General features: G+C 42.3%; 5 protein-coding genes across 20 annotated transcripts in view; 3 read left to right on the forward strand and 2 right to left on the reverse strand.

Moving 5' to 3' along the window:
• Positions 1-902: 902 nt before the first annotated feature.
• nat16 (N-acetyltransferase 16) lies at positions 903-36,030 on the reverse strand. 3 transcript variants are annotated; one of them, XM_026160989.1, is made up of 7 exons: positions 35,669-36,030; positions 8,721-8,896; positions 3,908-3,977; positions 3,557-3,782; positions 2,948-3,172; positions 2,495-2,838; positions 903-1,973 (listed from the first exon to the last, which is right to left on the reverse strand). In XM_026160989.1, the coding sequence occupies exons 4-7, from the start codon at positions 3,770-3,772 to the stop codon at positions 1,745-1,747; spliced, it is 1,014 nt and encodes a 337-aa protein (XP_026016774.1). In that variant the 5' UTR covers positions 3,773-3,782; positions 3,908-3,977; positions 8,721-8,896; positions 35,669-36,030; the 3' UTR covers positions 903-1,744. The 3 variants fall into 3 exon arrangements, with proteins under 3 accessions (XP_026016774.1, XP_026016766.1, XP_026016759.1); XM_026160981.1 differs by lacking the exon at positions 3,908-3,977; XM_026160974.1 differs by lacking the exons at positions 3,908-3,977; positions 8,721-8,896 and having other exon boundaries at positions 35,669-36,027.
• Positions 36,031-51,465: 15,435 nt separating this feature from the next.
• Positions 51,466-78,940, forward strand: mtm1 (myotubularin 1). Of its 3 annotated transcripts, none has more exons than XM_026160900.1 (16): positions 51,466-51,842; positions 59,710-59,785; positions 60,508-60,580; positions 60,660-60,754; positions 63,676-63,786; positions 63,993-64,094; positions 64,890-64,973; positions 65,213-65,362; positions 68,568-68,753; positions 71,086-71,268; positions 71,371-71,526; positions 71,662-71,709; positions 71,811-71,903; positions 73,535-73,648; positions 74,433-74,609; positions 75,168-78,940. In XM_026160900.1, exons 2-16 carry the CDS (start codon positions 59,735-59,737, stop codon positions 75,360-75,362), a joined length of 1,818 nt encoding a protein of 605 aa, XP_026016685.1. In that variant the 5' UTR covers positions 51,466-51,842; positions 59,710-59,734; the 3' UTR covers positions 75,363-78,940. The 3 variants fall into 3 exon arrangements, with proteins under 3 accessions (XP_026016685.1, XP_026016686.1, XP_026016682.1); XM_026160901.1 differs by lacking the exon at positions 51,466-51,842 and adding an exon at positions 52,326-52,409 and having other exon boundaries at positions 75,171-78,940; XM_026160897.1 differs by lacking the exon at positions 51,466-51,842 and adding an exon at positions 52,327-52,409.
• Positions 78,941-82,749: 3,809 nt separating this feature from the next.
• mtmr1a (myotubularin related protein 1a) lies at positions 82,750-94,523 on the forward strand. 10 transcript variants are annotated; one of them, XM_026160793.1, is made up of 20 exons: positions 82,750-83,186; positions 84,481-84,586; positions 84,666-84,689; positions 85,763-85,786; positions 87,675-87,743; positions 88,215-88,302; positions 88,387-88,481; positions 88,556-88,663; positions 88,841-88,939; positions 89,221-89,304; positions 89,513-89,662; positions 90,047-90,235; positions 90,381-90,566; positions 90,665-90,823; positions 90,905-90,952; positions 92,608-92,700; positions 92,820-92,933; positions 93,006-93,049; positions 93,137-93,269; positions 93,979-94,523. In XM_026160793.1, exons 1-20 carry the CDS (start codon positions 83,080-83,082, stop codon positions 94,138-94,140), a joined length of 2,082 nt encoding a protein of 693 aa, XP_026016578.1. In that variant the 5' UTR covers positions 82,750-83,079; the 3' UTR covers positions 94,141-94,523. The 10 variants fall into 10 exon arrangements, with proteins under 10 accessions (XP_026016578.1, XP_026016580.1, XP_026016585.1 ...); XM_026160795.1 differs by having other exon boundaries at positions 87,678-87,743; XM_026160800.1 differs by lacking the exon at positions 85,763-85,786.
• A 33,786-nt stretch (positions 94,524-128,309) lies between these two features.
• LOC113017624 (protein NLRC3-like) overlaps positions 128,310-144,179 on the reverse strand; it is a 159,567-nt gene continuing 143,697 nt past the window's right edge. Inside the window, exons 5-8 of one of the 3 annotated variants that reach the window (XM_026160767.1) lie at positions 139,081-139,257; positions 130,309-130,482; positions 129,061-129,234; positions 128,310-128,385 (exon numbers count right to left, since the gene is read on the reverse strand). In XM_026160767.1, coding sequence (XP_026016552.1) covers positions 128,376-128,385; positions 129,061-129,234; positions 130,309-130,482; positions 139,081-139,257 — 535 coding nt within the window. In that variant the 3' untranslated portion in view covers positions 128,310-128,375. Of the gene's footprint in view, positions 128,386-129,060; positions 129,235-130,308; positions 130,483-139,080; positions 139,258-139,301; positions 140,066-144,179 lie in introns of those variants that run through there. The other 2 variants (XM_026160774.1, XM_026160786.1) reach the window with 2 other exon arrangements.
• LOC113017899 (uncharacterized) overlaps positions 142,989-144,179 on the forward strand; it is a 4,050-nt gene continuing 2,859 nt past the window's right edge. Inside the window, exons 1-3 of the mRNA XM_026161004.1 lie at positions 142,989-143,107; positions 143,190-143,358; positions 143,957-144,109. Of these exons, the coding sequence (XP_026016789.1) occupies positions 143,987-144,109 (123 nt within the window). The 5' untranslated portion in view covers positions 142,989-143,107; positions 143,190-143,358; positions 143,957-143,986. The remainder of the gene's footprint in view (positions 143,108-143,189; positions 143,359-143,956; positions 144,110-144,179) is intronic.

The raw sequence follows: 144,179 nt of genomic DNA on the forward strand, positions 1-144,179 counted from the left end.
ATCCTCATCATTGAAAGAGTGTCACTGGCCTGCAGGTGTAAATAGACTGCAGAGTCCTGGCCTGACGAGGTGGCTCTGCTGTGTTGTAGCCAAAGGTTGTTTGGTTTCCCCGATATGTAAATCCTGGCAATCCTCCTGCACTTAGCAGCGTACACTATGTTACTCTGTTACTCTGATCCTTGGGGTGGACCAGTTTTTGGCGCAGCGTGTTTTGGGGTTTAAAAGCCACAGAGACCCGGTGTTTAGAAAAAATCTGTCTCAACTGCTCCGATACTCCTGACACATATGGGATCACTACAGGTTTTCTCTTAGTCAGCCGTTGTCCTTCTCTCCTAGATTGGCTGGACCTTTCCAGCCAATTTCCTGCTATTTATAAGGTTGGGGAAACCTGCAGTCAGCTGAGACTGAAGGAGTCACCTGGATGAGTGACGAAACTTTTCTCCCACTGAAAACGTCCAGATGAACAGAATCAACCTTTGGTAATGTCGACGTTCTTCACCTGCAAGATTTTGTTTTAAAATTACAGTAAATTTACAGTGAAACACTTTGAATTATTATTAACCTTCAAATATTATGTCTGCTTTCTTTTTCACTAAATAACAGTGAAGCAGGCCTCACCTGCCACAAAAGCATCTGTCAGTCAATTGTTCCATTTATTTTTGAACATCTGAAAGGTAGGGGGACTACGCCATTTTATACTATACAGCTCATGCATAATTTTTGTAAAACCCCTTAAATTAAACCTGAAAGCTTGCACTTCAGTAACATATTGATTTGTGATTTCCACAGTGGTGCTGTTTAGAGGCAAAGCTGCAAAAATGTGCTGTCTTTGCCCCGAACATTCTGGAGGGCGCTGTTTTTGATCCCAAACGATTGATTCTCGATATAATGTAGACACAACCTTCAAGGGTAGTTTTAATAAAGTGCCTTTAGAAATGTGCAGATTTGACAACCCAATTCAGCATTACACATATTTAGAATTTCCATATTTACACAGAGAACAGAATTGAAAATGAGCTGTTGCACTTTGTTTGCACAATTTTACTTTACGACAGTGTGTGGGAAAAGTATCCTCACGTTCATCACTTTTTAATTTTTTTACATCTTTGTAGCTCAACTGCAATAGGGTCCGCGCAAGACTTATAGCAATGACAAAAACAGTTTGCTTTTTATTCAGTGAAATTAAAGAACTTTTCTAACTTCTGATTGAATTCACGACCTCTCGTCAGGACAATAATCCTCACGTGTATTCGCATCCTATGTGACTCTGTTGGACTCTATCAGATTTGATCATTCTTTGAAAATCATTTAAAAAAACAACAGGGTGTTTTAGTGCTTTTCCACAAGTCCATTTTAGATCCATGGAAAGAGGTATTTGTGTTATTTTGTTCCTTCTCTTGTTTTTTGAGGAAACGACATGTTAAATACACCTCAGTAGCAAAATCAACGCGTCCAGTGTACCAGTTAATTACTATAAACTTTATAAATTCGGCATTAATCATAGACCTATTGTAGTTGATTACATGATGTAGATGATTTTAAGTTCCCATCATGTGTCTGTGTATTGTTAGTTCTTCAAGGTTTTGTTTTGTATCTAAAACTACATTTTGTTTACTTGATTTTGCTCCTCAGTACAGAGTGTTGTGTTTATTTGTATTTGTGTTACTTTCTTGTTGTTTAAACCCTTGTCTTCCTTCCTGTCATGCCTCGACAACTTCTCCTTATTTGCATCCACCTTCTGCAACTAGATGAGATCACACTCCACCACGCATTGCTCAGTATACTCTTTCACCAGCTCCACACTCAGGGTGTCGTGGCAGAATTCAGCCATGGCCTTCCAAAGCGGTGGGTCTAGGAACATCTGGCACATCACATGACCCTTCAAGGTGGCAGTATGGCGCTGCAGGTGGTACAAGAACTGCTGTCGAGCCAGGGCGAGGTCTTTACCAAACATGTCGATGTTCAGGTAATACCTGGTTAAAGAAAACATCATGACTGTGTGAAAACAGTTTCCCATTCTTAGCAGTATGATTGTAAATGCAATGACCACATTATAGAAACAACACGTTCTCATCCCAAAACGTAACGTTCGACGCCATGTGCCAAATCGTCGGTATGTTACGCAGTCGGACACATGAGAACCATTTGGAATGAAACATGTAAATTTATTTTGCTTTCTCATCATTAATCGCTTTGGAAACACTATCTAATACAATTGAGACTGTGGTTAAGGTTAGGGCTGCAATACACGGTGCATATCATAGGTGCTATGGGACGCCTCAGGACGTGACAAATCGTCAGTATGTTACGCGTTGGGAATAAGAACGGTCTCTATAGAAACTATCTGTACCGTGTAGAAAAAAGTGAAATTGTTGTGCTCCCTAGTGATACTATTAAAAGTTGCTATTATAGACAATGGTTCGTGTTACTGTCAGTACACTTGCTTCAGCAACATCCATTTAGTCCTATCAATAAATGAAGAAGGAACATTTACCAGTCATCTCCAATGGGGACCCTGAATGGGAAGGTACAGAGGCTGGCCACAGTAGGATTGGACACATCATCCACCATCCAGTCAATCTCCTTCTTTAGTAGGATTGCCATGTTACTGGGCAAAAGCTTGAATGGCTGCCAGTCTTGAATGATGGTTGCGTTAGGGAGGACCCCGTGCATCAGGTCACTGTTTAAGTACAGCTGCTGGATTGCTGTATGGTCCAGATGCACTGGAGGAGGACTGGAGCAAAAGGTGGACAAAGTGGATTCATTGTCTCCTTCTAGACCAAATTCAGAGAGATGCAGCTTGAGGTCTTCAGCTCTGAAGCGCATCAGCAGGATTCCCTGGAGAGAGAAAAGGCAGCATTGAAAGCATGCAAACAGCCCAAAAAGGCTCATGATGACTAAGAAGCCATTTAACATCAGGACAGATCAAAGCATTTATTTACTCTACCTGCTTAGTTATGATGCGGTACTTTTCAAAGTCCTTTGGTCCAAGCTTATCATCACGGGTCAAGCGGCATACTTTGACCTCTGGATACCTAGATTTAACCAGCTCAGCACAAAAGCGTAGCAGAACACCTGCCACGCCCTTGCCCCTTTCCTGGGGGGCAACACGGAGACCTTCCACCAGCATGGTCTCCCCCTCATCGATGACACAGACAGACTCCAGAGCAATCTACCAAGCAATCAAACAAAGGAAGATAACAGACAAGAAATTACAAGCCATCACGCTGACATGGATACCTTTAATTACTTATTTATCTAAGGGGCCAACTCTGCTAGTTTGTGAGGAAGTCATATCTAGTTGCCGGGTGTTTTACTCAAGCTCATAGTAGCAAGTTTGGCGGTCCATTAATAGGAGAGATAATTTACTTAATTATGTGCTCCAATCAACAAACAGCATTCAGATATATGTTTTTTTTTAATGTTTTATATGTATAGTAGATGTATATGTAGAATGCAACCTGCTGAGGTTTCAGGCTGGCTGGGTCATTTATCAGGGTGATGCTTTACAGCCATTTATCCAGTGAACTGAACTTTTACTACTGAGTGAACTTACCACTTTTCCATGTTTGCGTGCCAGTATAACTGTACGGTTGGTATCCTGCAGCCAGCTAGTGTATCTAGTAGGTAGATAGTCAAGGCCTCCATAGATGTCCTGGCTCATAGCCATGATTTCATCAAAGTCCTCCTCAGTTGCCACAGTAAACTGAAGGCCTGCCTGGGACAGGGCCTCTGGGAGCTGGGGCATATTCAGGCTGGTATCAATCTTCATCTTGGAACAACTGATAAGATAAAAATGGAAGAGATATTATTGTGGACTATATTAAATCATATTTTGTGCTTCAGAGCGGGATGTCATTCTCGCGTAATCAAAAATAATTAGCCACAGATAAGTAAATCATTTTACCATTTTCTGAAAGCAGAATATAACAGACCTCAAGGTGTATGGCTGGTGAACCAAGTTCACCGATTCCATCCTTAGCAAAGGGGACAAAACATTAAACACTTTAGTATTAACCACACCAAGAGACACACATTCATTATTCAAAGGCACTAACCAATAGGAAATCAAACATACATGAGAAGAAGAATTAGGAGCTGATTGCTTCTGCAAATTGGATTGCAGATTTTCGCATTAGTGGAGAGGCCGTGCATGTAAAATAAGAGGTTCTATCTCGGACAGAGTCCAGAAGAGTCCTTGTTCATTAACCAAATTATTTAACAGCACATGTTTTCTTTCTCACAACACTGTGGGAAAGCCCCCGGTTTGGACCGGGTCTATCGTTGGTTCCATTCAAATACAATCAGTGCTCAAATGCTTTACGGATCACGTCTCTGATGTTAAGTAACACATTTTTCAATTCAATCCAATTTTACTTATATTGCAATAGTTCACAAAAACAGCCACTATAGGTGCTTTATATTAGAGAGAGAACCCCAGAAATAAGCTGAGCAAGATTTTGGTGTTGATCGGGAGAAAGAACTCCAGTCGAAGAAAAGTTCAAGGAAGAGCCTGCATAGCATCAAATTATTATAAAGAAACCCAAAAAGTGCAGATTTGGGGAAGAAAGGTTTTGGCCATTGCAGCACAAAATCCAAGATGAACATGTCCTACTATGCATAGTAGAAAAAATTCAGCTTAAAGACAATAAAGCCTTTCTCTTCAAATTACAGCCCCACTTCAAAGACTGAAATATCTCTCTTTTACTACCAATGAAACATCAAGGAATGTGAAGAACAATAGCTGCACATCACTTTGAGAGGTGATCATGAATTGGGACGTTTACCTTACATCAACCTGACATCAACCACCTCGGTAGACATACCATTGCATGTCAATTTGTGTAGCAGTGGGTGGAAAATACAAGACTGTGGCAACAGCAAACCACAAGGCCTCAAACACCGAACCACAAAGGGAAAAAGAGGGATTTTGCCGTATGTTCAGAAGACACAGATTGTGCAACCTCTGAAAGAACATGATTGGAGCAACTTGGTCAACAATCTGCCAGCAGTTGCCATGAAAGAAGTGTTAACGGGGTTTTAGAGTTTACTTTCAGCTGGAAAAGATGATTCACAGTACAATAACATACTCGCAGCAGAGTACAGCCAGAGGCATAGACTGCACATCAAACCACGAGCAACTACAGTGAAGAAAATGAAAAGATCGTTGCCACAGAGTTATGACCCCAACTACAGACACAGAAGTGGTGAAATCCTGTGGTTCTGAAAACTCAAGTCCAATTCAACCACAGTTGTGGCTGAATCACAGAAGGGCAAGCAGAGAAGATGGCTCGTTTTTAATACTGTTTAATGTCGCATCATATTCTAAACATCATAAGTCTGTAGTGGCTGTCCTGTGTGGACCACATTACTACAACCTTTTCAAGCTTCATCTTATCTGCATCACACATGTTGGCCAAGCAAACTCGTCTGTTATGAATCTAAATTAGTGAAGATCATTTACTGGCTAATGCTCTCTGTGTTCCCATCTGAAGCATAGATCCTAACTGATCTCAGAGCAGTGAAAGCAGATTCAGCGGCAGCTTGCCAGGCATGCCATCATGTGCAAGCCACCAGGAAAAAAGCTGCTGGCCTCTCAGCTTGCACAGCTCCAGTCATTGTTAACAGGAGATGGACAAAACCGTCAAAACACAGAGAGCTGCAGTTTTCTATGAGATTGAAAGAAGCACAGTTTTCAGTGGCAACAACCAACTGTGGCCACAACATGGCAGTAATGTTAACTGACAGGTTAATATTACTGCCAGCGCTGTCTGAGATGAAAGGAGATAGATCGCTTTACTTTGGTATGTTTTAATTTATGTCTATTTTTAAACATTAGACTTTTGTATGACAGAGTATTGGGGTCACATTAAGAAAAAAATATTATTGATCATTCTGAGAATAAAGTCAAAATGTGGAGATTATACAGTTGTTTCGACAGCTGCTGTACCCTCTGAGTTTGTGAAATTGTTCTTCAGAATCGGTTTTAGTAACAAGGAAGGACGTCGTTTCTCTTTTAGCACATAAACACAGGGTGCTGAAAAGTATAAAGATGGTGGAGAAGCTACATGTGGTCAGAGAAACCACACAAACCTGGTCGAGTGGCTGATTTGCTTCACTGACTCATGTAAACAAGTCATTTTGCATAACGACTGTGATGGTCTGTGTTGAAACAACAACTGTAATCTGCATGTTTCAACTTTTTTCTCAAAATTGTATTTCAACTTTTTTTTCAAAATATTGAATAAATTGAATAAATTTCGACTTTATTCTCAAAATGATCAATAACATGTTTTTTCTTAATGTGGCCCTAAAACTCTGTTGTACTTGTCTTGCAGTATCACAAATTCTGAAATGTACAGTTTACAAATGAAGAACAGTTGCAAACTTTGCATAACAACCCATTGTAGACTACAACTTTTCCACAGTAAGATTAACCTCAAGCTCAAAGTGACAAAATCACACACAAAGAAAAAGAAATGACATTTGATTCAATATCTACCATTACAAAAACAAATATTTATTGTTCAATGTGAATACATAAGAATGCCATAGGGGCACTAAGGAGAAGCAACAACCTGTCCACATATTTCAGCATCTGTCAAACACAAAGCTGCTATGTTAAGCAATACATTTGTCTTCAGCCTCCACACACCTGCAGTACATAATTCTGTACTACTAGAATTGCTCACACTGAACACTTGTAATTATAAAATGTCAAAAATGTACAAAAATGGCCCAAGAGAATCAGATAACCTTTGATGAAAATTTAAAGAAAAGTAAAATATATGGATGAAATGTATAAAGACGTAACTCTGAGAGAATCCTGGAAAGTAGAGGAATGCTTAATTTGTACGCTAACAATAAACAGTGCCTGTAGTAAAACGTTGCACCGTCATTAGGTCGTATTTCTGTGTAACAACTGGATGTTTGTTTGTGGATTAATGTTCTAGATTTGAACCCCTCAGAACTTTGTGTTCTCTGGTTTCTTCCATGAATCCAAACACATTCATGTCGTTGGTGATATTTTTAATTAAGGTTGATGCAAAATAATTATGTCTTTAATGGAAGGCAGACTAGAGAGACTGAGACTAGTAAAGCATGATATATTTATTGTTTTCGTTATTGTGGCTGAGCTGGGTTATTATAAGTCTGTTTGTCTGGGTTTGTGATGTGCTGAAGCACTGGAGTGTGGACAGTTCATTGGGGAAGTGCAGGCTAACACAGAAATGCTAAACTTGTTCCTACAATCTATTAATCGGCCATGTGAGCTGCAAGGGCATTTGCAGTGAAAACACTGTCTGGTCACAACAGATTGAAATGTACACATTGGGGACGCTGGTATTTTTCCACCATGCCTTTGAAGCTGTGAGATGAGGTGCCATGCTTGGCTGAGTATCCTGGTCCTACCAGTGAGAGGAATGCTATTTTATTTTTGCCTTTCTGTCTCTCAAACACTTCTCTCGTGTTCCTAATGGTTCTCTCTCAATGGCTGGCAGTGTTCTCCAGACAAAATGGAATTGGGCAACACTGACTGACCATCTAACGTGCAACTATCAGTGCGGACCTACGTCTAGTTTTTGTCCGAGCTGCCCAAAGGAGCTTTAGAACTGGTGGCATGAAAACACAGCGGGAAAAAATGTAACCAAAAGATTCACAAAAACAAGGACCAGACCATGATGTGACTTTATTGGTGAGTCATGAAGAACACGCATTATTCAGTAATTTCAGTTCAGAAAAAAAAGGCTGCTGTTGGAAATGTAGGCAGTGTGCCTTTCACTCACAGAGCAGTAGTAGTGGTTATAATAAACATACACAGCATTTTAACCAAGGTGACAATAAGTTGAAAAGACTGTTCCTGGTATTAAATTTCTTACACTGGTCATCTTTGGTGTGAACCACAGTGTGAACAAACTTTTTGCTTTTATGCATCAGTAATGCTTAACAGTGAAGTGTGTACAGCTGCAGCTGTACTGAGGTTTACCCACTGTTGGGAGTCTCTATGTGTTATTCACTCAATACACGATTTTAAAGCATGTATAGGCTGTCACATGCACAGGTGGCAAAAACTGGAAAATGCTGGAAGCTGAAATGCCACCGAAGCACATCGCCCTCCATAAAGGCAAGGACAGCAATAGCTATCATTCAGTTTTATTAGTGCTGTCAGCGCTAAGCTTATTAAAATGCCGTTAACGCCATAACCACAAATCTCCATTAGCGAGTTACCATGGCATCAACGCGTTAGCGCGGTTAGCTCGTTGTGCATTTCACAAACGAAGAACAGTTTCAAACTGCGGTTATGGTGTTAAAGTCATTTTAACGAGATTAACGCTGACAGCACACATTTTTATACATTTTCTATGTGCGAACATATTCTGCTCTTTACAAGCAGAGAACGAGCCATGTGCTCAGCACACGTTGTTGTTGTTATATGTTGTAAACATGCAGCCTCCTCATTGCACTCAACTGAGAAAGTACACTGACATTCTTTAACAACCTATGAAAAACGTTAGCTCACATGGTCAGTACACTCTGGTGAAGTCACATGTCACATACATTCATAATGAACATACCATCTTTTTTCTCTGCTAAGAAGCAAGAAAATATATTTGGAATGTTTCCAGCTTTCTTTTTTGTGTTTTGCACCAGTTAAACACAGAATTGTTTGGGCCATCACACTGAAAAGAACCCCAAATAGTACAAAACTCAAAGGAACACACCATGGATTCAGTTGGTTGGTCAAGTGATGACAACATGGACACCAAAATGATTCATGTCTCCTGGGTGCATCTGTGGCTCCAGTGCTTCATGCCAGTAGCCTCCATGTTGATGCAAAGACATTAGCATATCACTCTGTTGCATGATAGCAGGATCCGTTTCTCCCACGCAGCCCCGCCTATACATGAAACACACCATTGACACAAAGGCACCAGAAAATCATTAGTTTGTAAATCTGTCAATAATCATTCTGTGCTTGTTGTGATGACATTAAGACAACTGTGTCCTGCACTCAAACTATGTCACCTACGCTGGCTGGTTCTGTGTAGGATTAATAACAATTCAAGTAAATGTATAAAGTAACTGCACATTTCTATCATAGCCACAGCTAAGCTGATGTTGTTGTGTAACTGTGGAGAGCCTCGTAATCTGGTCTAGTTGTAATTTGTAAAGATTACAGAGATTAATGTATTTTAATAAAAGTTATTAACAAAGGCAGTTCTATATTGACACTGATGTTCCTGTCCCTCAACAGACAAATGACTAGTGCTCTCATTTTTGTGGTTGTGGGGTGACTATATAAAGAAAAACATTCCAACAGCACAGCCAGTGACTGAGCAGTCTCAAAGATCAATAGTGATTTCTATCGTAAAACTATGAGAAGTGATGACCTGAAACTTCACCTTCACAAATTATATTAAATGAAGTTTAATAAAGTAAATAAAGATGAAATGATCGAAAAGCTTTTTAAATACTAAAGTGGCCAAAACTGAATTCCAAAATGCATCTAAGAGCCTTCTGGGGGCAGCTGTACAGTTTTTTAGGATAAATGAATTGCAGTGCAATAAAGATGGATCCATACATGGGGTTATGGAAACTGTTAGATTTTTTTTTTTTTTTTTTGGAGATGAAAGAGTCTTTGTAAAAGCCTCAGCATTTCCACTAACTATTAATTATGATTGTGTATTGATGGCATGAAAACTTTTGCTTTTTCTTACAGTGAGCTGTTTGAAAGTGTCTGGATATTTAGTAGAATTCCTGGTAATGAAGAGAAGTCTGATGAACCCACTAAGTAGGTGATAAGCTGGTGAGGTAGAAGTAGACAGAAAATCCCCTCTGCTATATTTAAGAGCATACCTTGCACACACACATATGTGTTTGTATGTGTGTGTGTGTTTCTTTAGAATTCTCACTGAAGGCATCAAAACTATGAATGAACACATGTGGAATTATGTAGTAAACAAAAAACTGTGAAATAACTCGTGTTTTATATCTTAGATTATATCTTGGTAATATCCACCCTTTGCTTTGCGTCCTGCTTTGCTCACTCTTGGCGTTCTCTCCATGAGCTTCATGAGGTCGTCTCCTGAAACGGTTTCCAACAGTCTTGAAGGAGTTCCCAGAGATGCTGAGCACTTGTTGGTCCTTTGCCTTCACTCTGAGCTCCATCTCATCCCAAACCATCCACACTGGGTTTAGGTCAGGTGACTGTGGAGGCCAGGCCATCTGGTCAGCACTCCATCTCTCTCCTTTTTGGTCAAACAGCCCTGACACAGCCTGGAGGTGTGTTTGGGGTCATTGTGCTGTTGGAAAATAAATGATGGTCCAACTAAATACAAACTGGATGGGATGCATGTGGCTGCAGGATGCTGTGGAAGCCATGATGGTTCAGTGCGCCTTCAATTTTGAATAAATCTCCAACTGTGTCAGCAGCAAACCCCCCCCCCCCCCCCCCCCCCCCCACCATCACATCTCGTCCTCCATGCTTCACATTGGGAACCATGCATGTAGAGACCATCGTTCACCTTTTCTCTCTCACACAAAGACTCGGCAGGTGGAACCAAAGATCTCAGATTTGGACCCATCAGACCAAAGCACAGATGTCCTCTGGTCTAATGTCCACTCCTTGTGTTTCTCAGCAGCTGTTTGACCATAGAGGCCTGATTCACACAGTCTCCTCTGAACATGTAGAGATGTGTCTGCTACTGGAGCTCTGTGTGGCATCTATCTGGGCTCTGATCTGAGCTGCTGTTAACTTGTGATTTCTGAGGCTGGTGACTCGGATGAATCCTCAGCAGCAGAGGGGACTCCTGCTCTTCCTTTCCTGGGGCGTCCTCATGTGAGACAGTTTCATCGTGGTCTTGATGGTTTTTGTGACAGCACTTGGGGACACATTCAAAGTTTTAGCAGTTTTACAGCCTGACTGACCTTCAGTTCTTAAAGTAATGATGGGCTGTTGTTTCTCTCAGCTGATTGGTTCTTGCCATAATATGAATTCTAACAGTCGTCAAATATGGCTGTCAGCTGTGCACCAACCTGACTGCTGCACAACACACCTGATGGTCCCAACCTCATTAAGAAGGCAAGAAATTCCACAAATGAGCCCTGACAGGCTCACCTGTGAGGGGAAACACGTCAGGTGACCCCATCATGAAGCTCACTGAGAGAAGGCCGAGGGTTTGCAGCGCTGCCAACAAAGCAAAGGGTGGAATCTAAAATATAAAACATATTTATCACTTTTGTCTTTACTACATAATCCCATATATCTTGCTTCATATATTTGATGTCTTCCGTTTGTATCTACATATGGCAAATGGGGGTGTGTGATCTCTGGCTCTGTTGCTGCTGTTGCACAGAGGATCACCTGGCCACGGCGGACAACTAACCCACTTCTGTCCTATCTGCCTTCCCAGGGTCCAGAAACAGCCGGCACTGTTCCTGAGCAACAGAGCGCATCACAGATGCCGGGGGAGGAGTGCTAGAAGTGTGGGCTGCCAGGACACCTGAGGCCTGACGGTCTGCTGATGGAAGTGGGATAGGTGTTCCCCATCGCCGGGGCTCGGGCACCCTCCCCCGGTCCCAGACGGACTACCGCATTCTGCTAAGGTGTCAAGTGGGTATAGACCAGGCTTTGGTAGACACAGGCTGCACGCAGACTCTGGTCAACCAAACCCTGGTTCGCCCGGGAGTATTGTTAGAGGCTGAGTGGGTGGAGGTTAGATGTGTGCATGGGGACGTCCACAAATATCTCATGGTGCCGCTGCTGATTAAATTTAAGGGCAGAATGCAGTTATATCGCATCCCTGAATTTGGGAACCTTTTGGGGCTGTGGGTCAATGATTCACCCCCACGGGAGATTTCCCACTGGAGCAGTCATGTGACCAGTGTTGGTCAAGTTACTTGAAAATAGTAATTAGTTACTCATTACTTTTCCAAGAAAGTAATCCTATAATCCCATTCTTCATATTCCAGCATATAAAATAAAATGGAGGTCCCATTTGAGCGCATTGGAATGGACCTCATTGGGCCATTTCACCAGAGTGTATATGGCTGTCGCTTTGTACTAGTTCTGGTGGATTATGCAATCCAATACCCAGAAGCAGTGCCGCTGTGCACCTTTTCTGCAAAGAGAGTGGTGCAGGCGCTGTTTCAGGTATCCCAAAAGAGATACTGACAGACCAGCTCACGTCGTTCATGTCTTGCACACTAAAAGAGCTGGACGAATGATTGGGTGTTAAATCAGCGTCTACCATCATCAGACTGATGGGCTGATGAAGCGGCTGAATAAGACTTGAATAAGACCGTGATTCAGATGTTCGGATGTTGCTGTATTGCAACAGAGTTTTGCAGATGTGATCTCCGCCTTTACGATGCTCATAGAGCACCATTTTGAAACGCAGCTTGGCGTCACCGGGAGTTCACAGCCCTTCAGGTTGCCTGAACATAAGCAACATTTCAGCCAATTCAGAAAGAATTGGCTGAAATGCTGAAAATGGGAGTGAGAGAAGAGTCACACAGCACTTAGTGTAGCCCCATAGTTCTGGTATGAAGAAAGAGGGGTCTATACAGTTCTGTGTCACTACCACAGGGTGAAAAAAGTGTCACGGTTTGATGCCTACCCCATGCCCTGGGTCGATGAGCTCCTGGACCGATTAGGTAATGCTTGATTTTTCACAACACTTGATTTAACCAACCAGAGTCGAAGGAAAACACTGTCTTCTCCACTCCATACGGTTTGTTCCAATTTGTCACACTTTGTTCGGCTTGTTCAGAGCCCCGGCCACTTTCCAGTGCCTCATGGAGCTAGAGGGTCTCAATGCCCGGTGGTATCTAGTTGTAAAGCCAGACACCCCCGGGTTTGGCTCGATGCAGCTCTGACGTGAGTCGGGCAGTGAGGGGGGGGTGTTCTCTGGGTCTGCTGCAGTGGTGCACTGGGCTGCAGTGCCAAGGAGGCTGAGGACCAGGTAGAGGGGATTCAATTAATTAATGCTCCTCTTTTTGTAGTGACACTGAGGACCACTGTGTGTGTGCAGAGACAGAGCACTCAAGGTGCTGACCAGAGATACGGTCAGAAGTTTTCATGCAGTTATCATTGGCATGAATATCGTAGCATTAGATCTGTTAATTATTTATTTGAACTGTTCTTTTTGTTTGGATGGAATGGTACAGCGTGCATCTTTAATGAGTTAGTTTACATACAGTTTCATATAAACACCTAATATTTGGTTAAATGTCCCTTAGTTCAACCAGATGTTTTTGGTAGTCATCAAGAAGCTTCTGGCTTAATTCTGGATGGATATTTGATGACTCTTCATGGGAGAATTGGAAGTTTCAGTTTATTTCAGTGGACTAGCTCATGAAGTTTGTTGGTTGGTTTCCTAGCACTGGTTTGGTTTTTAAGAATGGTCCAAAAAATTTTCACCAACGCTGAGCTCAGGGCTTTCCAGGTATTCCATAAGCCCAATGTTAGTCTGTTTTATCCATTCATTGTCCTGTTGGAACTCCCAGCTGTGTCCGAGTTCCCACCAGCTAGCTGTTGATTAATGCTGATGCTCCCTCCCTTTCGTGCTGCAGATCAATCCCTCGAGCACCTGGGCTATGGGACATTTTCTCCCAGCAGGTGAGGGGGGTTTCACCCAGAAACTGTCATAATGGGAAACACAGTACAGTCACAGACAATCCAGTGGGTAGTTGACTTCCTTTGCTATTAACTCCTCGGATGCTCGCTCATCATGCCCACACTGGCGATGGGGTTTGTGGCAAGGTGTGGTGGTGCAGGTGGTTCCAAGGCATTGCCAGAGGAGACTGGTTGACACAGCTGGTAAAAACTGGCAGCTTCAAATTTTAATCAATCAAGAATGTGTCGATGTCTTTTGGAGCAGGATCTTCTTCCTTGGTTGGTACCCTCTCAGTCTCTGGGAATCTAAAACCTGCTTCCCTACACAATGACACTGGTTGTCCAGCAGCTTCCAGTTAATAGCAGTGTTGAGCCCTGTTTTTTTCCTGGATTGTTCCGAACCATCCAAACATTTCTTCACATCTTATGGTGGCAGTCTGGGTCTTCATCCAGACCCAGCAAAGTGGTGACACACCTGAATAACTACTACAGTTTTTTATTTTAATTTTGGAATTATGGTCTTGGAATATCCAGTTGTTTAGAAATGGCTCCAAGAGGTCTTCAAAGCTTGTGTACATCTACAATCGTGCTTCTTGCATCTTTACTGAATTATTTGGAGTTTCCCTTTGATCTGAGCATTGGTCAACCAGTAAGTACTGTCAAAAAATCCTTCTTTATGTTGGCAAAGAGAAGCAGTAGTTAATCTACCAGTAGTGGTTAATCATGATCACTAATGAGAAGTTAACTGGCCTTGTCTAGTCCAAATAAAGTTGCAGCACGGTGGCACGGTGGTTAGCACTGTTGCTTCACAGCACTGTTGCCCTGGACAGGGCCTTTCTGTGTGGAGTTTGCGTGTTCTCCATGTTGTTTGCATGTTCTCCCCATGTTTGTGTGGGTTCAGCTTCCTCCCACAGTCCAAAGACATGCAGTTAGTGGAGTTGGGTTAACTGGCAATTCTAAAAAACCCTGTCCAAGGTGCACCTGGACAGGGTTTTTTCTCTCGCCCTATAGTAGCTGGGATAGGCTCGTGACCCCCCCCCCCCCCCCCCCCGCCACCCTGACAAGGATAAGCGAAACAGAATGGATTGACAGAAAGACATCGTAAAACCTTTAGCACCATTTCTTCAGAGTGTTGAGTAATATATATATATGTACTAAATAAATTCTAACTTTTGCCCCAATTATTTTTTTTAAATAATTTTTAATTTAGCTTTTAAAGGTGTATGCTATAATCATTCCAGCAAGGAAATATAAAAGTTCAAAGAAATCATTAAAAGCACAACTACTATGAAATTCATGCCCATCATAATTGTATGTAAAATTCACAACTGTATATAATGCAGAAATTAAGTACACTGAAACATATCAGTTTCCTAATGTTGTAAACCTGCTCAACATTTGGCAATAAACCCCATTCTGATTCTGATTCTGATTCTGGTGACATACCAATATATGGACAAATTGTAATTAACCAGAATGTGCTTAGTGTCTTTTTTTTAATATAGTTCTCTTGATTAAACAAGTACTCACACTGCCTGTGACTTTGTTCATGTTAACCACACAGAGGTTGAACAACTGTAACAAGAAAAAAGTTTACTCCAATCCTAAAAAAATGTCTTTTTAATTTGGAAATTTCCTCAAATAACTACCTATATGAACATAATATCAAAACCAAATTGCAGTTCTTACACTTACCCAATAAATTATTCTTTTGAAAAAGATTGCATCTGATGAATTTAAGCTATTTGTTCCAAAAAACTTTGGAGAGTTTAGAATCATGCAGGCTCTGTAGGCTTGACTGGGGAGTAAACAAGCCCCAAATTTGCAAAGCGTATTTAAATATTCAGCAACCTCATGCAAAAGGATCAGGAAAACAGTTTGATATGAACACATGCAAAAACTTTGAGCATTCTTCGTCCTTCAGTCTGCTCAGATATGTCTGTGTGTGTTCCATGTCACACGCATCGCTGAAGCACTCTTTCCATGCAGTGGTTTGGGGTTACACAAACTAGCCACAATATTAAAACCACTGAGAGGTAAAGTAAAAAATAATTGAACATCTCACCGTAATGTTGTTATGTTCTGCTAAAAAACCTTGGTTTCTGGCAGTGTTGTGGATGTGACTTTGACATGTACAATGCACCTTAAGACTATTGCAGATCAAACACACCTCCACATAGCAACAGTGCCCCCTGATGGCAGCTGTCTCATTCAGCTTATTCACGATGCACCTCCGCTGGAAGAAAATGCAACAAAGACTCCCCAGATCCTGATCTAATCAAGGATCTGCAGGCTACAGCAGAAGACGTTCCAGACACAACAAACACCCCCAACATCTGTTGCACCCATGCTCTGACTGCTTTGACAACACAAGCAGGTCTGTGCAATTTTAAGCAGGTGGTTTTAATGTTGTGGCTAGTGGTCATTATTAAAAGTGATTAGGCTCTAATACACTTCGTTTAGCAAACTTAATTTGTTTGCTGATGTGACAAAAGTTAGGGCTTCACCTCCAGCTGGGTAACGTTTTAATGTTTATGTGGAAGTATATCACTGATGGTCAGTGGTAAGAACAAATAGACACATCTTTTGCTCTTTCTTCCTCACCCAACTGGTTCAGGCAGATGGCCCCGCCCCTCCCTGAGCCTGGCTCTGCCGGAGGTTTCTTCCTGTTGAAAGAGAGTTTTTCCTTCCCACTGTTGCCAAGTGTTTGCTCATATGGGTCATATGATTCCTAATATTTGTCCATATTATTGTAGGGTCTACCTTACAATATATAATATACCTTGAGGCGACTTTTATTGTGATTTTATTTATTTTTTTATAAATAAAACAGAATTGAAAAGAAACCTCAAAAATGTTCAAATAAATGTAATTTTTCTAACAGATTCGATTTGGTCTGCAACACATTGTTTAAAATGCTGGTGGACTACATCTTGGAGTTCCAGTGGCAGTAGTTCCTTACACTATCACAGGGCCATCCCATATGGAAAAGATATATATAAATCTTATAAAGTTTGTATCTGTCTTGTGTGAAACTTGTATGAAAAGCATACAAGAGTGAAAACAGATATAAGATCCCTTGAAAAATTATATAATGAAACTTGTATGTTTTGGATACTTCCTAAAACAATATATGAAAGTAATGAGAAAGTGGCCGCTTTCATGAGTAAATCACACAAGTTTTTACTATTTCTTTTCCATATGGGATAGCTTGGAGCCTGTTAGCAGAAAGAGGGCAAATTACAATAGTTGACTCATATTTATTCTTTTAAAATCAGAGTAAATGACTCTGAGGGCTCCTGGCCATGAATGAAATGGTGAATGAATGTTATGTATGCTTTTTGAATTGCTTAAATAAATGTGAGAAAAGTATAAAAGACTCCAAAACATTTTGTGTTTAAAAGGGTTTTTTTTTAATTGATTTTGGTAACAGAAAATAGAACAGCAGCTTTTATTATGTGCAAGGTTTTAGGGGCTCATTAACAATGCAGCCGTGCTGTCTCTGTCATCTGGATCCATGCTTGAATGGAAAAGCAGTTGCCCCTGTTTTTTTCTGGAAATATAGAAACACATATTATGCTACAAATTTTGACTTTTGTGATCAAGTAGTTACCACATATAAAAGTAAAACATGCACTTTACTGAATGTTCCCTTACCTGGGCAAGGACTGCAGAAGCCTTTAACCAGCATCAGAGAAAACACCATTCCTCTAAGCTTTCACTGAATCCATCTAGCATGTGCGATTAATGGTTTAAGCCCACTACCTGTACAACAAAGCACTGGTTATGAATAATGGGATATTTAAGATGGCATCGATAATTCAGAAAAGGTTTTCTTGGGCTCTACAACCTGATTCGTTTAGATGAAACATCACTTATTTTTCTGAGTTACAAAACACAACAGTAAAGAATATTTTTCTACTTCTTGTTTCTGTGCTTCATAACTTCACTTTTATTAAATGATTTGTTCAAGTGCTGATAAATTGACAATTGGTGTTCTAGTGTTAAGTAATTTAATTAGACCAGAATATGTAGGGTTTTACTTTTTTTGTTTTTATCTCTCATCAAACAGAAAAAATAGAGTTGAATAGATTAACTTTATTATCCACATCAGTGGAAAATTGTCTTCAGTTCATGAAGCCATAAACAAATCAAGCAAATAACTTCACATCAACCTGCATTCACACTTCCACACAAGCACACATACAACACATACAACAACAATAAAAACACATCGCAGCATCTCATTATTCAGTATACCGATTGCTCTTTGCACAACTGACCCCTATAAGGTCATCCTGTGGGTGCTAATTCAAAGTCAGAATAAAGAGGGTGTTCACAGTCAGCAACAATAGACCGAGCTTCCCTGAGAACAGCCTTATGATGCAGCTTACAGTATCAAGCGAAGTTTGTTGTCCGCCAGTAATTTTTCCAGCAGCTCTGATAATCCTGTTTAGTTCTTACTTGCCACAGTTGGGTTACCAGACTGAAATACTGAACATAAGGATGCTTCTGACCTAGCTCACTTAAACTCTTTCCAGCACGTTGTGGTTCCAAAGCCTCCTGATAAGAAGGAATCTCTGATTAGCTTTCTTGTAATAAACTGTGTCAGAGACCGGTTAATGTGATCGCCACGTGCCAAAAATGAGAGGATCATCATGGCAAGAACACCGAATAATCTTCACACAATTAAACCTGCATAATAAAACATAAGACATGCTATGGTGAACACTGTGTCAGCAGCATATAGCCACACCCCCTCCCCTTACATGTCCCATTGTGAATGCAAAACTCTCCAAAACTGCAGCTCCTGTGGGATGTTCCTGGTTTGCAATCCAAAGTAGTCCAAAGAAGGGCAGTGATGAACTATTAAAAGTGTCGTGGGTGCATACGGCTTAATTATTCACGTGGGGAACAAAGGCTGGCCTGCGTCGCCCATTTCAACAGATGTGCTACTGTGGTTCAAATTCCCCCAAAATGTAATGCTGGTATCAGAAAGCACAGTAACCCCGGGACATGTTGGAGAGATTACATCTCAGGAGTAGGTGGTGAGAGGCAGGTCTGAGCTTCTCTGCTGCTGCACCCGTGACCTGACTTGGCTGCATGACTTTTTGTTTTGCTATTTTAAATTGTAACTTTTATTGAAGTGGTTATGGATTTTCAAACAGCGGCATCCTTCATAATGCACAGCAGAGTGTACTACACTGTTTATTTACAATTTTTGAGCATATTGTCATATTTTACTAACACGTGAACATCTTTTGCGGTAACATGCTTTCAAATTATATTTAGCACGATGCGAGGTGCCACGCGATTAATTGGAAAGATTCATTTTTGAAGAATGTGATGAATGGGATAAAATGCCTTTGTTATTAATTTTAGACATTTTCCATTTAATTGTTCTTAAATGTAACAGAATATCTGAGTGTTTCTTAGCTTCAGATTAGTCAGTTAGTCTAATTGTTTTTCTCAATAAGTCGGCTAAGAAGTTAGTCGCCGGGAACATCCGTAGTCAATAGTACTGAGCGCTGCACTGAGGTCTAGCAGGACAAGCACAGAGATGAGTCCACTGTCAGAGGTCAACATCATTTGGAACCTTCACTAAAGCTGTTTCTGTGCTGTGATGGGTTTTACGGAGGCTTTTTTTATAGGGCAACAAACTTTTTTCTGGGCTAAATGATCCACCCTTCCACCCATTTTCTTCCTCTTATCCAGCACTGGGTCACACGGGTAGCAGGCTAAGCAGAGGAGCCCAGACCTCCCTCTCCCTGGCTACTTATTGTAAATTGTCTGATTCTTATACAGCGCTTTTCTACTCAAAGCGTTGTATACAACATGACTCATTTACCCAATCACACCCATTCCCACAAGCACTTTCTCTGTATGTAGTGCTTTCTAACTACATTCACGCACATTCATAAAATGCGCCAAACACATTCTGAAGACTAATGGAGAAGTGCATGAAGGATATGCATTTGAAAGGGGTGCTAGTTTTTTTCTCAAATTGATTGTGTTCTCTAAAACCCTGGAAGATCATGAAGCAAGATTGTTGGAGATCCTCACTCATTTCAGAGAGTTCAAATTAAAGTTATCACCTGAAAAGTGTGTGTTTCTCCAGACCTCAGTGCGGTACCAGGGGCACGTAGTGTCCCAAAATGGAGCTGACACATCCAGAGAAAATCTCTGCCCTTTGTTCTTGGAAAGTCCTTCGAGATCTCAGAGAATTGTGATCTTTTCTTGGATTTGCTGGATATTATCGAAGGTCTCTAAAAGACTATTCCAGCATTGTGAAGTCCCTCAATGATCTGATTCATGGTTATCCTCAATCTACCAAAAGGTTTAGATCAAGAGACAGCCAAGACCAATATCACCCTCCCAAAGGGCTTTTTGGGATCCGCTGGACATTAGCTTGCCAGCAGGCATTTTAGTTGCCAGAATGGCCTATGATGCAGAGAGGGAAATAAAGACCTGTGGTAGATGTGTGCGCAGAAAGGCGTTCCCTGACAAAGCCACACTGTTAGGCAACATCAGTACTACAAGGCCACTTGAACTCTCTGTATGGATTTCATCTCTCTCAAACCAGACGAAAGTGGAACTAAAGACATCCTTTTAATTGCTGATCACTTTACTAAGTATGCAATTGCCATAGCAACGTACAATCAAAAACCCAGCACATACAATTCCACCAAGACTGAAATAACTGGGTTTGCAAACTTATCTTTGGTTGTTACCTCCACTCCACTCCTGAGACTGCATCAGGACTACTCCCCTGAGGCTATCTATCCACAGAGAGTAGTGACAAGCCTGTGAGGCAGACACAAGGACTTAAGCCAGCAACGTGTCTCAGACTCTGATCAATAATATCCAGACCAAATCTCACAGACTGACCAGTCATGTAACTTCCCTGTTGACAGTCCAGATTTAGTAACTCTTCCAGTATCTGATAGCCATCGTCGTGACACAGAAATCGTCATTGCAGACCAAAATCCACCAGCAGAGCTGCAGACTGAAAGAGTTGTATTTTAAAGTTTCAGATGTGTCCTTGATCCAACACAGCTGATTTAAATGGTTAAATGACCTCCTCAAGATTTCTTGAAGTTCTCCAGAGGCCTGATATCGAACTAATCATGTGATTCAGGTGTGTTGACCCAGGATGAGATCTAAAACCTGCAGCCGGCCCTTGAGGCCTGGAGTTTGAGTTCAACTAGGGATTGAGAACAGCCGAAACGCGTTCAGTATGAGAAACCTGGGCACTCACTAATAGCTGTGGTATATCAATCAATCAATCAAAGCTTTATTCGTCACATGCAGGTTGCCCTGCAGTGAAATGGTTGCCCCCCCCCCGACCTTACACATATAGCACAAACATTACATGGGGATACAGGTCGGAGATTGGTAGAATCAGAGAAAAAAAACATTGAAATGTACACTACAGTGGGGAAAGTGCAAGAGGAAAAAAGAGACCCCTACTCATGCTGTGCTTCCATGGTAGGACAGCATGAGAACAGGAAACAAAAAAACTCCTTTGCACAAAAAGCACATAAATGTCCACAGCACAACATTGTGAAGACATGACAAGCCACAGGGGTGGGTGGGGGGTGAGGAGTAATCCGAAGCGAACACAGCAGCCGCCCTGCACAGCGCTACCATTCCAGCGCGGCACACAGCCGCTGCGTTCCCTCGCAGGAAACAAGCATCGAAGGCGTTGGAAGGGGAGGGGGATGAGTGAGTGCCTATCAGTGTAAGTGTGTGTGTGTGCGTGTCCATAGTTCAGCTGAGACAGTGTCCTTCGCCCTATCAGGCTAAGTAAACAGTCCTCCAGCCAACCCAGGTGTCCTTGCATGGGATGGGAAGAATAGCCGTAACACAGTCGTTATCAGAGAGTGATTGTTCGGCTCCAGCCTTGGGCCTGCAGCTGGCGCGTTATGGGGGTCCGCAATGTTATAGTCTCTGTTTCAGGGTTTAACCACAGTTTTTACATATATTTTGGATGAAGGTTATCATTCATTTGATTGGCATGTTTAGTCCCATCAGATAGTAATTACTCAACCATTGCCATGCAACGTGGCATGCATGAGTTCAATGTTGGAGGTTGTAGCCCAGCTAGAAAAACAGAAAAATAATTTAGTCATGTTAGTCATTATTTTCTTTGAGATCTTCATAATGTGCAAGTCCAGTGAGCTACAGTGAGTTGCCAAATGCAGCTAAGTGTTAAATCTAGGAGTTGTGAACATCGTCAGGCCTTCAAGTTGATAGAATTACAGCTCACATAGAAGGATATGATGCTGCAGTGATTTATTTTGTTGTACAGCAGAGCTAGTTGAATTAAGATAAAGGTTACACGGATACTGATTGTTCACTCTGAATGTTCTGAGTACGTGAGACTGTATCACAACTGTATATGTGACTAGATGGATCCTGTGACCTGTTTATAGGTCAGGTTTTTTTCCATCTGGTAAAACAATGACTCAACGGATGAAGCAGTCTGAAGCAGGCCTCCACTGAAGAGTAGTGATTCCATACGTCCAGCTAACTGCATGGCAAGCCACTTCAAGAGTGGGTAAGACTGCTTTATTGAAGGCAGAGCTTTGTTTCCATGACAGACAGAAAGCAGCAAGTGAGGCTGGGGGAGATCACCTCTGAAACCCGGTCCCTCAGTATTGGTGCCCCTCAAGGATGTGTCCTCTCACCACTACTGTTCTCCCTCTACACTAACGACTGCACCTCCAAGAACTCGGCTGTTAAACTCCTAAAGTTTGCAGATGACACCACTGTCATTGGCCTCATTCAGGATGGTGATGAGTCTGCATACCGGCAGGAAGTTGAGCGGCTGGTACTCTGGTGCAGTCAGCACAATCTGGAGCTGAACACTCTTAAGACTGTAGAGATGACAGTAGAGCTGGGCGATATGAGATTTTTTCATATCACGATATGTTTTTTTCATTTCAGGCGATAACGATATCTATCACGATATAAGCCAAATAACTATATTTGTAAGATTTAAATGTGCTGTTGCTCACAAGTAAAATGTGAAATAATCAGCAGCTTGTTTTTATTTAAATATTTATTTCCCATAATAAGTTCAACAGGGTAGATGTACTTAAGGAACATGAGACTTTTTCAGATAAATAAAGGCAAATATTGCAAACTACACAAAAGGCAGCCGCTAAAGCGTTTAAGTTTCAAAATAGAACAAACGAAACAGACTAAATTGTCAATTCCACTTAGAAACAAAATATTAATTCTAAAAATAAATCTTAGTTTGTTTTACAGAAGAACAGACAAAACTGACTAACTTTTGTCAATATCAAATAAACTGAGAACTAAAAGGAAATTCTCAATCTCTCCTTGTTGTATAGCTTAGCTTTTCAAACAGTTTTAACAGTTACTGTAGTCTGACAAAAGCTGAATGACGAATCAGCGCATCCAGTCAGAGATTGAGCATGCACCGCTTTATTGTATTTCCAGACTTGCTTTCGGCACAATTTACAGTGCACGCTACTCTGCTTTTTGTCAGACTTGAAATAGCCGAAATACCTTCACACTACGGAGCTTCTGTGGCTCTTCCGTTCGACAATCTCTCCGGCATTGGAACCATCATCTGTTTTCTCTTCGGTCACGCTCGGTTGATTTTTCTCTAGTCGGCACACTCATTTCCTCCATTACCCGGGCGGCACGGTGACTGGCTGCTTCCCAAACACATACAGGTGCGGCTTGGCACTTGTGCTGTACGTAACAAGTCACGTGACGTGCCGCTGGTTCAGCTCTGCAGTACTTAATTTGGATTGGCTGTTCTTTTTTTTTTTTTTAAGAGGACAAGAGCGGCGAGGTCTATCGCCCAGCTCTATGTAGAAGTTTAGATTAGTTATTTATAGTTGGTTTACACAGCTTTGTGTATGTATGTCTATGCATGTGTAATGTATATATAGACGTATGTGTGTGTGTGTGTGTGTGTGTGTGTGATTGCTGTGCTTGAGAGCCTCCATCTACCGGAACCAAATTCCTTGTATGTGTCTGCACATATACTTGGCCAATAAACACGACCCTGATTCTGATGGTGGGACAGATACCTGCAGGACTTTAAACTTTCCTTTTTCACTGGAGTGTGGTAGGACAAACAACTAAACAAACACAGACCGGGCCCTAACAATCCGTCAGTTATGAGATATTCATTCATACATTTGACTCAGAGACTCCGCTCTGCCCCCTCTTAACACCACCCAAGGCTGCTACACACTTTCCCCCTCTCCCTGTGACCAATCACGCCACCCCACCCCCTCCCTGAACACTCCACTCCATATGTCACTTCTACGCCTAATCACTCACCACTTTACTCCCTCGCCAATAGCACCCCACCCCCTCCTTGAGTGCTGACAAGGTGAGGAAGAAACTTAAGAAGTTCAGAACCAGAAAGGCAACAGGCCTGACGGTGCTGAGCCTTATTCTGGAGAAAGTCCCAGTCCTGTGGAAGACTTCCTGTGTGGTCCCAGTGCCATAGACTGCCATAGACTGTATGCCCCAGGGTGACTAACCACTTCAGACCTGTGGTCTTAACTTCCCACCTGAAGAAGACCCAGGAGAAGATTGTTCAAGATCACATCCAACCTCTGGTGCGCATGCTGCTGGACCACCTGCAGTTTGTTTCATGTAGATGATGCAGTCATCTTCCTCCTGCACAGACCACTTTTACCGTTGGATTATTAGAAGCACTGTGAGGGCCATGATTTTGGAGTTCTTCAGTGCCTTCAATACAATCCAACCAGCACTGCTGAGGGAGAAGCTGGAATCAGCAGGGGTTGACTGTCAAATGACTGCATGGACATTTGACAGTCCATGCTGTCTGCCAACTGGTATACAGCACAACCTGGAGTATAGGAAGGTCATCACCGACCTCGTCATCTGGTATGAACTCAGCCACCTGCACATAAACACCAATAAGACAAAGGAGATGGTGGTTAACTGAAAACCAGCCCCCATCGCACTGATGACCATCCATGGTTTGGACATCGAGGTAGTCGACATGTACAAATTCCCAGCTGTTCACCATAACAATAAACTGGACTGGCTACACAATGTTCATGCTCTGGGCCAAACGTGGCTCTATCTGCTGGGCAGGCTGAGGACATTCGGGGTGTGAAGAACACCACTAAGGACCTTTAATGCCACTTTGATTACTTCTACTATCTTTTATGTGGTTGTCTGTTAGGGAGGTGGTAGCACGAAGAGGGACAGGAAACAGCTTAATAGACTGATGAAGAGGAGCAGCTATGTCCTGGACAGTCCCCTAGACTCCATAGAGAAGGTGGGTGAGAGGGGGATGTTAGCCAAGCTAATGTCCGTCATGGACAACAACATTCAACCTCTGCATGAGACCGTGGAGGCCCTGAGACGCTCCTACAGCAGTAAATCGTTACAGCCCCATTGTAGGACTGAGCGCTACCGTAGATCCTTCATCCCACAGCAATCAAGCTGTATAATACAAACACAGGATACTACTATTATTATGTTTATTGTTTTTCTAACATATCTCTAATTCCCCATTTCCTCCTGTCCCTTGTGCTGCTGTAAAGGGTAAAATTTCCCCAGTGTGGGATTAAATAAAGTCTGTCTATGTCATCTTTCTGTGGGTCACCTTCAACAACACCAGCCTAATGCCAAATCGCCAGAAGGTGCCCCCTGCTGCCCTCGTTGGCACCCAGAAGTGTTCTGTCTCTGCACCTCAGTACCAATGACAACAATCAAGCTCTGAAAGAAAAGCGTCTGGACTTCTTTAAGTTTCCTTGAAGACGTCTCGATCAGCCAAGGTTTCGGGTGAGCCCACTGTGAAACTTGAACTCACCCTATCATGTGATTTACTGAGGTCAAATGGCCCAGGATGAGAGCGGGCGTTAAGGCATCTGGATTATAGATGGCAGACAGTTGGTGTCGTAAGCCCCGCCCTCTGTTCAAAGATGGTCGCTCACTAAATGGCTTCTTCCACTCCTCTTTCAAACCATCTGTCTTCTCTGTCCAAAATGTGAACATTGGCATCCTTGAAAGAGTGACCTTTGACCTCTAGATGCAGATGAACAGCTGAGTGTTGCCGTCACACCCTGAGGTTAATTATGGCGTTCCAGTGCTGAGACTCATTCTATTTACATTATATACATCTGGATGAATGTTTAGTCATCCAGGTAAGAAGAAATGTTCGTCTGGACATTTTCAGTGGAAGAAACATTTTATGACTCATGACTCAAATGACTCAAATGTAACAGAAGGAGAGGATATTTCCCCATATTGACCTCTCTTCTCTGCTACCTGCACCCCAATAGAGCACGTGGCTCTCAGACTGCAGGCTCACTTGTGGTTCCCAGGACATTTAAAAGTAGAAGAAGAGGAAGACCAGCTCTCTTCTGTAGAACCAGTTTCCAGTTTCGATTTGGGAGACAGACTCTCTGCTTTTAAGATTAGGCTTAAAACCTTCACTGTTCAACTCTGGCTCTCTTCCACGGTGTATCTTTTGTCCTATATTCCTGTGCGTTCTTCTTCTCACCTCACCCCTAACTAACCCCTTCAGTTTATTACATGCCTGCAGAATCAGCCAGCGACAGAATCCACTCAAGAACAATTTTATAAACTGAGAACGTTTTTTGGCACAAGACCGGCATCACCATTAAGTACCTATGATAAGCTATTACACAGAGTCACAGTAATTAGCTACATTTGAATTGTTTTCTGTTTTCTGAAGTATGCATGGATATTTTGGCATGGAGGAAACCACCACCCATATTGCTAACAAATGTGTTACTCTTTCCTTAGTGGATTATATGTCTGATGTACACACAGCACTAAGCAAATCCCTCTGTCACTATTCTTTGTCTTGAGGGTGATCATAACCTCTCCATAACCTCACATTAGCAAAACCTTCAAAGCAATCAGAAAACCTCGTGAACAAAACGAATCCTTTTGACTAATAATGAAGAACTGCCTGTCTATAAAATGAATGAGGGTCAAGGGGAGGCAGCGATTGGTGTGGGGGATGGGCTTGGATTATCTGTGTCATTACTGCCGCAGCTTTCAGTGGGTGTTATAAATACGATGAAACACTAGAAGGTGAGAAAACTGCAGGAATGACAGCTTTGTGTTTTGTATTTCTGGTCTGCTCTGTCCATTTTCAGATAAGAGTAAAGGCGTGAGTTAAGCAGTTTGCTCAGTTACACACGGTTTTAATAAGCACTGTTTCACAGTAGTACATCTCGACTGAGGGCTATCTGCAAGCAATGAAAACCTCTTTTCTTTCTGTGTAAGTCTTAATGCTTATCTGAAGTTCATACTCTGTCAAACCTCAGCTTTCCCTGAACCATCTGTTTAGCTTCTTTAAAAAAGAACCTCCACTCCTCTTCCTTCTTGCAATCCTACCCCCCTCTCTTTTTTTACTTCTCTCCTCTTTCACCCCCTCTCATCTTTCCTCTCTGTTTGACCAAGCTGCACTGCAGCACATGTGCAGTCATTAATTTCCAAGGACAACGCTGCGCGTGACTGCGTGTGCGATGGCCCTGACAGGTACAGTAGGGAACACGGAGCTAAGAAATAGTATGCACAGGTATACACAGAGGAGGCTGAGGAGAAAAGGGAAAAAAGAACCACAGAAACAAGATGAGAAAACGGGGAAAAGATAGGTATAAGTACACATAAGATAATGCGGGAAGAGGAAGCAGGTGGGAGCACAGCTGGAAACTATAGACATAATGAAGTGGGGGGAAGTAACAACACAAGACGCAGAAAACAACATTACAACAATAAAACAGGAAGAAACAACTGAACAGGAAACATACCTAACTTAGGGATGAGAATCAAGAACTGGTTCTTGTAGAAAGCTGGTTCCTGATAGTCCAATTCCTTGGAATTATGAGTCTGCCTGCCTATCAATCCCGCTTATCGTGTCAGAGGAGGATATAGCGACGCAGTCTAGAGCATGGATATGGACATTTATTTTTATCCATCCATCCATTCACTTCCGCTTATCCTTTACAGGGTCGCAGGGGGTGCTGGAGCCCATCCCAGCTGTCTCAGGGTGAAGGCAGGGTGCACCCTGGACAGGTCCCCAGGCTGTCGCAGGGCATTTATTTTTATTCCATAAAAAAAACGAGATACATGGTAAGGTGGAAAACTGCATCCAGGGCAGAAACAGCTGCATTATGTTCCTGACACAACTTTGGTTCTTTGCAAGCATCTGCCAAGACAGCATGCTAACGCTAAGCTAGCCAAGAACCCAGAGTGAAAGCTGAGTGAAAGCTGACCCCAGCAGCCAGGTCCTTACCCAGTCAGGCTGCAGCCTCCATTTCTACCTGTTCACCTTTCTAAAGCAGAATCACCGCGGCGACAGCTTTTATCTTTGCTTTGTGCGGTCAGCTTTGTATTCTACTAAGAGAAATATCTTAGAGTCCTCATTAAGGATTTGTGTTGTTGTGTGGAGTTGTAGCCTCAGGTTTATATTGTTAAATGGTGATTATGAGACAGCGTCTCTAAGTAATTCAGTAAAGTACTGCATTACATTTAAGGAGCGTGTTCTGTGCAATACGTGTAATAATTGTGAGTAATGACTCCAACAGTGATCACAACATAGAGGGGAAACACCTCAACAATCATGCACAAAAATTTGACCCACAGCATGCATTTAATTTGCATGAATGTAATGTCTTTATTGCTGATTAGCGACGGTGGTGACAAGAGAATCGACAAGGAATCAGAATCACTAAACTCGAATCAATTCCCGCCGACGGGTGAAACAAAAGGTGTAAAACAGCCAAAAGGTCAGGAGAAAACACACAAATCTAAAATCAACACAGTTTTGCAAACACAAATATCTACACTAATATCTAAGCCAACTGTAAAATTATGATATTATTTTATGCCATGTTAGACCCCGAAATAAAGATTGTGAATTATTATGTAGTTTAAGTTGGCATTATTCTCCTGAATTAGAAGAAGGTGATAATTATTGCAGTATTTAAACTGATTTGCATTGCATTAGACTGCTGATTTATTGTGAATGAATGATATTGTTTATGATGCATTATACTGTTGAGTTATAAGGAATACTGTTCGCAGAAAGTCATCGCCTTATTTGTCTGATTAGAAGAGAACAGAACATGCTGGAGTTTTCTGCCCCATCTCAGCACGAGCAGATAAACAGGGAGCCAAGGTCGTAGCTTAGGCGCTGTGTGAGAGAAAGCATGTGAATGTTTAGGCTTTTATGATAAGATGGGAGAACCAGAGGCTATAAAAGTTTGAGCAATGCTCCACCACTTTGAGATTTGAGGCTGTCTGCATCAGTGTCCATCTCCCACGTGTGTGATCATTAAATCATCGTTTGACTCAACCCGACCGGACCAGTGTTGTTATTGTGGTTTTTCTCTTGTCTCCATCCCCAATATTTTGAACCTTAACACAACTCATAGGCTCTGCATAGCTTATGACTCTAGACAGAAATATGCTGATTTCTTGTCACCTCTTCATCGTACTTTCTTCTGCCAGTTCAACAGCTTTCATGCAGCTGTTCGACTGTTCTAAACCCGCCAAAGAGGTGTAGCCTTATGCAATTGTCCAAGTGGCTACTTTTGTGTCTTTTGCAGTTTTCTGTTAAGTGCTTTAAGCCCCGTACACCTGTAGTGGTCCAAAACAATTTGGCACCAGGACAAATCAACAGCAGACACATAATGCAAAAGAAGGCATTGCTCACACCACATCCAGCTAACCAACTTCACTTGCTGGAGCGCTTGAAGTCGCCATCCTCAGGCAAGCAGTAGCGAACGAGTGAGTGCCCCTGCTGTGATGATGTGTGAATAACATTGAATTGTCCAATCAAATTCTTAAACAAGATAGGCAGTCCATGCCAACTGGTCAGGGATGCACAAAATTGCAGCCCGAGGGGCAAATTCAAAGCTCCAACAGACACTCAGGCTCAGACCCCTGTGACTGGAAAAAACTGCAGTCTGTCCACAGACTCCCATTTGGCTGTTACAAAATCATCAGAATGTAATCATGTTTGGCCAATAGGGCAGGCAACATGACGTACGAGCAAACTCATCCATTGAAAACTTATTTTTATAGTTGTTTCTCACGATATTTTTATGGGAGTGGCGTCCTAGCGCCCTCTATTGATGAGCCAACATTGCTACACAGGGGAACATGGAAAAACAATGGACAAACGCAGAAAAGACTAGGACACCAAGCAACACAAAGGGAACTAATGAAGAGAGCCAATAGTACACAGCAGCCAAAATACAACAGTCAGGCGTCGTGTGATGTTCCAACACGTTCTGTCTCCCAAAGTGTAACATTTACATACGCTGGGTGACAAACCGTCAACATCTTACGCTTCTGGGTACCCAACACGTCCCTCAATCACGAGATCGGAAAAACGAGGAAACATGAGAACTGTTTGGAATGAATCTAAATATGTACGTTCATTTTACTTAAATGTCTTGGGAAAACACTGTCTAACATCATTAATGTGCTGGTTAAGGTTAGAGTTTGGGCTGGAATACATGGCTGGAACGTGTTTTACCACGGGAGCATCAGTCAACTGGATTTCATCCATAACCCGGCGTGTAGCATAAGAACGTGGAAGGTCACCTTTCGCGTTTCTCAGGAACGCCTCGGGACGTGACAAATCATCGGGATGTAACACATCGGGAGTGAGAACAGGCTGGATGTTCTGTGATGGGTTTTTGTTTGTTTATTTGTTTTCCTGGGCTGTCTTTCTGCTTAAACACCTGCAGCAGGACAATGATCCAAAACCCAACAGTAAGTCTACTCAAAACCACTGAAAACGAAAAAAAACCAAAGGGACAAAGGTTGGGGAGAGTCCTAGTCAAATCCGAAACCCAGAAACATCTGATTGAGATGTTTTGACATCACCTTACACAGGATGTAGAATCCACTGCAGCTGGATTAAAATAACTGTGATAACTATAGTGGGACAAAATTCATTCAGACACGTGAAATATCAATTGCCAGTTATAGCAACTGCTTGACAGCCAAGAGCAATGCAACCAGTTTATAGGTTTACTTTATGACTTCTCACAGTTCAGTTTTTAGCTTTTTCCATTAATAAACTGCATTTTGTATTTGCTCTGGTTATCTTTGTTTAAAATTACAAATTATTTGATGATCTGAAAAATGCAAGTAAGGGGGGAAATGCTTTTTCACAGCACTGTATAGTGCAGCCTCCACCTGCACTTTTTAGTTGCATCTTTGTGAGCTGCTCAGCTCAGTATAGACATAAAGACTTCGAACATCAATAATGTGTAAACACTGTTATGCGTGAGGTCTCTGTCGGCTAATATTATAGAGGTCTCAAAGTCCTTTAAAACAAGCACAAATCCACTTAGCCCAATTACGCAAGAGCCATGTACATAGTCACATGATTCGTTATGAAACATACAACAAGCACACAATCAGACACTAGATTGGAATCATTGGTGATGAGTTGGTGAGGAAGCAGCACAAGCATGAACTATAAAGCTTATCACTGTAACGAGCTGTGCACGCTGACTTAATCACCTGTTAGGCTCACGCTCAACCATCTGAACCCAGGGTAGCAGACTATGAGCGGATCTCTGTCCACATAACCGTCCCGTGTTGACGTCCACTGCCTTTGTCAGAGAAATAGTGTTAAAAAGATTGTTGACAAAAGTGGACAGAGAAGGATGTCCGTGTTGTGTTTTCTCTCACTTGCATGATTAATACAATAATGCCTCCTCTCTTTCAACTCCAAATACCAAACTGTCAAAAGAGATCAGCTCATATCAGAAGCTCTCTCTCTATTCAAATCAGCTGGAGGCGCCGTGTTGTCACTGATCCTTTTATTCTGCATGTGTTAAGTGGAACATGTCATCGCTGATGGGTGTTTTATATGTACGAGTGTTGAGCCATATTTTACTAAAACCACTGCATGACATGCACACTCTGCTGATTCGTCACAGGGTGTGTTTGTATTTGGTGATGCAGACAATGTAAAAGTGTTTTTATAGATGTTTCTAACCTTCAGTCTCTTTGGCGCTTGTGCAGCCTCTGGAGCACAGAACACACACCGTTAATTTTTAAAAGCATGCATTTTAAAGTTAAAGTAGAGCCTCCCTCATTAGGAATAACACTGATAGCGCAGGCAGCGTTAAAATAATTAATTTAACTGAAATATTTATTTCACAAATCGTGCTAGTAAACGATTTTCTGCAGCATTAATCTCATGTGCAGCAGTTTCGGATTTTACCCTTTTTTTTATGTTTTTGAATAGTTATTACCGTTTTATTATTATCATCTGTGATTGAAGTGGGGAGCATTAGCATTAGTGATCATGGACGTTTTAGTATTAATTTAATACCATGTAAATTCAGGATCAATATACTGATGATGATACCAATACTTGTTCAGCCATCTTATGCGGTCATGATATGGGAGATGAATCATCATCAAGTCTGAACCCGTTTTAATGACCATCGTGTGATTTTTACTGTCCAGAATAATTACATAAACCTTTCAGCTAGCTTGTATTTTGGAGCCCTGGAATGTATTCAGTTCAATTTAATTCAATTATCTTTATATAGCTTATATACCTCAAGACACTTTCTATTGTAATGTGACGACCCTACAATAATGCAGAGAAAACCAACAATACAGGACTTGGCAACAGTGGGAAGGAAAAACTCCCTTTTTAACTGGAAGAAATCTTTGGTGGACAAACTGAAGAAGAGAGCCAAAGATGATTAAACACTAATGATTAAATGCAGAGTGGTTCATAAGCTCACAGAGAGTCAAAAATGTATGGGCAACAAACACCTGGGAAGCCAGCAGCCTAGGCCCATTGCAGCGTAACAACGGGAGGATTCTCGATCATCTGATCCAGCCCCAACTCGAAAAGGAACGTTTTAAGCCTAATTGTGAAACTCGAGAACGTGTTTATCTCTTAACTCCAAGCTTATTTCACAGAACAGTGTCATGAAAGCTGAAAACTCACAAGTAAGGGGCCACAAGTAAGTCTTAGAGCAACCTAGCTCCACTAGGGTGATCCGAACACGACTCCAGGATTCCTCAGTGTTATTGGCAGTGAAGTTAATTCCAGGCACAATAAGTATCTGGTCAGACACAATGACCTCAGTTTATCTAAATGTAGAAGCAGGAAATTAGAGGTCATCGAGTTCTTACGCATAATGTAATCAGAACTGGTCCCATCACGGGATCCTGTGGAATTTAACTTGGTGTGTGACTTTACTTGGAAAAATTAAAAGGAGTCTATTGCATATGATTCAAACCACTGCACCTTTACTTCCTATGGCATGCACTACTTTATATACTAACATACTTTGGTCTACAGTATCGAACGATGCACTGAAGTCTAGCAGGACAAGCGCAGAGCTGAGTCCACTGTCAGAGGCCGAGATCATTAGTAACCTTCACTAAAGCTGAATCCTGATGAAACTCTTCCTCTGCAGACGATCTGTTAGCTGTTTAACAATTCTTTGGAGATTTGTTTGATAAAAGGAAGGTTGGAGATTGGCCTATAACAGGCTGAGAATGCTGGGTGAAGTGATGGCTGTTTGTACTAGTCCCTGAATGTTTTTCATGTTTACTCAAGAATTTCAACTCATTTATAGTTAAGCATTAGAAAATTGTTTGAATACCAAGACACTCAATGAATGGTAAACATATCATTCTTAACAATGTGCTAGATTAAAAAGGAACAGAAAAAAATGCTATGACATTTAATGATGAATTTCAACCTGCCATAATGCTGATTTTGAGGAACAGTGGAGCTGTGCACACTCGGTCAGTTTTATTTCATTTATTTTTTAAGGGTTATTTGACTCAGTATGCAAAATGCTTTTAAATATTTAATGAGGAAAAAAGAATGTTTGTTAAATGTACACTTCGGCAGTTTGGTTCACTGTTATCACATCAACACTCTTCCTTTACTCCTGAAAGAATAGAAAAAGCAAGAAAACAAACCTTTTGAAAGATGACCAAAACCTGGTGACAAATCAATACTACGTAACTGAGTCATGAAGTAACTGTGCTGCTATATATTACTCAGTAACGAAAGGCCACACCTTTTCAGTGGAAGCCTTAATTTGGGTAAGAGAAAAACCCAATCCCAAAAACTAAGCGTGGATCCCTCTCTGAGATGTGTGACGGTAGATGAGCTGGGTTGAAAATGCAGACTGAGCCCTCATCCTGCTGTTTACTAAGGTCCTTCTGTTATAATTATTCAAACTTCCCCTCCTTCTGGCTTCTCTCTTTAGGAGTTCCCAGAGCAGATCATCTGCATCTCCATCTCATCCTATTCCTACCACCCTCTTCTGTCACACCAGCCCTCTGCATATTCTCTTTCACTGCATCTATGAATCATAAACTTCTCTTTCTTCTGCCTCCATCTTCAGCATCCTTACATGTCCACTACGTCTCTGCACATGTCCGAACCACCTCAGCCTTGCCTCTCCAAAATGCTTGACCTGAGCTGTCCCTCTGATATGCTCATTTCTAATCCTGTCCATTCTGGTCATTCCCATTGGTCATACCCCTGACAGCTCCAGTTCAGCCTCTGGTTTATGTTAGTCCCACCATCTCTAAAAACCATCCTAGTCCACAAAGAGTCCAGCCTGGCCTCTTCTGTATCACCACTGTGAACCAGAAGGGGCTCAGAGCAGATCCTTGATGTAATCCCACCTCCGCCTTGAACCCAACTGTCCCTTCTACATACACCTCATCGCTTTCTCCTTGTCCTCATATACGTGTCCTGCACCAGCCAGACATATGTCTCTGACACTTCTCGTTCCCACATGCCTGTCTTGGAGTGATTTCTCACAGCTACAAAGACACCGTGCAACTCCTTCGGACCATCTCTACACTTCAACACTCAAAGCAATTATCACATTTGTGGGGCTCTGTCTGGGCATAAAGCCGCACTGCTAATTACTGCTCATCACCTCTCTTCTTAGCATAGCCTCAACAACTTTTTCCTCGATGCGATGAGTCATAAGCTTTATCCCACGGTACAACATCCTTGTTTTTGAAAATTGGTACCAGGAAAGATATTCTCCATTCCTCAGGCATCCTGACCCTCTCTAAGACTATGTTTAACAATGTGGTCAAAAGGTCCAATGCCCACTCTCCTGGGCATCACGATCTGGATCAACCACCTTCCACTCTTCATCCTTTCCAGAGTGATGAAGAGTAGAAAGGCTTTCACCTTTTATGAATGTTGAATTGATTCAGTTTGAATCAATCATCTATTAAACCACAGAAGAATTAGACTAGACCTTAATGAGCTGGTAGGTAATAAAACAAAAAATGTTCAAGAATATTAGCAAGAAACGCCCAAAAAGGTCTACATGAAGTCACTCACTGTCCTTTTTAAGGACGCAGATTGTGTTACTGTCAGAACTTCTCTGTTCCTCGCTGTGAAAAAATTGAATAGGTCGTCTAAAAGATGTGAGTAGAGATAGCAGGTTGACACTAACGAAGTCCTAAAGATCGTTTTATGTTTGAAATGTGGCAATTTCTCAAAATCAGATGAATTTTCTAAAATTAACTATAAGGGCTTTTATTTTGAAATGTTCAGCGCGTTACAGCATAATACATTTTTCTGCTTATGTGACGCTGTGGATTAATAAGTAAACCCTGGCCTTAAATCATGCGGACAAATTATTACGAAATTCCAAAAGAGAAAAACGTAATCAGAGTAATAACAGTGGTATTACCGATTAACGGGAGGACATATGCGTGGAGGGACAACAATAACAATAAGAATAAGAATAATAACGCAGAACACGATGCAGTTGTCTGTTTTGCAACAATACTACCAAAAATAGAATACTGCAATACTGCCCATTAAAATAACTCGCATCCATCAAAACGTCATCACGAAGCGAGCCGGCCTGCTGAGCACCGCGCGCCCCGCAGCCCGTATAGGATGGTAGTATAAGCTGGTAATTTTCCTTTAGACAACATATAGGACAGCGCTGAGCCAGCATCTGCTGCCGAGCCTCCAGCCCTACGCTGTTCGGGTCTTACCACAGAGGATGGCCAGGAGTAGCGTCCTTAGAGTCGGTGTTCGGAGGAGTCAGGATGGCTGATGGTGGAACGGCTAATTTCGGAGCAGAATAATTCCACCGATGAATGAACGACACAGACCAGCCGGTGTCCCCGGAGATTCAATACGAACCCCAAGCTCCGCCCATCCCAGTTTCCTACGTCAGCATCCATACTGGGTTCACTGGAGCGGCTCAGCATCCCCCTCCCCCTCCGCTATTTCTGTGTGTCCGTTTGCGTGAGTTTGACACCATCAGGGACGTGCAGAGAATTCCAAGCAGGAGCAGCAGTGAGCCATTTTGCATCAGTGTAGCGGACATGTTTGTCCTTTGCTGGCTCAAAAATGAACTCAGGTCAAGATGCGCTGCAGATAATCAGGTGCGAGCTGTGATTTCTCTTCTCACGCTGCAGAAATGTTCGCATTCCCCAGTGTGCGACAATTAGAGGACTTTTGTAACAGTGTATCACTACAGATCCCCTTAAATGTTTAAGTCTGTTAGTGTTTCAGACCTTTCCCGGTCTGAAGGGTCCTCACTAAGGACAGTGACCCGGAAGGATCCGGTTGGCGGCCATAAGAACTGTTTAGTTTCTCGGACAGGACATCCAGTCATGTTCGCCTCCTGTAGCGTGGAATAAAACACCGTTTCAGAATTCATTCATTCAATTCATGAAAACAGGCGACATCAAAGGATCATTAAAGTCACACACATGTTAACAAATCAATTCGATTTTCCGTTTCAGTTTTTATAACTTGCTGATTTATTTCGAGTTTTTATTTTCTGGAGTTTCATTCATTATATATAAAAAAATCATTGTGGTTATTTAACACTTAATTATAAAAAAAATTATTTACTAATTAGTATTTTTAGCATTTTTTTGTAATTTTGAGTAATGACTGTGTTAAAAACACTATATCAAAACTAAAAGAATCTTTTTATTTCTAACAGAACATTCAGTGTATCATCGAAATGTGTTATTGAAAAACAACAAAACCAGAAATTATATCCTTGAGAACATTAATACTGGATTAGAATAAAACCGGGTTCCACAGTTTGAGGACAAAGTCACTGAATAATCAGTCCTGTGTGCGTTTACCTGCATGCTATGAAGAAGAATGCACAAACAGTATGAATGAAATAACTTACAAGCAGCCAAGATTTTCTTTCTTTATGTTTGATATTTATTTTTATTCTGTGTATTATTATTATTCTGTCTTCAAGCATCATAAGTCCTTTGAGTGCAGTCCTGTACCAGCTGAGGACTGTGCGTGCCATATGTGAGTTCTTCACTCTTTGAATCTCTGTAATAATTGTAGTGACAGCAACATTAGCATAACTATCAGACCATAAATTATATGTATTTCAACAGGATTTTATGTGATACAAACACAATGCAACACAAAGTGATGCATAATTGTGAAATTGAAAGAAAATGAAGAACACTGTTCATAAGGTTTGTTAAAGGGACTTTGCTTAGGCGAAAGACAGTGCGTTTATTTACAGTGAACAACAAACACCAAGTGGATATATGCAATGTGCAGGGGAAAGGGGTCCGGGTCTCCAAGGTCCATGGGGGAACAGGGGTCGGTAAGAGGTGCTCCATACTTTCTGTACAACTCCAGCTCCTCTCGTAGTCCGTAACCAGGATTTAGGAAAGATCTACACACAAAAGGTCCGATTAGCAGGACAGTCACAACACTCACAGATACAGGTTCAGGTTTATTTCTGAGGAAATAACAAAAAAAAGAAAAAAAAAGGTAACGTAAAGGAAAAAACATGTTAAAAAACTTGTTAAGAATCATATTGTTTGTAATTACTGGATGTATTTTTCTAGCTTTTATTTTGGCAGTATAAATATATTCTATACGTCAGAGCTGTGGATGGATGAATAAGGACGAAGTCACTTTGTGCAGCAAATAACGTTTTCTTTTAAAAATAGAAAACTCAACTCAACTGAAGAGCAAACCGTGTCAGAGCTGAAAAATCTGCCCTCAGTTTGAATTTTAATGCAGCACAGTGCACCTCTCTCTCTCTGTGCTGATATGAATGAATGGAGCTGTCTCTTTTTTTCATCTACATGACAGTAATTCTTAAAATAATATTTATAGAATATTTATTCGATTTAACTTTGAATTCCAGTGTTTAATGATGGTTCTTCACTATAAGATAAGGTGTTGCTTTCTTTTACACATGCAATATATAGAAGTGATACTATCAGAAACAACCTAAATACAAACGACTCATAAAAATGTGATTCCCGTTGCCTCGCCCTAACCCTAGAAGCAGCATCTGTGCTGTGTACCATAATATGACTGATTGGAGATTCAAGTGTTTCTGTAGATCAGTTGTGCAGCTTTTACTTCTCAGTATTCTCTTTAAAACTCTGAATGAGAAAAAGAAAACAAAAAGCAGCAGCTTCTGTGCCTCAGTCCTATCAGAGGAGGCTGAAGTCTCAGCTAAAGACCACCGACCTCATCTTTTATAAAGTTTACCGAGTTACTGCTGTAAAAGCAATAAATCCCTCATGTGTGACCTTAAAAACACAGTTTTGATCTCTAAGTTAACGTCTTCCAACAGTTATAAGAGTGTGTTAGCATCACAAGCACAGCCACTATTTAACTCACTTTGTGTGTTGTAATACGTTTTCCCAAAAAGACACCACACTTACTGTTAGGTATTTTAGTACCATGGTAGCATTTACTGGATATTGTTTTATAGTGACATTATGCAGGAAAACTCTGTCATTCAATAAGGCCCCTTTGTTTTAGTTATTTTTCTCTTTGACCCAAGAATTGATGTGTGAGAATCACAGGCTGGTACAAGGTTGAAATACCACAGAGATCATTCCCTCAGCTACATTAGTTTCTTAATCTTTTAGACGCCTGTTGAAGGCCAAATGGTTTGTTTCAGATTTCACTAATGAAAGAACTCTTTGTTTTGTGCCTTGAAAATATGTCGCTGAGATAATCACAATTGTAGCTGAACTAATAAACTACACAAAGGATGCTTCTTCACCCAAGGGCAGGAAGACGCTCCCTTATCTTGGTCTGTACTGGTTTAAACTGATAAATCTGCTGTCTCATGAATTTTACCCTCTATATAAACTGTTGTACTTGTGAATAAAGTTGAGTCAATTTGGGAAGACAATCTAAAGCAGTCTCTGTTTTCTTGTTCTCCCAAGCTGCTCCCGAGCTCGTACTAACACGCTGAATGGCATGCTTGAATATTACTTGAGAATATATTTGACTGTGTTACAGACTAAGGGACATTCTCTGCTGATAGGTGAAGGTACATTCTCTGCTGATAGACGTCCACGCCTCGAAGGAAGTCGATCCATGGATTAGGCCCTGGAAACCGTTTCCTTCACTTACCTTTACTCTTGGCATAAAGCTTCTTTCTGACAGCTTTTGGGGAGACAGCCAGAAGAAGGAGACACATAAATGAGCCCATGTTTGAACTCAAACCACTTCAAACTTGTTTCTTGGCAAAATGTTAAATAAACGGCTCCTTCCTTACTGAATCTTAAATAGCCAGTTATGACCACTTAACATGAGATTAGCTGAGTTCAAACTACTAATTTGATTTGAGAACTAATGATTGTAATGATGGTAAAGTTTAATGAAAACCACATTTCGATTTACATCCGTTGTTGGATAAACACAATTTAATCATGGCACCTTTTTCCACGTGTTTTAACCAAGTACAGTAACTGATTTCTGACCATGTAAAACCAACACATTTGGTGGTTTGATGTAATCAGATCACGTTGGCTCAACGTAGTATACATACATTGACTTGAAGTGATTTATTTAAATATGCAGAGTGAAATTTGTTTTAATTCATTCTACACAAGTTAACAACTTTAGGAAAACACAATGAAATCTTGTTGTTCGAACAACTACTTTGTTAATCAAGGCAATTACTGCTGGTCTTCCTTAATGAACCAATATGGGGGTTGATGATTTCATAGAGACAAACAACCATTTGCACTTATATTCATGGGTAATTTAGAATGACCAACTTAACTCTAACTAGAAAAAAAATTGCATTTCCTGCGAAAATGCAGTGTGGACGCTGTTAGGTATTTTAGTACCATGGTAGCATTTACTGGATATTGTTTTATAGTGACATTATACAGGAAAACTCTGTCATTCAATAAGGCCCCTTTGTTTCAGTTATTTTTCTCTTTGACCCAAGAATTGATGTGTGAGAATCACAGGCTGGTACAAGGTTGAAATACCACAGAGATCACTCCCTCAGCTACATTAGTTTCTTAATCTTTTAGACGCCTGTTGAAGGCCAAATGGTTTGTTTCAGATTTCACTAATAAAAGAACTCTTTGTTTTGTGCCTTGAAAATATGTCGCTGAGATAATCACAATTGTAGCTGAACTGATAAACTACACAAAGGATGCTTCTTCACCCAAGGGCAGGAAGACGCTCCCTTATCTTGGTCTGTACTGGTTTAAACTGATAATCTGCTGTCTCATGAATTTTACCCTCTATATAAACTGTTGTACTTGTGAATAAAGTTGAGTCAATTTGGGAAGACAATCTGAAGCAGTCTCTGTTTTCTTGTTCTCCCAAGCTGCTCCCGAGCTCGTACTAACACGCTGAATGGCATGCTTGAATATTACTTGAGAATATATTTGACTGTGTTACAGACTAAGGGACATTCTCTGCTGATAGACGTCCACGCCTCGGAGGAAGCCGATCCATGGATTAGGCCCTGGAAACCGTTTCCTTCAGACGCTTTAAAGCTGAAGCTGTCTGCTGAAAAAGCTGAAAAAGTTGAAAACTTGCAAAAAGTTGTATGGCGGTGAAGAAACTTACATTTCTGCTGAAAACAGGTGAAAAAAATGTTGCCCTGTACAAGATTCAAACCTGGCCCTCCACTGAGCCAAACTCATTCTTACGAAGAAGTGGAGAGACTGACAATTCTGCTCAAATGAGCAGAAGCTGCTATTGGCGACTGTCAAGCCTTTGAGTTGCCGAGCAGCTGAATAGGGGAATAATGTTGACGCGCCCGCTGTTTAAAACGTAAGTCAAAGTTCCAGGTTAAAACTCCTTTATTTGTTATCAAATCCTTAAAATCCGTAGAAAAACAGTGATCAAACACAACCTAAGCTTGAGCGGTCAGCAAAAGTCGACTTCCCCCATCACCCACTCATTCACAAAAATTCCCCTCGGGCCGTGAACAGGTGATATAACAATCACTATTACCGACAACACGTGACCCAAAGCTACGCCTATCCACAACAGCTGCTGAGAAGTGTGCTGATGAGAGGTGAAATGGCTCAATATTCTACAGAAATGAGGTGAATCAGGCTGAAAATTCTGCAGAAAAGAGTTTTTCTAAAAACAGCTGAGAAGTGTGCTGATAAGAGGTGAAAAGGCTGAAAATTTTTGCAGAAATGAGGTGAATAAGCAGAATTTCTGCTGAAAAGAGTTTTTTTTTTTCTGAAAACAGCAGAAAAAACTGAAAATTTTGCTGAAAAGAGTTAAAAAAGTTTAACTGTTAACTGAAAGAAATGTTGCCATAAGCGGGATTTCAACCCAGGCCTCCCAGTCTGAGAACGGCTGCTCATCTCACTGAGCTAAAACACAGCTCAACCGGGCAAGGAAAACCAGTGACCAGAATGATAATGTGGAAGAAATGGGCAAAAAATATTGCATAAAAAATTCAATATCTCAAAAAGCATAGAAGTTATGAGCACCAAAGTCATAGCAGGAAAGAGCAGAATTTCTTAAGATTTGAATGGTGAAAATAGCACAAAAACTGAGGGAGTAGTTAAGCGCCGAAAAACGTACGGAAGCAACTTGCAGATGAAGAATAATAAAGAGAAACAGGAACTCAATAGTGTGGATGCCTTTGAGGGCATCCACACAATTACACACTGCAAACCAGCCAGGTTGTGGATTTGAACCCAGACCCTTCTTGCTGTGAGGCAACAGCACTAACCATCACACCAAGCTGTCAATCCAGGCTTAACAAAACTAGGAAAGCTATGATTACAAGGCTTGATGCAGCATTTTCTGTACGTTTGTCCTTGACTGGTTAAATCACATGGGGAGAGCAGGGTTAGAGCTGGGTTAAAGTGGATAACCAGAGAGGGTAAGTATAACAGTTTTTCCAGCTTACTTGCAGGAGGTGGAGGTGTGGTAATGAGGGGGAGGTGAGGCACTTCCTCGGAATTTGAAAAAGGTGAAACGGCTGACCTGGGGTTTGTTGGATCCAAAGTGGTGAGTGAGCAGGAGGACAGGCAGGTCAGGTTTGGAAATATTTCCCAGTGAGGTGGAAAGGAGCCGAGATCCAAGTGGTGAGCAGCAGTCGACACTGGAGAAAAGGTCCTGAAGCACAAGAAACAGCGTGAGTCAATCTACTTGAGAATAGCAGCATGACCGTGAGAGCCGGTTACCACCATCAGGTAGCTGACGAACTGGCAGAGAGGAGATGGCAGCGCAGAGCTTAAATCCCCTTTGGCCTGATGGTCCCAGTTAGCTCCAGATGCGTGAAGCTGAGGAAGTCCTGCCCACGGGCGGAGCCAAGGGTGCTCCGGCACTGATGGAAATGCCCGTCTGCTCACTCAGACCATGACATTAGATCACTTTGAGTAGATTTTTATTTTTGTTATTTCAATTATTTTAATCTTTATTTAACCAGGAATAAAATATCCATTGAGATTATAAAATGTCTTTTACATGGATGTTCTGATGAGAAGCAGCACAGAATCAAACCAAACAAACTGGGTGTGGTTAGTTAAGTAGCTTTTAATCCAACTAATCTGATCTGTACTAAAACCAAGCTTTTGTATAATACTGATAATATAACATTGATCCAAACACCTTGTTAGGTCAATAAACAGCCAAGCAAAAATGTTTATTTTCAAGTGTTACAGAGAATCAGAAGGACAAACAGAACAACATCCCAGCAACACACTCACACACAAACTGGTTCATCACAAAGACAAAACTCCTGAATACAAACTTAACAATGTGGTGTTTGCTGCACAGTGTAGAGGAATGCTCAGACCAAACAGCCACTTCATAAACGCACAACATGGAAGAGCCACCTCCACGGGACAAGACTCAGCTGTTCATCTGCATCTAAAGGTCAAAGGTCACTCTTTGAGGATGCCAATGTTCACATTTTGGACAGAGAGGACAGAGGAGTGAAAGAAGCATCTATGTCCACTGTGAGCGACCATCTTTGAACAGAGCCTACGACACCAACTGTCTATAATCCATGTTTTGAGACACTTCCCAGACGCCTTAGCGCCCACTCACATGCTTGGTCATTTGTTCTCAGCAACAAATGACCAAGTGGGTGGGTGGGGGTGGGGCTAGGTCTCACAGTGAGCTCACCCAAATGCTTTGCTGATTGGGACCCACACCTGTTTTCACACCTAGGCTCATGTGATTAGGTAGAGGATCAACAGGGGGTCCATGACCCTCTTGAGGGGACACTCCCACAGGGCTTTAATCTGGGACTCTCCAACAGTTGATCCTAGAGCTGAAACAGCTTCTTTAAGGAAACTTAAAGTAGTCCAGAAACTTTTCTTACCAAGCTCCTTAGACATTAAGTAGAGTTGACATATCCTTTATATCAACAATAAAAGTGTTACCATATTTCAACTTGTGAGGAAGACTGGAAGCAGATGGATTTTGTAGCCTTCTAACTGACTTCCAAATCTTAAAATGAGCATTGCAGGTGTTTGAAAATCAAAGTCCAGTTATTATTTAAATCTAAGTTCATGAAAGTGCAGCCAGTCAGAGGGAGACTTGGTATTTGTATTGCAGACTGCAGTTAACTGAATTCTGTTTTCTTACTCCTCCTAGTTTATAACGTTGCTGCTGTAGGACAAGCTTATGGTAAATGGCCTGTATTTGTATAGCGCTTTACTAGTTCCTAAGGACCCCAAAGCGCTTTACACATTCAGTCATTCACACATTCACACACTGGTGATGGCAGCTACATTGTAGCCACGGCTGCCCTGGGGCGCACTGACAGAGGCGAGGCGCCACCAGGCCCTCTGACCACCACCAGTAGGCAACGGGTGAAGTGTCTTGCCCAAGGACACAACGACAGAGACTGTCCAAGCCGGGGCTCGAACCGGCAACCTTCCGATTACAAGGCGAACTCCCAACTCTTGAGCCACGATCGCATAGTTTAGTCAACCAAGATGCATCAAAGACTGCGGCCCTGCTATGGATGGTGTGTTCTAGCACTGTTTATGTATAAAACCATTTTGTACACACTTTATTTTAAAATGTTTTAATGATATCAACATTTAACAATCAGTTTAGCAATCAAAAGTGTAAATTAACTGTGTTGCAATTAAATTTTTACCCCTGAGTCACCTCAGAAACTCGGATCGTCATTCATCTGTGATGAGTGAAGGCTCAGCTGTCAGTATTTACTCTGGATCAGGCTCTCAAACTTAGCGAGCATTAGTACGACTTTCTTTGAAGGGGATTTCAGGTACAGGTCTATACAGGCCAGAACATCCAGACTGGCCAACAGCCACAGGCTGTGAGGCTCCTGAATTCTGCCCCCCTCCCCTCTCTGCCCCCCTCTCACGGACAATAACCATATCCAACTTCTTAATAGCACTGAACTGGTTTGCATTGGTGCATTATATCTTTATTCTCTTCCCCCCCTGCCCCCCCCTCTTTCTTAAATAGACAACCATCATATCTCACAGTACAGTAATATTGAACGGGTTGCATTGTTGCATTTTGTCATGTTTCTCAGGTCTTTGTCTGAATGTCCTATGAACATTACCTGTCTTGTTCTCATGTTGTTGCTAAGGATTGTCTCATTGCACTGAAGTCACACTGGGTTAAATATTTACACTTGGGTTTTAAGGGGTATTTTTTTTTTTTTTTTTTTTTTACGGGTTGTACGGAAGCCCCAAACGCAATTTCATTGTTCTTTGACAATGACAATAAATAAAATAAATACCTAAATAAATGTAAAATTGTTGAATTGCAGATAATCTGTCATATTATGTGAGAATGTAAACAAACTGTCAGCAGGAGACTGTTTTTAGGACACTCTAGCCTAACATTAGCTGACATCATGTTATATCTATCTGTTGTTGTTCTTTAGCTGGTTCATTGTTGACTGTCCAAAGACGGGAGGGTCGGAAGTAACTGCATCGATATTTGGAGTAAATGAGCATGTTTATAGACATTTCTGTGTAACAGAGCCACGTTTGCCTTGTTCACGTGCTGGTGGGTTGTTCAGGTGTGACTAAGCCATGTGAACACGCTCTTCTTGGAGAGAAAAGGCTTTCTTTGATAGCCCTTTTAAACAAGCCATACTTTTTCAGCCGTTTTCTAATTGTACTGTCATTATTTTTCACAATTAATTTGCTTCATGTGGCCTGTAATGTCTGAAATTAACTCTTGGGAGTCTTTTTTCTGAGTCTAATTGACTGGGGCAGTGTGCCAACACACAATAGAATAATTCAACAAACTGCCACAACCTATTTTTATAGATGTGGTGTCGCACCACTTGCAGATGTTCAGATAATGAAGTGCATTTCTTGAACAACACTTGGAGTCCACTGTAGTGATGATCACTGTTGTTTACGTTCCTCTAATGCTAACTCGGGCCTTAGACACCTGTGCAGTAGCATTAGCAACCAGCAGAACCACTATCCTGACGCTGTGCTCATCATTGCAGGTGACTTTACTGACGCAAGAATTAAAAGCAGCGTCTCCTAAACTTCACCAGCACACCAAGTACGCTAACAGAGGAGCTAACACACCGGATCAGCTCTATTCAAGCATCAAGCTGGCATACAGAGCTAAACAACTAGCGCTGGGTACTGATTTCAGTTTCTATAATCAATTTGATTCCATTTCTGATTCAAAAGGTCCCGGTTCAATTCAGTTTTTACTCAGTCAGTCAGAATCATTATTATTATGATCATTCTCAGTACATATCCATATTTTTATATCTGTGCATAAAAACAATCAGCAAACATCAGAGGTGTGAGCATCACAGCAGATGCCTTTGTGTTAACGTAACTGAGGATAATGTTGGGTTCATTTTATGAGAGAGGAAAGACAAATATGCTCAAAGTGCATTTTCTTACATGTATTAAGCAGTTGAAGGTTCAAGTTAAAAAAAAAAGGCTGCCGTGTCTCTGCTCACGGAGGAGACCCAAACAAACAGAAAGCCCACACCCAGACAATAAGTGCTTTATATTATGTGCGATAAACACAAAAACAGTTTAGAGTGACCTCAAGTCTGATGTCAGCTCAGGTTTCTTCTTCTCCAGCTTTCTGGCCACTTCACTATGGCAACCACCTCTGACCCTCCTGGGACCTGCATAAAGGGTGCATTCCATAAGAGCAGATTTATGACCGAGGCCCCATTCCTGTGAAGGCTCCCAGTCGTGTGTCTGCTAGTGTCAGAGTAACAGCCTACTTCCAAAACCTCTCTACACAGCAAGATCTCCAGTGTTAAATTAACACTACAGCGTGTCTATATGGGGCCACTCCTCTGAGTGTTAAATACAACACTGTTGAGTGTTAAATTAACACTTTTGACAGTGTTATATGTTTAAAAGTAACCTAGTCAGTTTTGAAGATTAACAATGGCTAACACTGGGCAGTGCTGATCTTCTAACACTGGAATATTTCTAACATGTTGTTATTTTCCAGTGTTAGAAAATCAGTATAATCAGTATAAAATCAGTAATGTATAAGAAATGTACACAAAAGTTACATGTAAAACAACCCATTTGATTTGAAAAAATTAACAGTACTCTTTTTTAAAAATTGTAAACCCTGTTACTAATTTTGCAACAATACTTGGACTTTTTATATGAGTGGTATATTATTTTATGTCACTAAATTTCAACTAGATTTACATGATTTCGATCCCTGTTTCAATCCTTGGCTGCTCCAGTCTGCCAGAGTATCTTTAGGCAACAGAGTGAACTTCAAGTTACTCTCTGAAGTGTTCATAAGAGAGTGAGATTAACCGAGAAAGCACTTAGGTAGAAAAAGCATTGAAAAAAAGGATTTTATGAATGGGTGAATGAGGCATGTTGTATAAAGTGCTTTGAGTTCTCAAGTTGAGCAGAAAAGTGCAGTAAGTTAGATGGAAGCACAAGGAGGGCTAACCTGATAAGGAACAGAGCGAGACTCTGGCGACATGTATACACACACAGGGGTACAGTGAAGGCACAGGCCACAGGTGGGGACACAGCTTCTTCTTCGGGTTTGGGAGGCTAGATGCAACGATGCTCTATGCTGCCATCTGCTGTTTGTTACTTACAAGTCTTCTTCAGAATAAACAGGCCAGACACAAGCACTGTCAGTCTCAGGCCTCTATGCTCTCTTATACAGGTTAGTACTGTGTGAGTAATGTAACAGTACTTTATTGAAAAGTAAACTTTTTATCTTTAAACACATTAATGATCTTTTCACACCTTATGCAGATATTTTCCGAGTCATTCTCTCATCCAACCACATTCCAAAAATTTAACTGCTTGACTCTCAAGGTACTTTCCTGATACTTGCAGGTATTTAGTTGCTACTTTCCTTTTATGTCCAAATATCACATACTTAGTTTTATCAACAGATATTTTAAAGCCTGAATCATTAGCCCGTGTAACCACATCCTCCAAAGCTCGGATGCTCTGAATCTGAGAGAGAATAAACGGAAGGTTTCTTCCCTGTTTCCAGACGACACCATCATCTGCAAGCAGAGAGACACCAAACTCTTTTCCCAGCCGATTAAACATGTCATTCAGCAGAACGTTGAACAGAGAAGGACTAATGGCACTTCCTTGAGCAGTACCATTTTCCACCTCCAGCTCCTCACACAGTTCACTGCCAGCTCTCATTTGTGTTGCCCGGTTACATAAGAAATTCTGGATCCCACTTAGCATTCTTTCTCCTCCAGCATCATGACATGTTGTTAGCAAGCCCTCCTTCCACAGCCGGTCATTTGCTTTTTCAGTATCTAAGAAGACTTCTACTTGCACCCATAGCTGAGTGACCCCACCTCAAACCGCTCTGGTGCAGTACAAAAACCCACTTTTCCAAATTCTTTACTAATCCGTTAACATTCACTCTATTGTCTTGCATATTAAAGAGGTGAGGGCCGTAGGCCTGTACAAGCTAGACTTAGGCTCCTTTCCAGGTTTTACAACAGGAATAATCATTGCACGTTTCCATTCTTTTGGAAGACCCCCATTCCCCCACACATTATTAAATACAGCTAACAGCTTTTTAAAGAGTAGCTTTCCTGACTGTTTAAATAGCTGGAATCCTTTTCCACCCCTGCCTGGAGATGTGTCTTTTCCTTTCGTTGTGGCTCTATTTATCTAACATTAAGATCACATTGATAGCACCTGAGTTTCCTTGTTGTTGCTCTAGTCTCTCCTCCTTTTCTCTGCACTTACCTTTCTTTACTGTGTACCTTGTGAAACTGCTAAACTAACACGGTTAGCACCAGGTTCCATGTTTCGTGCTTTCACAGCGAGATTACATTTCAGATCCTACTGTGGGATCGTAATAGTTGTTTGGACGGGTTTCTTCTGTGGTATAACCTGAGCTGCAGCTGACCATACTGACATTTTTTAACAGAATCTTGTATTTTGATGCAGTACATCCCATTTATCAACAGTTCTGCTGATGCAAATGTCACGTCAGTAGATGATGAGACTGTTTGATTTGTCCAGAACCATCAGGGCATGGGTCATCATTTAAAACAACCAAGTTGTGTTAGTCTATAGATTCCTCTGCAACTCTACCGTTTCTGTCCTCCTTCTGGCACTCAGCTACTGCATTCATTGCATAACAAACAGCAGGGCCGGCCCGTGCCATAGGCCATATAGGCAAATGCTAAGGGTGCCGTCCATCGGGGGGCGCCATGCCAGTGCCACAAATGTTGAAAAAAAAAAAAGTTGGTACTATTATTTCTAAATACAAAAAATAATCCCACGTTAATTAAAATGCAAAGTAAAGCTTATTTAATAGAAATATTATTTGTTACAACATTACACTACACTGCTGATGTAGGGGGGCGCCACCTAAAATCTTGCCTAGGGCGCCAGATTGGTTAGGGCCATTTCTGACAAATAGCATTATGCAAACAATGCTAGTTGTCATCATTAGAACCTCTGTAGAACGAGTCCTCTGTGTCTGTGTCGTCTCATTCTAAATGGTGACTTTCATTCAAACCCTTGTGATTGATCTCCTTGCATCCTTGCAGCCTTTCTGCAGCAGAAGCGATTTCCTGCCACATCTGAATTATTATTACCGGTATTTGATTTTTTTCGGCCATTTTTGATTTCCACATTGCTTCAACCATAAACACCAGTAGTTACTTTGCACTTACCACCACTGAATCATCACTAGCAGTTTATATGTTTATATGTTCAGCATAAACTTGTCTGGCTCCACTCACATTGTCCACGGGTTTGATAACTCTGATAACTCGATTCAATTCAATTCAATTCAATTTTATTTATATAGCGCCAAATCACAACATAAGTCGCCTCAAGGCGCTTCATAGATACAGAGAAAAACCCAACAATCATATGACCCCCTATGAGCAAGCACTTTGGCGACAGTGGGAAGGAAAAACTCCCTTTTAACAGGAAGAAACCTCCGGCAGAACCAGGCTCAGGGAGGGGCGGGGCCATCTGCTGCGACCGGTTGGGGTGAGAGAAGGAAGACAGGATAAAGACATGCTGTGGAAGAGAGACAGAGATTAATAACAGATATGATTCAATGTAGAGACGTCTATCTATACATAGTGAGTGAGAAAGGTGACTGGAAAGGAAAAACTCAATGCATCACGGGAAGTGATGCATTATATATTACTCCTTTTAATTTACTCCTTTAACCACTAACTGGTGTGGACACTTTTACACTCTTACCCAACAAATTATTAATCTTCAGTGCTTTAACAAACACGTTAAACCCCTCCTCTCTATTTTGGTCCTGTCCTATCACTTTGATTTGAAGCCAAAGGAAAGCTCATCCATGTCACCATCTCAGGACATGGATGAGTTTTCCTTTTGCTTTTACTTTTGCCGGCTGTATTCCAGTGTTGGGCAAGTTACTTTGAAAAAGTAATTAATTATAGTTACTAGTTAGTTTTTCAAAAAAGTAACTGCGTTAGTAACTAAGTTACAAGACTCTAAAAGTAATTAATTACTTGAAAAGTAACTATTGCGTTACTTTGAAGAAAACGTTTAACCCTCTGGGGTCCAGGGTATAATTGGCCATTTTTGACTACTTTTGATTTTCCTCCACATTTCGCCGTTAAAAGCTATTTCCTTTGCCTTGTTTGGTCTCATCCTTTTCAGCACAACCTCACATGTCTGAATTTACAGTCATGTTTTCATTTTGACAAACTGTATTAACACAATTGATCTAAAATCAGGCAGAAAACATAAAATCCGAGTAGAAAAAGTTACATTTTTTATTGTAACCACAAACATGTTTAATGATCATATTTCAGAACTTTAAATGCAAAAATAAATTGTCAATTTTAAAATCCTATGCACAAGTTTTGCAAACAACAAAGTTATTTGCAGCCATTTACCTTTTACCTTGATTTTTTAAATAACCATTTCAAACTATTTACAGAACAATCAGCTGTTCTTCAATAAGATGCCACACAAATATTTCTGTCCACTATATAGGAAACATCACAGCCTGATACCTGCAGGTCTGACAGCAGCAGGTGTGTCACTGCTGTTTCTACCTGGAGACAGCAGTCGCCTCATTGTTCTGACACACAACACAAAACTATCCACAACACTACACACTAACTACACAAGACAACACACTAACTACACACTCCAAACATGCTAAACGTCACAAATCTCTCACATCTCAAAACTCTCTCTCTCTCTCACTCTCTCTCGCCGTCACTCGCCGTCACTCCTAAAACTTCCCCCTCTTTCTAAAGAACCAAATGTCATGTTGCCATATCATTTTTTATTGGTCGACATGGTGCATTTTTCCACCAACACGAAAGGGCTGAATTTTGTTTGCTTGTAAGCAGAGAGTGCTCGCTGCGCTGTCCTTAGACAGTAAACGTGACGAAACGATTGAGGAAAAACACGCGTATATATTATTTATCATGACTCTGGTTTTACGTGACACCGTTAGTAACGCCATTACTTGTAACGCCATTATTCCCATCGCTGCTGTATTCCACCCTCCCCCATCACACTCTCCACCTGCACGGATGGGTCTGGCTCCAATAGTACACCCAGAAGTTTGTGATTAACCAGCCTAACATGATGCTGGCAGTGGCTGCTTTTTATGGTTTTTCTCTTGGGCAATACAGAAGCTCAGAGGTAGCCTGCAAGTTTTCAACTTACTGGGCCTGTACAGGCTGAAACCTGCACACCACTCCTCTTATCCTTCTACACAGTTTATCAAATACAGTATCTGTTATGCAGATCAAGTCCACTTGCTATAGTTAATCAAAAACCGAATACTCCAATTCCAAATACTTCTAAAGTTCGCACCACACACTCCTGACACTAATCCAAACTAGTGAGACAAAGGAATCAAACTCAGCATGATACACAGGAGAGACGAGACTATCAAAATAAAACAGGAAACAACACACACTGAGACCTGAATTCCAAAAGACTGAACCACAAAACCACAATAACCTCAAAAACTGGGCCAAAAACCCAGGACCAAGATGGTTTTCCATCATTTATATTCACTCATAGTGGGCAAGTTTGCCTCAAATTTTTTTAAATCCCAGTAAATAAAAGTAACTTTTCTTTAACTTTAATTATAGTCAATAGAACTTTTAGCTCTTTTTAAGTCATAGCTAAAATTTCAAGGATGATTTATGGTTAAAAAGCTTAAGATAAGATCCCGTGTGGCAGTTACCATGGACTGTGGAGTATTTGAGTTTTTGAAAGTAAACAGTGAATCCTGCCGTTTCTTTTTCTGCATATACAGGATTGGCTGGCTAAGCTGGAGAAGCAGGTTGGAGGCGTGCCCAGCCCGACTGAAGCAGCAATGTGACCGTTGCTGCTCATGACTAGTACTCACCTTGCAGGATCCAAGTCCAGTGTGTGGCTTCTCTGAGACAGGAGTAATTAATACATGTTTTACTAAACTGGCATATACAAGGAGACTGCTAATCACGTGCGTACTATTGCCAAAATGAATTAACACATCTAATTAATTGTATATACACTGTGATAATTTACAAGAACTGAACCATTTTCTTAACAGCTTATTTAACTCAGGGACAATCGCTCAACGTTAAGAACCACTGTGTCTCTATTAAAGGGAGGAGATGGGAGCTGAAATGGCTGATTCATACCGGAAAAATTGGTAAAATAAATAAGCGATAATGTGAAATAGAGCTAATCTAGTAGAGTCCAAGAAAACAAAGCAAAGAATTAGACATCAGCACAATAGTTAGCTTATAACGTTTAAAACTAACTGATTTCAGCTGGAGGAACCATATCTACGTTAGTATAAAACATGTATGTACATGTCAACATAAAAAACAGGCACACCTGCTCCGAATGAGGCGTGTAGGCCAAGCCGTCCGAAAACTACATTTCCCTCGAGCCTTTGCGAGCTGTAGTTTGACAACCAGCCAATCCGTGCCATGACAGGCCGGCACGTGACCTAGAGTGAGTTCCTGTTGTAGCTTGAGGGAAACAGGCCGACTTTCAGCCACGGGAGAATCGCAATTTGCGGGTAAGTCGAGACATCTGGCCGGAACGAGGTCACCTGAGTATATATGAAGTGTTATTCGGAGGGCGTTGTCGCAGGTTTCCGCGCTCTGTTAATCAGGAACGCGTGAATCTCGGGGGGAACGAGCTGTCTTCCCGTGTAGGCCTGCTCTATTTCCTGGTGCACATCTGTGTCTGTTGGAATGGCTGAGTTAAAAAAGTTCATTTAAGGCGTTTCGGCGTAGCTTTGTCTGTTTCTCACTCCGCTTCCTGCAGTGCTCAGATTTTTCCATGAACGCTTCCCAGTTGTGGCGCTGAATTGTAAAAAGACTGGAAGCCACACTTTGCCTGTGCTGGGAATATTTGAGCTGGTTTCGGGCACCGAAAGCGGCTCCTTGTGTGTTGTTCTGTTTCACAGCAGCTGACCAAGGCAGGAGTGAAAGCAGGTTTATTAACCCGTTATTACGCGACAATGCTGCTTCATGTCGCCCTGCTCCCACATAAAACAAAATACTTGCAGATGCAGACTGCTTTTACTAAGTAAAATGTTTCTGTTGGTTATGTTAATCATCATTAGTTGCCGAGTGGCACTCCAATTTCGTTGTACTCTGTACAATGACAATAAAGGCTATTCTATTCTAGTTGCCGAGTTTCTAAAAAGTCAGAAGCAGCTTCAGTGTTGAACACGTTCAGGCACATCACGCGTGGAATTAACAGCTTTGTGCACAGAAATCATTGGAGGAGAAACATGGCTGTAGATCTAAACGAGCAGCCATATTTAGACAGAGAAACTTTGCTGTTGTGACTGTGGGCTCGACCTACTGCGCCGGCCTCTGTTTAGAGGGATCACTGCCCACATCAGCGAGTCGTTTAGGTTATTAAAATCTTAAAAACAACAATATCGTCATGTTTTGTTTTATAAAGTGTCCTTTCTTTTGTTCTTTAAAGGGATATGAAACACTAAATGCATAAGTTTACACCCTTGAGCTCTGCTCTCAAAAACCGACACAGATATAACCATCAGTGTAGCTGGAAATAAGAAGTAAGTGCTTCAAGTTTTAAAAGCATATTTAGCGCCATCTTCTGTCTGTGCGGATCCTTAAGTCACCGGTTGGTTGGTTTCCATCAGCAGACCAAAAGGTTGCATCTGTTCATCTGGATGTTTTCAGCGGGAGAAACGTTTCGTCACTCGTCCTTCTTCAGTCTCAGCTGACTGCAGGTTTCCAACCTTATAAACAGGACATTTGCACCATGACTGAAACCAGCCCACTGAAGGAACAATGGGCTGTTCATTGAATATGCAAATTGTCACAACCATTGATCAACAACCACTGATCAAACATTTCTCCCAGTGCTAACGTCCAGATGAACAGATTTACTTACCTTGGTGACTGAGCGTGCACTTAGATCTAGACTTACATTAGCTTATGTTAGCTAACTTGTAATAGACCCAATAGCTCAGGGGATTTAAGAAGCCTGAAACTAAAAATCAGTTCAAGGAGAGCTTTTGTTCTTCCCCGGGCTGCAACAATGAGTTTTATGTTAAAACCAAGGCTACACTGTCCACCTTTACTGTCTGTCTCTTGAGCAGGGGTTCCTCGTTGTTTGGCTAGCTGCACTGACACGCTGTTAGCCGTAATGTTCAGGTTTATAAATGAGGACAGTGTGGAGGAGAAGATGCTGTCTGAGTCACCAGACCCACAAGCTGCAGTCTGACACTCGAGTTTTTCCATGATAGGCCGGATGCAGCGGTCATCCACCTGTCACCTGAGTCAAACAGGCTCCTCTCTGTTCTCATTTATTCAACCAACCAGCCAACAGGTGGATTTCCTGCTGTCAGTGCAGCCAGCCGAACAACGACGAGCGAATCACTGCTAAAGAGACACAGAGTGAACGTGAACAGCATATATGTGGTTATAACAAATCATCCCAGTGAAGACGGAGCTCCACATGTTTCTAAAACAGACTTTAAGCTGTTATTTGTTAAATCCAGCTAACAAACAGTGCTATACCTGCATCAGGCTGTGAGAGCACGGCTCCATTGTGTCAGTTAGCCTCTGCATTTAGTGTTTAATGTCTCCTTTACAAGTGTTTCAATTACACAGGTGTTGATCCTAAAGGACGCAGCAGAGTTTATTATTACACTGCAAAAACTCTCAGTACACAGAGATTTAGGAACTAAAGGGATTGTGTTTGTGGTTACAACTTTAAATATTGTTCATTGTCTTAATATTAGAATCATTAACACCTTAAATATGGTGCTGTTTAGTGTGTGACTGGGAAGATTCACACCCAAAATACCGACTTAAATCAGGGGCCGTCGAATCAAAGACGGACTAACCTAATATGAAATGAATGAGTAGTGTTAACACTTTCAGTCCTATGCAGAGTATTTCACATGTATTGCTATAAAACACTTGAAACATATCGTACCACAGCAGCTATTCTCATTTTCTCAAACCTACTGATGACACACTATATTTTTTCATAGGTTTTTACTTGTTACTCCACCCTGCTGTCCTGGCGTTTCACAAAATGAGGAAGCATTCACTGCTGCTGGTTTCATGTACATTTGAGTCAGAATGTTTTCGAGTCCACTTACTGTTTTGCTTTAAAACCTGGTTTAGAATGGTTTGAACACTTTGTGGTTTATTTAGTGAAGATTAAGTGTAAGTGAAACATGACTTTTCAGTTGCTGCGTCTGTGAAACGTCCTGAAAAAGTCCTAAAGGTTCTGGTATGTCCAGGAGCGCCGTGGCAGAGATCACAGACATTCCTGTATTGTTGCTGCACTTAGGCAGTGCACAGTGAAGGACCTTGTTTAGCCCTTTCATCAAACTCCATTTCACAGTCTGAGAGCAAGAGGGAAATTGTTCATTGTTTTGATGAGCTGGGCCTGCTCACTGCTCGTTAATACCAGGCAAAGCTGGGCTTGGTGGTGGCATCATCACGCTGTGAGGCTGCACACAGCAGAAAGGAGGAAGAGCATCCACAAACACACAGAGAGGAAGAATAGCTCAGCGGTGCTGAGACTCGAGTCCGCGGCACGATTTCATCTCGTCAAATAAAACAGCAACACTGAGTCCTGAGGACAAGTCTCTGTCTGTGCTAAAGTGCCCCAAACTGATAGTTTCACAAAACAAACAAACAACCCTGGACACACAGATGATGTCATCTCAATCCCCCTTACAGGAGATAGAGACGACACGTAATTCAGTATTTTATACCAAGAAGCAAACTCAATCTTTGTGACACTCTGCTCTGAAGTGTTAGTTGAAGACGTTCTTCATTTGTTGTGTTTTCTCATGTCATATGTCAGATGTAATGTGATGATTTTCAGTAGAGTTTATATTCTGTCTCTGTAACACAGCTGTCAGTGACTCAGTGTAACAGAGAAGGTGGCGTGTCTCTAATAGTGGGGTTTAAGATTTTAACTTCAAGTCTTGTTGTTTTCTTTGAACGCATTTGTTGAAACTTATTCACATGATTGTTTTTTGAAGTCGCTGGATTAAGAAGGGAGAGTTTCTTTACTATCTTGATTCACAATCAGTGTTATTACATTTTTCATTTTGACTTTTGGTTTTGAGTTGAATTTGGTCTCAGTTGGTTTCCTGAGTCGATTTTCGGTTCAGTTTTTATCTAAAAAGAGAAAAGAAAGAAGTCTCGGTGCTAGTTTTAGTCTTTCGGGCATGATTGTATCTAGTTTGAGGTTTTTCTTTAGTTTCAGTTGTAGTAAGGATAATAACCCTGCTCTCGACACACGCTCGTTATCAAATTAAGGCTGCTCGTCACTCAGTTCAATTCAGTTCAGTTGTAATTATCTGGCACCAAATCACAACAACAACGTGCTCAAGGCACTTTATATTGTAGAGTAAAGACAATAATAGAGACAATTCCAACAATTAAATGACCCCCGGTGAGCACAGGAAGGAACCTCCAGCAGGACCAGTCTGCAACCAGTGAGGGTTGAGGGGAGGGAGCTGGGACAAAAGAGACACTTATGGTCCCAGTCTGCCCACTGCATCAGTCTCTTTGCCTGCCGGTGCAGACTCACAGTCAGTTGTATTTAAACCTGCTGTTAAGGTGCCATTACATCATTTGTATGTGACTCAAACACATAAAACACATATGTCAGACTCAAGATAAAGGAAAGAGCCAGAGGAGGCAGCGTGTACAAGAGGAAACAGTCTGTGAGGTCGTAATCATGCTAAGACTAGAGCTCCTCAACTAGACGACACCAGTTATTTATATCTTATGCTAGTTTGCTGTAATCGTTATTTATATCATAAGTCTTGCACATAGTTTTAATGGCTGTACTGCATATTATCAGTCTGGGTGTTAAACTAAGCCTCACAGCGGTGCGATGTCACTGTTTCCACCTACATTAATGCACGTTGTTGCATCCTTGGATGCAGCATCCTTGAGTCTTGCAGGTCTGACGCTTGCAACCATTCGATGACGCCTGACAGCAAAAAGGTGGTTTTGATGTACTCGAGGTCAAATTTATATATGTAGCACATTTAAAACAACAAAGTTGCTGTACACTGAAATGATGTAGTTCTAAAAAGTCTGCACAAAAAAATTCAGAAAAATGTAACACAATACTTAACATTAACATAAAAAAGTAGAAAAAAACAATTTAAAAATTTATTTTTGGACAAAATGCAACCGTCTATGATGATGTCACAGCGAGAGAATAAGTGTTTTAATAAAGATTTACATGTGTGCAGTGTCTGAGCTGTGCAGCTGTGGCGTGGTATTGATTCTGTAGATCTGGTGCTGTAGATGCAGGAGCTCGATCACCTCTCTGTTTTAATCTGGTTTCAGGATTACTTAAGAGCATCTGGTTAGATGACCTCAGACCGCGGTGATGTGTGCATGCTTTCTAACGCCTGTTAAGAGGCGAGCTGCCACATTCTGGACTAAAGATAAAGATAACTGTTCAACACCAAAGTTAAAGTAGCCCAGGCGGCAAGTGCTAGAAGCATGAAGAACTTTATTTTCAGTTCCTTCTGTAAGAGGTGAAGCTTTACTTCTTTAGTGACTCTGAGTTGATAAAAACAAACTGTCGTGATGACTGTTATTTGTTGGTCCATTTTAAGAAACCTGTTAAAAGTCACGCCCAGATTTTTTTACAGCAACATGACTGTAACGAGCCAAAAGACTCACAAGAGTCATATTTACCAAAGCGTATGAAATCGGTCCTTCTTTCATTAAAATGTAGGAAATTTATCCTCATCCAGGACTTAAAGTCACTAAGACAATTTCAGCTGAATGGGCATAAACACCTGGATGTCACGGCAAAGAAAGCCGATCTTTTCTAAAGATAGAAATTAGAGGCAACACATACAGTGAAAAGAGGAGTGGGCCCAGAATGGACCCTTGAGGTACTCCACAAGTGAGCGATGCTCCCACCTGTACAAAACAACTTGTGTTTGTCAGGTCTGATTCAAACCAGGTCAGAACTGTGCCTCTAATCCAGTTTCGTGTAGAGCTGAGGTAGAAGGACCCTGTGGTCCACAGTGTCAGAGGAGGATGTAGAAGCAGCGACTTTAGAGTTCACTTTCTTTGTTTCTGTGTTTGCAGACGATCAGTCGGATTTGACTCATTTAACAACTGAAGTTTTACTTTAGGGGAAACTTGAAATAGATTTCTTTAACAGAGGTGATAAATAATGCTCACATTTTAAATGCTGCATGTGATGCATTTATATGATTCTAGTTCTGATTTAGGCAACTGACAGACTTCAAACCTGTGAACCAGCCTATAAGTAATTTATACTTATGTAATTACAAGTATTTTACTTGTGTTTAATTCATTTCACACTATTGTTACATTTCAAGTAAAATAATAAAATCTTCCCTTGTGTGTTGTCATGCAGTGCAGTGGATAGATGGTATCTTTGCTCACGCTTTTGTTTGGCGTCCCAGAAATGTGCAACTTGTGTAGCTACCAGTCCAATGCGACTGAACACGGCACTGAGAGAAATGTTGGTAGAGAGGCTCAGTTACTTTAATCAGCTGCTTAAATCTGACATTTTTACTGTGCTCTCTGGCGTCATGTCTTCCTGCCTTTGTGGAAACATGTTTTTGACGCAGGCTGATTGTTTGTTGGACGTAAGTGACGTAGCTCTGCAGTGCAAAGAGTTTAACAAAATGTTTTTTCTAACATTTAGATTGGATCAGTGAGTGACCTGATAACAGGAAGTGCTGCTGAGTGACAAGACCCAGCAATTCAGCTAATGCACTTTAGCTTACTGCTTTGTAAATGGTACATGGACTGGTTCTTATATGGTGCTTTCTTACTCTGAGCACTCAAAGCGCTTTACACAACCATGTTTTCTGTGCTCTCTATCTTTCCATCTAACGCTCACACATTCCTACTCTGATGGATGCATCCGAGAGCACCTGGGGGTTAGAAACTCGCCCGAGGAAATGGAGCAGATAGGGGTTGAACCACCAACCTTCCAGTTCATAGGTGACCTGCTCTCCATCCTAAGCTACAGGCCTGTCTCTTAAACAACATATTATACAGGATATCACCTGAACATTAACATTTTAGTAGTCAGTGTTTACCCAATAGGTTCACTGTAATCTAGAATGCTCTCCCCATACAGTTAGGCTAAGCTTTTGGATTATGCTAAGTAGGGCTGCAGCTATCGACTGTTTTAATGAGTTATTTAAATTTTCCTTATTAATGAGCAATAATAAATACTCAAAGTAAAGGCTGGTGTTTAAAAACAAACTGGGATTGGCTTCTATTTTAGAAATTGCAACGTTTGTTTCATCAAACATTTTATTTTTTTTATAAATGCAAAAATATAGAAATAATCTCAAGTAGATTCAAAGCCAAATAAAAGACAGGTGCTCTGTCTTCTTGGACAGTCTGTTTCTAGTCGCTCGCGTTGGCGTTTCCATGGTAACAGTGGCGCCACAGAGCCTTGTGTGAAAGCAAAGAATCTGTGTTGAACCATCTCAGCCCTTCAGTGTTTGGTTTGTCCTTCACTTCACCTGCTGCCCGGTCGTGGCAGACTGCTGACCCTCTGCTGCAGATGTCTTTGCGTTTGGAGCGTTCGTCCTTTCCACTGTCACCAAGTCGAGTCTTTACCGTCCAATTACAAGTCCTGAGACGATCGTTGTTGTAAATTGGTGTTAGAAAAACAACATTTCATTTTATTGAACAGTTATTAGGATATATCAATTTTACTGCAGGAGCAGTATTTGTGAAAGTCCTGTTCAGGTCCTGGAGCTGTGATCAAGGTTGCTAGCATCTCATATTTTGGCATCATGAACAGAGAGCCCTCACAGTCCTGTCTCTCTTCCTCAGCCTGTGGAAACTCCCTCCCTCAGCAATGGCTTCACCTGTTTCAGTGTACAACATCTTAGAGTCACACACGCCCCCTGTAAGTATGCGTTTGTGTGTCTGTGTTGTGCATTTGATTGTGTCAAAGGCGCTTCTTAAAAGATGTCGAGTTCAGTGTGACACAGAAGAAGCCAAATCTCTGTTCCTGCTTTCTTTTTTTCTGAGCTTCTATTACTGTGATAACTAACTGCCAGTTAGACGAATAACACATTTAACTGTAACTACCGCTGAAAAGTTTTAGAACAATTATTCCAGTTATTTGGTACAATTGAAGTCATTCAAGTCACATGAACAGTTTAAGATGGTACAAAGGTTAGAAAAAGGTAAGTTTACACAAACAGACTGATACAAAAGGTCTTTCTCAGGGACAACATGGGCTAACAGTTTAAAGCTGCTCTGCAGCTGTGCAGAAGCTGCTGCTGCTCCTACAGCTCCAGCCCCCTCTGTCTGCAGTAAGCAGTGCTGGACACACTGTGGTACCAAAGCCTCGTCAGCATCAGCTGAACATTGTTGTACTGCAGGAAGTAGAGTGATGGTGCAAACATGGCGAGAAAATCTGTGAAAAATCTGAAACGATCAAAAACGTTTCACAATATTGTCAAACAGTGTTTGTATTTAAACAATGAGCAAACTTACAAACTCATCAGGTGATTGACTGAATGTTAATAAATGAGGGCGGGGCTAAATTGCAATAAAAGCTAAAAATCTTTTGTTATTTTAAACATTGCATACAGTCATGTATGTTGATATTGGTGTTTGCAGACCCGCAAAGAGTCTCTGAAGATGGAATTGTTATCTGACGTGTCCCTGCTGCCTGGAGAGGAAAGGATTACTGGTGAGTCCTGTGCAGCTGATGAATAAGACTGTTTGCTCCACAAGTTTCTCATATTCTGACTCTTCTCCTGTCTTTCCAGATAAAGACATAATCTACATCTGTCCGTTCAGTGGAGCCGTGAAAGGCAAAGTGTTGATCACCAACTTCAGACTTTACTTCAAGAGCTCAGATGCTGTAAGTGTGTGTGTGTGTGTGTGTGTGTGTGTGTGTGTGTGTGTGTGTGTGTGTGTGTGTGTGTGACAACTCATTTAGATTAGACACCGTATCTAACACCATCGCTGTGAAGCATCGCTGAGTTTTTTCTGCGTTTTCTTGTTATTGCACTTTTGCTTTGTTCAGCTGTTACAGACTAAGTTTAGCATTTACCACATTTATTTATAAGCACCTTAAAAAAACCAGGGTTCACAAAGTGCTGCACACATACAAAGAGCATAAAGACAAAAAGAGAAGAGGCAGCTTTGGAGCAGCTACAGTGAAGCACGGTCACGGGCCAGCAGGAGGTTTAAAAACACATAAAAGAAGTTTAAAAAGGATCAAAGGTGGAGTGAAATGAAAATGGGCTGATGAGCTCAGACTTTTTTGTTCCAGTTAAAAGATGCGCTGCAGCTTTTGGAAACTACCTGCAGACGTGCCACTAACTCCATCATAAAGTGTGTGGCTGTAATCCAGCCTGGATGTAACAAAGCTGTGGGTTACTGCCTGAAAAAGCTGCTTTGATAAAAGGCTTTATTTTGGCGGGCCGCCTTAAATGGAAAAAAAAAGCAGCAGCTGTGACGTTGCTTTCAAGTTTAACGTCTGCATCCGTTTTCACTGTGATGACATACTGTGATAGGGAGCCAACATCATGCTCAGAAATGCCACCAAACCCATCACTTCTGTGTTTGTCTTATTAAAATGTAAAACGTTCAAAATATAAAGGCTGGATAAGAGCGCCACAGTCTGTCGACGGTGCGGCACGAGGAAGCCTCATGAGCCTGGCAACACGCCGGGCGGCTCATGACGTCACCCTGATGGGACAGGAGCTAAGATGAAGGCTGCACAACAACCGCTGATATCTGCGGCGTTTGAGCTGCCTTTGCTGCCCAGTCTGACCGGGCTAAAGATGCAGACGTGAGGCCACGATTGGACATCCTGGCGCGCGCACACTTCAGTGACAATATTGTCCAAGCATGTATGAGCAGCAAAGTCTAAAGTTATGGCTGAGCTGTCCCGGGCGCTTCTGTAGCCATGACTACAGGAGGGCGGACCTCCAGGGCAACGGGAAGCCATGTGACCGCGACCGCTCCTTACATCACAGTGTGAGATACGTGAGATACGCCCGACGTCGCACCTTAATTTGTTTTTATATAAATGCTTGGAATGAGTCTTGAGTTGAATGTTATTTAATGGGCAAAAATACTTAAATAAAAAAAAATGGCAAATTAAATTTTTATTGTCTTTTTTCATTTTTTGCTGATCTGAAAATTGATCCGTGACTTAAACCGTGATCCGTGATACGAGTTTTGATTTTGGGACCAGTGTGGATGCTTTTTGTGGACGCTGTGAGTCGTTTTGCTAGTTTTACATGGTGAATTTGAATGTGTGACATGTTACCAGGTAAATATAGGCATTATTGTGTGTTGTTCTCGAGTCTATATTTATAACACGAGTGTCCGTTGCTAATTTTGTAATTGTGTGTTTACAGTAAATGTGTTTATTTTCCAGTTATCATTGTGAGTTTCTCCTGCTGAGCCAGTTTAGCGTCACGCTGGAGCCTCTCCCAGCTGTCGAGTAAAACACCAAATTGACACTGAGTGATAATAAAGATGAGAGAGAGTTAATAGCTTTACAATAAGAGTCACTGGACTCATCACTGTCCTCGGTGAGTCCAGTGACCGTTATGTCGTCTGCAAACTTTAAGTTTTAACAGTGAAGTTATTTGTGTAGAAGGGCAGACGGTCGAGGACTGAGGGGTGCTAGTGATTTAGATGTGATTCTCCCCAGACTTCAACTTTCTGTCCGTCAAAAGTTTGTGAGGATATAACAGATGAAGCTGAAACAGGGAGCGGAGTACTTTAGGGATGAAGCGCAGTTCTATGTCGACAGCATTGTCCCCGACCTGTCTGCACACAGCCTACAGGTGGTGTCCTGCAGGTATCACAGAGGGCTTCTTGGTTACTGGAGTGATTGTTGAATGTCTGAAACAGGAAGGAGCCAATGATGAAGATCAGTGTGTAGACGGGGCCCATGATCTGGGAGTGTCCTTAGAGTAGATGGGTGAGAGTGTGGCAGGCGGAGGTGGTGAGGCAGCAACACTGTCTGCTAATCATCAGCATGAATGTTAGTAATCAACACTGTGAAAAACTACTTTATCCTTGGAGAAGATAAAGTCTTGAAGCTTACAGAGATCATATGAAACTCACAGCATTAGTACCAGGAACCGTTCTGTGGTGGACAGAAAACTGAACAATTCCTGCGACACCGTTAAACGATGTATGACTTCCTGCTCACGCCGTCACATCTCAGATTATTATAAAGTCCAGTTTTACAGAACAAGTCATTTATAATAAATGAGCTGTTGGCACAGCATGCATTATTCACCATTAATTTAGCAGAGCAGGCCGTCAGGGCAGGTATCATGTTTGGTGACACGATCACTCAAATTTTCATTAACGTTTCTGCTGTCGTTTTGTCTTTTATGGTAAGACTGGGAAAAACTGCGAGGCATGAATAAGATCAAAGTACTTGATACAATAAATCAGCCGAGTGGGTGACGTGTACGGGACAAGTGGGATCGTTACATTTGCATTTCCGTGGTCATACCTGAGGCGGAGCATTTTTTTACCTCTGCTAAAGGCTCGTACCTGGAGCTTGTTTTCAGGATCCTAAAATGTTCATCAGTTTGACTGGGTGCCAGTGTTTCTCTGCCTGTCAGGTCACAGGGACGAGCTGGGTGGGTCCTAAAGTTTGGCATAAAGTTTATTCCACTGCATGCTCTTAAATAAGAGCTGTGTGTGTGTCGTGCATTGTTTTTAATACACGCTGGACCTTGCGTAACAGAACAGCTTCCTGTTGCTGAGGTCACATGACTATATTTGTCATACTTTGTGTTGCAGGATGTGACGGTGACGCTGGACGTTCCATTGGGTGCCATCAGTCGAGTGGAGAAGATGGGTGGGGCGTCAAGCAGAGGAGAAAACTCCTACGGCCTGGATATTACTTGCAAGGTGTGTGTTTAATGTTCAGAAGTCATTTGCTTTTTTACAGTTACTGGATTTTTATTTAAAAAGAACACAAAGTCTCATCTCTGCCATCGCATACATGTGCTGGTAGCTTAAACTGTCACAGCAACACTTTCTTTTAGTTGTGTCTGTTTTGCAGGTCTTACATGTTGTGTGTTGACAGTGAAGTGTTTGATCTGTTCTGTCACCAGGACATGAGGAATTTGAGGTTTGCCCTGAAGCAGGAAGGCCACAGCAGAAGAGATATTTTTGAGGTTCTCTTCAGATACGCCTTTCCTCTGTCACACGGTCTGGTAAGAAACCTTCTAACGTCTGCTGCTGCTTTACTTGGTATGTGGAAAAAGAAGAACACATTATTTTGACAGAGCCTAATAAACATTATGGGTTTTAAATAGAGCATATGGCTTCTGCTCACCCCAACCAATCACAGCAGATGGCCCCGCCCCTCCCTGAGCCTGTCGGAGGTTTCTTCCTGTTAAAAGGGAGTTTTTCCTTCCCACTGTCACCAAAGTCTTGCTCATAGGGGGTCATGTGATTGCTGGGTCTGCCTTACAGTATAAAGTGCCTTGAGGTGACTGTTGTTGTGATTTGGTGCTGTTTTTAAAAATGTTGTTCCAGCATTTCTGAGGCTCTATTTTCAAATTGCATCATCTAGTAAAACTACAGCAGGTTCTTCTTTGGCACAAACACTTACAGTGATGACGGCTTTAGGTCTGAGCTGATTTGGAGGCTGTTGGAAACCACAGTTTGTTAGGCGTCTGATAGCTTTTATACAAGCCTGTAATATTTCTTTTCACAGATATTAAAGCTTGAACGCGAAAAAAAAAGCAGAATTTTCGTTCAACTTTGAACTGACTTTTTATGTTTCTGGTAAAAACTAAACCAATAAAGCCCCTTCATTCGTTCTGCTAACTGCCTGCTGTCCAAACCAAGAGTATTATAACATCGATGGGGCTTAATATTGAAAAACGCTCCCTGCTCGTGTGCTTTACTGTTACAATGGCTGTTCTAATGCATGTGCTGCGGTTTCTATAAGGCCACTGTATACAGTAACGTCTGACATGTTTCTCTCTTTTGCTTCTGTCCAGCCTCTTTTTGCGTATTTGAGTCAAGAGAAGTATGCTGAGACTGGCTGGACCATCTACAAACCTGTAGAGGAGTTCAGACGGCAGGTAAGAAAGACAACGTGCGCAGTATCGGGGTCCCAGGACAAATGCTCAGGACAATAGGAATGGCAGTGTTTTCTATAAGGGCTGATAATCTGTTTTTATTGAACCACAGTAAGCGAACGCACCCTCAGAAGCCTTGATGTTAAAAACCTGATGACCTGTGAGGTCTGATGCTTCTGAACAGTCAGAGCTGAGTTTGAGTTTCAAAGAAATGAGTCAGTAATGATCATTATCTCTTCCAGGGTTTACCTAACAACAAGTGGCGTATATCATTCATCAATAAGAGCTATGATCTGTGTGACACCTACCCCACTGTGCTGGCCGTACCCTACAAGAGTAAAGAGGAGGACCTCCGAAAAGTGGCTGCCTTCCGGTCAAGAGGACGAATACCGGTGAGGGCAAGACTAAGCTGTCAAGTATAGGAAAGACTTTTTGAGTTAGACCAGCTCTTTGAACGCATACAGTGCTGTACTTCCTCATGGTGCTGTAGATACTGTTACACACTTGTACTGTGTTTCTGAACAGGATGAGCTGATTAGTTTAAGTTTGCATTTTAAAAACATTTGCATTGACAGTTGGTGTGTAAAATTACCAAAGCTAGTGTTAGGAGTCAAACTGGACTTGGTTCTTCACCGTGACAGGGCTGCTATCTGACATTCAGTCATAATGAAGCAGGCAGAAGACATGTATTCATGTGTGTTTCTCCTCTGTCGGCTTCCCTTCATTGGCTTCCTGTTAAATCCAGAATTCAAAACCCTGCTCCTCACATACAAGGTCTTAAATAATCAGGCCCCATCTTATCTTAATGACCTTGTAGTACCATATCACCCTATTAGAGCGCTCCGCTCTCGCTCTGCAGGCCTACTTTTTGTTCCTAGAGTATTTAAAAGTAGAATGGGAGGGAGAGCCTTCAGTTTTCAGGCCCCTCTTCTGTGGAACCAGCTTCCAGTTTGGAATCAGGAGACAGACACTATCTCTACTTTCAAGATTAGGCTTCAAACTTTCCTTTTTGCTAAAGCATATAGTTAGGGCTGGACCAGGTGACCCTGAATCCTCCCTTAGTTATGCTGCAATAGACGTAGACTGCCGGGGACTCCCATGATGCATGCAGTGTTTCTTTTTCCCTCACTCTGCATTTAATTATTAGTTATTCCTAATCTCTGGCTCTCTTTCACAGTCTGTCCTGTCCACGTCCTCCTTTTTTGTGGTCTTTCTGTTTTACTTCTTTTCTGCAGTGTCTGAAGCTTCTTAATCTTCCCTCTTGAACTTTGTTTCCAGACCACCGAACCTCAACCTGAGCTGTCCTTCTAATATACTCATTCCTAATCCTGTCCATTGTGGTCACTCCAAAGGCACCTGTAACTCCAGCTTGTCCTCCTGTCTTTTTTCTCTTTTATGTCACAGCAGGTCTCACTACCATCCTAAATCTTCACTTTCAGTTACGCTGCCATCTTTCGCTTCACTCTGACTGCATGCTAAAAGCTTTTTTGACCTTGAGGTGCAAGAAAATCCCAACAACAGCTGCTGTAGTTGGTGCTATATACAGTAAATTGAATTTGCCTGCACAGTTCATTGATGGTTGACCTCTGGTATTTAAACTTGTCGACCTTCACTAGCTCTTTTTCTTGCAGCTTCACTGTCACACCTCCCTGCTCCCACTACAAGTCACACTGTGGTCTGTAAATATCACAGTGTGTGGAACCTCCCGCCTCATCTGTCACCCCGTCTATTACCAAAGCTCTGCACATCACTATTGTTGTTTAATACTTGAATGCAAAAATACTTTGCAGAGCCTGATGCTGTGTTTCCAGCTTGGCTGTTACTGTAGCCTCCTGCAGCTGCTGCTCTATTGGGTTGAGATTAAGGGGCGAATCGTGTCACTAAAGAATAACCCACTTCTCTGGCTTTAGCAGTCTGCTTTTACTCATTATAAATTTGCACTGTGAAGTACTTTCCTATCATTTTTGCAGCATTTGGCTCAATCTGAGCAGAAAGTATAGCTGTGTACATCCCAGAATTCATCCTGCTACTCTTGTTAGCAGTCACATTATCAGTAATCACTGGTGGCCAGATTACACTGGCAGCTATAGATACCCACCACAGCATTGCTTAAGTGATGCGTGTTAGCTGATGGGCCTGACTATATTCAGTGGGGCCTGGCTATAACACGGTTCACTTTTTGCAGATTTTTTTGGGACAGTTTTGCATACTTTTTTTTTTTTTCTTTTACTGCGTACTGTGTTCTGCATCCTGATTGGCTGTAGACCATCATGTAGCATCCAGAAGGCAGAGAAAGATGCTAACCATCACACAGAAAGTTGAACTTCTGGACATGCTAAAGGAAGGTAGAATTATTGTATTTCCCGGATTATAAGGCGCATTAAGCGAAACAAAACAGTCAAACTTTACTCAACTCATTCGTCTTGCTTCCTCTGCTTCCGTACCAGTGATTCATTAATGATTCATTAATGTTGAATTCTCTGGCAGCTGCTCTATTCACTTGTTCTGGACCTGAAAACAGGGTTTGATCTTTGGTTTCATTCTTTAATACTGGACTTATGTTTCTACCAAGGTTTGAACTTTGAGAGTGTTAAAACAAATATTCATGCCTGTCTGAGAAAAGTCTATAAAGTGTATAATGAGGGGTTTTACAGCCTTAAAACATCTGTAATAATTGTAAAAAATAAAGTTGGCTACTTTGCAGATTTCACCTATCGCGGGTTGTTTTTAGAACGTAACTCCGGCGATAAACGAGGGACCGCTGTACTGTAATTTCTGCATTTTCTTGGTTGTCATTACTGACCTGTTTGAGAACTTCCATTGACTGACCATCCAATAACATTTAAAGGTTTAACCTGGTTTGCACACATTAGCTCCAGATTTGGTTCAGTTACAGTTTGATGCAGGAAGCAGAACCCAAGACAGCCAATACAGAAATGACCTGTTTGTTTGTTTTTGTACTGGAAGCTTGCAGGCTAAAAACATCCAGATGTGCAGTGGAAGTCCAGACGGGTATTTTGTGACATGCTGCAGATTCTAAACACAACTAGAGCTTGAAAAAACAAAGGGATTGTTTCAGACTGAACATAATGGGTTTGACGTGTTGACATAGTTTGTGGCTATTCAGATGTTTGAGGAGAAAAGCTTCTGGATTTCTTGAAGTTTCTTGAAGACGTTTCATCTGAGAAGCTTCTTCAGTTCTAGGGTCAAATGGTGGAGAGTCCCAGATTTTAAGCCCTGTGGGTGTGTCCCCAAGAGGGTCATGGACCCCCTATTGATCCTCTGCCTAATCCAACGAGCCAAGGTGTGAAAACAGGTGTAGGTCACAATCAGCCAAGGTTTCAGGTGAACCCATCGTGAAACCTGGCCCCACCCTATCATGTGACTTATTGAGGTCAAAGGGCCCAGGATGTGAGTGGACGTTAAGGCGTCTCAGAACTGGATTATAGATGGCAGACAGTCCAGATGCTTTTCTTCCCAAGCTCCTTAGACTTCAATGACCTGGTTGACTGAGAACCTTCACAGACAGATGTTCTTAACATTGACGCTGCATCATAAAGTGTTGTGTAAATCCTTGTTACTGTTGTTCTGTCTTAGGTCCTGTCATGGATCCACAGAGAGAACCAAGCAGTGATCGCCCGCTGCAGTCAGCCTCTCGTTGGCATGTCTGGTAAAAGGAACAAGGACGATGAACGCTACCTGGAGCTGATTAGGGAGGCAAATGATACCACCAAGCTCACCATATACGACGCCCGTCCCAATGTCAACGCAGTTGCCAACAAGGTCAGAAGGAAAAGAAAACATCAGCACAATCCACGGGCATCATTTGCAACATTTATCTGTGAACTACTAATTTAATCAGAAATGAAACAGAAAAAACTTAAGACGGTACATCCAAAAACTATTCATAGCACTTCACCTGTGTACACCATATATACACTGCCAGTCAAAGGTTTGGACACACCTTCTCATTTAATAGTTTTTCTTTATTTTTTACTACTTTCTACATTGTAGATACAAACTGAAGACGTCAAATATATGAAGCAAGATCTATGGGATTATGTAGTAAAGACAAAACTGATAAATATGTCTTATAATTTAGGTTCCAGCCTTTGCTTTGTTGGCAGCGCTGCAAACCCTCGGCCTTCTCTCAGTGAGCTTCATGCTGTCGTCACCTGACATGTTTCCCCTCACAGGTGAGCCTGTCAGGGCTCATTTGTGGAATTTCTTGCCTTCTTAATGAGGTTGGGACCATCAGGTGTGTTGTGCTTTGAATGTGTCCCTAAGTGCTGTCACCAAAACCATCAAGACCACGATGAAACTGTCTGACATGAGGACGCCCCAGGAAAGGAAGAGCAGGAGTCCCCTCTACATTCATCCGAGTCACCAGCCTCAGAAATCACAAGTTAACAGCAGCTCAGATCAGAGCCCAGATAGATGCCACACAGAGCTCCAGTAGCAGACACATCTCTACATGTTCAGAGGAGACTGTGGGAATCAGGCCTTTATGGTCAAACAGCTGCTGAGAAACACAAGGAGTGGACATTAGACCAGAGGACATCTGTGCTTTGGTCTGATGAGTCCTGGCCTCCACAGTCACCTGACCTAAACCCAGTGGAGATGGTTTGGGATGAGATGGAGCTCAGAGTGAAGGCAAAGGACCAACAAGTGCTCAGCATCTCTGGGAACTCCTTCAAGACTGTTGGAAACCGTTTCAGGAGACGACCTCATGAAGCTCATGGAGAGAACGCCAAGAGTGAGCAAAGCAGGAATCAAAGCAAAGACTGTTTGGAAGAACCTGAAATATCAAACATGTTCTGAGTTGTTTACTACATAATGTCATGTGTTCATTCATAGTTCTGATGGCTTCAGTGAGAATCTACAGTGTAAACATTCATGAAAATAAAGAGGAACCATTAAATGTGTGTCATACAGTTTGACTGGTTGCCTATGGCAGTAAGGTGATATATTTAAAAAGTGACACAGTACAAATAAGATTCAAACCACAACATAAAACAGAGAACTACTAATGCTGTCGTTAGCCTGGCTGCAGGCGCCGACACTCAGGTTTTCCTCGTTGAGTCATCACAGTCACATGTAGGATTTTCTAACTTGTTCTTTCTGACAGTTTTAGCAACAGAATCAGGGTCTGATGGTGGTGATGGGCGGATGCTTTGTTGTGCCAAAGACACTTGCTTTGAGCACTGGAGACTCTGTTATTATTCACATTATTGTGGATGCTGGAGCAGACGCTGTGAAGGTGGAGCAGTGGTGGAGAAATAGAGAAAGGTGGGCTGGGGGGATAAAAGTGGAGAAATCTCCATCTGCTGCATCTGTAACAAAAGACTCACAAAACAAACATCAGTTACAAGATTAAACAGAGGTCTGCAACAACAGACTGCCACAGGTGGACCCAGGAGACCTGGGCCAGTGCAGAGCTGCAGGGAGGAGGACCCCACACCACCACCTCACCTCTAGTCCAGCCTTCTGGTCCTGGGTGTGTCTGCCTCCCAGCGTCCTAGGTCCAAGGGCCTCAACACCAGTAAGCCATTCAGTCAGCAAACTCTCAAATACTCTTGAACCTGCAGCTGGATCTGCACAGAGGAGGTTGTAGCGAAGGCCTACACTGCACTGCTGACACGCTCACTTTTATGCTATTATGGCACACCAGCTCTGCTCTGCTCATATCTGTGAGTCCCACCTGCTCAGGTATTAGAAGAGGGATGAGCCCCTGTATGTATGATGCTGGGTGATCTGTGATATAGTGGGGCAAAAAAAAACACTCAGCCAAAATGAAACAACAATAAAACATTTAAAAAACAACCAAACGTCCTATAAAACGCCATTTTTGTGGATACTTCCATCACACTCTCTCTTAACCTTTGTCTACCTGAACCTGCTGCGACACAATGCTAATGAGTCTAATATAACCAGCGACAGGTTATTGGGATAATAAATATTTATTATGTTGGAGGATGATCCCTAAAAGAGTTAAAGAGCTCTGTCATCATTAGTCCCAAACATTAACAAAAGTCTCTTACCCAGTTAATTCCACTGATACTATTATACACATCTGTGTAGAGATGCATGCCCACTGTTTGTGCCTCCTCCTCAGGCCACCGGAGGAGGCTACGAGGGTGATGAGTACCAAAACGCAGAGCTCATCTTCTTGGACATCCAGAATATCCACGTCATGAGGGAATCCCAGAAGAAACTCAAAGATATCGTCTACCCCAACGTGGAGGAATCCCACTGGCTGTCCAGCCTAGAGTCTACACACTGGTTGGAACATGTCAAGGTGAGAGGTTTCTACGTGCATTTGATAACTGCGCTCAGTCCATTTACATTACCTTGTTATAATAATGTATTTTTATTGCATTGTGCCAATCCTTGTACTCAGCTGGTGTTGTCAGGAGCCATCCAAGTTGCAGACAAAGTGTCCAGTGGGAACTCAGTAGTAGTTCACTGTAGTGACGGCTGGGACCGAACTGCACAGCTCACCTCTCTGGCTATGCTGATGCTGGACAGCCACTATCGCACTCTCAGAGGATTCCAGGTCAGTCGTCTCACCCTCGTGAACATGAGCTTAGACATTCACAGAGGATATGAGGAGCACAGCGGGCTTTAATTTCATCATGATGCCTGTTTGATATTTAAAAGTTGTGATTTTTTTCATCTGTGTCTTTTTTAGGTTTTGATTGAAAAGGAATGGATCAGCTTCGGCCACAAATTTGCCTCCGTAAGTTTTTCACCATCTAGTTTCTGAAATACATTCAATCGCATGAGTTAAGACGACTGATCAGGAGGAAACGTTTCTGATCTGTGTGTGTGTGTGTTCAGAGGATAGGACATGGTGACAAAAACCATGCCGATCAGGACCGATCACCCATCTTTGTTCAGTTCATCGACTGTGTGTGGCAGATGACTAAACAGGTACGTGCAGCGCTTCAGTCGTCTCACTGCGTGAATGTAGGAACGTAACAATGTTGCACTTTGTAGTTAAACAGCAGCTAGCAGTTTGTAGATGACCCCTCAACCCGACACCCTCTGTGGCTGGTTTCCTGTCACAGTCGTAGCAACACTGAGTTTGTCAACACGTGCACAGGAGCAGGCTCCTGAATCAACATAGACTAAAGTAGGTAGGTACTCACGGAAGAGCAGAAGAAGCTTGAACAGAGATGCCACAGCTTCCTCTTCCAGCTCTTCTTTTGGCATAACAGGTCTTCCAAGCTAGTCAATAATCAAGTGTGACCGGGGTTTAACTTGGGGCCTCCTCCCAGTTGGACGTGCCAAAAATAGCTCAGTTAGGAGGAGCCAGGAGTCGGTGTAATCTTCTGCCTTTTTATTTAGAATCCTGGCTCTACCCAGAGCCCGACTGAGCTCCTAAACATATCGCTGAGAGAGATCCCAGATGCCCTCCGACGGGCATTTCAGGCACTCTTATCTGCCTCATTCATCATTCTCCTTCTCATCTCAGCCCCTACCCATCGTCTGTGGCCACTGACAAGAACGGGAGAGTAAATTCACTAAACGGACCTCTTCTCTTTCCACCACTGCAGACTGGTATCGAGTATCACCATTACTGCAGACCCAGCAGACACTTTGTTAAGCTACCACTCCCTACTTCTATCACTCATCTACTTTTGTCACTAATGAACAAGACCCACAAATACTTTAAAGCCTCCATTTAGGCCGGCATGCATTCCCTTCCTCACGTGGGCACGCCACTCATTTCCAACTCCCAGTCTGCATACTGGAGCTGGAGCTGTCACCCGATGAAGCTAGCGGCACCATATTTCCAATAATATAGAGCAGACCCCTGAACCCGACACCTCGTGAAGAGCCGATAACTTGAGAACAGAGCGTGTCAGTTAACTCTGTTCATGCTTAGTTTGAAACCGGAGCCCCAGGAGGCTCGTCTGCATCAGCAGCAGAGGCAGCATTTCTTGAAGACGTTTGGACAAAACAAATATTTCGGATGAATTTCATTACAGATTGTTGTATAGTTTAAATATGAATGAGAATAAACAAATAAACAAAGAGTGCAACAAACAGCATAACAGCTCGTTACAGAAGAAGAAGATTCAAAATGAATTTTGGCTTCGTTGAGCTAAAATCATCATCGATCGTCACTGAGAGCTCGTTCCTGTTGTAAGTTGAATGTTTGTCTGCCTCTCACGTCTCAGTGGGACTGTCTGTATAGATCAAACCAACAAAGGTGGTAAACAGCACTGTGAAACCCCACGTTCACCTCCTCGGCTGTTTGGCTGCTACGCTCTGGATTTCACTTTATTTCAGCACACTGTGAACTCTTCTCAGTCCAGCTGCACAGACCAACCAGCCGCCTGCTGGTTCAGGCACACGCTCCCCCACTCTGAGCTGCTCTGGTTAGGCTCAAAAATACTCAAAATGCTGTTTGACTTCATGCATTTGACAAAAGAGAGAAGGAAACATCCCAACAAAAAGACAGGGACACTGCTAAATGTTTGTATGTTCACTAACGTTAGGATGACACAGTCTCAGATTACTGACTCAGTCTTTGAATTGTAACTCTCACCTCTTAGTTCCCTACGGCCTTCGAGTTTAACGAGCATCTCCTGCTGACGATCCTGGATCACCTCTACAGCTGTCGCTTCGGGACCTTCCTGTACAACTGCGAGAGCGTACGAGACCAGCATGTAAGAACACCTGCACATATAACATGTACATGCATGCAAAAATGTGAAAATTGTGTCCTTGTAATACAGAGTTTGGCCCAATGAGAGTTTTTACTGCCTCTCAGACTTTAAGGCTGACTGGATGCTGCCGTCAGTTTTGTCTTCAGCAGCTGAATCACATGTTTTGTTGTGTTCGGGTCAGGTGACTGACTTGGCTGTTGTAAAATACAGAATTTCTTTGCCTTGTGAAACTCTCGGGTGTCCTTTGAAGAATGCTTTGGCTCATTATCCGTTTCCATGGTGAAGCATCACCAATCAGGTTTTCAGTATTTGGCTGAATCCATCGTCCTGCTTCTGTCAGCATCCATGTCAGCCGTTAACAGCAGTGACTTGGTTCTCCTGGCAGCCGTACCTTCCCAGCCATCACCATGTTTGCATTTAAAATCTAGAACTTTCCTTTTCCTTTAGTAGTAGTCCATGTCCAGGTCATGGATTTGGCAACTCCTCGAGGTTTTGCTGTCTGTCTGGAAGGTTAAGTTGAAAATAAGGAACTACGTATAAAAATGTCTGCAGTTCCTGCTGTTAATGTGATTAGAAATACTTTATTTACACTCAAAGTTGGGAAGTTAGTGTATTACAAAGCATGGAAATCAATGCAACAAAATAAACACAGTATTACAAAAGAAAATCCCTAAGAAAGTTAAAATTACACAGACAAAATGATCAAAACTGTGTCACTGTCCACATACTTATGTTGTGTGCTTCAGCTGCAAATGTTTGACACTGAAACTCTTCTGTGGTGCAGGAGGTGAGGTCCAAGACGGTGTCTCTGTGGTCTCTGGTCAACAGCAAGGTGGATATGTATTTAAACCCCTTCTACACCCCAGAATCTGGCAGGGTTCTCTACCCTGTTGCCAGCATGCGCCACCTAGAGCTCTGGGTAGCGTACTACATCCGCTGGAACCCACGCATACGACAGCAGGTAGGACTGCTCTTGTGTTTGCTATAATATGCTGTAAGCTTGCCTGGATAAACATGTGGCCGGCTGCACAGGACTCCAAATACTGTATATCTGTTATTTGGATTCACTTGCCAGATAATGGATATCTGGATATATCAACCTCAGAACTCTGAGATCACAGCACAGAAACAGCTTTAGTTACAAATGATCGTCTTATGGCCTCTGACGGTGGACTCCCCTCTGTGTTAGACCCCAGCGCAGCGTTCGAGTCTCCTTCACACACTGAGGTTAATTATGGAGTTCCACAGGGTTCGGTGCTAGGACCACTTCTGTTTACAGCATCATCAGAAGGCATCGTTTACATTTACAGACAGAAAGACCTGACGAATGATTCTTTTATAAATGTGGTTCATTATAGAAACTCTGTAACTGACTTTATAGAAACTCTCCTGTTCTGAGAATCAATATTCAAAGCAAATGCTGCAATATGGAGTTTCCCGTGTACAACCTGTGACTTTGCATGCGTGTGCGTGCGTTTGTGCGTGTGCGTGCATGTGTGTGTCTGTGTGTGTGTTCCAGCAGCAGAGTCCAGTGGAGCAGCGCTACAAGGAGCTGCTGGCCCTCAGAGACGAATACTTGAAGAAGCTGGAGCAGCTGCAGCTGTCCGACTCGTCCACTTCCTCTCATCTGGCTAACAGCCCCACCCCCAACACCACCTCCTCCTCCACCTCCACCCCATCACAGCAATACACACACCTACAGACTCCTCTCTGAGGGCTGGTGACGCACTCGCGCATGCACAGATATCAGAAATACTTGCTAACTTGCACTTACACCTTCTTCAGTTTGATTTGTGTCTTGCACATGCAGGGAATTAATTAGTTTTGTGCAGCCCTAACTGTTGAACAACAGAAAATTGCGAATAGGTTTTAGATTTGATGGCGCTAGTGTTGTCTAACTCTAATACCACGTGATGGTGATTTATGCAATATGTCACAGTACAGCCTTGTCTCGAGACTTTTCTAAACACACTTTTCAGACAGTGAAGCCTTAAACACACTGAGCAGCTTTCAGTCCAAGGGCTCGAACACACACACACACACACACAGGACACACACCGTTGTGTTCATTCAGGCAGATGAGCAGAGCTGAAGTTCAGTTTTATCCTGTCGTGATTACACAAGAAATTTTACCTCAGGTCTTCTTAGGAGAGTTTAATGAGCTCCAGCCACACCCAGTTTACAGAGGTCAGCATGCAGGGCAAAATAAATGAATCAAGGTAAAGACAGGTTACAGGTTGCAGGCGTAGCCAAAGACTAAGCTGTCACGAGTCAAGGTCAGTTGAGCAAAATCAGGAGACTTCCTGTTTGTTCGATTCAGATTTAGCGTCAGAAATAAACTGATGTGCATTTGACAGAGAGACGTGAGAAAGCTGCTGTCTGTCAGCTGGCTCCTGCCTGCGTCACAGCTGTTTGTGTCCTGTACCAACAAACAACAACACTTTTTACACTTCCTGCTGCTGAGTTCTCTATCCTGAAGGCGTACGGTGATCCGAAGCGCAGCAGACGTAGAGTTCTCAAGGCGACGGCGGTTTAGTTTCCAGCTACATGTAAATATTGCGTCTTGTTTTGGGGCATTTGGGGTTTTTTAATAGCTAAGGAGGAAATCTGGAGCCACGTATGTTTGCCACTGCTATATGCTACATCACTGAAAGCAAATGTAGTTCTAGCCAATGACTTTGGTTGGAATTAATTAGCATGATACAGGATATATTTCAGGTGCTCGAGAGAGTAAAGGAAAGTCACGTGGTGCTGGCCTCTGATCCCGATCACTTCCTGTATTTAAACGTTTTCACTAAACACACAGAGTACAGTCCTGGCCCATCGTGGTCTCAGCGTGCTAACATGCTGGTCACCAACTCGAGAGCAGGGTGAGTGAACACTGAGTAAAGCCTCCTCTGAAAGCACCTGTGCCTTTGGACGCCTGTTTCACCGTTTTGTCATTTTTTGTTTTGGTTTCTTTTCTCCAGCAAAGATCAACTCATTCCAATTACATCGAATCATTAAAAAAAGGTTACTTTGCTCATCATGATCGTTTTTCGTTGTTTCAGGCGAGTTTAAAATTTCTACCTGGGATACGAATGAAAACTGTCCAAGCAGCATGTTCAGGTGCCGTCAGTGTCCAACTCGGACGTGTGGGAATGTTGGCAATGTTTTTCTTATTCACATCAACTGATTCTAACTATTTGATATGACGTCTTTATCACAGTTAACACAAACTGTGATGAATGGTAGTTTGTTACAATCGCAGTGACTCCTCCACTTTATTCCAATCATCCAACCGCGGTGACGCATCGATTCTGGAGCGCTGTCCTTCTTGTTGCCAGGAAAACGTAACACGTCAATCACGTTGTGTTACTTTGGCAGTGCCAGCTGTGGGGTTTGAAACCAGTCACTTCACTCAGCACTGGATGCAGATCTCAGCCTGGCAGTGTTGCATTGTGGGAGGGGAAACTGGTGGAAGTCTTTGAGAGGGATGCAGGAAGCAGAAGTAGATGACGCCTCGCGACGATACCTTTAGCAACATAGTCCTATAAGTTCTTTCCTACAAACAGTTACATTTAACAATCACAAACATATAAATGTTACTGTTATCAGGATTCTCACTACAGTGCTCATCCATCATCGATGAAATTATGGATTCATGGAAAAACTGACTGTGTTTTCTTCCACGTCACACAGACCCACAAACCCTGCACAGGTCATGTTCTCCTTTTTGTTTCTTTACGCTCTAAAGTCGATTGTCTGATGTCTTCAAAATTGGATTTTGTGCCCATTCTGCAGATTTCTGTTACGATCGTCTTTTTTAACACGCGTCGATTCATGTCCAGATTCTGCCTTGGATCACCTTCACCTCTACAGAGAGACTTTAGCTGCGCTGTATCTTATTTGAGATGCTTTTAGAGGCGAACAGGGTCTCTGCTAGTTAACCCCAACCCTTCCTCGACTGACCAAGTTAACTTCCCCTCATGCTTAACCAGCTCATGTTGCAGCGTGTAAATTGTTTTCCTTGTTTGATTTTAAGGAATCTTTCAGCCATGCTTGGTAAACGATAAATGGGCTGATGCTGTTTTATTCTACCTGAGCTTTATACAACAACATGTTTATGCCAGTTTACTACAAAACAGGCTGATCATCAGTCCAACAAAGACTCACACAGTTTTATTCTAAAGTCTGCAAACCTCACTGACTCTCTTTGTGTTCAGCTAACTCTGCTGCTTTTGTGCTTTGACTTCATAGCCAACCTTTAGCTTGTCAGTGCAAAGCACTTTCCTGCATCAGCTTTATTTAGCCCCTCTGTTTCCCCAGCGTGTCCACAATATGGCAAAAAAATCAGAGTTACTGAAAGCACCTGGAGCGAATCGGTGATAAACCTTTAGAGTGTCCAGCCTGTAAATGCACATTGTGTGACAGCTGTAGGACACGGCGAGTTCTCACATCAGTTTCCTGTAATAAGCTTGGAGAACTTGTCTTGTGGTTTTACTGTTTTTCTAAAAGTAGCTCTAACGTAAGAAGGGAGAACATACAGCAACTGTCAGGATAAAAGAGAATAAACTACCTGCATGTGTGACAAATTCCAAAGTTGAACCTTTTCTGGAAAAGCGAGGCAGTGCAAGCTGATTGCTGTGTGCAAAGAGGTGCAACGTGACCCGAAGTATTTGGTGACCACGGAGGCAGAAAGAGACAGAAGTGTGTGTGTTGGGCTCTTGGTTGTATTTTGGGAAAAACAAATGAGAATCTATTTTTTTTTTTACTTTGTATAAGCACCATGATGTAATGTAATTACCTCAATCAAAACCTATTTTACTGTCTAAAGTTCTATTGTTGTAAAATACAAATATTTTATGTAGTGTAAAACCTTACAGTTTTATAAAAAGGAAAGTAATATTGGTTCAGAAATTGTTGGTATAAATTTTGGATTTCTGCTCCAGCGGTTCAAAGTGTTTGGTTTTATCTCTGAGGGCATTTTTTGCTTTGTATGTGCGAACCCAGGAGGAGGAGGAGGAGGAGGAGGAGCGGCGGCGTCAGCCCGTCAGCTCCGTGTGGATCCTTGACTCTGGTCTGTGAGACGTCCTCTGCCATTGTTCATTTCAGTTAGACGCTTTCATTTATGTAGGGGATTGTAGTTTGAGGGGCTTGTGTCATATTATAGCCAGCTTTGTAATGAATACACACAAAATGTGTACTAAACAAAAGGTGAAATCTGAAAACATTTCACGTGTTTCTTTTAATTGGTTTGTTGAAAGGCTCATTTTCTGTAAATAATTCTGATTAAATTAATTTAAAGTGTTCTGGCTGAGTGCTGTGTGTTCATTCAGTGACTGCAGTGTGTTCAGTTTACATCAACAAATACTAAATATTATCTATAACAGAAAAAGATTTGTATCCATCCAGATCCTTCAGGCTGTTCTGCAGTGTTTACAGTCAGTGACAGTCTAGCATAGAAAAGCATTACGAGTAGAAATAAAGAAATGTAGGGTTGTTTGTTTGTTTCAGCTGAGCTGGACAATCACAGACAGGCTTTGTCTTCAGTTTGAACCAAAGACATGCTGTGAAGTTCTTCCAGCTTGCTGTGCTACATTTGGATGCACAGTCAAGCCCATAATTATTCACATTTTGACTTAAAGTTACTATTATTTAACCAGCAAGTTCTTCTTTGACTGGAAATGACACGAGTGTCTCCCAAAAGATAGCAAGATGATGTACAAAAGGCATTCTTGTGGGAAAAAAAAAACATTTCTCCGCTTTTATTTACATTTGAGCAAAAAGTGTCACGTCCAGAATTATTAAACTGTCAGTCTCTGGGAAAATCCAAAGTTGTGGACCAGTCCAAATAGTCCAAGCTGTTCTAAAGCATCCTAATTACCCTGATTAACTGGGAACAGCTGTTTTAATCAACTCAGCAGGTGAAAAGCAGCAGCTCTCTGCAGTGGGTTTGTGGACAGTCATGGTTAACAGAAGGAGCTCAGTGAGGACCTGCAGATGCACATTGTGGCTGCTCACAAGTCAGGAAAAGGCTACAGGGGCATTATATCTCAATGTTTTAAAGGACCAGCAGCTACAGTGCAAAGTAGTGATGGGCAGATGAAGCCCCATGAAGCACTGAAGCTTTTCATCCAATTGGTTCACCCCAACGCGAAGCTTCTTGAAGCTTCATTTGCTCTATTAGGACACCTACTGGACGTAAAAATATTAGTTGGCATGAATTTGAAGAGTGTGGCATTTTGCACACAGCCTGTAAATGTCAACAACAAAAGGAGTGTGTAAAACATGTATATTGTAGTGATGGCAGTATACTGTGTATATTTATGCTGGCAGTATGGAAAATGATTATTTGCGGCAAAGTTCAAACCGCTTCCTGAACCAGTCACGTGGTACAGCCGGGCAGCGAGGCTTCGGACGTCATCATTTTCAGCTCCTCCCATAAATGAAGCAAGCCTCGATACGCGCTTCGCGGAAACGCTCCCTCCATTACTCGACACACGCTTCGAAGCCTCGATACAGAACGTCACATCACTAGTGCAAAGAATTATTAAAAAGTACAAAATGTTCCACACTGTGGAAAATCTCAGAGGACGCGGTCGGAAGCCCAAAGTGACACCTGTGCTGGCCAGGAGGACAGTGAGAGAGGTGAAAAGAATCCAAGGATCACCACCGAGGCCATTCTGGTGAATCTGGGCTCTGCTAGTGGCAATTACTCAAGGCAGACAGCCTTGAGAAACGATTAGCAGACAACATTAATGTTTTGCAGTGACCCAGCCAGAGTCCTGACTTCAATCCAACTGAGAATCTGTGGAGGGAGCGAAAGATCAGGGTGATGGTAAAAAGACCTTCCAATCTGAAAGATGTGGAGCTCATTGCTAAAGGTGCATGCGCAAAAATAGCTGTGGAGACGTGCAAAACGCTGCTCTGCAATTATAGGAAGCGTTTGATTGCAGTAATACCCAATAAAGGCTTTTCTATTGATTATTGAGAGGGGTATGAATAATTCTGGACTTGATACCTTTTGCTCAAATGTAAATAAAAGCTGAGATCTATAATTTTTTTTCCCCACAATGATGCATTTTGTACATAGTCTTATCTTTTGGGAGACACCTGTGTCATTTCCAGTCAAAAAACAAAACAACATTTTGCTGGTTGAATAAAAGTAACTTTAAGTCAAAATTTGCCAGGGCTATGAATAATTATGTGCTTGACTGTACAAATTGGTGTCAAAAAGAAATAACAATTCAGCAAAGCGTCACACAATGTTAATGTAACTTAAATATTTCAAAAAGAATGTAGCCTACTGGAGAAAACACTGCCCCCTGCACGACCGTCAGTCAGAACAACAACACAGCAGGCTCTCTGACTAACTGCGTACTGAGGGAAGGTCAGTGGTCTGTTTTATAGCGCTTCTCTACTCTGAGCACTCAAACACAACTTGCTTCATCTAATGTTCACACTTTGATGGATGCATCAGAGAGCAACTTGGGGTTAGTGTCTCGCTCAAGGAGATTTTGGCATGCATATTAAATCTGCCAGAGATTGAACCACCAACCTTCACTCTGATTTTTTGATTTTTTTTTTAAATCCATCAGCCATCATCAAACTGCTCAATACATTATATTTGGAGTGGATGTAGAGCAGCAGGTCACCTACTAGCTCTATCTCCTGCTCTACATCCACTCCAAATATGTATTTAGCAGCTTGATGATGGCTGATGGATTTAAAAAAAAAAAAAAAAAAAAAAAGTCTTTGTAGGAGTCTATAAAGACTCTACATTGTCTACAGATACTCTGTAAAACATTGGAGTGTCACCTCTCTGGTGAGAAAGGAGCCTGAGTTAGTGCGTGAGGTTGAGAGGTACTGGTTATATATAGTCGGTCTACCTCAACGTATACCTTGGGCTCCAGAACCAGTCTCCTGGAGAGGGGCTGGACTTGCTCTTGGTAAGAGGTGGCGGGCTCAGCTGGATAGTTTAGTATCCCCTCGACTTGCTGCCTGTACATTGGAGTTTTTCCTGGTGGACAAAACTGTTTGTTCCCTGCGCCTCCGGGTCGGGAAACAGGTCCTAACTGTCGTCTGCGCCTATGTGCCGAACAACAGTTCAGAGTACCCGGCCTTCTTGGAGTCACTGAGTGGGGTGCTGGAAAGTGCTCCACCTGGGGACTCTTTCATCCTAATGGAAGACTTCAACACTCATGTGGACAACAGCAATGACACCTGGAGGGAAGTGATGTGAACAGCCTGCCAGATGTGAACCGGAGCAGTGTTCTGTTGAGCAGACTTCTGTGTAAAACGCAACAACCACCATGTTTGAACATAGAGGTGTCCATAAGTGCACGTGGCACCAGGACAGCCCAGGCTGATGATTGATTTTGATTTATGATTGCTTATGTTCCTGTTCCTCTGCACAGGTGTTTTTAAAAAAAAAAGAAAAAAAAAAAAGAAAAAAAATCGCGAGATTACCAGTTACAAAAGCATGTTTTTCTCTTCCTGTAAAAAAAGGAAAAAATATCATTTCATAGATTTTTCAAGTGTGGAGAAAAAGTGAAAACCAATTAATTGTCATTTCATTTATTACCCATAAAGAAAGTAGTTCATTTTAAGACAATTACTGATAATTATCAGGGTGATGAAGTTTTCAGGTTGATGTTAGTAAAGCTTAGAGTTTTTGTAAAAAATAAATAAATAAAAAAAATAAACTCAAGAAGATATTTTCTTTATATATATATGCTGTATACATGCTATATCAGTGCATCCTATGCTTATTATTGGTCTTGAAGAATACCTGTGATAGAATTTTGTTGTAATATTTTATTTAATGATGTAGATTTTTTGCGGTTGCTCCAACTTTTCTGCATTTAAAGATTATATGAAACATCCTTTAAGCAGTTACCCCCGTTTCTACCAGCAGTCCTAAATGTGGTGAATTCAGACAGGTTAATTTAAGGTAGAATATGTGGTTATTTATTTATTCGTGTGTTTTTTGTATTGTGTTATTATTTGATGAACATGTTTGACACCCACATCCTCTCGTTACATTTTTCTTCGTTCCGTGTTGACTTCTTCTTCTTCTTCTTGCGCTGATGTGGCAGTTTTGTCTAAATGGCGACGCCTGTCGGTCAGACCGTGCAACAGCATCCTTAGCACTGGTAGAAGCCGTGGCGACGTCACTGTTTGCGAACAACAATGCTGCGGGTAATGATGCGACTAAGAGGAAGTGCAAACAACCAAAGCAGAGGAAACCACTGCATGTGAGATCCGCTGTCGAGCCTCTGATTAGTTTCTTTACACCGTTCGGAGTCCTTAAAGATCCATTACAGCCGCTGGGAGCGGACACTGGAATTACACCGAGCTTTAGTTTCATCCGCATCCCTTGTCTGTATCAGAGGAAACCATCCATCTGCGCCCCCCGGTGACCCAGAAACGAAGCAGTCGTGTGACAGATGGAGAAACAGGCCGGAGGTGCCGGCGCTGGGGACGGTGCAGGGGCGAACAGAAAGCCGTGGGGCTCGCCGACTTGCGGCGCGGCAGCCGGTGATACCCTGGACAGGTAAGCAGGCTCGCTAACGAGAAAACGTGACGTCGATGCCCAGCTTGTTACTTATGCTCGTCTCGCTTTCCCACTGAACACCAGCAACATGAAATATTAGTAGTATTTCTTCACACCTTCATCTCGGCATCGATCCACAGACCAGTGCTTGGGACAAACTTTCCAACGTGACAAAACACTCATCACGGATGTAGTGTGTTAGCATTTCATCTCAGTGTTATTTGGAACCACAACATACAACACAGTAGCTGACAAAATAATACGGTCACGTGATTAACACAGCATATAGGAAATGCACAGGAATGAGGCGGAATATGGCCACCCAGCCGAGTTACGCATCCGTATCTGCCGCTCAGAGGAAGCGACGTGCGGCGCAGCCACCTGAGGGAGAGATGACGTGGTGACAGAAATGTTACAATGTTGCTCCTGTTAAAACAATGCCGACACTGAAACGTGGGGTTGTGTTGTGCTGGGTAGGAACCATGTTCTTTATGTAGTCTTTATGCTGATGCCTGCTTATCATCCCCCCATTATAGTACTAAAACTGGAGGACGCGTCACACAGTCGTAACTCCTCCCCCTCAACATTCCAAGACATTCACACCACAAAGCTGCTCCAATCCAGACTGAGTCTGTCAGAGACACTGGCTTATCCTCTGTCACCGACAAGCTTCATATGATATATTGTTCTCGGCTTGATATTCAGGACTGTCCTGGACACCGACCGTATGTCTCCATCACTCAGACAACCGCTGTCAAAGCTCAGGGACAGGATGTTGTACTGTCTGGCTTAGGAGTGGGAGACAAATCCATACAGCAAAGTATCATCAAATTTTGCATCCAAAAATCAACATTTTATTAAATAAATGAAAATACTCTGTGAATACTACAAAAGTCTGACTCGGACTGACTGAAGTCACAATGCAGTTTATATCAGAGACAGATTGCATACAATTGGCAACTGCACCCCGTACAGTTGCAGGCTGGTGTCAGTCTGACACACTCAGACTCAGTCCAGCAACATTTCCGGCAGCTTTTAGTGGCAGTGTTGGTTTTCTTAGCAATCATCATTTGCAGTTGAAATAATATTAGTTATGCATTAATAACATTGTTACTACACAGGGGTTCTGCTCTTTGAGCTGGGGGAACGTTCTCATCTGTAACATGTGGTCAGCTGAACATTGTCCTCACTGACAGAGGATGTTTATCTGTTTAACACATGCATCTTACAGTGATGATGTTAAACGTGAATATAGCCGAATATACGTCAGTTCACTGTTTCACTCTGTGTTCAGTCCAACAGGTTCTCACGTAGAATGGTGTAAACAGCTAATAGCAGCCACAATCTCCAGTCAGATCTCAGGATCAGTCCAACCAGACATTGGGAGCAGGGACATCAAGGTAGATAACACACACAGCACACACAGACACACACACTGCTGGCAGTGATTCTCATCCGTGTGTATTCTGTAACTAATAGGCTGGGAGAAGACCAGACTTCATGGTAAGTCTCGGAGACGTCTCCATGTGAGCTGCTTTGAGTGTGGGCGCCTAGTTTTGTCTGTTAAGTCCATATGAATGATAAAGTCTGCTGTCAATGTTTAGGGACGCTACTGAGCAAGTTATCGACTGCTTCTGTCTGTCAGCGGCCTGCTCTCTGCAACCACCGCTCTGTAGTGAGGCGCATTTTGGCTCATTCATATTGAGTTTTGTCTGTTAGACCTCAGATCAGGCAGAGGTGTAATGTTCTATGTATTGCACATTATATGCAATGTGCTTTATTAACTAGACGATGCTGCTCATATAGATCTGTTATTTAGCAGGGTTTAGCTGTATTGTTTGCAAGTGTAACACATCACACTAGACCTGCAGAGAGAGACCAAACTGTGGCCCCTGGTTGTATAACATTAGATCTTTGCAAACGCTGACAATAAAACATGATAACACCTCACTACATCTTCTACAGCTATTACGTTGCACCTGAGCAATAAGGCTGACCAATATTCAGAGAACTGGAGTTTTCCTTCCCGAAATCCAGATTGGAACCAAACTCTGTGCTTATAGCTGCTGAGAACTGTGAGCTGAACAGTGTTAGTTGTGTTATTTCTTTGAAAAGTTGCATTTCCAGGAACTTATCACAGTCTTGAGAAATGTAACCAGAGTAGCACAGACTTCACTGTCACCACTGTGGTATGTACACTGTCTGTGAAATGACAAATAGCTCCTGAATGTAAAAAGACACCACTCTGTGCACATCTAATGAAATGTGTGTAGTGAATTCACCTCCACTGTGTCAGATCAAACCCTCCGATTTAAGGCTCACTTCATTAGAACAAAGTTAGAAGCGCAGCTTTCCTGCAGCTTGTCTGAACTTGTATCGGCTGTTTGTCACTTGTTGTCTTTGCTTGAATTTTGAAGCTCATTGTTTGGAGGTTGCTTCTGCGCGCTTGTCTCTTTGCATCCTTCTGTTATAAACACAGACTGATGTGCCACACATTAAAGATAACCTTTGGGTTGAACCAGAGTGTCACCTTAGTGCTTTCCATTTCATGTCCATGTGGTGTGTTTAACCTCCAGGTGTCCAAGAGGCTGAATCGCAGGGTAAGAGTTGTTGTCCTTTCAACACATTTACAACACAAGTGTACTGCACACACACAGGAGTTCTGTAGCCTGGGATAAAGCAACAGCTGCCTCTTGACTGTGATTCTTGTGATACAGCAAATGTTCAAATTAGACGAATACCTGTAACGGCTTTAGGACGTGCTCTGAATAAATATTGCATGTGATGCAAATTTGAGCAGTTTGTTACTGTGTGTAACCAAATCAGCCTCCTGCTGCAGACAGACCAGAGCTGCTGCTCCTCTCTGCTCACTGTACTTCCTGTTTTATCCCTCTCTGCTTTTCTTCATCTTTCTTTTTTCATTCTTAATTAAGTATGAAACTGACTCCCCTGCAACAGAGAAAGAAACCAACCAGACAAACTGTAGCGCCTCAATAAGAAAATCTAATTAAAGTGGGGGGTTTTTTTGTAACTCGATGTTGTTTGATGAGTGGACTGGCTGCAAATCAATTTCCCATTGGGGACATTAAAGTTACCAAACAGTGTTTGCATGTGAAGGCCATCACAGTGGTGGGAGCATCAAGCTGTGGGAATAATTCAGTGTTTCTGGAACTGGGAATCATGCCAGTGGGTGGAAGGAATCCTGAATGGATCTGTGAAGCTTCTGAGCAAACCTAGGTCTGGTTTTTTATAATAACAATAATAATACATTTTATCTATAGGTGTCTTTAAGAGGCTCAAGGTCACCTTACAATAGCACAAGAACAATCGCAACAATACAATATAAAAAACATGCCAAAATAACATTTAGACATAAAGTAAATAAGAAAAACACAAGCATGCAAGTATAAAAGCTGAGCAAGTAAAAATGGACTAAGACAGAGCGGCTGTATGCAATTCTGAATAGATGAGTTTTGAGATGTGATTTAAAAGTGGTTTGTGGTCGGGAAGTTCTGGTGGAAGTGCATCCAAGTGCATCCACCACGCAGGTGGAGCAGAGTGGGGTCGTTAGGCCTGGGGTTCAAGCTTGACAGGAAGTGCTTCCTGGAGCTCTACCAGGGCCCAAAATGCCTGGAATTATTTAGAAAAAAAAGAGATGCCCAAATACACTCCACAGGGTCAAAGGTCACATACTTGTTGTTTTTCAGTGTTTAACAGTTCATACTTTTTGGCTGTTCTAAATCTTTTATTCATGTACATTCTGAGTGCCTCGTTCAATATAAATTGTCAAATATTTGTGTTTTTCTCTTATTATCCCTGATAACACTCTTATAGTTTACAGGAGAGCAACACAACTACCAGATGTTGAAAGAAATAGTCGTCCTGACAAAGGGGACAAAAACTCTCAGATGATTTTAGGACACTTTTACAGCTGAAACAGCAAAATGATTCCAGGCGGCCGGCTTAACATGATCGATGTTATTAAACCCCAACTTGCTCTTTATTGCATCTGTCAGAGGTAAAACGTGATTGGTGAACGAGGGATGCTTTGAGTGCTCACGTAGACTAGAAAAGCACTAACGAACGAGTCCACATTAGCATCAGGGGAGCTAATATTTTTGACTCTGGTAGGTTTTGTGAAATTATTTTGCTTCTATGTGAAAGGGGACATAGTGTGCACATCCATCATATAAACCTCAGATGTTTGGGAACCCTGTTAAAAACTCCCTGCTGTTTAACAACACTTGACAAACTTGACAAACCTACTTTAAACATTTTCCATAGACGACCCAATAATTCTGTGCTCATCTGTTTCACACGAGCTAGACTTTGTTTTGTACCGCCCTCTCAAAGGGAGTGATGCACTTGTGTCGTCACATCTTCAAACACATAACAACTACATCTTTCAGTCTATAAGCGTGTCCTTTTACTATATAATCTCTCTCTGTCTCTTTGTCTCACTGTCTTCATGCTGGCTTTTCCCTGCAGCAGGATTCACAGGATGAAGGGCTTTGTTACCATGGAGACATTGACTCTGAGCATCCTTCCAATGCTTTGGCAAGTCTGTCTCTTACTTTTCTTCAGTTTTCTTGCTCCTCGCTCTGTTGGTCTGCCTGCTTCATCCTTTCCGTTCACTCTTCTTTCCCTTAGTGCTGCTGTGCTATCCTGGCAAAATGACATGTACAACAGTCAGGGAGGGTCTTATAAAAGATGTTACTGATTTGTATTCTTGGAAATGTAGAATGTGTGTGGTAGCCAGGTCCTGATTAAGAATCAGACAAAACATTAAAACCAGTATTGTTGAACAATCATATGACCCCCTATGAGCAAGCACGACAGCACTTTGGCGACAGTGGGAAGGAAAAACCTCCGGCAGAAAAGGATTATTGTTCTAACACTGATGAGTTTATTTTGCAACAGTAGCAAAATACCTCTTCATTACAGGCTTGATAACGATGTGTCTGCAAGTACTAGCTAGCATAAAACAGGTGTGTAGTGGTCCCACTGAGTGATCTGTGATCTTTGCAGACCCTCCCAGGTCTGAGATACGGAGCACAGGTCAAAATGTTCCAGAACCAGGTTCCTCTGCTCCCTGGAGAGACCATCCAAACTACAGGTACCTTCATTCTTCCTAGTCTCTATGTGTATTGTCCAGTCATACAAATACACCTGTGTAATCGGCGCTTTCCTTTTCCTACAGTCAAGGATGTGATGTACATTTGTCCATTCAGCGGTCTGGTTACTGGGACTTTGACCGTCACAGACTACAAGCTGTACTTCATCAGTGTGGAAAAGGTCTGCTCGATTATTAGAAGTGCTGTAGCGCTCTCCATCTGTACCAGTGTGTTCATGTTAGTGTGTCCATTCAGGACTCTCCCTTCATTCTGGATGTGAACCTGGGAGTCATCAGCAGGATCGAATCCATCAGTGTTCCCAACCAAGGAGAGAACAACAAGGGACTGGAGCTGGTCTGCAAGGTACCGCTTTAATACACAAGCAGTCACACAAATGCATGATTACATGTGTTAAAACACGTCATCTAACATCTTATAGGCATTTTTATTTAACAGCAATAAAAGAAAAACCCAGAAAATGTGCAAATGTCTTATTTTGGCGAGTCTGCTGATTGAGCAGTTTCCTGCTTCATGCTTCAGGACATGAGGAGTCCCAGGTTTGCCTATAAGATGGAGGAGAGCCAGCCGGACGTGGTGGAGGTGCTGACCAAACATGCCTTTCCTCTGTCCCACAGTCTGGTCAGTTTGATTCTCTTGTCCTGTATTTACTGCTTTTAACTGACGTGTCACTCAGATCTGCCTCACAACATACAGTGACAGATAGCAGACGCATGCACCAACATACAAAATGATAAAGAGGAGCAAAGGTTGGAGGATAGTGAGGAGTTAGCCAGTTAGCTGTAGAAGGCTGTTGGTTGGTCCCATAAGGCAAACTGGTCGTGAGTGAGGGCGGTTATAGCAAAAACTACTGTTTGTCACATCTGCATGACTAATTCTGTAACTGTGACTTCCTCTGGCAGCCCTTGTTTGCCTTCCTGTACAAAGAGCAGTTTCCTGTGGACGGCTGGAAGGTGTATGACCCAGCAGCAGAATACAGACGTCAGGTAACTCCATGGGCGCCGTTACTCTACGACTGACGTGTTGCCAGTTAACCTCATTTGTTGCAAAATGTTTCTCTGTTTCTTTTTTAATAGCACTTACTTTTCCAGCATCCTGAACATTTTATGTGTGAACAAGTTACGTGTGTATCAGATTTGTTTTCTACATTATCCAGACTTTGTTTCTGTCCTCTGCTTGCATGTCTTTTGTCAGGGGCTTCCTAATGAGAGCTGGACCATCAGTAAGATAAACAGCACCTATGAGCTATGTGACACGTATCCTTCCATCCTGGTCATCCCCACCAACATCACAGATGAAGACATCAAACGAGTGGCTGTGTTCAGAGCCAAGCACCGTATACCGGTCAGTCTGAGCACAGATCTGAGGCTTTGCTCTTTATCTCAGAGTAGAACGGGAGGCAGAGCCTTCAGGCTCCCGGCTCCCAGTTTGGATTCGAGGGACAGACAGCGTCTCTACTTTTAAGATTAAAGATATAGCTAGGGCTGGATTAGCTGACCCTAAACCTCCCTGATGTTACGCTGCAATAGGCTGCTGCAAGCTTCCCGTGATGTTCGCAGGTTCATTGGCTGATGACTTGTCAGTTAGCCATACATCTTGCTTTGTAACTTTAGTATTTATGGGAACACACAAAATGAATGTTAGTTTAGATTCTGTCCGAGCTGTTTCCTCATGCTGTGCTCAGTGTGTTTGGCTCGCTTGAACTGGTCTTGCTCTTCCTGCTTGCAGGTCTTGTCCTGGATCCACCCGGAGTCTCAGGCCACCATCGTACGCTGTAGCCAGCCGCTAGTTGGGCCGTCAGACCGTCGCTGTAAAGAAGACGAACGCTTTCTCCAAATCATCATGGACGCCAACGCTCAGTCCCACAAGCTCACCATCTTTGATGCCCGACAGAGCAGCGTGGCCATCACCAACAAGGTGCAACACAGAGCGTTTTAACCACACTGCTATAGAGACATGCTTCTTCATCACTGCTCACCCTTACATCACTTATTAACACGGAAATCTCTCTTTTTCTTTTGGACTCCTCCGCCCTGGCCTCCGCTGCCTCCATCACATGCAGGGAAAGGATGGAGGATATGAAAGCGAGAGTTTCTACCCCAATGTAGAGCTAAACTTCCTGGAAATTCCAAACATTCATGTGATGAGGGAGTCTCTCAGGAAGATGAAGGATGTCGTTTATCCTACCATAGACGAAGCTCACTGGCACTCCTTTATCGACCAGACGCACTGGCTGGAGTACATACGGGTAAACTGCACAAACGCACGCCAGCCACATAAAAGAAGGAACAAGCTGTTTCCTTATGCAAAGAATAGATCTTAAGCACACGGCCCTGCTGTGTTTAGCTGTTATTAGCAGGAGCAGCAAAGGTAGCTGATAAGCTGGAGTCTGGGAAGACGTCGGTGGTGGTTCACTGCAGCGACGGCTGGGACAGGACAGCCCAGCTTACCTCTCTGGCCATGCTGATGCTGGACAGTTATTATCGCACACTGAGAGGCTTCCAGGTTACACACACCAAGTACACACTCCAGACCTCATCTTTGCATGTAGTAACGTACTAAACATATATATGCTTGTGTTTGCAGGTTTTAGTGGAGAAGGAGTGGATTAGTTTTGGACACAAGTTTGCTGCTGTAAGAGTCTGCTACGTATATTATTTGTTGGTTTGCTTTATGTCCCTATTTTTTACATAACAACATAACAATCTGGCATCAACATGCAGTCATTTACATAGTTACCTGGAATGAAGTACATTCACGGGCCTTTGCTTTTCATGTACACGCTCCAGTGTTGCTGCATATGTAAACAAGTTAGAGGTGCTGTAATGCAGTGATGCATTTGCTTCACATGCAGAGATTCCGAGTCCAGGAGGAGAAATACTTACGAGAAGATCTGTCATAAAAATCTGCACCATATTAAATATGCATGCCTTGTTATTAAGGAAGCAGCCAGAAGAAGCTTTTAGTTGTATATGAGAAAGCAAATGATACGACTCAACATTAGGCATTCTTTATCTCGCCAGCTCCACAGTTAGAAGTCTGTCCGATAGTTTGCAAAATTAATTAATAATACTAATTAATAATTTGAAAATAGGGCAGGAAACTGAACGGCAAATGCAGAGCAAAGGAAAAATTGATATGTTTTATATTTTAGATTCCAGCCTTTGCTTTGTTGGCAGCGCTGCAAACCCTCGGCCTTCTCTCAGTGAGCTTCATGATGGGGTCACCTGACGTGTTTCCCCTCACAGGTGAGCCTGTCAGGGCTCATTTGCTGAATTTCTTGCCTTCTTAATGAGGTTGGGACCATCAGGTGTGTTGTGCAGCAGTCAGGTTGGTGCACAGCTGGCAGCCATATTTGACGACTGTTAGAATTCATATTATGGCAAGAACCAATCAGCTGAGAGAAACAACAGCCTGTCATTACTTTAAGAACTGAAGGTCAGTCAGGCTGTAAAACTGCTAAAACTTTGAATGTGTCCCTAAGTGCTGTCACCAAAACCATCAAGACCACGATGAGACTGTCTCACACGAGGACGCCCCAGGAAAGGAAGAGCAGGAGTCCCCTCTGCTGCTGAGGACACATTCATCCGAGTCACCAGCCTCAGAAATCACAAGTTAACAGCAGCTCAGATCAGAGCCCAGATAGATGCACACAGAGCTCCAGTAGCAGACACATCTCTACATGTTCAGAGGAGACTGTGTGAATCAGGCCTTTATGGTCAAACAGCTGCTGAGAAACACAAGGAGTGGACATTAGACCAGAGGACATCTGTGCTTTGGTCTGATGAGTCCAAATCTGAGATCTTTGGTTCCACCTGCCGTGTCTTTGTGCGATGCAGAAATGAAGGCAAAAGGACCAACAAGTGCTCAGCATCTCTGGGAACTCCTTCAAGACTGTTGGAAACCGTTTCAGGAGACGATCTCATGAAGCTCATGGCGAGAACGCCAAGAGTGAGCAAAGCAGGACTCAAAGCAAAGGCTGTTTGGAAGAACCTGAAATATCAAACATGTTCTGAGTTATTTCACACTTTTTTGTTACTACATAATGTCATGTGTTCATTCATAGTTCTGATGCCTTCAGTGAGAATCTACAGTGTAAACACTCATGAAAATAAAGGAACAACATCCATACATTTGACTCGTTGTATATTTCTGTGTAAAAGCTCAGAAATGATGCAGGAGTCTAGTTTCATATTAAACATATCAGATGTAAGAAATATGAAGATTTGAAAGGACGTCAGGCAGGCTGAACAGATGCTTATAACTACTTTTTCCCCCCTGTGTTAAAGCGCGTGGGCCACGGTGATGAGAACCATGCTAACTCAGAGCGCTCGCCTCTGTTCGTCCAGTTTATCGACTGCGTCTGGCAGATGACTCGACAGGTCGGTCCTGGACTCCGGCTTCAACAGCACATCGTGTTCGTTTCTTGATTTCAGGAGTTGGCATGTATGTCTTTGTGTGTACGTATTTACATCATTTCTCTGACTCGTTCTGAGCGCAGTTCCCAGCAGCCTTTGAGTTCAATGAGCTCTTCCTGATCACCGTGCTGGACCATCTGTACAGCTGTCTGTTTGGTACATTCCTCTACAGCAGTGAACAGGAGCGGGCCAACCAGGTATGTTCGTGTCCTGATGCAACAGGGTCATAGAAGCTGTTTCAGCTCAAAGTCTAACTTTGTTTTGTGCAGGAGGTTCCAGCCAAGACTGTGTCTCTCTGGTCGTACATCAACAGGTACGTTAATGACCTCACTGGTTATGTTAAGCGTGAGTGGACAAGATTACTGAAAGGTTTTGACTGGTTGATGCTGTTACCTGACAGCCAGCCCGAGGACTTCACCAACCCCTTCTACGTGGACTATGAAAACCACGTTCTCTACCCGCTGGTTTCGCCCAGACACCTGGAGCTTTGGACCAGTTACTATGCCCGCTGGAACCCACGCATGAGGCCACAGGTACGCTGGTGGTAGCTGGTGAAGGAGTCTGGTTAGGGCTGAGATGTTCACCACAGATAAATGTTACCAGAAAACAACAGGTAACAGAAACAAGATCTACAAGAAAGCTCTCGTGATGGATTTAGTCATCCATCCACCCGCTTCTGCTTCTCCTTGTCAGGGTTGCGGGCTGATCAATTATTGATTCATGTACTAACAGGAACCGAGCAACAGAGACCGTACGGTTACATTGTGACCTTGGTTCTCTGAGTAAGAATCTCTGGAGAGTGGAGTCTCGATATGATAGAGAACTAATGTCTAAGTTCTATATTTCACTGTTTTACTCTTTGGTGCAGTTGTGGATGTTATTTTTGTGGCTCAGCTGCAGGGGAGGGTGGAGCAGTGGGTTCACGGGACGCTGAGCCACACAGCTGCTCTCAGTCACCTGGTCATGCCGGGACACAGGACACGGGACCTGATGAGAGAAGGGAAGATAAAATTTTGATCAAATAATCCCAGACGAAGGAGCTTATTTTTTATAATACAGAGAAGAAAACATCTTCTTTTTTATTCAGTTCTGGCTGCTTATCTCCTGGTGGTGTAGGAGTTCACTCACAAACAGCAGACACTCAGACAGAGCTCACAGTAAGAGTCTCAGCTGTGCCGAGCTGAGTCTACTGAGGACTGCTGGAGAAAGACTGTAGCTCCTCACGCTGTGATTGTGTTTCAGGTACCAGTGCACCAGACTCTGAAGGATCTGCTGATCCTGAGAGCAGAGCTCCAGAGGAGGGTGGAGGAGCTGCAAAGAGAGGCTTCATCCCACTCCTTGTCGTCCTCCTCGGACCACTCCCCGACACACACCGCAGGAACCCCGCTGCACACGGCTGTCTGACAGGGACGGCCACACATGACTGCTTTTATGTGTTTTAACAAAGTTACACCAAAATACTAATTGACTGATATTTTTATCAACATTTCCATTTGAGAAAAATAAAATAATTCCTCGAGATATTTGTAAAATTAAAAAGCATTTAGAAAATGTTTTAAACTAGACCTAACTGAAGCGTCCTGTTAACTATATTTATATTATTTTTATTGCACTTCACAAGAGCATGGATTTTTTCTACTGTTCAACCAAAGCATGTTAGAAAACATGTTAATATAAAGTGATTTGGGTTCATTTTCTTGTTGCACTCTGTGGATGTTGCACCAGTTCAACCTTAAAACTAATTATGTGAATGCAAAGCATGAAAAATAAAAAGTTATTCTTATTCAGAGCTTGTGGTTTAAGGCTCTACGTGCAGATTTTTATATGATGTGTTGTTGTTTTAGGGCTCTGCTACTCTGACGAGTCACATGCACTGCTGAACACGCTCCAGCTGGTAATGTTTATTGATTTGTAATGAAGACGGTTATGAACAGAAACTGTAAAATTATTGAACTCTAAAGAAGACAACGGCTACAGCTGTTTTATTTTCCAGCTCTACCACACAGTTCATGGCACAACCAGATCTATTCTCTGCTTACAAACACAGGGACCAACGTGGGTCTGCATGCAGAGACTGCTGTGTGTTTCCTTTTTATTTTTTACAAACACCAACTTCTTCTTTGTCTTAAATAAACTATTTTTGTCTTCTGTGTTTCTGTTGCGTCTCCGTGAAACAACACGTCCCTGGTCACATCCTTCAAAACGTGTTTTTTTTTCACTGTATAAAATTGCACTAACTGTTTGCAATGCATGCTCCTCATGTATGACTGTATGCATGTTCATGCTGCTCTGTTTTCTCAGTTTGCTTCAGAATCAGTGTTAGAACCTGGCAAATAAGAATTTTTATTCATATTTCATTCATATATGGAACACAATATGTGTCATTATGAAGGCCTTAAATGCACAGGGTGCAGTGGGTCTGCCACCCTGTGTAGCTTCACACACTCCTGACAAACTGATGTTGCAGAAACATTACACACAGCAGCTTAAGAATAAAACAAAACACGACAGACAGCAGCTGTTAATTGGATCATAATTGATTGCTTTTGTATCATTATCGTTCTTATTTACACATTTAAATACAACAGCAACGCTGACCAAAGTCCTGTACAGAAATACAAAATAGTATCAAATAACTTGTACTGTATGAAAAGCCAGTGAATACAAATGTGTTTTTAGATGAGATTTGAAAAGACTGACAGTAGGAGCCTGTCTGATGTGTAGGGGTACATTTAGGGGCTACGAACCCTTGATGGCCTCTGTGAACCAGCCTCGACCTTGGTGCGGCTAAAAGCAACAAATCATTTGATCTAAGAGATCTAGAGGGCGCATAAGGCTGCAAGAGGTCAGACAAATACCCAGGAGCGTGTCCATTCAGTGCTTTGTAAGTCTACAATAGTATTTTAAAATCAATTCTGAAGTGAACGGCGAGCATCGGGGAAATATGCTCACGTCTTTTAGTTCGTGTCAGAAGACGAGCTGCAGCATTTTCGACCAATTGGAGTCTTGCGAGGCAGGTCCGACTAACTCCAACATATAAGGAGTTATAACTCATTCACTGCCAGCCATTTTCAAATCAGGTAACTCCCCACTGCCAGGGTTTTTGAGCATTTTTACTCATTTTGAAGAGCCACAGAAAACTGTGTGTTATGATCATATAAACGCTGAACCTACCAAAATGAAGAACAGACTCTCTTCTTTCATCCAAAAAAAAAAGCTTGTTTCTACCATTTTCCATTCTTTAGTAATCAGCTGTAGAAGAGAGGTGGGTTCCACCAAAAATGCCTGTTTTGACCAAAAAAAGGGAGAAAACGAGCTTTTTGTGAAAAATACATTTCAAGCAGAAAAGTGCCTTTGACACTAATATTTCTTGCTTTGTGACACCTCTAACATATAAAATAGTTTTTCACTTCTATAAAACAGAAATAACACTGAGAAAGGTTATGTTTTATCAAAACAATTTATTTACAAATATATGAAAAAATAACATGTACATAGTGAAACATTTATTCACAATGAATAATTCACTTTTGCGTGGTAATCATTATAACACTTTCCGGGATGCAAGGGCACACAACAAGACTTGCACCACATTTTTGTCATCACATACCATGAATGCAAGTCTGATATTCACTGACAAGCTGCCCGAGGTTGTATTCTAGCCCCTCCCATTGAAAAACGTAATTGACGTCTATAGACGTCAATGGCAGTGAATGAGATAATAGTTCAGCTGGGATGTAATAAAAGCTTGGATTGCCCGTTCAAAGACTTTAAAAGACAAAAATGAACTCGCCTTTGATATAAGCCTCAGTTTGAAAGAAAAAAAAACCCGCTGTACAACTGAGCTAATCTGTTTTTCAATTTTTGTCAACTATAACCCCCAAATATTTAACGTTCGACTTCATAAAAGGTTCAAGACTGTGCAGGTTAAAATGATAAGTGCTGCCACTTGGTCCAAACATTTCAGTTTTGTTCTCATTAAAGTTGAGGAAGTTAGAGGAAATCCAGATGTTAGTCTCCAAAAGTTGATTCTGTTCATCTGGACGTTTTCAGAAACGTTTCCTGATCATCCAGGTGACTTCTTCAGTCTCAGCTGTCTGCAGGTTTCCCCAAATCTTATAAACAGGACATTTGCATAATGACTGAAACCAGCCCACTGAAGGAACAATGGGCTGGGAGGTCCCCTTCATCATAATTATGCAAATTCTCATGACCATTGATCAACAACCACTGATCAAAGACCCCTGATCAATGGCCATGAGTACCATTGACAGAGAGTTGGGGAAACGTTTCTCCCACTGAAAACGTCCAGATGAACAGAATCAACTTTTGGAGATTTACTTACCTGGATGATTGAGAATGCATCAAGACATCCAGGCGTTAACTTCACGGAGACATTTAAGTAAGGGTTTTAGTGGAGCAGGACAGCCTCGCTTCACTTGACAGTAGATCTGAGTGTAATCGGTGTATGAATGGAAACAAATGTTATATTTCCTAAAAATTAGACCTAGAGGCAGCATATAAATAGAGAATAAAATTGGCCCCAGCATAGATCCCTGAGGAGCACCACAAGTAAGGGGAGCTAAAGGGAAACATAAAATCTCAGAAGCTCACAGAGAAAGTCCTGTCAAGCAGGTATGACCTGAACCAATCTAATGCTCCAATCGCGAGATCAAGATGCTTTGGCCAACAGTATCAAGCCGGTCGAAGCCGGTTTATCTTATTGATAAAAAACTGCAAGAACCTTTTGCAAGTTCTGAGGAACTATTAATACGAAAAGCTGGAGAAATATTCAGAGCAGAGTCAGTAACTGCTCTGTTTCTCTCTTTTTTGGTACTAAAGAAAATCCTTTTATATGTTTAATCTTAAACCTGTGCAAGTACAACTTAATTCCAGCTGGGTCATCACCATGACAGCGTTAAGATGTTTTAGATTAATTTGTGTTTGTAATTGAAAAAACAAACAAACCACATTTGATTTTTTTCCATCACTACAGTCCCGATAAAAGTTTAAACCACTTGAAAAATGGCAAAAAATGGTTGGATCTCAATAAGGTTCCACGTAGAGCTTCAACATGCAACAAGAAGAAATGAGAGTGAGACAAAACATTTTGTTGAGCATGCAATTTATTGAAAACAACGCTTAAACTGAAAACGGCTGTTTTACAGCTGATCAAAGGTTTAAGACCACGTCAATGGAAAATTGTACTTAGTAGTCAGTATAGTCTTTTAATGATATAAGTTTGCATATGGTGGAATACTGCATGTAATCATTAGTGTTTAGAAGTATATAGCTGGTGGCATATTGAAAGAATGTCTCATCCTAGGAGGTCTGTAACATTCCAGGGTGTTCTGGTGTTCACCCCCACATCCTAGGAGCATGGGAAAGGTTGTTCCTTGTGTTATTGTTTTACAGTAAGATTAACGTAGCTATGTCAGTTTTAGTCTAAGTGCCTTTTTTACATATAGATGAAGTGTTGGATTTTCCAGACCAGCAGGTTAAGGGAAGTCGTTTATGGGGTCACACTCTGACACACACACACACACACACACACACACACACACACACACACACACACACACACACACACACACACACACACACACACACACACACACACACAATCAGAATGAGAATCAGAGAGACTTTATTTATCTCCAAGGGGCAATTAACCAGGAAGGCGTAGTAAAAAGTCATCATGATGGGTGTGCTGACTCCAAAGCAGTTGAGTTTCCTAAGGAAGTTTAGCCGTTGGTTTCATTTTACATTCACCGATTTTCTCTAAGCTTAAGTTCACACAGCAGAGAAATTTGTGTCTGACTCAGTGACTGCAAGGTGCTGCACAGGTCCTGTGGCTGCAACCCAAAAGCATCCCTATCAGGCGTCCTGTGCTAATACGCCATGTTTGGTTTTGGCCTTTGGTCTTGTGTTTGTTTAGATGCAACTTTGCAAACCTAAGCTGTACTGCCATATCATTGTTAGAGAGGAGGAAAGCTTTCCAACAAGCAGCACTGCATGGTCTAGGATTCATCTGCTGGGACGGCCACTGCTGCACTGTGTTGAATCCTCCAGAGCAACAAATGACCAAAACTTCTGTTTTTAAAAAGATGCTCACACTCGCTGATCCATTTATTAGTTACTGTGAAGTCCGACCACAGCAGGACTCTGAGGACTGGACCCTCACACGTCTGTACTTTGTGCTTCTACCCAGCTTTACATTGATGTGCTAACTTTAGCTACCAAACACAGTGATGTAGAGATGTGACTCTACAGTGAGGTTAGAATATACAAACAGCTGGTGAGAATCCTGTTTACAGACAGAACCACAGAGAAAAACATAACCTGGTGGAGTTCCTGTGTCGCTCTGTTAGCTCCTCAACACAGAGCAACATGAACGTTACGACGCACCTCGTACTGCTCTGATTTAACTGTGAGCTGAGGCACCAGAGCCAAAAGCTCAGCGATGGCTTGAACCACCTCTGGCTGTGAGTGACAGCTGAGCTCAGGCCAAACAGTTCTCCATGCTGAGATAATATCCACCACCTGAGAAAGAAAGATTTGTTTTAAGACCAGAACTTTGGAAAAGATTCAAAAGTTATGATCCAGAAAAATGATGATTCCTGAATTTAAAGAGACAAATGGAGACAGACGAGGTACCTCTGCTCGACACAGCTCCTGTAGTCCCTGCAGGACGAGAACAGCCGGGGTTACCAGGTCTGGTCTGTTGCACTGTTTTAAAGTGAGTGAAATGGCAGCCACCATGTCCCCTGCATGCTGGTAAGGCCTGGTTAACACACACATCAGCGTGAACAAAGTGGGAAATGTGTTTCTTCTAATTTTGTTACCATTTTTATTTTTAAAAAAAGCATTAAAAGTGCCAGGACACGTGTAAGTAAGTAAATGCCAAACACAGCTTCTTATCATTGCAAACTCTTATGGCTGCAAATGTTTTACAATAAAAGCAAACGTAAGCATTTGTGAAAACAACAAAACAGCTCAATGATTTGTTAAATTTGTACTGTAGCATCCATCCAGAGGGTTTCCCAGGTTTTCACTAATGCTGCTAAAAAAGCTGCATGTACATGTTAGCAGGTGTAACAGGCCCCGGGAGGATGGACAGTGTGCACCAGCTGGTTAGAACAAAGGAAATAATCAAATAAAATCATCGTTTTATTTCATCAACACACATAAAGGCCAGTTCACAAAAACTGACAAGCATTAGCTAACAGCTAACATGTAAAGGACGTGTGCAGGAGCCTGGATGCAGTTTGTGGAGTTTATATGATCAACATAGTTTTTGGGCTAAAGGTTAAAACTATAAAGTTATGGCTCACTTGCTTAGAGTTGTATTATATGGGAAGCAGTGCTTACAGACTGACATAGTTTGATTTCTTTTGCTTCAAATGTATGCTTTTATTTTGATAGTCTGGCAGAGACCGGAAGTTAGCTGCCTCTCAGTCTCTCTGTTTGAACTGAACTTTGTAAGACTTTGATCCTTCTGGATTCAGGCACGTGTAGCTGCTCTGGACATTTGTACGGAAATATTTAAAACTGGACTCCTGCTGATTTTTGGAGAAACAGGGACTCAGTGGAGCGTCGAGCTGAGGCTTCATTCACTGCAACGCTACAAAGTGCATTCATTTATCTTAACAAGCAAAGTTGATGTGATGTGACTGAAAACACACATATTTCTATTTTTCTGAACTTTCATCAGCTTGCTGAGCAGAAACATCTATGAAGAGTCCAGTCAGTGATTATTACTCATTAGAAGGGAAGATGAAGAATCCTGGTGTTGGAAGCTCACACTGTCTGCACTGTGCATGCAAAGTCCACTGAATGAATGAACCAGTGAATGTAGGAAGTGCCCACTGTTTCTGTAAGTATGGGAGGACCCACCTCTCTCTGCAGATGTCCCTGACACAGGCGGCCCTGGCCAGGATCTGCTCCCACTGGGCGTCCCTCCCCAGCACCACCCTGCTGTCCTGCTGGCTCATTAGACGCTGCAGCTCTGGGTAGACCCGGTCCTTACAGACATGACCAAAGCAGCACACAATCAAAGACAAACAGAAGCTTTGAACACATGAATATGACATTTATAGTAATGCGTTATTATTGCAAACCTCCACAGAGCGGTCATGAGGCGCAGTCCCACTGCTCTCAGCTTGGGGGAGCCGGCCAGCATGTGCAGACTGTGCAGCACGATCGGGAAGCAAAGCTGGAATATTACAGCACATATGATCAGAGCCAAGTTTACAAGAGAAACACACGGTTACAGCTGAAGAAGTCAGATGTTAGACGATGACTGCTGGTTTGGAGAGTCCAGCTCACTGACAGAGTGCTTTATACTACAGAGCACTGCATCTATCCCACACAGAGGCTGCTGTGGTGGAGTCCAATCCCAGCTCCTACAAACAGGGTACAAGAACCACTGTCTGTGTTCACACAGAGAAAACTGTGTGGAAGACGTGGGAATTTCTCTTTGTTCCTTTGTCAAAGTGCTAAACATCGAGAGGGGAACATTTCAGTTATGTGCACAAACTGATTTACCAACATTTGCAACACACAGTGCCCTGCTAATGGTGCTAATATTGCGACCTCCACACTAACCTAGAAGGGTCTGGCTGCAGCCACCGGGGAGCTCCACAGTAACCGGAAACACGTGACCTCCATGGTAGGCATAGCTGGACTGGCCATCGGGCATACCGGGCATTTGCCCGGTGGGCCGCTAGCGATTTTTTGTTTTTATGGGCCGATGGATTTTTTTCTTTTTTTAGGAAGGGTATATATAATGAAAGGTGTTGGATTGGCCAATTGGTCATGATCGACTCTGGGCTGGACCAATTACAGCCGAGGAGGCCGGATGGACCCTCCCCCTTGTTTAGCAATCACGTGATTTTCGCGCATTGCATGCCGGGAACTCGTGGCAAAACAATCCAAGTACTGCATCAAATGCAAGCATTTGCAGCACCGCAAAACGTTCATTCTCCGGTTCCAATACCTTCTTGTTTTTTCTTTGCCACACAAAAAAGGAATGTACAAAACAAAAGGAGAACAATGCTGGTCCGTACAAAGACAGACTCAGACAGACAAAGAAAAGATACGAGGAAAAAATCAAAGGAGTGAAAGGGTCAGACCCTTACGAGCACACAGAGTGGACAAAAGACGTCAGCGTGCTGCTCAACTTTCACCACGCTCAGATTTATAATTATACGGTTCTTGGAGTGAGTGCATACTCTCATGAAGTTTAGTAACTTCAGGTCACTGCAACAAGCCCAGGTACAGTTTACTGGCGGATGGGTACAGGACCTTGAAATGCACCGTGTAGAACGAAAGACCATCGTACAAACAAAGGTAAGTTTACCAGTCTCACAAATCGTAGTCATAAATACACATTCGTTAACCGTTTATTAATAAAACCTTTGAGCTCAACGGTAATTAATTAGTAGTGGAAATAATTTCTGGTAGCATTACAGAAATGTAGCAATGACAATAATAATGTATGTTGTAATTGCACTGGGCAATTAGTGATACAAAACAACTGTTTTATCCTGTGAATAAAAGTATATGTTTTTGTCAATGTACCATGGTAATAACAGAAGCGAAACGTAATATTGTGTCAGGACAATTCACTATTTATGCACAATAAATAAAGGAGCATAGCGCAACAATTTCTGTTCAGCGCCAGACTTGCTTGTAACCTATATCACCAATTATGTTAAGAAAAATGACGTATTAACTACTACAAAACTCTGACCTTTGTGGGAATGCTTGGAGCAGACTAACATGTGAGCTGGAGTGTTCTGAGACGTTATATTTGGTATATCCAGACCATCCGTCGGCTCTTACTTCGGAAACATGGCTTAAAAAATTTCTCTTCAACGACGTAATCCGATAAAAAAAAAAGATCTCTTTACCCGTCGGCTTCCCGTGGCTGTCATGCGACCGGCTATTGCAGTTAATAATACAACAGCTTCTTGCCATTTTTTGGGTTTTTTTTTATCGCTGTGTAACTGAGTTCAATTGAACGCCTGCGTGCGCTAGTACCTCTTGCCACAAGTTCCCAGAATCCTTTGCGGTTTTACCCCTGAATGACGTCACATTTTCAATCTTTATCCTGGTGGGCCGATCTCTAGTCAAAATGCCCGGGCCGATTTTTTGTCCCAGTTCAGCCCTGATGGTAGGTGGAAATACGTTCCTGCATGGATCATCGACTGTGGAAACCTTGCAAGTGGATCGTAAAGGTTGGTACAGAGTCTTTCATGTCTAAATTTGCTGTTAATAATTATATAATTGTAGGAATCATCTAGTTTGCTTACACTGATTACGTTGGCACTTTATTAGTGCTACAACAACGGTCAGACCCCCGAGGTATCTAAACTTTAGTAAGAATGTGCACTTTTGACACCTCTGGTTAGCATTTAGTGGTCAGTTTCAAACATATTTGATTTTTGCTTGTTATGAACAAATTCACTTCACTACTTTTCACGATCTGTAACATCAATGCACATTGTTCCATTTACTGCATATTGCACTTTATTCATGTCTCTCATTCCACCTGCAAAAACATTGTAAAGGTCGTCACAGAGAGTTTTATATATGTATAAATACTAATATTCTCTATTCCATTCTGTTTTATTGCCCAGATGTTAGTTAGCCTTTGTTCAATTGTCTTTTATATGTCAATAGATACGTATGTCACAAATAAGTGTCTTGTGAATTATGTTTTTGTAAAGAATTTTCTCCCAAATCTCTTACGTACTAACTGTAACGTGTTGTATCTGCTAAAACCTGAACTTAAATGTGTATATGGTGTTTATTAAAAAACAAAAACTGAAGAAACTTCTTGAATAAAACGTCTTCAAGAAACTTAAAGCAGTTCAGACGCTTTTCTTTCCCAGCTCCTCAGACTGTCCACCCTGTTAGCTTGGTTAAGTAGCCACGAAGAGTAGAAGGCCAAGTATGAGTTTCAAACAGTAAACACATTTATTTTTAAACCCTGCAAATAAACAACATTAACATCAAAAGTTTTACATTTCCTAAATGTATCCCACAATCTGAATATAACACCCACTTCCCTACATTTGATCTGCTGTGTTAAATATGATTAAGAACAGAATGCAATCATTTGCAAATCCTATAAACCAGTATTTTAAACAAAGTGAGAAAATGAAACATTTAAAGAAAAATATTAGCCCATTTTGAATTTGATGGCAGCATCCTCTCTCCAAAAACTAAAAGCGTTACGATGTTTAGTGCTGGACCATGTTGGTTAATGTGTAAACTTCTGAAACGTTCAACAGTTTCCATTTTGATTAACCTGACCAACATCTAACATAGAACACCTTTGAAGTGGACCTCGCAGCCTGTGGATAACTTCAAACACGTCGAGGTCTTCAGAGGCTGAACTTTTACCCAGCATCTCAAGGAGGGCCATAAACACTTGTTACGGTTATTAGAAGGAACCCAGCCTTTAGATATCCCCACAATGACATTGTGACCAAGGGTCTGTTGCATGATTTTTAAAATGGCTACAATGTGTCGTCTGCTGAGTCATCGTTTAATACAACAACGTACTGAAAGAGAGCATTCAGCATCTGACTGAGCTGGACTAACCTTCCCTTTCAAAAGTGAAAACTGCAACATAAAACTGGAATACAACCAACTTCTAATGAAATGTAACATTTTATAACATGAACACAGATTCCAGGTGAGCTGTGTCTTCCAGGACTGGATTTACCAGAACAGGTATGAGGATGGTGCCTGACGGGCATGTACGAGCTGGAGTGGATCCTAGCTAACACAGGGTGAGGAGACAGACGACCGTTCACGCTCACACTTATTCACCAGTTAACCTAACCCCACTACCTGAATGTCTGTGAACTGTGGGAGGAAGCCAGAGTCCCCTGAGAGGACCCACACAAACACGGGGAGAACATCCAACCTCCACAGAGACTCTCTCTGCACTGAAAGCACAAAATAAAAATCACACATGTAATTTAAGAAACTGGTCTTAAAAACAGTTAATCTAATATGTCCACATGGAGCCCGTGTTAAGGTCCATACTGGGCTTCAGAACATCAAGTGAACAACGTCAAATGGGACCTGGGTGCGTTGTCTCCTGATAGAAAGTGCTGAGGATCAGAAGGACTCAGGGACAACACGATATCTGTCCAGCAGAGGGCGGCATTATTCCAAACGGCTCCATCCTAGAAACATGATGAGAAGGGAGCGGCCGAAGAGGTTTGTTTTTTCTTCCCAAACTTTATTGAAATTATAAAGCGAACAGTCAGTCATTCCAGTTCAGTTTGTACAGTAGACATATAAGGCAAATAAGAGTAACAATATACAGTACAGTGAAATAAGAAGGATAAATAAATAAAGGATAAAAAAGAAAAAAGAAAGAAAAAGGGGGGGAATGTGACAGACTTCATAACAACTTTGTACTTGAAAGTTGTGACAGCTCATTCGTTAAACATTTCTGAATGAATTTCAATCAATGATAAACCTTTTTTATTGGAAGTTAATTTAAGAGAGTTTAAGTAATATTCAATTTCAATCAAAAACAAATTAAATGATGGGGTTGAGTTTTGAAATTACAATTATGTACATGGAATTTCCCTAATAAGATGGAGCAGCCGAAGAGTGAACTGTCAAAAGTACTGAATATGACGTCACTTATTTATGTGCGAATGTTTAATAATTAAAGTCAATGATATATATATATATATATATATATATATATAGCACAGCACAAATGAACCAGCTGCTAGTTAACGAGAGACACCCGGAATGGCTAACTGAAGGCCGGACGGTCCTGATCCCCAAGGACCCCAAGAAGGGACCGGTCCCCTCCAACTACCGACCAATAACCTGCCTCAGTACTACATGGAACCTCCTGTCAGGCATCATATCGGCTAAGATGAACAGGCACATGGGTCAATACATGAGCGGGACACAGAAAGGAATTGGCAAGAATACCAGAGGCGCAAAACACCAGCTACTGGTAGACAGAACAATCAGCCGAGACTGCAAGACCAGACTGACCAACCTGTGCACTGCCTGGATTGATTACAAGAAGGCCTATGACTCAATGCCCCACAGCTGGATACTGGAATGCCTAGAATTGTACAAGATCAATGGGACCCTAAGAGCCTTCATCAGGAACTCAATGGGGATGTGGCGTACAACACTAGAGGCCAACTCCAAGCCCATAGCACAAGTCACCATCAAGTGCGGGATCTACCAAGGAGATGCTCTGTCCCCACTGCTGTTCTGCATAGGCCTGAACCCCCTCAGTGAGATCATTAACAAGACTGGCTACGGATACCGACTACGAAACGGAGCAGTTGTCAGCCACCTCCTGTACATGGATGACATCAAGCTGTATGCCAAGAGTGAACGAGACATCGATTCACTGATCCACACTACCAGGCTATACAGCAATGACATTGGAATGTCGTTCGGACTGGAGAAGTGTAGTCGGATGGTATCAAAGAGAGGGAAGGTAGTCAGAACTGAGGGGATTGAACTACCAGAAGGCAACATTGCAGACATAGAGGACAGTTACAAGTACCTGGGGATCCCGCAGGCAAATGGGAACCATGAAGAGGCCGCTAGAAAGGCTGCAACCACCAAGTACCTGCAGAGGGTCAGGCAAGTCCTGAGGAGTCAGCTGAATGGTAAGAACAAGATCCGGGCCATCAACACGTACGCCCTGCCTGTGATCAGGTACCCTGCTGGGGTAATAGGCTGGCCAAAGGAGGAGATAGAAGCCACTGACATAAAGACAAGAAAGCTCCTTACCATGCATGGAGGGTTTCACCCCAAGTCCAGCACCCTGAGGCTGTACGCTAAGCGGAAGGAAGGGGGCCGGGGACTGGTGAGTGTCAGCACCACAGTCCAGGATGAGACAACGAACATCCAAAAATACATTGGGAAGATGGCCCCAACTGACCAAGTGCTCAGTGAATACCTCAGGCAGCAGAAACCCAAGAAAGAGGAGGGAAACGAGGAACCATCATGGAAGGACAGGCCCCTGCACGGTATGTACCACCGGCAGATAGAGGAGGTGGCTGATATCCAGAAATCCTACCAGTGGCTGGACAAAGCTGGACTGAAAGACAGCACAGAGGCACTAATCATGGCAGCACAAGAACAAGCTCTGAGTACAAGATCCATAGAGGCTGGGGTCTATCACACCAGGCAAGACCCCAGGTGCAGGCTGTGTAAAGATGCCCCAGAGACAATCCAGCACATAACAGCAGGGTGCAAGATGCTAGCAGGCAAGGCATACATGGAACGCCATAACCAAGTGGCCGGCATAGTGTACAGGAACATCTGTGCCGAGTATAACCTGGAAGTCCCGAGGTCAAAATGGGAGATGCCCCCAAGGGTGGTGGAGAATGACCGAGCTAAGATCCTGTGGGACTTCCAGATACAGACGGACAAAATGGTGGTGGCTAACCAACCGGACATAGTGGTGGTAGACAAACAGAAGAAGACGGCCGTAGTGATCGATGTAGCGGTTCCGAATGACAGCAATATCAGGAAGAAGGAACACGAGAAGCTGGAGAAATACCAAGGGCTCAGAGAAGAGCTCGAGAGGATGTGGAGGGTGAAGGTAACGGTGGTCCCCGTGGTAATCGGAGCACTAGGTGCGGTGACTCCCAAGCTAGGCGAGTGGCTCCAGCAGATCCCGGGAACAACATCGGAGATCTCTGTCCAGAAGAGCGCAGTCCTGGGAACAGCTAAGATACTGCGCAGGACCCTCAAGCTCCCAGGCCTCTGGTAGAGGACCCGAGCTTGAAGGATAAACCGCCCGCAGGGGCGTGCTGGGTGTTTTTTTTTATTTTTATTTTTATATATATATATATATATATATATATATGTGCCGTTACGGGTGCATGTCTGATGCAAGGGCGTGAACACCTTTCTCATATCACCACTCTGAAGACCGATGGGCGTTGTCAACAGGTTTACTGACATTCAAAAGGGTAAAACTAAAAACAAGACAAAAAATACAGTCATGACATACATAAGCGTAGCATAACATACATTTATACACCGCAATACTACCACACAGCATACGTCTAATTATATAAACTTTTAAACAACTACTGAAGCTATCTCAGACGACCTCCGACATCGCGGATAGCTAGCTTAGCACCGAGACTAGCTTTACGGTCAAATACTGCGCTAGCGGGCAACATAATATACAAAACAAGTTGTAATTTAACTTTAAATACATACCGGCGATACAACCATAAACCAAAGATGTAGACAGTAAGTTTCCGACAGGACACCATAAGCCGTGTGCCGATATGTCTCTCTTCCTTTTGCTCGCTTGCTTTCCTTGAGCCGACTTCCTGTTCAATAAAGTTGTTTCAAAACAAACCATTTCTACGGTGCATTACTTGAAGCGACCACAGAAGGCGCTAAAAACACATAACTAACAACTTACTGGGAATAATATTTTAGTGATACAGAACACTCCCCGCCTGGCGTGAATAAACGCCACGATTAAACATTGAGGAAAACAACACGTTAAGAAGGCACCAAGGGTACGATCTCTGAGATAGGTCTGGTCAACACCTTTGTACCATCTGATTTAACTACCTTAATTTCCACGGTACTGGGACAGTGGCGCGGCTGCCCCTCTGTTGGTCTTCCATGGTCTCTTGTGTTCTGGGGGCCTCTGGATGTCTGGAGTTTTGATCTCCTCCATACCCGCTTCACACCTTGGAGGACGGGGCTGTGGCCCCCCCACACTCCCTAGCAGAGCATTACATGGAGAAACCTTTGGAATGCAAGCATGCTGATCCACACAGGTATGCACACATGGGTATTCACAGACGCGGACTAAAGCTTTCTTGGCTGCTGCCTCAAAGCACACTGTGCGCTGTCTATCTTGCGTGCTGCACAATATCGTTTATTACTTAGTAAATACTGATATCTATGACTAGCTAGTTTATTGTGATGGTGCTTTGTTTTCTCTATTATTATGTTGCTCTTTGTTGTTTGCTGTCTCCTCTGTTTGTTTTTGTTTGTTTGTTTGTTTGTTTTTTTTTCTCCATACAGGTGACCCAGGAGTTTTTTTTTTTTTGTCTCTCTTCCCCCCCCCTTCTCACCGTCTCTTCTCCCCTTTGGTTTTCTTTCTTTCTCTCCCCCTCTCTCTCTCATTCATTCCCCCTGTCCTATTTATTAAAAAAAAAAAAAAAAAATGACAAAGGATGAACTGAAGCTCTGCCATCACGTAATGTCGCATACTGCTGTTTCTGATGTCATTTAAAAAAAAAAAAAAAAAAATTTCCACGGTACGTATTTTACCATCTTTACTTGGGAACACCTTAGTTATGAGACCAAGAGGCCACTCATTTCTTGGCACCCGACTGTCTTTGAGTACCACAACACTTCCTAAGCTCACGTTAGGCTGGCTAGACCGCCATTTGCGGCGTGGCTGTAGGGTAGGGAGAAACTCTTTCCTCCATTTGTCCCAGAAGATGTTCGACAGGTGCTGAACCTGGCGCCACTGATGTTTGTAGAGGTCTGATGCTGTGAATTTTTCAGCTGGAGCCTGAAGGGGTGCTACCTTTTGAGTCAGGAGAACAGCTGGAGTCAAGATGAAGGGGTCACTTGGGTCTGATGAAACCGGGACAAGGGGTCTAGAGTTTATGATAGCAGCCACCTCTGCCATGAAGGTGACGAGAACCTCATGAGTGAGTTTAGTGGTCTTAAGCTGAAAAAACATAGAGTCCAATATTCTCCGTGCTAAACCTATCATTCTCTCCCATGCTCCGCCGAAATGGGAGGCATGAGGTGGGTTAAAAGTCCATTTACATCCATGTTCTTTTAAGAAGGTGTGCACAGCTGTGTTGTCCAAGTTTGAAGGGATTTTCAGTTCTTTACATGCACTTACAAAATTGGTGCCTCGATCAGAGCGAACAGTTTTCACTGGTCCCCTCACGGCCAGAAATCGTCGGAATGCATTAATGAAGCTAGATGTATCAAGTGACTCTACCACTTCAATGTGGACTGCTCTAATACTCAAACAAGTGAATATGACAGCCCACCTTTTATTCTGGATGACGCTTCCTCTTGTACGTCGTGAAGACACAAACCACGGACCAAACACGTCTAAGCCCACATTCGTGAACGGGGGATCTGTTGTGAGACGGTCTGGAGGGAGGTTTGACATTTTCTGTGTGCTCAAAGGGGCACGAAGTCTTTTGCAGGTAACACAATGATAGATGATTGTGCTCATCATCCTGCGGAGCGAACGGCTCCTTCTGTGAAAAGGCGACCTTGATGCTGGGTCTGCTCGTGGTAGTGCTTTATGAGAAGTGCTGCAACATGGTGGTGGCCAGGAACTATGAGAGGGTTTTTCTCACCTTGGCTAATGTTTGAGTCTCTGATGCGACCACCTACTCTAAGGAGTCCTTCTTTGTCCAGATAGGGGTCTAAAGTTTTGAGATGACTGGTTTTGGGTAGTTTTCCATGTTTTTGCACACACTTGATTTCTTCAGCATACACGTCCTGCTGTACTGCTCGAATGACAAGGTTCTGAGCTTGGTTTAACTCATCCACAGTAAGTCCCGTTTCACAGTAATGCCAGCCATTACAGTGATTGGCTTTGCCTGGTGGTGATTTGAAGTTGTGGATTACATGTATTAGTCTAGAAAGAGCACGTGTGAGGGATTTCCAGGTAGAATCTATCTGAGCCCAGTTCTTTAGTTGAGGCTGTTGTTTTGAGTGCAGTTACCTGAGGTCTTACATCTGAGTCCATGCTGGGCTCTACAAGGTCATAGGAGTCATTTAGAGAACTCCGAATCTGATGCAAAAGGTCAGGGCCAGTGAGCCAGTTACTAAGCGGCAGCTGGAATGCAGGAACAGAACGAGTGGCGTGATCTGCAGGGTTCTGACTGCTAGCTACATAGTGCCACTGGCATGGCTGAGAAGATCTGCGGATTCTAGTCACACGATTACTGACATAGACATAAAATCTTCTAGACTCGTTGTAGATGTAACCCAGGACTACTTTACTGTCTGTGTAGAAAGTAGTGTGATCTAGTTTACAGTCAAGTTCGTCTGAGATAAGATCTGCGAGCTCAACCGCTAAAACGGCAGCACTAAGCTCCAATCTTGGAATAGTCTGATCTGGGCGTGGTGCTAGCTTAGCCTTGCCCATTACAAAGCCTACTTGACTGTGTCCTTCTGCATCTGTCACTTTTAAATAGGCCACTGCAGCTATGGCTTTGGTAGATGCGTCTGAAAAAACACACAATTCTTTTTTCGCGGCTGTTGAAGGGGAAATGTCTGTGTATGCTCTGGGAATAGTCATGTTAGGCAGGTCTTTGAGTGAGTCTTTCCACTGTGTCCAAGACTCTTCCATTTCGGGAGGGAGTGGAGCATCCCAGTCCCCATTTTCAGCTTTAAGTTCACGTAGAATTGACTTCCCCTGTATGGTGACTGGTGCTACAAAGCCCAGCGGATCATAGAGGCTGTTTATTGTTGATAGAACACCTCGTCTGGTAAAGGGTTTTGACTCATCAGATACTTCAAAGGTGAAGCGGTCTTTACTTAGGTCCCAGAGGAGACCTAGGCTACGCTGCATGGGCACTGAATTACTTTCGAAGTCTAGGTTTTTTAGATTTTTGGCATGATCTTGAGTCGAGAATGCCTCTAGTACTTCCTTTCTGTTTGATGCTATTTTATGCAGTCTTAAATTTGAGTTTGCAAGTGCATCTCGGGTTCTTTGGAGTAGAGATATGGCCTTCTCAACAGTAGGTAGAGATTTGAGTCCGTCATCGACGTAGAAGTCGCGCATGACAAACTGCTTCACATCTGCATCGCAGTCTGGTTCAACGCGTTGAACAGACTGGTGCAGGCCATATATGGCTACTGCTGGCGATGGGCTGTTCCCAAAGACGTGGACCGTCATTCTGTACTCCACAACTTCTTTGGAAATGTCGTTGTCACGGAACCACAAGAAGCGTAAGTAGTTCCTGTCTTGCTCTCGCACGTTGAAACAGTAAAACATCTGTTCGATGTCTGCTGTGAAGGCGACGGCTTCTTTTCTGAAGCGTATTAGGACCCCAAGCAATGAGTTATTAAAATCTGGTCCTGTTAACAGAACGTCATTCAGGGATACGCCTTCATACTTGGCGCTGCTGTCGAAGACGACCCTGATCTGCATGGGTTTACGGGGATGGTAGACACCGAATAGTGGCAGATACCAACATTCCTCATCCTCTTTTAGTGTAGGGGCGATCTCTGCATGTTTGTTTTGGAATATTTTGTCCATGAAAGTGATGAAATGTTCCTTCATCTCTTTCTTCTTTTCAAAGGTGCGAAGAAGAGACATTAGGCGATTCAGGGCCTGTGGTCTGTTGTTAGGGAGCTTTCGGCGTGGATTTTTAAATGGTAAAGGAGCTGTCCAACTGTTATCTGTGTCTTTTGTTAGTCCTTCCTCCATTATTTTTAAGAAGGCATTGTCCTGGATGGAAGGTGAGATGTAGTTGTCATTTCTGGTTTGTTTGAACACATTACATCCTAAATGATCAGGTTCACAAGCACTGTCTGCCAGCTGGGGGCTGAAGTTGAGTGGAACTTGTATCCCACAATGTTTCTCTTTTATGTTGAAAACATTAGGACATGGTTCGAATGCTGTGGGACGTCCCCTTTCAGTTGCATTTGTGAACAGAGTCCTCACTGCAGGAGTTTTGTGGACGTCACCTAAACACACGTTTCCTACTATGACCCATCCTAGGTCCAATTTTTGAGCATAGGGTGCGTTGTTAGGACCACTTATCTGTTTGCGAACTTTGTGAGCTCTAATGACATCCCGTCCAAGTAGCATTAGTATGGGGGCGTTAGAGTCCAAGGCAGGAATGAGGTGAGCCACTGACTTTAGATGGCTGTGGTGTCTAGCTGCACTGGGTGTGGGAATCTCGTCTTTGTCATTTGGGATATTTTTGCACTCAATTAGGCTAGGCAGTGGGATGTGAACTGAACCATCTAAAGCTGCCGCTACATAACCTGTAGCTCTTCTACCCATTGTCTCTTTGGTACCAGCACACGTCTTAAGCGAGTAAGGGGAACTAGGGCCGCAGTCATTAAACAACTCGAAGAACTCCGGACGTACTAGTGATCTGTTAGTTTGTTCATCATGGATAGCATAAAGCCTTACTGCTTGATGTGGGTGGCCTACTGGGTAGACATTAACGAGACAGATTTTAGAACATGAAGTGCCTGCTTCATTCACACCACAAACCTGAGTGCATTTAGAAGTGATCTCCTCTGATTCAATGGTGTCAGGCTCCCCGCCATGCTCTGCTGCTGGTTCGGTTTCTTTTAGCCAGGGAGCTGGTCCTGGGTGGAGAGCTGTGCAGTGCTTCTCATCGTTGCACTCGGAACACTGTACCTTGGCTTTACAGTTCTTTGCTATGTGTGAAGATGAGGCACAGCACCTGAAGCAAAGGTCATTTTCTTTTAAGAACGTTTTCCTATCTAACAGTGTTTTCATGCGAAATGCTCTGCACACTGCGAGAGGATGAGCTTTCTTGTGAATTGGACAAAGCTTTTCACCATGTACAGTTTTGTTTGGGGACCTCTGTGTGTCTGAACTAGTGCGAGAGATGACATCAGTTTTGTGCACAGAAATCTCTTTTTGTCTGTTTGCCCTCCAAGATAGTTTGTCTGGTCTGGGTGCATCAGGTGATGGTGTGAGGTTAAAGCTGGGGTCGTTTCTAGCATCAGCTTCTTGTGCAACAAAGTCTACTAAAACACTAAATGGTGGGAAGGAGACACATTTTGTGCGTTTGTAGATGGCTCCTACCGTAATCCACCTTTCTTGCAGGTAGAAGGGAAGTTTTTGGACGATTGGATTTACTCCTCTTGCTGTATCTAGGAACGTGAGACCAGGGAGGTCTCCTTCAGCTTTAGCACACTGCACTTCCATGAGCAGGTCACTAAATTTTCTCAGTTTTGCAAAGTCTTTGGATGAGATTTTTGGGAATGCATCAATTCTTTTAAACAGTGCATCCTCGATCACTTCAGCTGAGCCATAACATTGTTCAAGTCTGTCCCATATCATGTTGAGGCCATTGACTGGGTTGTTGATGTGTATGGCTCTGAGTTGTTCTGCATGTTCAGCCGATTCCTTGCCAAGCCATTTTAACATCAAGTCCATTTCTTCACTTGCCGTTAGATATAACCCGCTTATAGCATTTTCAAATGAGCGTTTCCAAGCTCTGAAGTTTTGGGGCTTGTCATTAAACTGGAGCAGCCCTGTTGCCACTATTTCACGACGAGCAAAGTATCTGATGAAGTCACTCACATTTGATTCTCTGGGCTCTTTGTATAAAGGCCTAGCATCATGGAAGCTAGATGCTGACACCTGATTTGACCAATTGGTACTGTACTTTTTATTAGCATGGGGAGAAGGGGAAATGACTGGAGTTTTTTGGCAACAGTCAGGATCATCTGTTAGACCAATTGGAATTTTTTGTGGGTCATTTTCTTTTTTAGGGCTTGGTGGCTGATCACAGATGAGCTCTGGTTTACTTTGTGTTACATTTTCATTTTGTGATTGTTGAAGAGCAGCATCATTTTCTTTTCTCACAAATGTAGATTGGCCAATGACATACTGTTTAGTTCGTTCTGCTGTTACTGAGGGACAGATGTTGCTGCGCGTTTCTGTCTGTGTGGCAGCAGCTGCTTCTAATGACTCTGCTTCGGCAATGGCTGAGGCTACATCTTTTTCATGTTGTAAATATTCGATGGATGCCTCGACTTTAGCTTTTGCTACTTCTATTTGTGCTTTTTCTACCTTCAAATCCATTTCTTTGGCTGCGAAGCTGAGACGTGCCTTGGCTGCCTCAGCTTTTGCTCTGGCTTTGGCTGCTGCAGAACCTGTAGAGGAGGCACACGAAGCTTCGGACCGGATCTTGAGGGATGACGCCTTGCTGGACATGTTGGAGTTGATTAGACGACTGCTGGCTCACTGCTGTATGCCGTGTTGCTCCAAGGCGTAGTAGTGGTCAGCTTCACTCTAGCGTGCGATGACTGCATTATCTTGGTTCGTGTGGTTGTATCGCCGTTTTACTGTGCCGTTACGGGTGCATGTCTGATGCAAGGGCGTGAACACCTTTCTCATATCACCACTCTGAAGACCGATGGGCGTTGTCAACAGGTTTACTGACATTCAAAAGGGTAAAACTAAAAACAAGACAAAAAATACAGTCATGACATACATAAGCGTAGCATAACATACATTTATACACCGCAATACTACCACACGGCATACGTCTAATTATATAAACTTTTAAACAACTACTGAAGCTATCTCAGACGACCTCCGACATCGCGGATAGCTAGCTTAGCACCGAGACTAGCTTTACGGTCAAATACTGCGCTAGCGGGCAACATAATATACAAAACAAGTTGTAATTTAACTTTAAATACATACCGGCGATACAACCATAAACCAAAGATGTAGACAGTAAGTTTCCGACAGGACACCATAAGCCGTGTGCCGATGTGTCTCTCTTCCTTTTGCTCGCTTGCTTTCCTTGAGCCGACTTCCTGTTCAATAAAGTTGTTTCAAAACAAACCATTTCTACGGTGCATTACTTGAAGCGACCACAGAAGGCGCTAAAAACACATAACTAACAACTTACTGGGAATAATATTTTAGTGATACAGAACAATATATATATATATATATAAACATATAAACAACACCCAGCACACCCCTGCGGGCGGTTTATCCTTCAAGCTCGGGCTTCAAGCTCGGGTCCTCTACCAGAGGCCTGGGAGCTTGAGGGTCTTGTTCTTGTGCTGCCATGATTAGTGCCTCTGTGCTGTCTTTCAGTCCAGCTTTGTCCAGCCACTGGTAGGATTTCTGGATATCAGCCACCTCCTCTATCTGCCGGTGGTACATACCGTGCAGGGGCCTGTCCTTCCATGATGGTTCCTCGTTTCCCTCCTCTTTCTTGGGTTTCTGCTGCCTGAGGTATTCACTGAGCACTCGGTCAGTTGGGGCCATCTTCCCAATGTATCCTCAGAGTCCGTCTTTGTTTTTGGCCCACTTTGCAACAGAAAGAGGAAACCAGCGGCTGAACAACAGCAGCACGTTTAAGCTTGATAAGCTGTTGTTAGAATTTATTTAATATTACTTTCTACACCAGGATCGTTTTCTACGTAGCTGACGCTGGTAACTGTGCAGGGGCGGATCTAGCAAAGTTTAGCCAGGGGGGCCGATAGGGCATTAACTGGGAAAAGGGGGCACAAAGACATACTTTTCTTTCTTATTCTCATTTAAAATGTCTAGCTTTTAATAAATAATTATCTGACACACAAAGTTTTAATTTGATGTAAAATGAATAGAAGTCAATTACTGTATATAGTAACTATTAAGTCTAATATATATACCCTAGTAAGCTATAGTACTTTTTCCTTTGGGAAGGTACCATCTGTGCAGTCTGCAATTTTGTTGAAGAAAGATGTTGAATCTATTTAATATTTCTTGAAAAATAATTGATTTCTGTGCATTTTTTTTCACACTGCATCAAATTAAGGTTGATTACGTCGATTAAGCATCATGAGGTGGAGCGTGAGGGGTGGTTCCCTATTTTTTATTTATTTATTTTTGTTGTTGCTGGGAGTTGGAACCCTATTAGTTAGGTTGCTTAATATTTACGCTAAGTACTCTTTAAAATACCAGAATAGGGAGGATGGTGTAGGTTTAAGTTTATTAGATTGATCAGTATTGCTGAACTATGAAATATTTTTTTTGTATACAGGTATAACAGAATAGCTTTAGTGTAGTTGTTGTTTTAAACTTGAGTATGAACTTGCAGACTTGCAAAATGCAGCAAGATATTTTAAAAAACAGTTTTGTTGATTAAAAAACACTATATCGGATTCATATCGGTATCGGCAGATATCCAAATTTATGATATCGGTATCGGTATCGGACATAAAAAAGTGGTATCGTGCCATCTCTAATATCATAATAATCTGACAATACTATAATATTGGCCATATTATATTTACATTACCACAGTGAGATGACTTTAGTCTCATGAACAACATTAGCTGATTGTTATTTACTAACTAATCTTAAATGACTGTTCAGCACAGAAATGAAGCCCAACAATCATGTTTTACAGTCCTGTGGTCTCAGCCTCAGATACTCAACTAATCAAAGTGATGTCATGACAAAAATGAATGACCAACAAAACATTTTTCTCCTTCATTTCTGTCAAACAAAGCTGTATGTAACGTGTCTCGCAGTTAGTATCATGGTTGTTAGGCAACCTGAACAGCGCGACGAAGCGTATACCGTCCCATTTCACAAGCCTCTCACTTCCGCACTTCTCGTACTTATAGTACGCACCGTACGTAGTACGCGTAGTGCGCATACTTCAAGCGTGCAGACCCTGAATTGGGACACAGCCATAGTCAGTCCCACGTCTGCCATGTTCTCAGCTTCCTTTAGTACAGGTAGCTTTAATGATCATTTCAAGTGTGGTTGTTTCATGGAAACAGAGAGCAGACTGCAGCATCCGTGACAGCCACCGCTAACACTCTGATGGACGTGTGGACAGCAATGCTGCCTTGAACAGTACCGATGTTTCAGGGCTGGATGACATTTTTGGGTGGGACATCTACATCCTGACATATCAAGGTTACTTTACTTTTAGGTAAATTTGCTTTACAGAAAAATAATAGCATTTGTCATCCCTTCACAAACACACACATCGATTTAAACCTGACAGACACATATTTGGAAATTACACGAGATGAATCAAATCAGGAAAACAGTTATTAGTTACTAAGTTTAGTGACGGCAGCAGGGACAAAGCTGCTTTTATAAGACTTAGTCCTGCATCATTGCATGATAAAACAGACTCAATGGCCCCAAGATATTTATATGACTGCACTTGCTCAGGTTTGTCCGGATTTCAAACTGTTCTAAAAGTCTTTTGATTCAAATCTGGGGCTGTGTTATTGAAAGCAGCAGAGAAATCGATGAACTGAAGTCCTTTACTCTCTACATGTTTGACAATCAGGTGAAGTAGAATCAAAAGCGCGTCCTCCACTCCTCTATTGGGCTTATGTGCAATCTGCATTGAATCAAGCTGAAGTTCAGTGTCTTCCATAATCACATTTCTGATGATTTTTTCAAAGACTGAGGTGAGGGCAGCAGGCCTGAAGTCATTTAGAACTTTTGGACGACTAGATTTAGGACCAGGAACCACAAGCACACTCAGGCCTGACAGCTTAGCACCTACACAATTTTGACAAATTTAATATTAACTGCCCAGCGGATAAAGTCCAACTTTTTTGCGATCAATTAACCAGTATCCGTCCCAGACGGTGGCCCGATTTCTAGTGCCCTAACTCAATTTAACAATCAACTGTTCTGCATCAAATTTGATGCCACACAAATTATTTGTGCCACTGCAAAAAAGGAATTTCTGTCCACTATGAGATAAAGGAGAACAACAGCCTGATACCTGCAGGCCTGACAACAGGAGATGTATCACTGCTGTAACACCTGTAACATTCAGCAGTCGCCTCATTGTTCTGACGCACCTCATTGTTTTTCACTCCTAAAATTTACCCCCTCCCTCAACAACTAATGCCATGTTTTGATTGGTCGACATGGTACATTTTTCCACCAATAGGAAAGGGTGGGGACTTGTGGTTTTGTTTTTGCTCACAGGCGGAGAGTGTTTTCGAGCGAGTGTTTCCCTATAAAATGCCGTTTTTACCGTTTCCCGCAGTAAATATAAACAACGATAGTATTCAGGAAGAAAACCAAACATTGCAGATATTTTTATCATAACTCTGGTTTTACGTGGCCCATCAACACAATTTAAAAACTGATATAAAGTCCACACTTTTTCCGTCAATTGTTCTGTCTGCCCTGCTCACATTGTATTATGGTTTGTATCCCGATGCTTTTGTTATGCTTGGTTTATTGGTATTCTATGTTTCTGTTATTCTTAGTGAGGGATTACTTCTTAGGTTGTGTCTCGTGTTTAGTATAGGTTCAGTGTCAAGTCTGCGTCTGTTTCTTGTTTCCTGTTTTATTGTGAAGCGTTGTGTCATGTCAGTGTGTCTAGCTTTGCTCCCCGTGTCTTTAGCCCAAACCCTCCCAGCTGTGTCTCCCTCCTGTTTCTTTCCCTGATTACTTCCCTGTGTATATAGGCCCAGTGTTTTCCTGTGCTCTCTGTCGTGTCGTCCCCTCAACTTGCTGTGTGTTTGTTATGTCTGGTCCTCAGCGTCTTGTTTTTGCATTGCTTTTTGTGAGTTTTATTTTATGAAGAGTTTGTCCAGCAATAAAGCTGCGTTTTCAGTTTTAATCCCGTCTCCAAGAGTTCTGCATTTTGGATCCACCACTTCTGCCTGCCTGCACACATCACAACATGACAGCTTTAGAGCAATTTATCAATTTAGGGAGAATTTATATAACAGAAATGGAAAGTTTACCAAGATGTATCAATCCAACGCACACTAATGTCATTCCAGATAAATGAACAAGAGCTATTAATCAAATAAACTTTAATTTTATCTGGAGAAATAAACCTCACTACATGAAAAAGAAACATTTGATCCAATACACTAAAAATGGCCTGAAAGCTGTTGACTTTGACCTCCTTAAAAATAAACTGTTATGTATTTAGTAAAATCAGTTTATATTTTTGTGGTACTACTTTCTGTGTAAAGTGTGGTGTTTGTGCGCATTGATATGCCTGTGCCTTTCCACAACATGGTTAATAAAGTAAGTTACTAACAACCAAACAGGTGTTGTTACTTTACCAGTTAAGTTATAAGAGAGAACATAACAAACTGGTGATGAGGATTAAAACGGATCTCCGATGTGCACTGGACGACAGGAGGGAGAAATCCTTGTGAAAGTGGCCAAAAGACACGGAAAAGGTTACGGCAAAAACAACTAATCATCCGTGTGGATGCTAACTCACTCGCCTGGCTAGTGCGCTGCAGAGAGGTCGTGAGTAACATCAGTTCTATTAAGTTAAGGATACTTATGAAATACTGAGAAAATGTCAGGTGGCGTTGGACAAATGGACGTTTTTGATAATGGCACAGAGGATTGAACAACATATGTGGAGAGAGCTGAACAATATTTTCTGGCTAACAAAAGAAAAACTAAATGTGGAAAAGAGAAGGAAAGCTGCATGAAGAAAGACCTGGAACTTTATGTTCTGAAAAAATGGAGGTGTGCCATTATTTGGGCGTGACTGGTTGAAACACATCCACCTCAACTGGAAAGAAATAAAGTCAATGAGACTGGAACGAGGCCTGAGTGCACATTCTGTGGATGAAAGACTGAAACAGATACTTAATAACCATGCCCAGGTGATCAAAGATGGAATCAACACCCTGAAAAATATGAAAGCACAGATCATACTGGAGGACAATGCAAAACCAAGATTACACAAGTCATGTCCTGTACCTTATGCTTTACGCCCCAAAGTCGAAGCAGAGCTCCAACGCTTGGAAGAGGAAGGAATACTCACCAAGGTGGAATGGTCAGATTGGGCCACACCAATAGCGTCAGTAAGCAAGAAAGCAAGTGACAGAGTGCAGATCTGTGGTGATTTTAAGGTTTCAGTGAACCCAGTTCTCCGTGTAGATCAGTACCCACTTCCACAGATAGAAATCATATTCACAGCAGTCGGAGGTGGCAAACACTTTTCAAAAATTGACCTTGCCCAGGCTTATCTCCAGTTGGAAGTAGAAGAGACATCCAGGAAATATCTGGAGATAAACACTCACAAAGGCCTATATCAGTACAACAGACTGGTATTTGGTATCGCCAGTGTCCCAGCAGTATGGCAACATGCCATGGATCAGGTCCTACAAGGCATTCCAGGAACACAGTGTTTTCTGGATGACATAATTGTCACTGGTGTTGATGAGGAGACTCACCTGGCCAACCTAACAGCAGTCCTGGCCAGGCTAGAAAAATATGGATTGAGAGCAAACAAAAACAAATGTGAGTTCTTCAAGGATGCCATTGAGTATTGTGGACACAAGATCGACAGACATGGGCTCCACAAAACCGAGGACAAAGTTGAAGCAGTCCTGAAGGCACCAGAACCTAAAAATGCGAGAACATAACAAACTGGTTGAGATCCTGGATTAAAGAGGGAATGGGAAGTGAAGAGGAATACAGAGGAGTGATTGGTCGGTTCATGAGGTGGTGTGAGGAGAATCATCTGGCTAACCTAACAGCAGTCCAGGGGTCCGTTCTTCGTACCTCGCTTACTACATCCAAGATCAAATCATCGCGCCAACTTTGAGCTCGCTATTCCGGTTCTCCGAACACACCTGTTGTTGACGATTAGTATAGCTGGATGAAGTAATGTGAGATCACTGGGTGGCTTAACAGGGGCTACGCATCGATAGTAGAAACATTGATCGGCAACCCTTTGATTGGTCGACGAAAATGTCGAAGGAGCGCGCTCGGTATTTTTCGGCAGCAGAGCAAGAACTCTTGATTGAGGGATTTCAGGAGTTTCAGAGTTTAATTAAAACGCAAGGGAACACTGCAAAGGTTGCAAAAGCAAGGAGAAAGGGCTGGCAGACAAAAGTTGCTGACAAATTAAACTCGTAAGTAATTTAATAATAATAATAATAATAATGGATTGGGTTTATATAGCGCTTTTCAAGGCACCCAAAGCGCTTTACAATGCCACTATTCATTCACTCTCACATTCACACACTGGTGGAAGCAGCTACGGTTGTAGCCACAGCTGCCCTGGGGCAGACTGACAGAAGCCAGGCTGCCATATCGCGCCATCGGCCCCTCTGGCCAACACCAGTAGGCGGTAGGGTAGATTTATTATATTATATTACATTATATCATATTATATTATATCATATTATATTACATTATATCCTCTTTCACATTAGAGCCACAACAGGACCCACAAGAACATGGGAACAAGTAAAAGTGAAATATAAGAATATTCTACAGAATGGTAATATTTATCACTTATATTGCTTTTAGTCTCTTGAAAAGAGACCCTGAAATAATCTGTTTGTTTATAACAGCAACCAAGAAAAGTGCAGAGCAAAAAAAGACAGGTGGTGGTCCTGCACCCCCTCGTCAACAAGTTGGTTAAGTAAATAATAGCCTCACGGGAAAATAGATATCTCTCTATGAGCACACTGTCGCGCTGAGCTAAAGGATCCTGTCTATCCCGCAATATACGCTGAATTCTGAAAACTCTCCTTATCAATCTCGCACCTTCCGCAATGGGTGGCTCGCGTATACGGACAGGACATGGCTGCGACAGGCTTCCCAAATCCACCTTCGCTTTTATAGCCGTGGTCTCTCATCTTGATTACATGAAGTAATTTACTATTACTACTCTGAAATATGAATTACATCTGAAATAATCAAATACATGAAATAGAATGATTAATAGTACATTTCCCTTTTTTTAGGAAATGACCTGTATGTATCTGTGTGACATCAATACAAGGATCAAATACTGCATTAACTTTAGTTACATTGATAATATTTATTTATGGAAAAACAGTGGTACAATATCGCTGTTGCTTTCGTATAAATGAAGCGGACATACCTGAGTGGCCACGATCTAATCCTGTTTACATAAAGTAAGCCTGCTCCCAAGCAGGTTTACGCTTACGGATCTGTTGCTATGACAGCAAGTCCCGGATGAGCTTCGGAGAACCGAACGATCCAAGATCACGCGAAATCGTCAACAATCAAATCCAGCTAACTTACTTAGCGAGGTACGAAGAACGGACCCCTGGCCAGGCTAGAAAAACATCGATTGAGAGCAAACAAAAACAAATGTGAGTTCTTCAAGGATGCCATTGAGTATTGTGGACACAAGATCGACAGACATGGGCTCCACAAAACCGAGGACAAAGTTGAAGCAGTCCTGAAGGCACCAGAACCTAAAAATATGAGAACATAACAAACTGGTTGAGATCCTGGATTAAAGAGGGAATGGGAAGTGAAGAGGAATACAGAGGAGTGATTGGTCGGTTCATGAGGTGGTGTGAGGAGAATCACCTGAAACTGAATGTGGCCAAACCAAATGTGCTGGTGGTGGACTTTGGCAGAAACAGATCCCTCCTCTGTCTGCACTGGTGGGAATGATGTTGAAATAGTCACATCCTTTAAGTATCTGGGAGTTCATCTGGATCACAAGTTGGAGTGGTCTGCCAACATGGACGCTGCCTACAAAAAGGGTCTGAGCCAGCTTTACATTCTACGAAGGCTCAGATGGTAAATGGACTGGTTCTTATATAGTGCTTTTCTACTCTCATTGAGCACTCAAAGCACTTTGTACAACTTGTGCATTCACCCAATCGAACCCATTCACACAAGCACTTTCTCTAAGGTTTTTAGTGCTTCTAACATTCACTCGCATTCACACTACGATGGATGCTTTTAAGACACTGTCACTATTGTGTTTTTTTTTTTTAATGTCCACATGTAGAGCCCTGAGAAAATTAGTCAACAGTCAACAGAATGACTGGGATGTGTATCTGGATGCTACACTGTTTTCTTTGAGGTCCAAGGTCCACACCACAACCAAATACACACCATTCCGTTTAATGTATGGGAGAGAATTGGTAAATGGTAAATGGCCTGCATTTGTATAGCGCTTTATTAGTCCCTAAGGACCCCAAAGCGCTTTACACTACATTCAGTCATCCACCCATTCACACACACATTCACACACTGGCAAAGGCAAGCTACATTGTAGCCACAGCTGCCCTGGGGCGCACTGACAGAGGCGAGGCTGCCGGACAGTGGCGCCACCGTGCCCTCTGACCACCACCAGTAGGCAGACACGGCGTTAGTATCTTGCCCAAGGACATTTGGCATGCAGCCAGGAGGCAGCCTGGGATCAAACCACCGACCTTCTGATTAGTGGCTGACCTGCTCTGCCACCTGAGCTACGTATTCTTCCTGTTGAAGTCCCAGTAAGTGTTATTAAGGAATTCTATTTATGCAAAAACTGTGATAATGCATGAATTAAATGTAATCTTAATTGGAAAGTGTGCATACTGATATTAGCTGCAGCTTTAATCTTCTCTGCTTAACTTCTATACGCAAGACACATTTTAAAGATAAAGTAAGTGACTAGTTACTACTTTATGTTTGTATCTTTATGTAAAGTAATAAATGTTGAGGAGACCTTTCAGTATGTGTTCACCTATGGAAGTGTATCAAGAGTAAAACGTGACTATACAAAAATGATAGGAGTCTGTCTTTGTGGCTTTCTGTGATCAAAGCTTTATAATAGTATATTTACTTTTAAACATGAGTTATTATAGTTCGGATTTTCAGTTCATGTTTCAAATGCATTATTTGCCATTATGATTTTAATTGTGATTTGAAATGTGAAAATTTTAGCTGTCCTCCATCATTCTCCCTGAGGAGTCGAGTTACGGTGACTTTGTATCTTCTACAAGAGACGCACAAGAGCAAGTTAAAAAAAACTGTAGAGGAAAATATGGCTAAGTCCCAAGACTTAGAAAAGGAAGCCTATGCTAGACAAGTCCAGAAGTACAGAAACCTTGTGTACAGCGTTGGAGATGAAGTTCTTCTTTTGAACATGAAACGTGGAAGGAAGGGAGGAAGACTTGATCCAGATTTTTACAGGACCCTACACCATTCAAGACATCGCTGGCAAATGTGTGAGATTAAAAAAAAAAACATGGAAGGAGCAACTTTAAGAAATCACTACAGCATTGACCATATCAAGCTGTACAGAAGAAGCCACCATGTAAATATCAGTGACAATGAAAAATACCCAACTCGCAGTCAGACAGTGAACAGCAGCACAGACCTGAAGATGCCCCCCTGCCATCCTACTGCTAACCCTCAGTGCCAGCAAAGTCCAGAGGATACCAGACCCTCTGTTATTCATTATGCACCCAAAACGGCTGACAAAAGTTGTTGTTCCCACAAGGAGTTTAATTGTGTTCCAGGACCAGAAACACATGAACAAGAACTTCCCTCCCGGAAACAAAGCTTAGAAAAGGAAGGTGGCATAGTGAACAACTCTTTTTGACCCATTGGTCATTTGTTGCCAGTTTGGCGTTGCAACTTGATTGACTGTTGCATGACTTTGTTTGCAATTTGCAGTCTTCAACTCATATAGGATATAAAGAAACATGCAACGTGCACTGAGCTTGTGGAAGTCTGGAAATGGATCTGCCTGTTAGTAATTTTCTATTTTGCCCACCCGCTGTACCTTTCCTATTTCTCTGCGTGTAAATGCATGCCTATTGTATTGACTTTTTTCCTGTTGTGGCCCGTTGGCCTTTACCAAGCTTATCCACTAAAAATCTCATGCATGCCTAAGCTAACTTATCATATTTTTCTTTTAGTAAAGAGGCTATGGCGTGCAAAGGATACTGGGCGCCTGGAGTCAGTTGTTGGAACATAAAAGTTATTGGATTCCTCTTTTCGAACACTGCAGGGGTCACGGTGGTTTCTGATGAGGTAAGAGAACTTATCATTATTGATTCTGATTTCGAGGTTCTGCTCCTTCTGAAGCATTTGCAGTGCAGAGACCATTAATAGTTTAAAATGTGCGAGTAGGTCGGGGGGTTTATATTGCAAAACTCTGATAAGGTTTCACCCATTCACTTCAACAGGAAAAAATGTTATCAACCACAACACAGATGTTGTGACATCTGTGACATCATAATACCCAGTTTCAGTATATGCAGAAAGAACCTTTATCAGCAATTCTATTCCTTTAGATGTTTTTGTGTACAGCACTCAAGCAGTTACTTCAAAAATTGTTGCTGTTGTTGTATAAACTATTTTTCAAAACAGGTCATTGATGCATACCCGCACCGTGTCATCGAGAGACGAAAGGAAAGTAAGAAATGTCCTTTGCCTACTAATTTTGATATATAAAAAAACGTATTTACTGTTCTCTAACATTTTTGTATACTTGTGCAGAATGCTGCACACCTGCTCTGTTCAGTAGTTGCAAGCTCGTTGTTTTCTGGGCAGTTCAGATGCCTCAACAAGGTATGTTGAAAGTTCAAAAGTGGTCCAAACAGTTGACTCCTTTCGTTGCTGAGGAAAGAGTTCGGTTCCTTTAAAGAAGACTATATTTGAAAACACCCTAAGACGCATGGTACCTAAGTAAATCCAAATTACTCTGCACTTCCAATCCCACAGATGAAGTTCCCAGTTGAAGACGTGGCTGTGCCCTGTGAACTTTGGTACGCACTGGATTCTTGTGGTATGTGTTCATATAATTATTAATTTGCATAATTTGTTGTGAAGCAGTTTCTTGCACAAAGTGTTTTTTTTAAAATACGTTTTCAGTGGCACAAACTATTGTAATTTTTTAATTTATTAACTTTTTCTTCAGATTGTCAACATTTCTGCACAGAAAATACTGCTCATAGACCCCATGGGGAATGAAGGTGTCTATGACAGGAAAATTCTGCTCAACTGGAGGTATGCATTATTACTGAGGTATTATTCTTAGATAAAACATTTCTTGTTTCATTACAAACATTTTTGTTCAACTAGGAATTTTCTGAGGATGAGAGGGCATGAAGACACCATGGAGTGGCAGTTACAGACTATGCAACACAACAAGCAACAGGATTCCAGCAGTTGGGGAGTTTTAATGTTAAAGGTAACCCTTATTCAAATGATTCCATTTCTTGTTAGCTATAATTAAGACTTTAAGTGAATTTAAGTGAAGTGAAATTTATTTCGGTCAACAACAAAAACACAAGTTATCATTTTACATAGAAGTACAGTAACAGTAACTGAAAAAGGAATAGGCTGAAGCTTTGTGGATTATAATTATCCTATCCTTTACCTAATTAAGACTTTACATTCTAATTATGATCAATCTCACAGTTTGCAGAACACTACCTTGATTTTGGAGAGGTCAGTGAGGTGTCAACCACTACAGAGGCAGTTGTGCTGGAGCGAATGCAGATAGCTTGCACCCTACCTGAAAATCAAGGTAAGTCCAGTAAAGTCCTTATCACGTTAGAGTGTGTACTTCCATTTTAAATAGTGCTTTTCAAACAGCACAGTGCAAATAGTGCTCTTCAAACACTTTCAGATAAGACCCTTCTCAAAGTCTAATTTAAATAATTCAGGAGAAAAAATTTCCTTGAAGTATATTTGGAAAAATGTACTATTACTCCACCTAAACTTGGTTTATCTGACCCAGATAGACTGCAGGTCATAACTTACCTGAAGTTAAGTTCACCTCAGGTCTCTGCTCCTCCTGCCTCACCTTCCCTCATCCACCTGCTGCCTCTGTGGAAGCTCCGCCAAAGCCACCACCAAACAACTGACTTATTTTTACACATCGATCAGCATCCGGCCAATCCACCACCTTTCATTGTTTATACCATTACAAGAAAATAAAAAAACATCATCGGCCCATAAAAATAAAAAATCACCATCAGTATGCCCGATGGCCAGTCCAGCTATGGTCGTGCCATCAGCTAACCCTTCACGTGCCAGCTGTGACACGCGTGCCCAGGGTTGCCGACCCCTGCTCTAAAGCATCTGATTTGGATTCCTGAGATAAAATATATTTTCCTTTGGCTTTGTTTTCTTCCCATTTGTGGCTTTAATGTAGTGTTACATCCTGTTTGTTTGCTTCCATCTGTATACATGTCCAGATTCACTGTTATGTTTCTATTCTTACATTGCTGTGTGAGCACTGTTCTCTCTGCTGACTGATGTGACCTTTTGTATCTCACACTGATACTTGTCATATTTGTATCTGCGCCTAAAAGATAAAAAGTTTTCCATGCTAAAACACAGCTCCACCTCCTGCAGTTCTCCCTCTGAACCACTAGATGTCTCTGTTATCTAAATGAAGACGTGCAGCACAGCAACCACAGCAGCGCTCAGATCACACGTGTCCTGTTATTATGTATAAAAGCATGAAACAGGTGAGACAGGTGGGATCAATATTAATGTTGTGGAAATATATGAAAAAGCAACAGAAGAGTGAAAAAACAAAACAAATTTCCCACGTGTGGGACTAATAAAGGTTATCTTATCTTAAAACATTTCGTGTTTCTAGAAAGATCTTTCAGCTCACAGCTGCTCACAGACTGTATTTACAAGTGACAAACTGCAACTCTACAGTACATCTACAGTATATATCAAATATATTCTGTATTCAAATCTATTGAGTGATGTTTGAAAGTCTTTCCAGGTGAGTTTGATCCAGGAGGTTCTGAAGCCAGAGTCAGACAGAGACTGTGCAGAGACTGTAGAAGGACAGAGCAGCAGCAGAGCAGTCCAGATACACTGATGATCCTCTGTCAGATCCAGAGGGACACACAGGGATGATGCTGGACTCTACATTGTGTCTGACAGTGGAGCTGTTCTCAGAGCAGTTCACTCTGCAGCACTGACAGTCATCTGCACTTCTTCTCATTCCTCTGTCAGTCACTGCTGGATGAAGCTCTCCTCTCCACCTCCCAGTAACATGGCCCAGTCAGAGCGTCTCTACACACAAGCTGCTGCTGCTTCAACCTCTCTGGATCATCAGGACACAGCTCCTCCTCTCTCAGCACACACACCGCCCTGTTTACCATCATCAGCTCCACCTGCAGAGAGAAGAAGGAAGAGCAGAGGAGATAAACGAGTGTTTCCAGAGACTCTTCATCAGCTGTCAGTCAGTGATGCAGCACATCCAGTATAAAGAGCAGCAGGGACTTCAGTGCTGGGACTGTACTAGGACTCATTGTTGCTTCACTTTTTCTAATCTTTGGATTTTTATTGAAGTTGCTGAAAATGTTTTTCCCTCCTAGTTTGAGTTTGGACTTTCATTCATTAGAAGAACCTTGGTGTGTCCACTCTGAGCTCTGTAGGAACCCCAACAACAAGCCCAACAATCCAGATGGACGGTTCCAGCTGTTAACTGGAGGAATTCCATCCAAACATCTGCTCTCACTAAATTCTTCCTCACCTACAGACTGTGTTCTTCACTGCTTTAAACTTGGAAATGAATGCAGTCATTGGTCTGCGTGCTGCTTTGTACAGAGAGCTGATTGGCTGTTGAAAGTGTTTGATCAGAGCGTGTCAGCCGTTACTATGGTGACCATAAAGGTCAGAAACAGGAAGTGTTTGTGTCCAATCCTGAAGCCTGTCACCATTCTCCTCTCACAGCTTCACTGAGAAGCTGCAGCTTTACAGGAAACACTGGATCTTTGTTTCATACTGACTGTGTTTAGTACAATACTGCTGACAGCACCACCCACTCACTCCATCACTCTACTTACACCAGAGTCTCCAGTCTGTAGTCTGGACTCTGCTGAAGATCAGACAGCTGCTTCACATCTGGATACTTCAGGTTGTTTTCCCACAGGTCCAGCTGTCTCAGATGGGAGGGGTTGGACTTCAGTGCTGCTGCCAGATAATCACAGCTGATCTCTGACAAACCACAGTCCCTCAATCTGTATAAAGAATGAAAGATGTAAGTTTATTAGACAAAGTGTGAGCTTGAAATCATTCAGTGTTTCATCATCTGTTCAGAGCTGAAGAAGGTTCAGAATGTAGAAGTTTAGAAAATGGAAACTCCAAACAGCTGAAGCCAACAGGAAGCAGCTTCAAACAGGAAACTGTGCAGAGTTTCAGACTATATGTCCTGATGCAGCCAGTTGGATTTTGGAGATTTGAATCTCTGTTCTGTGACTAAGTCCTTGAATCATTTCTTCCAGTTGGTCCAACAAGACAGACTAAGTGTTGGACATGTGTTGTGGCTCCATTAGGGGAGCTTCTAAATGTGATGTGATGGCCCCTCTGGGTCTGTCAGGTCACAGGACTGAAGAGAGCTCAAACTGGGCACACAGTTGTTCCAGTCTGGACCAAAGACTCTATACTGGGACTGAGGGACTGCTTTGACTGCACCCGCTGGGACTTTTTAAAGGCTCATGTTCTCACTTAGATCATTGATTTCTACTTACATTTCTTTCTGGGAAAAATGGGGATTACTTTGGAAACAGGAAGTATTTTCCCCAATAAGCAGCCCTGGATTAGTAAATCACTCCAACATGTTCTCAGCCAGAAGAAGCTGTCTTGTTATGAGGGAGAGAAGAAAAAGATTGAGGCACAGAAACTTGTTGAAAGACAGATAAAGCAGCTAAAATCAGATGTAAAAGTAAAGCAGAGGATGAGCTAAATAAAGGACACTCAAGGCTGGCTTGGAAAGGAATGAAGTCCATGGTGGGGATGCAGCACAAGGAGCAAAGATGAATGTGATGCTGAATCAGCAGAAGACTTGGACTCATTTGATTCCAGCTTTGATATCATTGATTAACTTTATGCATCATGCTGGCAGTGGAGGAGATTTGGATGTTGGACTGTGTTTTGGATGATGTGTGTATGTTTGTGTTGGACTGCTGTCTGTAAAGCAAACGCACATTTTGCTTTGGATTTCAGTGTCAGACAGACTTTAAGGTGGAATGAAGAGTTGGAGAGTTTCACATCATCTCACTTCATCTCAGCACAACTAAAACATGCTGACTGACCTCAGAGTTTCAAGTCCACATCCTGGACTCTCCAGGAAACCACACAGATGCTTCACTCCTGAATCCTGCAGCTTGTTGTAGCTCAGGTCCAGCTGTCTCAGATGGGAGGGGTTGGACTTCAGTGCTGCTGCCAGATAATCACAGCTGATCTCTGACAAACCACAGTCCAACAATCTGTGTAAAGAATGAAAGATGTAAGTTTATTAGACAAAGTGTGAGCTTGAAATCATTCAGTGTTTCATCATCTGTTCAGAGCTGAAGAAGGTTCAGAATGTAGAAGTTTAGAAAATGGAAACTCCAAACAGCTGAAGCCAACAGGAAGCAGCTTCAAACAAACACAACAAGAGAAAAAACTCTGAATGTTTCACATTAAAGTCGTACATTTATCATAAAAACAGGACAAAGACTTGAAAAAGTCGTGTTTTTCCTTCCAGGAACCACAAGGCTTCAGTTTTAAAGGTGAAGTGTGAAAGAAATGGACATATTTGAAGTCCAACACCTTTTTCCAGTCACATTATTAAAGCAGACAAACTACAAGCTCATTTTCATTCCAACAAGTCATCTTCTGACCTGGACTAACAACACTGGTCTCTATGTGCAGCTGGCTGTGAGACCAGTGCTCAGGGAGCGTCTACAAAGTGCAACACTGAAAGAACATCACACACTCATTTGCTTCCAGCACTTTCACACAAACATCTACTGTCATTATTGTCACCAAACTCTGTGGATCCTTTATTGCAAATTCAAATGGGATCAAATGGTCAGACAAAAGAGGGTTATGAGGAAATATGATGAAATGTTGTGTATTAGCAGCAAGTTATTGAATCATTTTCCTCAGAAACCAAACAAAATGATTGACAAACATGTTTTTACAAACTCAGTGTTGGACTTGGATCAGCAGGATAAGCTGATGTTTAAAGGCATTTGAGTCTCGCTGTATGAGAGTCCAGTTATTACTCAATATTTATGGATGATTAAGTGTGCATGCGCCAACCAGCGTGCAGCCTGTTACAGTCGCTCCTGCTTTTCTCTTAGTTTAGCTCTTTTTTCTGACGTATTCTTTTTTTTTCTGACTTGTATTTTCCTCCGTTTTCTATCTCTTACTCAATCATGTGGATTGAGAGAGTTTTTGTTCTTCTGGTGGCCGTGGAACTGTTACTTTTATCATGGAACGGGACCGCGGCACATCTCCTACACGCACGGACTGTTTACTCCAGAGATCAGCTGATCGCCCTGATGCCGGCCGGCTCGCTGGTGTCCTGGATTGTTGATTACCTGACAGGAAGACCACAATATGTATGTCTCCCACAGTGTGTGTCTGACAAGGTGATTAGCAACACAGGGGCACCACAGGGGACTGTCCTCTCCCCCTTCCTCTTCACCCTCTACACCACAGACTTCAGCCACTGCACAGAGACCTGCCATCTTCAGAAGTTTTCTGATGACTCTGCGGTGGTTGGATGCATCAGCAGGGATGATGAGACAGAGTACTGGGCTGTGGTCGACTCCTTTGTCACGTGGTGTGAGCAGAATCATCTGCAGCTCAACGTGGCAAAGACCAAGGAACTGATCGTGGACTTCAGGAAGACCAGGAAACACTTGACCCCTGTTTCAATCCAGGGGGTCAGTGTTGACATTGTGGAGGACTATAAATACCTTGGAGTACACATTGACAATAAACTGGACTGGGCTAAAAACACCACAGCACTTTACAGGAAGGGCCAGAGTCGTCTCTATTTTTTGAGGCGACTGAGGTCCTTCAACATCTGCCAGAAAATGCTGAGGATTTTCTATGAGTCTGTGGTGGCCAGTGCGATCCTCTATGCTGTTGCATGCTGGGGGAGCAGGCTGAGGGTCACAGATGCCAACAGACTTAATAAACTGATCCGTAAGGCCAGCAATGTTGTGGGGATGGAGCTGGACTCCCTCAAGGTGGTGTCGGAGAGGCGGATGCTGTCCAAGATAAAGACAATGTTGGATAACACCTCCCACCCACTCCATGACATGTTGGTCAGTCACAGGAGCACGTTCAGTGAGAGACTGAGATTACCGAAAAGCACCACTGAACGACACAGGAAATCATTCCTGCCTGTGGCCATCTCCCTGTACAACGCATCCACTTAACACACTGTTTACTGCTACAACTACACATGTTTCTTTTCCAAATATTTATTTATAAGTGACTTATGTATGTATGTATGTATATATTGTACTATTCTTAGTTAGCGTATTGTCTGTCTTGTCTTAATGTTGGTTTAAAATGGAGCACTGTAACAAAAAATAATTTCCCCCAGGGATCAATAAAGTATTCTGATTCTGATTCTGATGATGTTCTTTCAGTGTTGCACTTTGTAGACGCTCCCTGAGCCTCACAGCCAGCTGCCCAGGGACCAGCTGACATTACCCAGCATTAGAGGCGGCTGTAAAAAAATGGATTTTCCTATTTAAATGGTTTTAATTTGAATAAAGCGATGTTGATTCATTCAATCCTGAATCGATTTTTAATATAAATGTATTTTGCCAGAATCTCAGGTTAAAGCTCCCAAAAGTATTTCAACAACAAGCAAACAGATAAAACAGTAAATGAGAGCAGCTAAACACACAAAGATGGAAACACAGAGCGTGGATCGTTCACTCGACGGCACGTACACGGACACGCCGTCGGGGCTGAAAGTGGACAGCTCACAGATCCTGAAGCTGCAGGTTTCATCTGTCTCCAACCAAAACTGACTGAACCAGCTGCAAAAGAAGATCCAAACTACGCTTTATGTTTGATGAACATCGTCATGAATTCTCTCTGACTTTGACGTTTACTTCCTGCACAGCTCTCTCTCTCTCAGTGTACTTCAAGAACAGTTTACCTTCAAAAATCTGTTTCCTGCATTATTCACTGCTTATTACGCACCAGTCTGCTGTTGTGTTCACTGCTGTCGGCCTCCCAAAACAAAGCCTCATTTCTGCTGTTCAATACTGAAGAAATGTAAACCTTTTAAAATGATGACAGATTACAAACTCTCAGCTGTGTCTGTAATCAAACCTCTGTAACTTTGCTTCACTTCAGCAGCATCAGGTAATGTTCACATGTTGATTCATGGTTTGCTTCAGTTTTTGATGGACTGCAGAATATTTTGAAGGTTATCTGCTATAAAAAGCCAGAACAGGAAAATCTGCTTCATGTGTTTCTGTTTGATCCTCAGTGACTTTGACACAAAGGCCTCTGCTGTGATGATCACACCTCTGATCAAGTCTCACAGTGTCAGCTTTGTTTTTATACATATGGATATGTGCTGATAAATGATCAGAGTTATAATATTTCCCACTGTCTGCTGTGTGCCGTGACCTTTGACCTGCTAAAGACAGTCAGCTGTGGATTATTCATTGTTGTGTCTGATACTTAGAACTGTGAGGAAGAACACTACACAGTTAATCAGGGTCCCCTCTCTCTGAATCAGGAAAGGTGGGCAGGCCGCGTGTGGGCCGCGGGCCATACGTTGAGTGTCACTGTTTGAAATGTGAACATTGTTCTGCTGCAGTCAATGGACTAAACCAGAGAAGAAGAAAACAGACTTTACCATGAAGATCCTCAGTGTGGATCAGTATAATATCAGCCTGATGTCTGCAGTTTAGTGTCAGCACAACTTTCACATCATATTCATCTCAGCACAACTAAAACATGCTGACTGACCTCAGAGTTTCAAGTCCACATCCTGGACTCTCCAGGAAACCACACAGATGCTTCACTCCTGAATCCTGCAGCTTGTTGTTGCAGCTCAGGTCCAGCTCTCTCAGATGGGAGGGGTTGGACTTCACTGCTGCTGCCAGATAATCACAGCTGATCTCTGACAAACCACAGTCCATCAATCTGTATAAAGAATGAAAGATGTAAGTTTATTAGACAAAGTGTGAGCTTGAAATCATTCAGTGTTTCATCATCTGTTCAGAGCTGAAGAAGGTTCAGAATGTAGAAGTTTAGAAAATGGAAACTCCAAACAGCTGAAGCCAACAGGAAGCAGCTTCAAACAAACACAACAAGAGAAAAAACTCTGAATGTTTCACATTAAAGTCGTACATTTATCATAAAAACAGGACAAAGACTTGAAAAAGTCGTGTTTTTCCTTCCAGGAACCACAAGGCTTCAGTTTTAAAGGTGAAGTGTGAAAGAAATGGACATATTTGAAGTCCAACACCTTTTTCCAGTCACATTATTAAAGCAGACAAACTACAAGCTCATTTTCATTCCAACAAGTCATCTTCTGACCTGGACTAACAACACTGGTCTCTATGTGCAGCTGACTGTGAGACCAGTGCTCAGGGAGCGTCTACAAAGTGCAACACTGAAAGAACATCACACACTCATTTGCTTCCAGCACTTTCACACAAACATCTACTGTCATTATTGTCACCAAACTCTGTGGATCCTTTATTGCAAATTCAAATGGGATCAAATGGTCAGACAAAAGAGGGTTATGAGGAAATATGATGAAATGTTGTGTATTAGCAGCAAGTTATTGAATCATTTTCCTCAGAAACCAAACAAAATGATTGACAAACATGTTTTTACAAACTCAGTGTTGGACTTGGATCAGCAGGATAAGCTGATGTTTAAAGGCATTTGAGTCTCGCTGTATGAGAGTCCAGTTATTACTCAATATTTATGGATGATGTTCTTTCAGTGTTGCACTTTGTAGATGCTCCCTGAGCCTCACAGCCAGCTGCACATGGACCAGCTGACATTACCCAGCATTAGAGGCGGCTGTAAAAAAATGGATTTTCCTATTTAAATGGTTTGAATTTGAATAAAGCGATGTTGATTCATTCAATCCTGAATCGATTTTTAATATGAATGTATTTTGCCAGAATCTCAGGTTAAAGCTCCCAAAAGTATTTCAACAACAAGCAAACAGATAAAACAGTAAATGAGAGCAGCTAAACACACAAAGATGGAAACACAGAGCGTGGATCGTTCACTCGACGGCACGTACACGGACACGCCGTCGGGGCTGAAAGTGGACAGCTCACAGATCCTGAAGCTGCAGGTTTCATCTGTCTCCAACCAAAACTGACTGAACCAGCAGCAGAAGAAGATCCAAACTACGCTTTATGTTTGATGAACATCGTCATGAATTCTCTCTGACTTTGACGTTTACTTCCTGCACAGCTCTCTCTCTCTCAGTGTACTTCAAGAACAGTTTACCTTCAAAAATCTGTTTCCTGCATTATTCACTGCTTATTACGCACCAGTCTGCTGTTGTGTTCACTGCTGTCGGCCTCCGAAAACAAAGCCTCATTTCTGCTGTTCAGTACTGAAGAAATTGAAACCTTTTAAAATGATGACAGATTACAAACTCTCAGCTGTGTCTGTAATCAAACCTCTGTAACTTTGCTTCACTTCAACAGCATCAGCTCATGTTCACATGTTGATTCATGGTTCGCTTCAGTTTTTGATGGACTGCAGAATATTTTGAAGGTTATCTGCTATAAAAAGCCAGAACAGGAAAATCTGCTTCATGTGTTTCTGTTTGATCCTCAGTGACTTTGACACAAAGGCCTCTGCTGTGATGATCACACCTCTGATCAAGTCTCACAGTGTCAGCTTTGTTTTTATACATATGGATATGTGCTGATAAATGATCAGAGTTATAATATTTCCCACTGTCTGCTGTGTGCCGTGACCTTTGACCTGCTAAAGACAGTGAGCTGTGGATTATTCATTGTTGTGTCTGATACTTAGAACTGTGAGGAAGAACACTACACAGTTAATCAGGGTCCCCTCTCTCTGAATCAGGAAAGGTGGGCAGGCCGCGTGTGGGCCGCGGGCCATACGTTGAGTCTCACTGTTTGAAATGTGAACATTGTTCTGCTGCAGTCAATGGACTAAACCAGAGAAGAAGAAAACAGACTTTACCATGAAGATCCTCAGTGTGGATCAGTATAATATCAGCCTGATGTCTGCAGTTTAGTGTCAGCACAACTTTCACATCATATTCATCTCAGCACAACTAAAACATGCTGACTGACCTCAGAGTTTCAAGTCCACATCCTGGACTCTCCAGGAAACCACACAGATGCTTCACTCCTGAATCCTGCAGCTTGTTGTTGCAGCTCAGGTCCAGCTCTCTCAGATGGGAGGGGTTGGACTTCACTGCTGCTGCCAGATAATCACAGCTGATCTCTGACAAACCACAGCCCCTCAATCTGCATAAAGAATGAAAGATGTAAGTTTATTAGACAAAGTGTGAGCTTGAAATCATTCAGTGTTTCATCATCTGTTCAGAGCTGAAGAAGGTTCAGAATGTAGAAGTTTAGAAAATGGAAACTCCAAACAGCTGAAGCCAACAGGAAGCAGCTTCAAACAAACACAACAAGAGAAAAAACTCTGAATGTTTCACATTAAAGTCGTACATTTATCATAAAAACAGGACAAAGACTTGAAAAAGTCGTGTTTTTACTTCCAGGAACCACAAGGCTTCACTTTTAAAGGTGAAGTGTGAAAGAAATGGACATATTTGAAGTCCAACACCTTTTTCCAGTCACATTATTAACCCTTTAAGACCTACCATAGAACCAAGTCCGCTAGAGGTTATATTATATGTTTACATGCTGTGGTGCCATTTTTGGGAGCATTTCAAGTTGATATACATCAATACAACCATTATATCCCAAATTTTAATAATATGTCTGCATTAAGTGCATAATAATTACATAAATTGCAAAAAAGTGCAATAAACCACAAAAACTTTTTAAATCGTTTTTGTTTTTTTAACATATATTTCTAGTTAGAGAAATTTAAGAGGCTTATCGCTCAAAACTGTAAATACAAAAAAGTTGCACAAAATAGTTTCCTACCACAGGAAATTTATTTTGAGTGTTTTCATAGTTTTATTTTTGAGATACACCAATTTTCATATACTACAGGAAAAACGAAAAAATATATTATAGTGCAAATTTGCAAAATAACAGCATATGCATCACAATAAACTATTTCCAGCAGTGCAATATGAGTCCTAAGCATCCCAGAAACGACACAGAAAGTCATGAAGTCAAACATAACTTTTAAAAACAAGTATAAGCTCATGAGGCCCTGATGGTAAAAAAAACTACATTTCCGCAAAATGACGTCACTTCCGGTTTCGGGCAGGTCATGCGGTCATGTGATAGTTCGCGCTGATGGACGTAGGAAGTGTTACAAACAGCTATATGTGGAAGGAAACTGTGACCTAGGACAAGCTGATGGCATAAGATGTAAGTACAATTCCTCCGGTTTCATATGCAAAAAAAATTATTGCGCTAGCTTACGTGGTTGCAGTGTTACCGGGATTTAAAAAGAGTTACTCAAAACAGAGCGTGCCCGCTCCGACCGGCTTTAAAGGGTTAAAGCAGACAAACTACAAGCTCATTTTCATTCCAACAAGTCATCTTCTGACCTGGACTAACAACACTGGTCTCTATGTGCAGCTGGCTGTGAGACCAGTGCTCAGGGAGCGTCTACAAAGTGCAACACTGAAAGAACATCACACACTCATTTGCTTCCATCATCCAACCTGAAGAGGAAACAGGGACGGCTCCCCTTCAAAGTAAAAGCTGCTCCTTTTGGACACAGTATCAAAGAAAGTCTACAGTATAACATAGAAAAGACAGAACAAAGTTTTGGTTGTTTTTAAATTGTGCAGAAATGAAACTACACTAAGCTCAATTATGTGACAGACATTTCAGCCCATGTCAGTTTGGCCTCATCCTGGGCCGGATTATCCAGCACACACTCTGACCACAGGCCCAGGGGCCACGCACAGCTGGGCTCCATCCAAGAGACAGCAAACAAACCAACACAATAATAAAAAGCACCATGTGATCTTCTTACATCTTCAAGACAAACATAGTAAAAACATGAGCATATTTGTTTCCTGATAAAATGATGTGACAGGTAGAACAGAGTAAAGTGGTGGTGTTACAGCCTTTCTCCCCTCTGCTGCCGAGGCTGTTAGTCTCTCCCAAACTCAGCTACAGGACTTCCAAATGAATGAAAGCAGCAGAAGTGGCTTTACAAATGAAAGAGGAAGAGGAGAAGAAGAGGAGAGGGAGGCCACCCTGACGATCACTCCAGCTGAAAACATCACACTTCCATTAAAGTTGGTGAGAAAATGTTGAGCAGGATGAGCTGCTGGCTAATCTGGAGGCTGTAGCAGCAGCTCACAGTCACAGTGGATTTCCACTCATGAAAAAGCTCTGGCTGCTTCATTTCTCATCTCATATCAGAGACTTTAAAGCTTCACTGAAGCTGTACTGTGATGCTTCCATATCCCAGTGAGGCCTCCATAATGATTTCAGCTGTTCTGTACACACACTGTGTGCCCTGTATGGCTCAAAGTCTCTGCAGCCTGTTTTTATCTGCTATCATCAGATCTTCATCATCCTCATTCACATCCCTCACACACTCTACAGCCTCATCAGCACTGACTTCATCTTCACTGACTGATGGAGCACAACATGAACCTGTGGAGGCTGAAACACTGTCCTGTCAAACATCTCCCCGTCACCACTCCACTTCTGTCAGCCTTTAAATGAACCCTGCTCAAGTCTGTCACTTCTGTTTGGAGCCAAAAGGAAAAACTGTTGTTCAGTCGTTTGGAAAGACAACATTTCTGAAAGCACTCAAACTTCTTCACATTTGTCTTCAGACACATCCTGAATATTTAGGAACTGAAGAAAGTTTCAAACATCCATCAAAGACCTGAAATATAGAAAACCAACAACAGCAGCAGTCAGTGAACTCACCTCAGAGTCTCCAGTCCACAGTTTGGACTCTCCAGTCCAGCACACAGAAGCTTCATCCCGGAGTCCTTGACATCATCATTTCCACTCATGTCCAGCTCTGTCAGATGGGAGGGGTTGGACTTCAGAGCTGAGGCCACAACTTCACAGTGAGACTCTGAGAGTCCACACCGAGTCAGTCTGTGATGATAGAAAATATAAAATGTGTTATTATAAAAGCAGAAAATCTGCATTATAAACACAGACTGAATGTATATGAAGACAAAACAGAGTGAGGTCATAATCTGATGAATCTGCTCTTCACATCTGTGCTTCAGCTCCTCTTACTGTGTTTGACATGACACAACGATTGAGTCTCTCTCAGACCTGCAGACTTTTAATGAGAATCTTTGTTTGGCTTTAATCTGCAGATGAAGGAGGAAGATGGTGTCACATTTAGGCTTCCATAATGTCCACAGTCTGTCACTGAGATCTGATCCAGAGTCAGAGTGAAGACACACATTTGGACTGTTTCCTGTTTTGACTCCAGAACATTTTGAATGAGTTCAGCTCAGTGAAGAGTTCCAGCTGGAAAGATGATCTCTGTTTGCTACCTGCTGTCAGGTACGACTGTTCACGTCCACACGCAGGAAAAACCTGCTGACTGTTACCAAACGGAGCAGAAATCGCATCACTGGACAATAATGATGAATGAACTCAGAGCTGCTGATATCAGATCTGATTTCAGGGGAACTAAACACAGAAATGATTGGCTCATTTTAGCTTTCTGAGCCATTATCTGCTGGTGTGTCGCTAGTTGGCAGAAAATGATTTGTATTCCTGTTCAGGGCTTCAGTGTTTATGAGTCCAGATCCAGGTGACAGCAAGTCAAAATGATGTTACCTGTCTGTGTCCAGCAGCAGCCTGTATTCACTTTGAATATTGTTATAACCTGACATGGATCAGTTTGTCTTTGATTGGTTTGTAAATGTCACTGTTTCCATTGGACCTGAGTGACGTACAAAGACAGAGAGGGAGAGAAAGGAGAGAGAGGATGGAGACAGCAAAGAGAGAGCAAACACAAACAGGTGAGAGTGGACAGGTGGACAGTGTGATCGTGTATACAGCGTCTCTTTATGTCTGTCTCCACGTCGGTTGAGTGTGAAGTGCATATGAGAGCATGAGGGGGGGAATGGATGTTTGTGTCTGTGTGTGCCTGTATGTCTGTGTCTATATGTCAGGTTGGGTATCAGACGCCACCTCTCTGGGGACACCTCAGGCCCTCCAAGGTTTGGAGGCCTATCTCCACCCACCACCACTTCCCCTGCCGGTGGCGGACTCCCTCAGGTGTCGGTGTGTTGGTGGTTCTTTGTGTCTGGGGGTGGGCGTCCGGGTACACACCGGCTCACTCCTTGGCGGCCGCTTATTGGGGCTCGCTCGGGCCACTTCGGAGGTGGGGTGCCCCCGGCCTCTCGGCCTGGGGCTCGGTCACTCAGGCACAGTTGGCTGCCGGCGGAGCTCACGGGCGCGTCACTGCAACTCCCCCTGGCTTCTGCTCCGCGGCTGCTGAATGAGCCCTCATCTGGGACTCTCCTCAGCTCTTACTGGGACAGTGGCGCGGCTGCCCCTCTGTGGGTCTTCCTTGGTCTCTTGTGTTCTGGGGGCCTCTGGATGTCTGGAGTTTTGATCTCCTCCATACCTGCTTCATACCATAGAGGACAGGGCTGTGGCTCCCCACACTCCCTAGCAGATCATTACATGGAGAAACCTTTGGAATGCAAGCATGCTGATCCACACAGGTATGCACACAGGTGTACACATGCACTGTAAAAAATCAAACTTGCAGTTGTTGAGCTTACAGTCATTTCTTTCACAATTCAACAATAAAAGTTCAGTTGGCCCATAAACTCAAATACATTAAGGGTTTCAACTAATCATTTAACGTTTTGGAGCAAAAGTTGGTCTCAGATGAAATTTATTGCTGGCAAAATGAATGAATTCAAGTTTTACATGAGTTGAAGCTGTTGGCGCCTTTCTGTGCCTGAGTACGCATGCGCATCTCATATTTTTGGATGCTACGGGATCTACATTGCGCTTTTGCAAGGACTGAAAGCCACCTGCCCGTCTGCCTTAATGAGAACGTGAGGCTAGGAGCTGGATAGATCGTTCATCTCAAGTTTCTAAAGGCAAGTAATGTTTCTTTTATTATATCAGACAGTATATGTTTGAACAGTCTCAATTTGTCTGTTAGAAATATCACAACTGAAGTTCTTCGTATTTTTCCGAAACTTAGCATAACATTACTTTCTTGGCTAAGAAGCCTTGTGGCTTATGGGTATGTGTTTACTATATCATTTAAGATTCCATGTCACAAACTACGTGCCATGTCACAAAACAATGAAAATCCGACAAACTTCGCTACTAAAGAGGCGCGCTCATATCTGACAAGCCTCCGCGACACCCCCTATGCGTATTTCATGAAGTGCAGTCTGTGGCCGCCATACCACCGAACGAAACAAAATAGGCTGGCTCACTCATGACCAACGGCAGCAACCCCCCACCGCTATTTAAATAAAATAAAATAAAATAAAGTTCGGGGGCGCCTGCTGCCATGTCGTTTAATTTGTTCGAATCACATCTAGCCAATAAAATGTGTGCTTTAGTTTCTGTGTGAACGGGGTGGTGGAGTCCTCATGGCCAGCGAGCTCCACTAAATGAAATATGAGATGTGACAATATAGTTTATATCGATATAGTCTACATTATCATTATACTCGTGGAGCCGCAAGTTTGCCTCTCTTTCGTCCACTTTTGTCTCTACGCTGTGTTACTCCGCCTCTCTCCTTCACTGAACACAACTCCCCCATCGCTTCACCTGCAGGCAACGACAAGATGGACACGGCAGCTATCAAAGAGGAGCTGGTCGGTAAAAAGAAAACATTTGAAGATTACTATTTTAGTACTGTCAGCGTAAAGTTAATGCCATAACTGCATTAACGGGGCAAATCTCCGTTAACTAGTTACCGCGGATCACCCCGTGCGTGGGGCTGGGTGGCGTTAGTGAGCTAACCGGGCTAACGCGTTGACGCACGGCCTAAAATCCTTTCATCTCAAAAATCGACAGTCTGCCTTATGTATGAATTCTGGTTGTGCTTACTGACCTCGAACCAATTTTATGTGGTACACAGCTTAAAAAAATATGTCAAAAAATGTTTTGGTACGACTTTGGTAAGCTATGAAGCTGCACTGCTTGATGGATTGTTGGAGCATTACGGCTACCGAGGAGCCTCGCAGAGTGATACGTACTCTGCTTCAACGTAATATTACCATATTATGCGTGTAAGGACCATAAATGGCGCCTGTAAGAGACACGGTTACAAAGAGGATTTCAAACTCCAGGCTGTCAGTTGCGCAGTAGAACTTGGAAACAGAGCAGCTGCAAAATCTGTCTTTGTTATTATGCTCAGCATCTTTTATTTTACATTTTGACTGCACAATTGTGAGCTTTTTGTTATGCACAAAACAACATTGTTTTGGTTTATTTATGGAGCACCATTAATAAATGCACTGATAATTTAAACAGATGCTTCAGGAGTTTTATCCCACTCATACTCTCAATCCAATGTTTGTCATTCTAAGTTGTAAAACCAATCACACAAAATTATCCTTGGCTTACATAATACATCCCAGTATACTGTTGGTGCATTCCATGTAGAATACAATTTGTTAATAATAAATTAAATAAATTAAACATTTGATGTAATGTATGTTTTGTAAATTATTTGTTTTACTGTGTTTCACATGGCATTTTACAAGGCAGAATCAGCTCACTTTAGTGAGCCAAAAAAATTAGGACAGGAGAAAAAAATTCTTAAGTAATGTCAGGAAGCTGGTATTTTATTTTAAAACTAATTGCTATTTTTATTTATTTAGAGAATTAAAAGCCAACTCCAGACCACTGCTTGTCCTGATTTATGAGGGACTGATGAGGAGTTGGTAAGGAGAGGAATCAGAACAGGAGTGCCTGCCCCCCGCCCCAAACACATTATCAGGTAATGTAACTTTGGTAATTTGAGATTAATTCAGGTTTCTTTTGAATTGTTGACACTGTCCTCTCCTCTCTTCTCATTATAGCTTTTGTATGCAGTGCCAGTTCTGCTCTTTTGTCTGTTCAAGCCAAGAAGCTACGACATAGAAGAGGATTTCATTTGCCCTGTGTTTACAGTGACTGCGTCTGTTCGTTCAGGACACGAGGGGCATTGAAGTCTCACCTCAGCAGATCACACAACAGGGCTAAGAAAAGGCAGGAGATCTCAACATTTTTTGTGATTTTTGTGAATTTAAGGAAAACTGCTCACAGCATACATTTATTTCACATATTTTAAGGCACTTAAAAAAAAATCAGACTGTATCCTGTCCTTTCCAAAAATGTGACTATGCTACCAACAATTTAACAACCTTTACGTCACACACAAGCAGAAAGCACAAAAACTCAAAAGATATAAAAAACTGTATTAGACTGATTTCTCATGCAAATGCATGTCCTAGTGAAAGTAGCTCCCCTGATAAATCCTTAAATACCTCTCAGGAGCCAGAGACATTACCAAGTGGTTCAGGTGTAGCATCAAGTGATAAAGAGGACAATGAGTTTGTAGATTACCAATGTCTTGAACATAAAATAGCTAGACTTTTTCTATGCATGCAAACATTGTTACATGTTTCTAAAAGTGCTTTGCAGAGAATTATTGAGGAAATTAGTGACATTTTAAAATTTTCTCAGGTTCATTCATTTCAAAGAATCAAACAGGTGCTTGCTTAACAGAACATTGAGGCAGATGATGATGTAATTAAAAATATAAATGATGCACTTTTCAAAACCAACCCATTAATTATCTCAACAGAACCAAAAGGTGAAGAAGACGGATAAGAACATGGCACTCATCACCCAAAAGATGGACATCACATTCTCTCTCAGGAGGAAAGAAGTTGTGGAGATGCAGCCCTTGGTCAAGGAAATGCAGCTCAGATGGCCAGCTCTCTTCTTGAAAGAACAGGTAAGATAATCTCTTAAATATTTAAAGGAAAACTTCCGTTTTTTTCTTCTTCCCTTTTTCCCCAGTGTGG

This window comes from Astatotilapia calliptera, chromosome 3 (genome assembly GCF_900246225.1).
Source record: "Astatotilapia calliptera chromosome 3, fAstCal1.2, whole genome shotgun sequence".
In the NCBI taxonomy this organism is placed as follows: Eukaryota; Metazoa; Chordata; class Actinopteri; order Cichliformes; family Cichlidae; genus Astatotilapia; species Astatotilapia calliptera.

Bases quoted from the DNA above. Each gene is read 5' to 3' on its own strand.
- nat16 (XM_026160981.1), bottom strand. From the start codon at position 3,772: ATGAAGATTGATACCAGCCTGAATATGCCCCAGCTCCCAGAGGCCCTG. The intron at 3,173-3,556 runs GTAAGTTCACTC...ATTGCTTGGTAG, and splicing joins CACGCAAACATGGAAAAGTG to ATTGCTCTGGAGTCTGTCTG. The intron at 2,839-2,947 runs GTAGAGTAAATA...TTCTCTCTCCAG, and splicing joins ACCGCATCATAACTAAGCAG to GGAATCCTGCTGATGCGCTT.
- mtm1 (XM_026160900.1), top strand. From the start codon at position 59,735: ATGGCTTCACCTGTTTCAGTGTACAACATCTTAGAGTCACACACGCCC. The intron at 68,754-71,085 runs GTCAGAAGGAAA...CCTCCTCCTCAG, and splicing joins TCAACGCAGTTGCCAACAAG to GCCACCGGAGGAGGCTACGA. The intron at 71,527-71,661 runs GTCAGTCGTCTC...TGTCTTTTTTAG, and splicing joins GCACTCTCAGAGGATTCCAG to GTTTTGATTGAAAAGGAATG.
- mtmr1a (XM_026160793.1), top strand. From the start codon at position 83,080: ATGGAGAAACAGGCCGGAGGTGCCGGCGCTGGGGACGGTGCAGGGGCG. The intron at 88,303-88,386 runs GTACCTTCATTC...CTTTTCCTACAG, and splicing joins AGAGACCATCCAAACTACAG to TCAAGGATGTGATGTACATT. The intron at 92,934-93,005 runs GTATGTTCGTGT...TGTTTTGTGCAG, and splicing joins AACAGGAGCGGGCCAACCAG to GAGGTTCCAGCCAAGACTGT.